We start from the raw sequence: 142746 nt of genomic DNA, 5'->3' as shown, positions 1-142746 counted from the left end.
TTCTTTTTACAATGAATTAAAGATCAGAACCAAATGTCCCTCTTGGCCACATGCTGGCGATTAATGTATTGCTCACCTTTATCACCCGGCCTATTAGTTATGATCTGAGGCTCACAGGGAGTAATTGACTGTAATGTGGAGACATTTTCTGCTCTCCACTCTTCACAGTTATTGACAGAAACACCCTTATATCTCATTCGTTTTGTGTCCGCACTCGGGGAATCCAAACACATAATCATGGTGAAGGCCAGCCTTTAATAATTGTCAACTTCTAATGCCCGGTCAGGCCTTGCGTTCCTCCTTTTCGGCGAGGCCCCCCCGATTAGCACCCGCCACTAATTTAATTTCACGGTGAGAGCGCCTGTCTCCTCTTATGCGGCTGCCCCCTTAATGTAGCGCTCTGACGTGGCTCTGTTCCACCTAGCGTTCCTAGGCGCCGGCCCGAGCGGGCTACACGAACCAGATGGTACCTTTTCAGGGCATTGAATTTCACTCCGATTTTATTGTAAGAAAAAAAAATAGCCACAGAACGGAGGTTTGGGAAAAGCCGAATGCAATGAAAGTAAAGCAAGGCAACAAACACCTGAGTAAATGCCTCCCTGAGAACATTTACATTCAGTTAATTACTTTTTTCCAAGGTCATTTAGGGAGATGCATCACTGCAAGGACTTTCTAATGTGGAGCTGCTGCTTTCCACTGCAGCCGTGGAATGAGACGGTTACCGCCATCGTGGGGCAAGACCGATAAAAAGCGTGCGCTTTGCAGCCTGCAGAGAAAGTACGCGGTAGCAGTGGGGGCTGAATGCACTACAATGGAGCAGACAGAGGACAATATGACCTGGAAGGAGGCTGTGGATTTACTGCACAGTTAACAGTATGTCTAAAGCATGGCTAAGGCTGCCTATCAAAGACTCCAGTCATGCTTTGCTTTGCACTTTCCAACAGGTTACTGACCCAGAACCGCACCACAGAAATAATAAAACATGAAAAGTACTTTAAATAAAACTGTCAACCAATTATTCTTCTTCTTATTATTATTACTATTATTATTATTATTATTATTATTATTATTATTATTATTATTATTATTATTATTAATAATAATAATAATAATAATAATAATAATGAATTGTTGCTATTGAACAGCATTAACCTTTACCACATGGCATCCTAAATTACAGCTTAATCACACAAAATGGTATTTTTCAACATTTTATTTGTTCCTCGTCATTTGTTTTCCATTTTTGTTGCTTATTTCGTTTTTCTATGACCTATCGCAGCATGTTTCTCCACCTCTTCAGGACATACCTCCGGTTGGGATTACTGCTATCTCGCAAGTGCAGGTTTTGAGCATTGAACACGGGCGGGTCTCATCGAGTCCCATCTAACGGGCATCTTTCCGCCAGCGGGTCAGTCAGGAGGTGCATTAAGGAGCAGATGGCTGACACCAACCTGCCAATAGAAACAGAAGAGTCACACATACAAGGAACGGCCAGGACGAGCAAGACCTTTGCCCCCTACGCAACAAACAGTAACACTTTAGCTAACGCTCTTACCTCTAATTTGCTGTAGAAACCTTCATAATGCATTATAATGATAGGTATAAGAATTAAGTATTAGAGCATCTTTTAGCCATAAGTCATAGTGCTAATTATAATACCTCATAAACTCCAGTGACGCTCTCATTTATAATGTATTATATGTAGTATAGATACCTTCATAGTGCATTATAATGGTTGGAATAAGAATTATTATTGTAGCACTTTATACGGCGGTTACATTATAATGATATTTTATTGATTCCTGGGGGGGGGCACATTCGCTTTTTGCTTGCCCTATCTTGCTCTCCATGACACAGATGTAGGAGGGAGAAAGCTTGGCAGTGAAGGGCAGCTACCTGCAGTGGCGCTCATGGAGCAGAGGGGTAAGGAGCGTGCTCACAGGCCCACAGACATGTGATTATTCTTGCCTAAGCTGGACTTGAACCAGCAACTGTAAAACCACAGGCGCAGAGACTTACTGTAGCTAGCAGAGCCACATGCTACCCCATAAGGATGCTTTTTACTGCATTATGAAAACATAACAGTGCATTTTATGCGTAATAAACACAACTATGTGTTATGCCTTTTTATAAATATCTAGCTATGTTTATAATGCTTTATGAATGCATTATAATGTGTTATGAATCTGTTCATAGATTCTTATAGACAAGGCATTCATAGTGAGTGCTACCAAACAAACATTTTACAACAAATAACTTATGTTAAGGAGTACCTAATCTTTGCACCCTTTTCATTTTCATTTTCAATAGTTACTTCAATATTAGATCAAATACAAGAACTCGTGGCCATAGGTGGAAATTAGTGGGGGAACATTTTAAACTGGATTTGAGAAAGCACTTCTTTAATCGGTGTGAAGTTAGAATATGGAATAGTCTTCCTGTTAGTGTATGCAAGCTAAAACCTTGGATTATTTTAAATCAGAGCTAGATAATATTTTAAGAACTTTAAGCTATTAGTTGAGTTCTCCCCAAACAAGCTTGATGCCCTGAATGGCTTTCTCTCATTTGTAAACTTCTTATATTCTTATTTATCTCCAAAAACATAGCTAATATGACTGAAAATAACCCATACATTTCAGGAGGTAATAACCATGCCAACCCTGATCATGTGATCTCCCTTCTGAGCCTGCCACACACCTCCCTCCCTTACAATTAGAAATCAATATAAATATCCCATCACACCTTGTCAGCTGTCACACACCTCATTCCAACCCCTTCAGCTTCTTCCAGTTGGGGTTAAAGGCGTTTTATTTCTCTACTGATGGTCATATAAGCAGACAACCATCAAGGAAGCAAAGATGAGTGCCCGTCATTTGTAATTAAAGCTGACACTTTGTCTCCGGGTCATGCGATCATCTAGGCTATCAAGACACATTTTTGCAGTTTTCCTCCAGGTGTCCCTCTTCAGCGTTCATTAGGTAGTTAGCACAGATACATGACAAGCACTTCAGAAACAGTTTGACTCGAGGCTGGATTTGCTCATCAGTTTACTTGTGACATTTTGGCGAAGCATGCAGCACAGTAAAATCCACTATGAAATAATAATATTGTTCAGCCATCTATCCATCCATCCATCCCACCATCTTCCAATTGCTTATCCACTTTAGGGTCATAAAGGGCCTGGAACCTATTAAGGAAAATACAAGACACAATGCGGGGGCAAGTGAACACAATGCAGGGGCTACCCCAAGTGAACTGCAGGACACACAAATGCACTCTGGGTAGCTTAGCGATGTCAGGTGACTTAACCACGTGTTTTTAGAATGTAGGTGGAATCGCAAAGTATCCGAAGGAAACAGCACAAGACAAATGAACTCCACACACCCAGCACTGAAGCGGAGTTGAATTCCAAATAAATCCCATAATCCTCTTCGAGAATAAAATTCCCAAGACTGGTTACTACATTTCAATCGGAATATGATGAGCTGAAGGGAAATGGCAGCTTCAATTCAGCCACATAACAGGTTAGCTAAATCAAAAACGCTCATCTGATAGCATGTCTATTGCCACTAGCAAGTGCGCAGATACTGAGACATTTTATTCTGACAACGAGGGATGATTTGAGTGTTACACTTCTCCTCTTCTTAAACCCTTATTCTCCAAGCGGATCACAGCTCGTTTACAGTGCTTTCCTGTTCCTTTGTTTTAGGCTCCTCTCCCTGTTACTTTCCCAGTATATCCTGCCTCCATAGGTTCAGCTCTGGCATTTTCTCTATATCTACATTATTTGAGCAGAGCTCTCTGTGAGATGTATAAATGCATCTTAGGTGGATATTCAGGTGGCTGGGTTTGTCTGGAACAATGTGAATTACCTGGTGAAGGCTTATAGTAACATTCTTCTTCAATTAAATCACAATTGATGAATAAAGCAGGCCTGTGATAGACTTGCATTCCATCCTTGATGCTTTTGGGAGTTTTACTTAGACAAAAATCTTCTGAGGACAGAAGGAAAAATGATTAGTTCAGAGAGAAAACCAATCAGATTGTAGAGGAGATTGGTCCAAGCAACTAGAGGAGGTGGGACGAAACAATCAGATGTCTTGGTCCCACCTCCTCTAGCTGCTGGGCCCCACCTCCTCAATCTGATTGGTTATCTCTTTGAACCAATCATTTTTCCTTCTGCCCTCAGAACATTGTTGTGTAAGTGAAACTCCCACCAGGATCCAGGGGGTCCCCTGCCTTGCGCCCTGTGCTTCCTGGCAAGGGCTCCAGACCACCAAGACCCTGTACTGAAAAAGTGACAGATTCCACTCTGAACACACACAAATTGTTGTAATGAGGCAAGTCGGCAGGATATTAGTGTAAGGGACAGAACATTGTAAATTCAGGGAGAGTCCCCTTAAAATACTAGAGGCCATCCAGCTCTTGAAACTGGAAAAATACAGCTCTGTAGTGTCCCAGGGGAAGCTGTTACCAGTGTATGAACTTAACAGGAGCCAATAAGTGGCGCGGCTTTAAAATTCCCCAAAATAGGGACATAATGTGGAAATGAGAGAACAACAAGAGCAGAACCATTGCTGTGCATCTGTGATAGTTATTGGAACTGTTACATATCATTTTGGTAATAAAAGTGTCAAATAATTACAAGGAGAAAGTGATATATTTTCACATTAATTCCCATACTTATGCTGATGCGAATTATTAACCTAAAACAGGCTAACCATTTATTATTAACCATTTACATGCAAATGTCATTTTCATGAAACCCCTTAAACTACATGTGTTTCACGATATGGATTACCAGCAACACACAAGTGCTTTGTTCATGTGTTAATTATACCCGAGAAATAAATTCCCCACACACTGAATGTGCTTGTGTTATTTACTGAATAGCACATACTTGAGATGCAGAACCATATAGCCCATCAGTTAGAGCAAGTTTAATACTTCCTACGCAAGCAGAATATTAAGCACAGGACACAGCCCAAAGAAAGACACGGATCCAGTCGTCCCTCCACCACTTTCCAGAAGCTCCACAATTAACACGTAATTAAACTGTCGATCTATCCTTTTAATGCCCTTACTAGTCTATTTGTACGCTTATGGGGAGAATAACATCCAGGCTCACCACAAGCACTGCATATTACCTGGGAGAGAGAAGAAATGTATAAAAAAAAAAAAAAAAAAGTCGTGAGAACAATTACATTTACAGCACGGCTGTTCATCTTACCAGCCTCTTGGTCTTTCCCAGACTGTCCAGCACAAATTCAGTTGTTCAGTTGTGCAAATTCAGTTTGTTTGGTTCTACAGGGGATGTTCATTTTAAAACTTGGCACACAACATCTATATCAAAACCACAGCGGAGCTGAATTAGCCCAGGAGAAATAATATCCTCCCTTCATATAACCACTGAAATTCTACAAAATTATAATGAATTCTGAATCATCTACATGCATATTAGACCCAGTACTGGACACAGTTGATAGTTATAATTAGATCTCTACAGGAAACAAAGACAGATTTGCATACAAATGGACGCAAAAAACCTGAAACCTCTCCACTGACAATTCTTTAAAAGAGGTTACGGGGGAACTTTTTTAGCGGGTCTTGCTGACTACATTTTTCAGTCGCCCAAAGTATTGACGCAGCTTGCCTACCTAGAGAAGCCGAGCGATGTAAATGAGTGATATAAACTCCATATTCAGCACACACGAATGAGCTCACACAGCCTTATAGATCGAATCCAAAAATGCTGCCTCAGTGCTTCACTGCTGTGTTCAAAGTAAGCGGAAGGAAGTCATCACCTCTGATCTCGGGTTAATGAAACGCTGGTAATTGTGGACTACCCTACTTGTTACACTATTATTAGCCACACAGTGTCACTTTTGTTCCCACACTGGACATCGACCCACGTAAACCTATAGTGTCAATTAGTATGGGCAGCTTGTCCATCTAGTCGAGATAACTGACGACGACTCTTATTCAGCTATGAAGACTTAATTTAAATGATAAATGTGCCAAAACAGAACAGAGGTGGAGCAGATATGGCTGTTTATGATTTTCTGAGTACAATGGCGACTGCTTGCAGATTAAGCTCATTAAGCCTCAGTTCCATAAGCTGAATTTCTTCATAACAGTCTGTGACCTTCACCCACTTTTTTGAGCGTTGACCTGAAGGGACAGATGTTCTTAACCTCATTGACCTTTACCGTGACACAGTAATGTTATCAGGGCAAAGATCATGACTGTGTAATCATCTGTTCAGAGGGAACTTCAGGCTGGACGTTTTGATTGATAATTTGTTCAGAGGTCCTGAAATACTTGGAAACTATGGAGATACCTGTAGCAGCTTAGAAGATCCAGGTGCAACCTTTATGACCTATGAGTGGTCATGGGCTGCTCCTTAATTGCTTCCACCTTATCAAGGGACGTGCAAATTACTATCCAGTAGATAAGGTTTCGTCCATTTCTTTCGAGGCATCGAGTGCAGTATTTATCTCAAGTAGGATGGTAATCATGTATGACTAGTACAATAGGCTTCTGGAAGCTCAAAAATATATCACACAGGAAGAGTATAAATTTGGCCCAAGTTCTGTGAAGCCCAAAGGGCACAGCAGTGAATTGAAAGACTCCCGAGGGAAACATGTCTCTTTATATTGCCCTGCCAGGGGTGCCAACCAACCTGTCCCACAAATGGGCAAACACAAACACATCGAAGTGTGTTTGTCCTTTTGAGTAGCTTCTCGGCATTCATGGTGCTACTGGGGCATGTCGGATCTAAGTAATGACGATAATACCTGGTGTGATCTGTCGATTTTCAGGAAACAGCTAAATTTTTCACAGTCTAGTTCTCAGAGTATTAAAGGTGCATCACGCAGTCTGTTTTTTGCGGATGTAGTCATGATTGGTCATGGACCATTATTTAATCGCTTCATCCTTATCCATCGATTGGGAAATTACATGCTTTTCTGGGAGCTTTCCAGTGGCTTGTTTCAGTCGTTTCCTTTATACATGTTGTATTTATTTCATATATTTAAACTTTATTTAGACATTTCATGAATACGAGCCTCTGCAGTTCCTAGTTAAACGTCTACTTTGATGTTTTTCGAGTGCCTTTGTTTCGTTTTGTGCTGTCCAATTCTGTTATATGTTACATATTTCCGATTAGATGGCACACAAGGCCTGTCTCCTGAGATTCTGGCTTGTAGCTCAATTCACCTTGATTACATGAAGCATATCAAATGAAACGTTTTCTTAAAAATAAATCTTACTGTTTTACTCATACTGCACTCCTCAGAGCACCAATGTTTTCAGTGATTATCAATCAGGAGGCTCTTCAAACATCCTTTTAGGTCTCAATCCCAGGTATGAATCTATTTACATGTATTATGTTACTGTTATGTTTTATCCATGGATGTATAGAGCTCAAAAGGAGCTCTGTAAAATGTAATCATATTATTATTATTATTATTATTATTATTATTATTATTATTATTTTAGCTGGATTTATCCTGCCCTTGTATGGCCTCCTGTATTACTGCAGCAATAATGTCATAACTAAAAAAATGGTATTGCGTAGCTGTTTCCATGGGGAGCATGAAACCTAAGAGTTATTAGCATTCATGCTACATAGCAAGCAGAAGACAAGTATCATTTGGAATGAGACGACTAAATCATTCCAGCAACTGTGAATAGCGTTATTCAGAATGCCACGTCGGGTGTCCATCTCATAATCCTGAAACATACTGCCTGTCATTTCAAATGGTGTGCAGTTTTACTGCGCTAAGCCTCACATTGTTTGTGTGGCCATTTATGACTGTGACATAGCTAAGCGAACACTTTTTGTTTGGCTTCCCTAAATAACTTAGTTAGGAATATGCCCATGAATGAGAATCCAGGGCCAGCCTCAAAACCGAAGAGCCTTCAGCTATACCAGGCTTATTGAATGCAAGGAATCATGATCACTGAGGGGTATTAAGCAAGAGACAGTAATACTACAGGACATGCACTTTATGTACTTCAATAAATGGCAGTGGTGCTACAAGAGAATAACACTATATAACAGAATAACACTTTTATATACACTAACACTAATTAAATATGTTCAGTATCCAAGAGGACACACACATACACTAGCAATTCAAACAACACCCTGATTACAGTGTTTCAATATACAAAAGTAATAAGGCATGTATGTATCGCCAGAATTCTTTTCACAAATGATACATGTAGTACAGACATGCACAAAATAGTAGCAATATATAGCCTTATAATTTTCCTAATGAGATGTTTACTGACAAGGCTACAGGACACCGTGAGATGGACGGACTCCAAGAGGGAAAAAAATACAGAGTCACATGACAGGAAGATGGAAGGGATTGGGACTTAATCTGGCACCGGGTGGAGATGGGCTTTACCGGACAGTGGCGAAGAATGAAAACAGGAAACCACAAGGGAAGCACAGGCACACAGGACAGGCGCCCGGACTCAGGAAGGCGTGGGGGAGAGAGATCGGCAGGTGTCCATAAACCGGGAGAAGACACAGAATTTTATATGACGGGTAATGAGGCGCAGGTTTTGATTTGCCATATTAGGTTTCAGTAAGAGGACATAGAGAAATAGATTGCTAACCATACAAATGACCTATTATCTACATCGATAGTAAACGCAAATTAGCAATGCTGTTAAAGAAATACAAATCAGTCATTTTAAGGGGAAAATCCATTTTGGGGGGGAAGATTGAGAACGACCCCTTAAATGATTTCCATGAGCATTTATTGGAACTGAATAATTCAATAAACTGCTCAATCACAGAGAAACAATGAGTGGTTCATTCGCGAAAAATGCCAGAAGATAGGCTCCACATACAGAACCACTGGGAAAGCACTGATTTATGCTTAACAGCGAGTTAGCGTCACAAGTTCAAATTTTATCACATTTTTGTTGCTAAATCCAGATGTGAAATAACAGCTGTTCTTTGAAAATATCCTGAGCAGTATTAACATTCCCATTTTCTAAAGGAAAGTTTACTCTTAGTAAGAAGAGTTTCCTTGAAGGACAGCAACTGTGGCAAAGTAACCAAAAAGCTATCATATGGGTTGCTTTAATCTGGCTGAATCCAAGGAAAACGACAGCAGCCAGTGCTGGTTCTGAACTGACATCATACAGCAAATGCTTAAAAAAGTCTTGCAAAGTTTTATAGATTTACTTTGGTTGGAAACATTCAGATGTGACAATGCACCTGTTTTCCTCAGCTGTGCTTTGATCCTGTTCTGCATTTGATACATAAAAATCCACTTAGTTTCCCAAAATAATCATTTGCATATTTCCAGATGCCACGCCCACGTCCAGCAAAATAGCCAATCAGCCACATCCATTCGGTTCCCGCTCCGCATCTCCTGATATTAAGCACACGTTTCGTTATCAGTGGTTAATTAGCATGGATTAATAGCACCTGGTTTTTCAGTTTTTCAGCAACTCATTTTAAAGTTTTCGGTATATCGCCATACTGATTGGCTGCTCCATGATCTCTCCTTGCATGTTTCCTCAGTGTTTTTGGTTATGATTGGAATTTGATCATTTGGCTTGTACCCCTTCTTGCTTGTTTGTGGACTATGATTCCAGAAAAAAAAACTTACACCACTGCTCCAACACTTAAATCCTCTCCCTTTCCAGTCATTATAGTATAAAGTTCACATTAAAGGAACCCTGATTAATGTACTAAGAATATGTTGATAGACTTGGCACCAGTTAGCTGTCTGGCATCCCTACTTGGGATCCCCATTTTGATTTCTCTGTCCCACCATGAAATCCGTCCATCCATTTTCAGTAACTGTTTCTCCAATTAAAATCATAATGATCCCGATCCCAAAACAGGGATTACTCTGAACCAGATGCTAAGTCCATGGCAGTAGGAAACAAATGGGAACAATATATATTTGGCAAAAATGAGCACATTTATGATCGGAGTTGGGGGACAGCACAGGAAGTTAGTGGGATGCACTGCTGTGTGAGGAGATCAGATCGGATGGATGATTGTGATGCAGCCATGGAGAGTATGCTGGCCTTTATATTCAGAATAGCTGCAAGTCTATAGGGGCTTGTCCCTTCATACCCTTCCCGGGATTCTACCTATAGTTTAACGAGTCACAGCTAATGTGAGTTAAATGTGCTCGCCTGTCATTGTGTTGACCTTTTAGTGAGCCATAATGAATAAGGCATGAATAGGGTAGTGCAGAGGAACAGGGCCGCTCCAGCAGTTTCAGGCAGGCGATCGAGTCTCTGTGATGCCGCGTGCTCCCCTCCAGTCGCTGGGCCTGGTTCCCCACGCTGCCTCGATGGCGGGTCCCCCGTCTCCATTAACCAGCTGGGGGGGGGAGCCACTGATGACGACGGAGAGACCTCCCGAAGCAGATGGCTGAGTTACGCACTGCGGAGATGAAAAATGTCTCATTACTCTCCTCAGGGTAACAGCTCTCCGCTTAGTAAGATGCCTTTAATGGACTTGCCGCGACCGGGCAGATCAGTCCGCTGTGGGAGTCTGTCGCCTTCCTCTCATGCACCATATCCCCTCCACCCTTCTCCAAATCCCTGCTGAGATCCCCAAAACAACAGGAAAATAAGCGAGCCCCCTGCCTTAAGCTCAGAGTAAGCTGCAAATAAACGCAATAAAGGGAGCCGATTTACCCCGTGCCTATATAAAGAGAACATTAGGGGCCGCCAGGTGTGAACCCAAAACAAGGGGCCCCAACATGTCACACAATCTCAGTCCTGTTCACCTGCTTTCCCTAGTAAAAATAAATTCACACCACAGGCTGGATTTTTACCGGTGTAAGATTTAGAGTAAACATTCCAGCACATGCCACAAGTGCATTTTTGAGCGCTGATAATTTAAAGGGAAAATTTGCATTTACACTCCAATTGTCACCTGCTATGCCATGATTGATACTATCTAGTGATGTGGCCTTTTATATTACATTTAAATGACTTCCTCTCTATACTTATGCAAAGATATATGAGACTGTTGTGACCTCACAGGCTTGGGGGTCAGATTTAAGATGCCCCAGGGTCTGCTGCACAGGAGAGGCAGTCACACGAAGGGTGGCGTAGATGGATCGTTAGGAGAGTTATGTCAGGTAGGTGTCTGCCCTGGTTCCACCATCTGCAGGTCCCTGATCCAATCCAGAAGGCATCCTCCTAAGACACCCCCCACCCCCACCGATGTTGTTTCCCTGGTCTTACTTGTACCAGATTTGGCCAATTGAATTGTTTCCTGAATGTCACCACTGATCAAAAGATACCGTAAATATCAAGCCTTACCTTTAGCTTTTCTTTTTTTTTTTCTCGACCACATTTGCCCCTCAGGAGATGGGGGGGGGGGGAATAAACACCTGGATCCGCAACCCGGCTGTGAAAACCTCTAAGTGAGACAAATCATCGGAATCTGACCTTCGCTTTGTGGCCGAGAGCAGCTCACAATGATGGCGTCGTGAAGTCGGAGGGATGTGGCGCTTCTGCAGTTGGCCCTCGCACTGCAAAGGAGTGAAACCGGAAGCAAAATCGTCCCTAAAAGGTGACACTAAACCACCGCGGTCGATAAGGAGATACGACCTTTCCATTCACTACCAGAGAGGCTATACTGTAGCTCTCTTTAGCAGAGAAGGTGACCCCAAGGTCAGTGTTTCACAGCGCAGTGTGGGCAATTCTTCTGCTCATTACGGCATTTTTTTTCAGTGGAAGTGTGACAGGAGATCGAAACATTGTTAGTCCAACATATGTGCCCCTAGCGATGGTAAAGGATGGGTCCTCTTTATCATGGAAGGAGATGAATGGACTCCTCACTCTCAGCAAGAGGTCTGCTGTCATCAAGAGCAGCAGAAGGGCGATGGATGGAGATCATATCTATGTTACCGGCTGATGCTTTACAGCATTACGTACAGTTAGTACCTGTCTGCAAAAAAACCTTGAGGGGGCCAATATTACCACTGTTGATTAGACACAGCTGGGGACATAAGTGATTTAATTCCTCCATAGCAGTCTAGAGAACTGTGCCTGATTTTATTTCAAATTCTGCGTATAAAAAGTTATGCGCATCAATAATGCTCAAGAAATTACAGAAATAATAAAATTGCTGTCTTCTAGACTCCTGCATTCTGTGGCAATTAGGTAAGTAGGTTTTACCTTTACAGTCAAAATCTTATGTCTTTTGAAGGGTGCAAAACCGAATGGCTGAATTTCAGTCCGATTTTGGAAATCTGTCACATCTCCTGTCTTTTACAGCAGCCACCCCAGTCTCACATTTGCCCTTTAACTCGTCTGCTGTCACCGTCTGCTCCTGCCTGCCGCGGCCAATCTTTAGCCTGGATAATGCAGAGCTAAATGCCCGGGTTCAGGTTCGACCCAAAAGGCTCCAGATGACTCGTTCTTTCATTCCACGTTTTATGCCAAAAACCTGTGCGGCTGAGAGGCGCCAAACCGCTTTATTCTGGGGCAGATTCACTCTCCAGCAGTAGGCTGACTGTTTAAACTAAAACCGCCCCTTTAAATAACTCACCTAAGACTCACTTCCCAATTGCCCTGTTGGGCCGCAAAGGCATTAAATCAGGCCCCTAAAAAAAGGCAATCTGAATTATTCAACGGCATATTTAATCCAGCCCTATCCATCAGGGCCGCTGTAATTACCGGATTCACATCGCCCAGGAGGGGGCAGAGTGCCTGTATCGCTTTCCCTCCAGGTCTGGAAAAAACGCAGCCAGCGTGTGTCAGCAACCGTCATTCCCAATCCGGCCCCCTGGGCCGTCCTTACGCCCTCCCAACATTCCCACTGTGCTACACAGGCAGAAGGAAGAGCCGGATTTCCGTGGGGCTGCTTATTTGTGGATTGTCATTCCAGTCAACATTTCCAAGCAGAAATCCCTGATTCACAAGCATGTTTGATGATCTGTAATGAATTAGGGATTAATGCAGGCCTTTGCTATAGAGGCAGCAGGATGTAATAGAGGGGCAGACATTTTATAAGAGGAACAAGCAATAAATAAATATTAATGGCAAACCTCATCCTCTTTACAGGCAAAACAAACACATTATTTTGGTTTTCTTATTAATTTCCCCCTAACCTTCACTCATGTCACTCCCATACAAGTTTTTACATTTAACCTGAGCAAACTAAATTATAAGAGAAGTTCGCGGGCGTCAGCAGAAGTGAGCGGAATATAAATCTCCCTCCATGTGATGCAAGCGCGCCATGCTGGCCAGACCTAACCTTGGGAGGCCTCGTTTGCCGCTGCGATCGTGGCGATAGCTATGGTGGGCAAGGGAGGAATTCGGGGTGGCGTTTGATGAAAGAACAGATTGGGCTGGGAATGAATTAACAAAGCGCCCCGAGTAATCTAATTAGAAACAGCCTTCCACGTCCATCAAAGACGTTCCTACGTAGAAATTGTTCACTTACTAGCTTTGGAAAGGAAGCCCTTCTAGCGTCTTGAGTATGACCAATCTGGAGAAATAACCAATGGCACGGAAGGTGAAGGAGAGAGCAGAGAAAGACATGCAGATGGCAAGCCTCTGATCGTTAATTATACGAGCAGGGATAATCCGAAACAAGCCAAAGGGAGGTTAACCGGGCATCGCGTAGCCTCACCGGCATAGCCGGAGCCGGAGCCTCGAGCCCCCCGAGGTGATAAAGGCGCGGGCCTGGCGATGGATCACCTTGACAAAGTAATCTGTGCTTCTGAGCTTGCCGACACAGTCAGAACCAGAGCAGACGGCCAGGCTGGGCCCTCCAGGTAAGGACAGTACCACAAGGTCAGCGCGGGGGAGGGGCCGACATCCCGGAGCAGCTTCCCAGCCGCGTTTCTATATCAGAGGACAGACTGCCTCCCCAAGTACACCGGCTTCTGGGATTAGCCGGTAATTCTGTTGGGCACCCAATTTATCGCTTTAAACAAAACACCCTCACATAAATTAAAATTCTTTATCATGAGGCTCTGTGTCTTACACTTCACTTCCATACGACTTACTCAAAGACATCCCAGAATCCCCTTCTCTATACTTCGGCGCAGTATTTTTGCGCACAACATCTGTCGCTCATAGCTCTTATGTAGAATCCATACTGAATCCATTACATGGAAAGTGTTTTGATATTTACCATTGATTTTTCCACTGATTCTAGCATCAATTATGCAAGCAAGGGGAATTTGATTTGCATAAAAATATTTTCTGCATATTATATAAGCATGCCCCTTCCCAAATGGATCAATATCTTCCACGATTGAAGGCAGTTTTCAGTTTATTAATATTATTCAAGTGAAATTGCAATTTCTTTTTTTGATACTAATAAACTCTGAATAATTCTGGGTTCACTCATGTCAGCGCAATGCATCAATAAATACAGCCAGTAAAAATGGCTGAATGTTTCCTGGCTCTTTATTGGCCCTGCATGCTAAAAAACTACGTTAATCTGCTTTTGCTTTGGATACAGAGGCACCTCAGATAATGTGCAGTACAGTAACAACTGAACATACCACAGAATTTACAGAATTATATCATCAAATGATATTAACCTAATAGTAATGTACTGGCTATCCAATACGGGATCAAGGGGCCTGGAGTCTATCCAAGGCAGCTTAGGGTGCATCCCGGGGCACGCAGCCACAGTCACGCGCTATGGCCAATTCAAAGATGCCAGCTCACCTACCTGCAAGTCTTTGGATAGAAGCAGACATGCCACGGAGATAACATGCAAATAACAACAACCAGAGGTGGTGTTCAAATCAACAACCCATAGGTGTCAGGCAGCAGTGCAACCCATAGAGGCCCCCTTCAAGGCTTAGAGAATATCGCAGCAAGATGTAGACGTGCAAAAGTAGTTATAAGGTGCACATCCATCTTACCTTGATCCAACCTCTCTATCTCCGCACTCCTGAATTATTTCAGGGGAAATAAATGATGATATATGGTATCTTCCTGTAGAGCCTCATAGTGAGAAAGCTTGTAGTTCTGCAGGACTAGGAGTAAATGAAATACGTTCTGTCTGCCGACTTTTTGCCTTATGTCCACGGAGGGATACACACACAGAAGCCAAATCCCGTTCCCTCGTGAACACACAGCCCGGCTTTCCAATTGATCTCGGGCTGTTCGGTCTGCACTCCGGCAATGCATCGCGCAATAGGTCCTCATGGGCCCGGTGGAAGTCATCCGACATCTGCACAAGGTCTGACTTGATCAGCCTGGCAGCCCGTCAGCTCCTGAGCCTCGCAAGGCGGCCACAGCGTGCGAGTTCAATAAGCCGGACGGTTACCGAGATGCGCTCAGCCCGTGGGAAGTCCACACACCGCAGGCCAGCAGAGTATCTGAAAGGCTTTACTCAGCCAGCAGCACTCTCATCACCCGGCACTTACCGAAATACGGCTCCCAGACTCTCCTCATTTCGGCACAAACAAAAAGCATTAAAGCTGCATGGATTTAACTGCAGAACCGCTCTAGCGGCGTCCTGCAGCTGCTGGAATCAGGTTTCCTTTGTCATGTGGTTTACCAATTATCACTTAAAAGAAAACAGTTTGCCCAGATATTCAAATTCTTATTAACTCATTTAATTACATATTTGCATCTGTTCCAGTGAACACTACAAAATGGAATGCTACTGTCTGAGTATTAATTACTTGTAGTTTGATGTCACAGCAATTTCCGAGTTTCCCTGGATGCTTTGATACTGAAACTGAGCATGTATACAACTCCGATTCACAGCAGATACTATATTTAAATGTACAGTTCACGCAGATTTTTATTCGGTCACATCTTGCTCTCAAATTTCCTCTTTCATAGAATTTTCTTTTGGTTCCACTGAGGCAAAAGGAGAAGGTAAATAAGTGAATGATGAGGAGTCTTTCCAGAAAAATCTGGAATCTTCCACGGACCACACTAACTGACAGAGAAATATCAATACTTCTAGCTTATAGTTGCATGTCATATCGAGACATGGTAACAGTACATTTTATCTACTTGTAATACAGTATACTGTCAAACTTTGATACGGGAAAACTTTTACATCCAAAATATTCTTGCCTCTCTCCTCTGAGATTCACCAATGCCTGTCACTGTCACATGACAGCGCAACAATGTCACCTCAAAACCGATTCCCCGCACCACCTGTTGAGCCCTGCTGTGGCGTGATGCGTTATGCAGGATGTGACATACAACCTTGCAAATGCAAGGTGACACACTGCTGCTTGCGATGCAGTTTCGACACCTTGCCAGATTGGCCAGTGAGGAAAGTGATTTATTAATTTATTTTTATGTCAATTTAATGTCTAATTGTGTAATTCATTTTCAACCAATTTTTGCGATTCCTTGGGAAAAGCTGGTATTACCAGTATGGGAAATAAGCATAATTTTCTGATAGGAACCTGAAAAATGAAACATACTTATACAGACAAGAGCAGAACACAGATCCCTGCTTTGGAATCCTACGCTGAAAACTGGATTCAGGAATTAAAGCTGGGATTAACAGATGTGAAACGCATGCTGATGATTACCCCTTATAGAACACAGGACATTAATCAATCATCCCCAAATTAACTTACCTATCAATGATTGTATCTTAGAAGTCCCTTTGAAAACAGGCCCATAGAAGACGCTGTTGTGTAAATGAAGTGGGATGCCATTTTTTCAGTCTTATTCATATGTGACAATTAAATGAAAACAGAATAAATTACTATTGAACTACAATGCTCCAATGGCTAGTAATAATTAAAATATCATTGATCCATTGAAACAATTAGCAGTGATTAATCCAGAAATAAACTATTAAAGACACCTCTTTCTTTTGCAGTTCTGCAGTTGTAGGTACACTAGCTTCACGCCACTCGTAAAGTTACAGGTTCACAGTCGAGCCTCATTAAAACCGGAGGTAAAACCTACATCTAACTGTCTTCCCAGTAAGTGGACAGGTCCTCCACACTTGGGACACTTAAATACAGGAGTTTGCAGCTTTCTCTATGCAAACGATGGAATGGATGAAGAAAATAAGATCCCAGATGGACATTCTGGAAGTAGATAACTGGGGTAACACAAAACCAGGTTTGTAAACAACATCACCATCACTACCATTAAGACTCTGCATGCAGAAACATGGTGCTGTAATATGATGAACGTCAATATCCAGGCATCCAAATGCCCAACTCATTAGCAACATTCTATTATCCTATTAATGGCAGGGGGAGGAGAGGAGGTCATGTTTTAGTACAAAGTTTTGGCTCCTAGTCCTGTTTTTCTCCCATTCATTACTGGGACCAAAAACACAGACGCAAGCCTCATTCAATAACAATAGAGGAATCGCAGGAATTTGAATCTGTTTGTCCATATGCAGGCTGGAAGGAATCGGTTCGCCCATTTCACAAGGAAAAGGAGGTGTTTGTGTCTCAGCATCGAAGGCGCCAGCAGCGACCGGCGCGGGCGGCCCCGTTCATTTCACAGCTTTTAGCGCTGTCTCGATACGCCCACGTGCGACACGGTCTCTTGTGTTCATTTCACGCATGCAGAAAGGAACTTCGCTAAAAAAAAAAAAAACAGGTGAATCAAAGTCTCAACAAAAACAAGACAGAGCTGCAAGTCTTTATAAGAACCTGATAAAAGATCAAAACATGCAATAACCTGGTAAACATGGAGTCTATTTACAACATAAGTCTATATGCAAGATATACAGGCATGGATTTTTTTTACCACTGGGCCGTGGTATTCTCCCAAAATTTACTCTCCCTTACTTTCAGATATGCCACTGTATTAAAGGACAACATATATAACTATAATCTCTGTAAAACATGAAGAGAATGGTTGAAAAATTAGGTGACGAAAAGTAAAAACATATAAACACATAATAAAAACATAAAATAATGTGACACTGCACAAAATCTACAATAACTGACATTTCACTTCAGCTTTTAAAAACAATGATGTCATTAGCTCCTATTAAATATTGTAGCAAACCAGGACTCCAGATCAAGATTGCATCATAGTGCATGGTAGCAGCATGCTAGTGTTCTTTGTGTGAAATCACCGCGATTGCGGTGGTTGACAAAAATACGGCACAAAAATAACAGAACCAGACACGGACCACCAAGCACACTACAAACCATCAGAAGAAGATAAAGGAGCCGTGAAGTAAAACTAATAAACAGCACAATGAACAAATAAACTAAACATTGTCTGGCATTATGCGCACCACAAAGCATGCTGGGACAGATATCCCAGAAGTATACGGCAGCTTTTCTGGTAGTATAAAACTCAAATGACCGTGAATAGATTATTGGAGATTAAGATTACTATTGATCTGGCTATATTTGGTTCTTATATCTTCATGTCTTGTAATTTTGCTCTCATAATATCAGGCAGTGGGTCTTCTGGCTGCAAAGAGAGATACACTGATCACCGTGTTTGTTATGGAGAAGCCTGATCTAATCTAGTTTTAATCAAGACATCTGAGCTGCAGCTTATGTGGCAAACATCTAAGGACCTGAACAGATCAGTGAATAGAGGAACCACGTTCCCGAGATCAGAGCAATCCAAGTCAACAAAAAAATTATCTATTTTAGTGTCAAAATATCATAAGTCATTTATATTGCAAAGAACAGATAGATTCCTTTTTGACGGAACCTTTTTATACTGTAATTTTGGTCGAGAGGGTCAAAAGACTTCAATATTCCTATTTTCAGGGCTGGAAGATTCAGCACAAGCAGAAGTGCGTCATGCATCATGCATGGGTGGAGAAACGTTGTTCAGATTAAAGCCATCGTCTCCAATAACACCGGAAGAGCGGAAGAGTCAACCGTACTGAATCCAAGCCCTGGATAAAACTCAGTTACCTCTTCATTTAATCATGGTCTCTGGAGAATAAACTCCGAATGACCCTCAACAGATGGATCTGCATTTTTATTTGACCTCTTATTTACTGTACTTGCCGGTGAAGTAACCAAGAGCTGTTGCACTTATTACCTCTATCTCACTGAATACTTTTAGTTTGTTGTTGTAGCATGAGCTGTACGGATTATTAATTTAAAATAGCAGGTTTTCTGTGAGGACATTTCTTTAAGCAACAAGTTCAGCTTCTTGCAGTTTTGCAGTTTCTTGCAGCCTTTTAAGGATACACATTCTCCCAAATATACATGGTTTTCTTTCAATTAATAATTTAACGAAATAAGCATGAGGAACTACTCTTTGCTTCAGGAAGAACAGGATGTTGAATCTCACCATTTTGGATCTGTCCAGATAACCCTGCATGTCATTGTCTTCCGTTTTCTGTCTTTAGGTAATAACGGTTTCTGTGACATGAAGCTCTAGGAGGGGCCGCGCCGGAATGAAACAAGGTGGAAAATGGACAGGGGGAGAGGAGGAGAGGGAATGAGAATGGACTGTAATAAAAAGAAGGGAAGAGCGAGAATGTAAAAGTCAGAGGAAGGACCTGACAGATGCATGCGGAGAGTAAGATATAGCTTGCCGTATCCATGGTAACGTACCGTTCCAGGCACATTAACGGACGCAGTCAGGGAACTCCCCCCTCTGCATCTCTGCCGTGGTGGGCTTTGATAGCGGACCGTATCCCAGTCTGTCTCCGAATGCCAATCTGTCAAGAAGTAATTCAGACAAGGAGACGTTAAAAAGCCCAAGGCTTGGTTCTCAAAAGGCTTGTCGCCATGTTTGAATGGAGGGGAATCGTTCCTTAGCCCAGTGAGAAACATGCCCAGCCCTATCAGATGCCTGCAAAGACGCTTTTCTGTGTGCATGGCTGCCACCCTTTGTTTTTATGTCAGACTGGGACATACGGTGCTCAATATGAGCGGCAAACCAAATCAAGGTGTCAGAATGCCCCCTCCCCCCCCCCCAGTTTACTGAAAAGAGGAGGTGAGATGAACAGCAGGGGACACAAAGATCACCGAAAGAAGAAGATGTAGAATGAGAGAATGCATCCCTGTCATTCCACGGCAAGCAAACTACCAGCTGCGCAGCAAATCAACTCCTCAAGTCATATCACTGGCCATCAGCCTGAAAGACAGCGGGGAAAACTTTTCTCAACCCTAATTTAATTTTGGTTGAGTAATTAGTGCAGATATTCTGTCATTATCAACGCATTTCAACACGCATTATGTCCAGACGTGCCTAATAGCCAAAGTCTGTCACCAGTAATCATCGGCGGCCCATCAGTGGAGGGGCTGTTTTGTGAAGCCGGCCTTCTCAAAGATAGGAAGTACAGTCTCTTTGCGGAAATTTCAACCAATGGGAGACGGCCTGAAATCAAGGCACTAATGGCACATGTTGGGATGGGATGGTCAACAGCTGAGAACACAGATACTTCTGAACTAATTAACAGGGAATGGTGGTGTAGGTGATTATGATATTCATCTCAATTATGTGGCAGGAAAAGCTCATTCAAAAACAAGTGATAGCGACCAGGGTTAAAAAGCCTAGCTCTCCTGCAGAAGCCTCCTCTAAAATGTACTCATGCACCAGCCATAGTAAAGGACACGATTTTACCATCTTGCTGTCAGCTTGTGCGTTAGCATATATTAAAGCTCTCAATGTTGGTCAGGTATGTAGTATTCATGCCTAAGAGATGCCAAATCATCTTGCTTAAAGTACCAATATTGAATAAGACTGGGTGCTTTATGCAAAAAAGGGCTTTTGCACTTATGTATGCAAGTGTTGCCATGGAAACATTTAGTGTAACAAGGTAAGTTTAGCGCTCACACCGTAAAGTGGCGACGGCTCCCTCTCCTGGTCACGACTGGCCCCGCGTCGCACCACTACGCCCATGTGGCAGCGTTAGCCTTTAGCAGCTGTTAACCCCTCTTTAACGAGCCTTAATTAGCACAGCCAAGTTGCACTGCCAGTTTAATTTAGCCCATAAGTTTTATAACTTGAGGAAGTAAAATAATTCGCGCCATTAGTGAGAACGCAGCTTTTTGTGGATGCCTCATCAGTGAGGTCACTGTAATTTCCATTTCAAGGGCATGTGGCAGATAATCTTGGCCCAAAAAAAGGGAGAACCTGTCCAGTGTGTTCTCAGCTCATGGGGTGTCCAGGGGAGTCAGGTGGGCATGGATACGCTAGCAGATTCTGGGGGGGGCAAAATATAAATTCTGGGACTCGGTTGGCAAAATCTACCAAATAGGACGTTCCTCCCAGAAAGCAAAATTTTCTGTTTCTCCCTCAATCCTCAACCTGGAAGGTAAAAGTTATCAAGGCCGACTTTCCTCCAGTCAGAGAGGGGGGGTCTATCGTTTCTGGCTACGCCCCGGGGGAGATCCATAGTAATCTTTGATTGATCAAATCTAGATGACAGTCCACCGCATGAAAGGGCCCGGCCTGGGCCGGTGCGAGCGATCCAGTGCTGCAGACCTCAGTGCCGATCGAACCACAGCAGCTGGGCTGTAATGAGCAGCATATTGCTCAGCGTGTCACAATAGCGGGTCCACAGGAGGAGGAATGTTACACAGCAAAATGCTCAGGATTAGCGTCAGTCAGCTGGCTGCTCATGTGTCATGTACAGCTGGATATTTCACCGGAGCTGTTTAGGTTAATAACCTCCCTCGGGGGGGCACAGCTTCAGCGCCTTTCTTCATGCTGCTACCTTTCAGTCACTAGTTTAGCACCTTGATACAGGTCACTACCCGCAGCCGCCGGTGCAATCAATACGGTGGAGAGGGCTCGTCTTCTGCACACTTACAGCCGCTCCCCACTAGGGGCCCGTTTCTCTGGAATGGACAACAGTTCTGACCAGTTGTGCAATGTCACCTGGTCGACTCAGCATCACCCTCCCGTGAGGGTCTCTGTTTGCCGGCGAAGCAGACATTTTCCATGCTATGTGCTTATAATCAGGACCACAGGCATCACCCATCTTATGGTATATGGAACACAGTGACTTTTATGGTTCCTGATCCTCACTATTCTCTTTTCCACACTGAGTTTGGAGGTTCTTTGGTTGTACATACCTTGGATTCACCTGGATGTGCGATTCCGCTGTCAAATAATGTTGGGACAAACCATTTCCAAGTGATTCGATTAGTCCACAATGTGAATAGTGGTGAGCTTTCGTAACACTTGGAGCAGAAGTAGAGAAGACAGAAACAGAACGTGGCTTGACTCCTCACTGCAAATTGACCCATATCATTAGTTAAAGGCTTATTAGGTGCTTTTTTAACACTATCTGCCGGACCATAGACTATTTCATTTAGAGGAGACCCTCATCCGTCTCCACGCCTGTCAGAGCAGCGAGGAAGCACTGATTTAGACTGCCATCTGCTGGCGTCTGCTGGAAACACACTGCATCGACATCACGGCTGGACACAGCTGAAATGCTGGCAGTTCCCTTTAAAGCGACTGTGCACTGGGGAGTGTGCGCCGCAACTGGGCAGAGAAAGTGTGCGTTAATGGAGCCTGGTATGGAATAAAATATGAAACTGCACATGTGAAGGTTTTTAAATGAAAAATTGGTTGCATGTGCCAAAGAGTTGTGGAAACCATAAGAGGACAGGGGCAAAGATGGCCGGCGTGTGGATAATTAACACGCTCGGGCGCTCTGTCATCAGCACCCCTGCCAGGGAACCGAGTTGTTATCTCTCTGGAGCGTTTGCAAATGAGGCCACTTGAAATGGACCCCCCCCCCCTTCAATCTTGCATCAGAGCTTTCTCGATCCGCCCATTGATCAGGACACTCATTCATGATTATCATTAATTGATTCGTCGGCACTCTGCTGCACACCAGCACGTCTCACCACTTATCAGTACCGTCCTCAGATTCCCAGTTGTGGGACATAGTGTTATTAGAAGCCCATTACGAGATATTCTGTAATAAAATCTGCTAGGAGTACCCCCCCCCCCCCGCCCCCACTTCCAAGATCTGACTCAAAATCAAATTCAATCAGATTCACATAACTGCTAACCAGCTTCAGCGCTCAGGCACACTGTTGTTCCATCTCTACATTTGGCTATTTTTTTATTTCACAGGACGCAGCTTGAGCGGGAATAAAAGCAGTTTGGACTTTCATTGTGTCTGACGTCGTAGGCCTACCAGATGCGGGAAGCCTCTCTGCTCGTCGCTCGGACACAATTCCGTAATTAGGCGCGGCGGTACTTTAATAAACAGGCATGTTTTCCCGTGTCGCTCTCCGCCGTCATCTGTCGCCGTCGGTCCCATTCTCGCACTCCCTGCTGCTTTCTTTCTTCATTCAGAGTCAGCGTGGAGCTCGGTGTGAGCCGGAACAGTGTTTGTAGCTGCGTATTACTGTTACCCATCAGCCCCCCAAAGGGTCTAAGGCATGGGGGGGGGCACTCTGAAGAGAGATGAGGAGATAGCGGTTATCACTTCGGCTGTGCCATACAGGGGATTGAGATGAAGGGGATAAGATCAATTAGTAGCTCAAGTGGGATTTAAAATCGCAGTAGCCGCCAGCTGTTTGGCACTCTGTAATAATCTTGATCCAGAAAACACTGACAAATGACCTGTGGGTCGTTCTCCATCAGAAGGTCTGCTCTCTACCCACTCAAGATCTTAATTCTTGTCCAACCGTCTTGGGGGTCAAAGCAATTTTATTAAGAACTGGAAGATTTATAATGTCCAGTTGCGGCTGATTGGAAGCCGTTGCGTCGTTGCACCTTTTCTTATGTCAGTCGAGTTTCGTTTAACACTTTGTCCATGAGCGCTCAACAGGTTAACAGGCAGCAAAAGGTCTGGTGGAATTAATAACATAAAGCATCAGGCATGTGTGTGACGGGAAAGCGTGTTCCACAAATCGAGAGAATCATTTTCTCCAGCTGACATTCAATTATACATGATTAAGCTGTTCTATTAGCTACTGCAGGCCATAGGGACTAGATCTTCGTGTTTCTACTTTGTTTTAGCCTGTTTCTTGTCCTTTACCTCAATGACTTCCACGGTTCATGCATTTGCGGGTAAATCAAAGGTTATCTACTGCTCAGTACTCATTCTCAGCCACTTGTAGCATCAACGGCAGCGTACTGCATGCCAACTCTGGGCAGCATGAGACCACGCACAGGCAGCAGGCAATTTCAGAGAGTTAAACAAGGATCTTAGCAGCTCTCCACACCATCTCCAGGGGCTGCGATGGAGGAGTGGGAACAGGCATTGAGTTGCGGGGCATCAGAAGCAGCAGCTCTTGTGCCCTAACCCCTGTTTTGAACAGCATTTGGTCTCCGGCGAGGATGAGTCCTGGCAGCGCCAGAGTGTGAGATGGCAGCCAAATCTTGCACTAGAGTGTGTCCTTGTCATCAATGTTACACTATCGTGATTTCCGTTTTTCATAATTTCCTCACATTTTCACTCTTCTGAGAAATAAAAATAATTCTGAAGGTCAGTGTCCATCCCTGTGTGTCTTCAGGACTACACCAAAGCAATTGCACTTCTTAAAAGCTGCGTTGGGAATTTAACGCCAATCAACAAAACAGAAGTTAATGAATTCTTACATGGTCTTTTTCCAGCTCCCAACCACTCGGTCGGATCTTAGCTTAACCTTGCCTCATAGCTTGGGATTAGAGAACAACTGTCAGTACTGGAAAGCCAGTGCCTCAGTCTCAGGTTCCCACATTCATTTAGTCAGTTTCTCTTATCTCATCCCATGATCTTCACATTAGGAGGCTATTTTGAAGGCCTCTGTACATTCTGCCTTATTTTGTACATCTTGAGGAATAGTGGGTGGTACGGTAGTACTATGCGTGGGGAGTTTGCCTGACTGTTCCCCCGTATGTAGAAGCCTGTACATGAGAAAACTGTATCAAGAGGTTTTTGTGTGAGTGTGACAAAGCCGGTCCAATCTAATAAGACATTAATGGCTTTGAAGAAGGTTTATTGGTTGGATTAGCATTTATGTCCACCTCCAATCCTAGTTATCTGTGGTTGCGATGAACAACGCAGCACCCTCATCCCCAGATGGGTTTCCTGTCCAGACCAGAGAAATAACCGGCGTCCCATCAACGACACTGTAATCTCAAAGCAGGGCAAGGCACCGTCAAATGAGATGCTTGTTTAAGTCTGTGGTCAGAATACAGACAGGACAGTAGGGAATAAACAGGTGGATGGAATTGCCTCAGAGGAAAATTGCTTTCATGCAGCTGCCTTCTCTACACAAAAATAGGATTTGCCTAGAGCCTGTCCCTGAAATGAGTGTTTATGTATGCGGAGGAAGCGCATCATAGCTGAAGACTCATCCAGAGTCTCTTCGGAGCCTCGTCAGAGACCTTCGAACATTTGCCGCCAGTCGTGCTTCTGGGTCATATGTTCCACCGGATCAAAGGGTAAAAAAAAACCCTTTGGTCGTCATCTCCAGGTCTGTGGGCCAGGTGTGAGCATTATGGCGTGCAGAACAGGAAGCAGCCATGGGGTATGTGTCACAGTAACACTCAAGCCTGATTATGCCAAATCACGGGGTAGACACCTGGGCCTGAGGTGTCATCCGCTGAGTCCAAATGCCCCATCCTGCTGTGGTTCAGCCCAGCAGAGTTATTCAAAGAGGCAGGAACAGGGGATTAGTGAACAGAGAGCACTGTGAGTCACTTTCAGGACTTTGTGGACCAGTGAGCACCATAAGCCGTGGACAGGTGGACTAAGAGTCTTAAAAATATCTAGTCCAGGATAGCGTGGGATGGCTAAAAAACAGTTCGGTTTTGGGGAACTATCCAGTGGCGCGGAAATTTCCAGATTAATCGAACGCCGCACATAACAACGCTAATGTCAAAGCAAATAGCGCGGTATCTCCCAGGATTCCGGTCGGAGCTGCATGCAAGTCGCTTCTGACGTCCGGAATCCCCACGGCACGGGAATGAGGGCGGCGGGTAGCGGGAGCCAGGAAGCAGAGAGAGGTAAGACACGACTCGCAATGAAATTATAATGGGCGTTTCTAAGCCGGTTCCTTGGCCAGCTCCCCGCTGCAGCAGGTGTGCGCTTTAAGCCCACCTTCTGGTGCCGTGGGACTCGGGGAGCAACGCGGATTAACCGGTACCGGAATGTCTGTCGTACGATGGATTAAGGACCAATACACACCAGACACGCCATTAAATCCTACCAAAAACGTGTGACGTGGTGACGTGCCTGCATCCCAAGCTGATGCAACCCCACCCCTCAGGAAGGAAAATCCATCATAGTGTTCCAGAAAAAGCTAATATCTAAAATGTAACACATATAGAAAATACATGCTTCCTGAACTGCATTATAATGTTACATTTAGTTATCGGAAAAAAAAACCCCAAAGACATAAAGCTGAACCTAGGGCACAGATCTCTTTGGGACAGTCCTGGGTAGACGTCTATTCATCAATGAGCAACGTATACAGCTGTGTGTAATGAAACCTGGGGCAGACTGGAGAGTCACTTTTATGTCCATTCTACTACGTTTTGTTTTAAAAACTGAGATTTCAAACAAAACCTATTCCCATCCACACTGACATTTTCGCATTATATACGAAACACACTGAAATGACTGAAAATGTATATAACATACAGCAGCTATTAGACTACATTGGGGATGTGCACATTGACACAATGACTAGTAAATTAGCTTTTTTGTGCATATATGTGCAGCAGTCACAGTGTATGAAGCTATTTAGTTGCACACAGGTCAGTAGCAGGGAAAGCGCCATTGAAAACAGCTGCTCCATGTCCGCCATGTTGGAATAATGTTTACGGTGGTGTAGGGTGACCGGGTGACCAATCAGGCAATGAGAAGGTGTAACTGGCGGGATGAAAGCAGGGAAGGGCCACATGATGAGTAGGAGCCTATTAGAGTGCTTTTAGAGTCTGCATTTTCAAATGTCTCCCTTTTCACTCATGCTCGCTTCAAAGCTTAAAGTTTTCAGAAATGTACAGCTGTGAGACCATGTTAAAAAGTCTCTGTTTTTGGCTGAAAACGGAGGATAATGTCTGAGCTTTTAAACAAAAACGTAGCGGTGTGAACATAGCCTGAGCTTCACCGCTCCTCTTTCAAAGACAGATTACATCAAAAATATGGCAGCAGTATTTTTTTCTTTCTTTTTTTTTTAACCACAAAAGCTTGGTGCTAATAATCCTTCAAATTGTGCTTTAGGATTAAAAAAGTTAATCAACTGCTTAAAAATGAGAATACCCTTGTAATGCAATATTAATGGATAATAAATTGCATGGTGAAGACTGTCAATTAGCTGCAGAAAACTCTTTATCAAGCAAAGCTCAAGGGCTGCTTCCCACTTAAACATGATCACCAGAAAGGCTCTCTGTCATCTTAAGCGGCACATGAGAGACAAGGTCAAATGAGGGGATGTGGACAAAAATGTTGGCTTTTAAAAGATGAAGGCCACATGAATATTAGTACATGATATGGACAAAAGTATTGGCACACCTGGCCATTACACCTACAGGAACTCTCTTGACATTTCATTCTAAATCCATAGGCATCAATATGGAGTTGGTCCCTCCATTGCAGCAATAACAGCTGCCACTCTTCTGGGAAGGCTTTTCACAAGATTTTGGAGTGTGTCTGTGGGAATTTTTGCCCAATTCATCCAGAAGAGCATTTGTGAGATCAGGTACTGATGTTGGGCGTGAAGGTCTGGCTCGCAATATCCATTCTAGCTTATCTCAAAGGTGTTCAGCGGGGTTGTGGTCAGGGCTCTGTGGCGGCCAATCAAGTTCTTCCACAACAATCTCAACCAACCATGTTTATATGCACTGGGGCCTTCACACAGAGTTTGGAAGCATAGCATTCTCCAAAAATGTCTTGGTATGCTGAAGCATTAGGAGTTCCCTTCACTGGAACTAAGGGGCTTAGTCTAGCCCCTGAAATGCAACCCCATACCATTATCTCTCCTCCACCAAACACTGCATTTAGCATAATAAAGTCAGGCAGGTGACTTTCTCCTGGTATCTGCCAAACCCAGAGTCCATCAGACTGCCAGACAGAGAAGCGTGATTTGTCATGTTTGAACACGTTTCCACTGTCCAGTGGCGGTGTGATTTACACTGATGTGAGCTTCTCGGTCATGGAGGCCCATTCCATGAAGCCAGAAGATATTTGTAACTCTGCAGTTATTAAGTCAACAGAGTGTTGTCAACTTTTACGCACTATGCACCTCAGCACTCAACAACCCCGCTCTGCTAATTTAGGTGTTCCGCCGTTTCATGGTGGACTTTCTGTTGTTTCTAAATGCTTCCACTTCGCAGTAATGCCATTTACAGTAGACAGTGGAATATATAGCAGAGAAGAGATTTCGCAAATTGACTTATTGCAAAGGTTGCCTCCTACTGTATGACAGTACCACGCTTGAATTCACTGAGCTCTTTATAACGATCCATTCTTTCACAAATGTTAATAAATCTGATTGCATGGCTGCTTGATTTTATAAATCTCTGACAATGAGTCCAAATGAAACACCTGAATTCAATGATTAGGATGTGTGTCCCAATACTTTTGTCCCTATAGTGTAGTTGGCTGCAGAAGAATCAGTCCAGAGCTATTTCTTTCCACTTTGTATCAACTCAAATCGTCATTCAATACCTGGAAAGACAATGTCATGGCATTTTCATGCTGAAATATATGTGCTTTTTGGCATTTTTTAATTATTAATCTTATTTAGATACAAGGATTCTGTAGAAACTGTGGTATATACTGCAGAATCTACATAGGAAGCTACTGCCTGGTTAGCCAGCAGTTCAGTGAGGAAACATTTTTTGATATTGTGCTGGTCATTTTTTGCCTGAAGCCTGGAAGTTAACAAATGTTCCACTATGCTCATGACGGAGAAGACAGATCACTACACCCCCATAGCTCAGTCCTCCACCTCCGCAAAGCCATTTCTCTGCTCTTTGACACTTTCACCAAAGAGCAACTGCCGTCCGCAGGAGGAGTCGCTATACGGTTTACTGCTAGCTTATTAGAAATGCTGCAGTCTCTGTATACCAGAACAGTCTATTCAGTCTTGTGGGTAGCTGTTTTTTCCATTTCCTACCATTAAACTGATATTCAAGCAATAATCAAACACAGTCCTAATACACGCAGCTCTTTTTGAATATATCATGTTACGTAGACCTTCTATTTGAATAAGAAATTTGGTGACATTTTTGACAATAGTTCATGTGCTGCCAGTGGATTTTAAATTAGTTTTTAATGTAGCATCTTTAAATGCTGTATGACTTCATGCCTTAAATGATCATTGTTTTTCCTGCGGTCCCTGCGACATTTGCCCTGTTAGCTGCAGCCTTTCCCGTATACCAGGTGACGGAAGGTGCGTAAAAGTTGCACCTTCAATCATATCTAACCCTTACACATTACGTGCAGGTGAGTGAGGCCTGTTCTCGTTTGCTCAAACTCCAATTTAGCCCCGTCACAGATAAGAAAAGAGTTTTTTTATCATTAGCGGAGACCACACAGTGGTTCCCCAGTGAATTCTGACGGTGGATCTCTCAGACTAATGAGACACTTGACGGGCTACTGAAATCAGTCTCTCCTGTGGAACTCGGGGAAGTCAATTTACAGCCTTCCAGGGACCTGGCTGCCCCCTTCCATTTGTAACATTTCCGATTCACGGCGGAGGAGCTGGGAGAGGCGCCCTCTCCTAGCCACTGACAATATGGGAGCTACTTAACTGCTGCTCTCTGACTTAGCCAGATGACACCTCATCAGCTCAACCATGAAGTTGTACTGTGAATTTTCTTGGTGACATTCTCCAAGCTGTTATAACCTTTTAAAGAAAACCAGCATTGGGATAACATGGTTAAAAAAAAAGGTGCGTAACAAAGCTAACGTAGCACCAGCAAAATCAAAAGCCAAATAAACACCCTTTCAATGACGATAAATTGCTTTTTCTTCACACCAAGTCGCCATTTAAACAGTTCAAACAAAAAGAAGATAAACTGGCGGGAAGAAAGCTGGTCCGCGTTCAGTAGCTGGCCAACAAAAATACTACCAGCGGAATGACCGGCACAGTACTAGCATTACATCATAGCACAGTGAGAAACCGCGGTCGCCGGCGGCAGCGCGGCGTGGAAGACGCTGGAAACTTCCACCTACTGGCAATGTTGACACACTTGCCGTGGACAGTTTCGCCTGCGTCTTTCCTGCCCGACACCAGACAGGAGGGAAGGCGGCTCACAGATTTCGTTGAACGCAAAGCCTACTATGTAAGTTCGAAAGGCAGGTAGGGCCTGGCAGATGAGGCGTGGACCCAGACTGCGGATCCCCCTCCTTTCTCGTCTTTTCTGCTTTCCTCCACGGCAGAGGGGTTAATGGGCGCACGGCGTGATTGAGAGCATCCCCAAGCCGGGGGGGGGAAGCAGAACCTCTCCGCACCACAGGTGAGCTACAACGTTATTGGCTGCCCATCCGAAGCGAGTGGGTGGAAGCAGCGTGTGGCGGGTTATAAATGTTTATTGGCCTTGGGATCGCATTGAAATCATGTTGCCAGGAGGAATAGTCTCGTACAGACGGCCTTCTCTGAGGCTGAATATTGGATTTTTCCAAATGTCAGTGGACGCGGGGGGTGGTGGGGGGGGAGAGCTGATCATTAAGCTGGATATATATTTTTTCTCCTTGCAGCGATTTAAAAACATGCAGCCCCCTCGCCCCCCTGCCCTTTGCTTTGCTACTTTTTAAAATGCTGAATTATTCCCTTCCACACTTCACACAAGGCAAATAATACCAGTATATCCTGATTAGGGAGCAAGTCGAGTGCCCTCTTTTGATCAATACTGGGTGTCTGCCTCTGGTTGAGTAAGAAACGGAGAGGGTAAAGCATGCAGGTCGCTCTTTGCGCAGAGAAGATTACGGGGCTCCTGTGAAAACTCCACCGACGAAGCCGAAGCTTCTCATGGCACGATGATTGCAGTTTCTGAGCTTCTGAGGCAGATTCAAGTTTTCATCTGTCAGCTTAGACCAATTTCAATCCAAGGTAAGACCCCAGGCCCTAGTTATAAAGCAAAATAAATACATAAGCTAGGAAAGGTTGTTTTTGTGGATCCTCCAGACAATAATCATCTCTTCAACTCAATATGTGTTAGAGCTTTGAAACACCGTGACCTCCAGAAATGGTCATCGAAGTCTAGCGTGAGCCAGGAGTGAGCAGACCAGTGACCTTCCTCTGAAATGCCATTCATCACCCACATTCAGACAGCTAATGTGACCATAGCCGCACGGCGTCGCTCGGTTACGGATGACAAGGCCGCTGACAGCGCCCCCTCCCCGCCGCGGAGATGCAGACGTGGGTTTGATCCAGTTAGATAGCTCGGGGGGTCTTTTCTTCATGTGGGCTGCAGGTCGAATGTTTTATCATTACTTTCAGTAAATATGTCATCCCCTTTCTCAAAAGCTTTCATGAATCCTTCAACTTTGGCTGGGCTTGGGCTGTTTTGCACCTGCTGTCTTGAGTTGAATTTTTTTTTTTGGTGCTGTGGTCTGTGGGAAGCTCGCAAGTAAGAATTTCATTGTACTCTATGTACGAAGGACGATAAATAACTCGAATCTTTTTCCAGCAGGTCTGAAGGCATGCAAGCCTTAATTAAAGGAACAGAATGAAAAGTGGATTGATGAAAAGAGGACCCTACTGGGGAAAAAAAGGTTTGAACAAGATTAAGGGTAACAAGTTGAGGACCCATGATGGCAAGGATGTAGCACCGTTCCTACAGAAACTGACAGCAGGTAGTTCCTAGGCAGGCATCAGGAGGATGGAGAAATCCACCATATCATGACAGCCTTCTCTAAATGGCCTTGTGTCTGTTCTCCCCCCCCCCCCCCCCCTCGCCACTACCACTGAGGCCCAGGCTTGTAAGGATAGATGCAGAACAGCACACGGACTCATAGTGTCCTTTGTCATCCTCCTCTCCTTCTGCCGCCTGGCACTCAAGATGGACAAACAGATAGTCCTCAGGCCCCACTGAAGACCACAGTCGCGTCCAAGACAATCAGTCTTACGGTGGGAAGCACACAGCGTGCTCCACGCACCCCACTGGGAGCACAGCCATGATTATCCATCAGCCCCTGAAATGACTCTCATCTTTTTTTTTCACCCACCCAAGAGACCTATTGGTCACCTCAACGGTACGATCAGAGGCCTAAGATGGAGCTTATAATAAAACAGCGTTTCCCAACCCAGTCCTTGGGGACCCCCCAGTCCACATTTTTGCTTCCTTCATCTCCTGACATATGTAAATCAAACAACCACGCATTCAAGAACACTGCATACCTGGTACAGGGCTGTGTTAAGAAACAGTCTGGTAAGTTATCGCAATGCTTTACGGATGTGGTCCAAATCCACAGAAAAAGTGCCACCCACCTCCCACGGACAAGCCAGTCATTTTCCCACCCTTGCTTCACATTCTGAAGATTTTGCAATCGGCAGCCTTCTATGGTACGTCTCAGCAAACGAGGCTAATTGCCATGTTTGGTGGGTGGAATTTGGGCCTGATTGTATGTAAACAAAAGGAGCGGGATACCATGCGGTTTCCTCCGTGGTAATTACTGTTTTCCAGAAAACACTTCTGCCGCGGTGTATCACAGGGCCACGCTTGACTTCTCCGTACCCGCTGCATTAAGAGCCCCATTCATCCCTCACTACAAAGAGCCATCGTTGCCATGTCCATGGAATTGGAGAGAGACTTTAAAACTCATTTTTTTGGATCTGCCCTTTTTCAGCGGCTGCAGGCCCCGCCGTCCCCGTAAATAGGGCGACCTGCTGTCACTCGTTCCTTCTCTTTGTCATCTGTCGGCTCAGGGGCATTTTCCTGACAGGTCACAGCATGACAGGCCACTTTGTCAGCCTTTGCCAGACCTGCCCACTTGCTGGTTCTTCTGAGTTAAGAGCTTTGCTCTATCAAAACGCATCTCAGCAAAATGAATGCTTCTCCTATGTGACATGCTTCTTATCTATATACTGTACTTTTAGGCTTGTCCACCCTGTTCTTTTACGTTGTTTTTGTGAGAAAGTTCCAATTTATATGTCAGTAACATAAAGGGCCTTTGTCACTGGTATGTACACAGTACTCTTTACATGTATATTCAATTATTTAAATTTTATTTTGGGTATTTGCCTCATGTGTAAATCATTTAGATAGCCAGTCTCCATTACCATACCAAAATAGTCCCCATTCCTCCCTTTCTTGGGTCACCTGCAAGGGCGTATCTATGTTTGTTTTTTTGTATACAATACTTTGCAAAAGTCTTACACAGTCAGACATCAAAAAGATGTTTAAGTGATCTTAAGCTAATGCATGATATTTTGTATGACAATGCACAGTAAGGAGAACGTCGTGGATCAGGCCCAGGGAGACGGATTAATTAACACAGGCCAAAATCAAAGCCACACAGTCCGGGTCAGTGCCAGAAAGAGCAAAGGAGAATACAAACGGAAGGCAAGGCGTAGGTCAGTGGGCAGGCGAGGGCAGGCGATCTGCAACGGTCGATCAGAGGTCGAGGCAAAACACAGAGCAGCAAAAATGGAAAGAAAAAACCAGGCAGACAGAATCAGAACCAACAGGGAAATGCTCAAACTCCCCAGAAAAGGAGAAGCTCTTATATTTGGCAGCTGTGTCAAATGCACTAAGATAGCAGAATAATCGAGGGAATCCTGACTGCAGCTGGGAAGGGGTACAGCCCCACATGAGAATCACCAGTGAGTTAAGGTGCAGGCAGAACAGGGCTTCCCCAAATGGGTGGGACTTGCTGAAGAGAATTCCTCAGGGGGCAACAAGATGCGAAGTGCAAACGTGAACCGGGTGACGTCAACGCGGCTCCTCCCAGCCTGGTCCGTGACAAATGTGTCTATCAAAATGTGTCAGCTTAGCCACTATTAAACCTTTGGTGAGTCCAAGTCAAAACATCCAACATCCATGTATTATTCAACCATTACCATACTATGTTTCACTAATGAATGCCTCATTGCATTATTTAACCAATTGAAGTAATTGAGCTGGTACTGAAATTTAATTTACATAAGGAATGGCTGGGATGATCTTGGGGTGAGATTTGGGTGTATGGTAAGGAAAAACCCAGGATGGGGTGGCAACCCTTTGCAGGGCACACTCAAACACCTACGGGCAATTGGGAATGCCAGTTATCCTCAGCATGTTTTTTTTTTGCTGTGGGGGGCAGAACACCCAGAGGAAACCCACAACAGCAAGCAGAGTTCATGCAAACTCCACACACATGGAGTCGTGGCAGAAACTCAAGGTGTGAGGCACCTCTAACCACTGTGCCTGCCATTACACCTAAATATACATTCACTACCCAGATAAATAGCCTAAATAAACGTTTTCTTTGACTCCTTAAGACTTTTGCATAGTACTGAGTACTCCTGAAGGTGGGCCGTAACCAAGCTTATATATTCACACCCAAGTTCGGCACACAAAAAAAGGGACTCATTCAAGCTGAACTCATCCATACAGGTTATGCTGTGCTCCCGACCCGCGAGAGTGCCGGGCGAATCAATTACTGCTTCCATTTCTGTTTTTTGGCATTTGCAGACTTCCCTGCTCCGTATGATTAAAAGGTTATTCGGAGCGGCAGAGTGCCCTTAATGACAGGGCTAACCATAGGCTGTCCCGTAAGCACAATGGTGCCTCGCAGCCTGTAAGGCTCTCAGAGTGGCTCTCTCCCTGGGCAGAGCCTATTCAGATGGAAAGAGGCACCAAGCTCGCTCTCAAATCCCTCCTCTCCTCCGGCTTCCGTGTCCCCATCAATAGTGCTCAGTGAAATTGGCCTCCTGGGAAGACGACCCAAGCTTCTCCCAGTCATGGATTTACCTCTCATATGTAGTTTTCTCTCCCCCTTTTTTAATAGCATATAGCAGCACCGATAGGATATAATTGTTGAAAGAAAACAAGAAGTGAGAAATAAAATGGCAACATCGAAACAAAAAGGAAAATGTTGTTGTAAGTAGAATGAAGCTCTATGGTTTGGAGAGGGGAAATGACTCCATTGTGCATTTTTTAAAAGTATACACACACAAATTTATGCTGACACTAGAATAAGGGATATTTCTTTAACATCACAAGAGTATGAGTCTGTATCGCTGCATCTCTGCATCTCCCTTCAGCGATATTTTTTTATGTCCGACTGTCCCGAACGGCACCAGTAATACGCAACTTGGAGGCGGCATTGAGATGCAGAGAAACTCATCATGTTTGAATCAGAGACATGAGGCTCTCTGAGGCAATTAAAGTGTATATGGGCTTTCAATTTACTCGCTGACAGAGCCCCTGGGCAGCTGCGTATTTCATGTTCCTAAGTATAGGTGTTTTTTTATAGGTTGTTGTGCGTCAAACACAAATTGAGAATGTAAGCTAGCAGCCAGCTAGCCACATACGTTCAGTGTTCGCAGTAATAAGAGCTGCCAGCTTTGCTGTAATTCACAATCTATTTGGTTAATTCATCCCACAGTCTAATTGATGGTGTTGCTAACTGGTGATGTACATAAGACATAAGGTCTCCTCAGACTGGTCTTCTTCTATCCATACATTGTTATACGTGCTCAGTTACCTGTTTAACTTCTATGTGTGCTATACGAGTATTCCAAAGCATTCATTTGTGATCAGTACTACAAAGATAATTCTTTGATTCTATCTTGCTGGTGAAGGATAATATTGTCAGTGGATGTGAAGTTTTGGGAGAAAGAATTTGAGGCCAAAAGATATTAAGTGCAAAACTAAGGTGCTTAAGATTTTATTCATGGGGTGACAACCATGCTGCCCTTCAGGCCATTGTCATTAAAACTGGAACAGAATCATTTTTTCACAGCAAATCCATGTATCCATGTAATTTCTTGTCCTCTTTAGGGTTGTGGGGGGGTCCAAAGCCTATCCGCCAGGCTATGGGCATAAGGCCAGGAACAACCCAGGATGGGGCACCAACCCATCACAGGGCACACCCACACACCATTCACTCACACACCAGTCAGTCACTCACCATTAACTCACTCACCATTCACTTACACACCAGTCAGTCACTCACCATTAACTCACACACCATCAGTCACTCACCATTCACTCACACACCAGTTAGTCACTCACCATAAACTCACACACCAGTCAGTCACTCACCATTCACTCACACACCAGTTAGTCACTCACCATAAACTCACACACCAGTCAGTCACTCACCATAAACTCACACACCAGTCAGTCACTCACCATTCACTCACACATCAGTCAGTCACTCACCATTAACTCACACACCATCAGTTACTCACCATAAACTCACACACCAGTTAGTCACTCACCATAAACTCACACACCAGTCAGTCACTCACCATTCACTCACACATCAGTCAGTCACTCACCATTAACTCACACACCATCAGTTACTCACCATTCACTCACACATCAGTCAGTCACTCACCATTAACTCACACACCATCAGTTACTCACCATTCACTCACACATCAGTCAGTTACTCACCATAAACTCACACACCATCAGTCACTCAACATTCACTCACACACCATCAGTCACTCACCATTCACTTACACACCAGTCAGTCACTCACCATTCACTCACACACCATCAGTCACTCACCATTCACTCACACACCAGTCAGTCACTCACCATTCACTCACTCACCAGTCAGTCACTCACCATAAACTCACACACCAGTCAGCCACTCACCATTAACTCACTCACCATTCACTCACACACCAGTCAGTCACTCACCATTCACTCACACACACCAGTCAGTCACTCACCATTCACTCACACACCAGTCAGTCACTCACCATTCACTCACACACCATCAGTCACTCACCATTCACTCACACACCACCAGTCACTCACCATTAAGTCACACATCATTCACTCACACACCATTCACTCACACACCATTCACTCACACACCATTCATTCACACACCATTCACTCATCAGCCTTTGGAGCACATTCCCTCATTCCCCAGAGAGGAAAGGCAACACTTTCCAGGATGGTTCTCCGGTCCATTCATATGAATCTACGCGTCATCCTGCCTGACAAGCCGTCACACTGGGAAGCATGAGGGACATGCCGCCGGCAGTGACATCTGAATCAATTCATAGCATCCAGAAGGGGCTCACGTGTTTAGCCCTGTAATGACAGGAAGCCACCTCAGTCTGCTCATTCATGCTGCCACGCGAGCGGAGTAATAAAACAAATATGGGCTCCAAATTGAAAAAGCAACCATTTGCAAAGAATGGAACAGCACCTCTAACAGTCCGTGAAGAGAAGACTGTCTCTTCTTTTACTATCCTAATGCTGATACATATTTATGGAGCATGAAGTTCTCTAAAGCAGCCACCTGCAGAAGCTGATGCACACTCTAGGTGCTCATCGTTAATATACATCTGACCCAACCCAATCAGCTTTAATGTAGGAAATACCATATCACATAGCAAATACATCCATTTTCATTAAGGGTCACCATGGCGATAGACTGAGAGAGACAACCTAGACAATTCAGTTCCCAGCCCCTTCTGAGGGACTGCTCAGGTGCCCCCAGGCCAACTACAGTCCCCACCAAAGGGTCCAGGTTCTGCTCCAAGCAGTGAGGCCCAACCACGTAACTCAGCTGGGCTTTCCCCAGAATGGTTATGTAGAACCATTGGGGGGGTTAAGGGTCCGATGGTGAAATCACTTCTCGAACTGTGGGATCTGAACCAGCAACCTTCCAATCAAGGGGGCAGAGACACAGCCACACCACCTGTTATCTAGATGCTGTCAGAACAACAAATGTACTCACCGCGCACACATACACACACACACACACACATTTTGTTCATACATTTTACCAAGGTATATGGTATTTTAACAACATTTTCAAAAAGCAGCACTATTCCAGTATCTTGGCAGGGGGGTCCCCCATGATAAATTTCACCAAATAAATAAAATATAAAATATTGTGATATAACGAAAATATTACCATAATACCACCTAAGCCTACCCTGCACACTGTTCCCATTTCTACACATTCTCACCTTATTAAAAACCTAACTTTCAATGTTGTTGCAGTGCCACAATGTTGTGACAGCGCCATTTATTGTCTCTCGCAATAAATTTTGTCAAACAGCTAACAGATTTCTACCAATAAGATTTACCAGGGTGGGGCCATAAATTTTGCCAACCAGCTAATGTACAGCTACTGATAGCATTTGCAGAATAAAGGTGGGGGTTGGGACAATAAATTTTACTTAGGGCTGCTGGGTCATTTTTGGGGACATTTTTTTGAAAATGAAATCAAGTGGAGATCTCATCCATATAATGTTTCTTGTGAAGTAGTAATAAGATCAAATCCAAGCCCATAAGACCATTAAATACATTTTCAGTTACCATGTTCACAAGGTCAAGTCTCTTCTGAGTCGCCCCTCCCTTTGCTGCCACAAAATGGTGTTATTTCAATTTTCATGTGATTTGTCAATTTGATCAGATCCAGATCCATACACCATGTCTGCTAAGTTTGAAAAAGATCAGTAAATCACTTTAGTTGTTATCATGTTAATAGGTCTGTTTGCGGCTACCTGTTTTTTTGCTATCACTATGTGACACTGTGTCAATTTTGACGCAGTTTGTCTCAGAATTCCAACAGTTCAAGTTCTTCACCAGTACTACAAACTTTGGAAAGGCTTGACAAATACGTTTTGAACTCTCACACTGACAAGGTCAGGTGTCTGAGGTTGCCCTTCTCTTTGCAATCACTCTGTGTTATTGCTTCAGCCTTGGGGCAATTTCTCGGTTACTCAGATTGAAAAAAATTAAACATTTTTTAAGCTACTGCACAAACAAGATCAAATGTCTGAAATTATCCTTCTCTTTGCCAACACTATGCAATGCTGCTTAAGTTTTGGGGCAATCTGTCTCGAATTTTAATAATTTCCATTCATTTACCCCCACAATGCCTCTGCAAAGTTTGAAAAAAGTTCTGTCAAATACTTTTTGAGTTATCACACTAACAAAAAAAGTGTCTGTGGCATCCAATGAAAACAATTACTGACACTTCTCTTTAAATTGGCATTCATTTGGATCAGGGACATTGTGGCTCTGAGGTGGGAAATCTAGCAAATACATTTTAGACAGCCCACCCACAAAAAAGAGGCTGAGCTACTTGCAACATGAAATGCATTCCTGTTCCAAGTGAGAGTAAAATCACTAGGAAATTTTATCTAGTTCCCACCTTCCGAAACCTACCTATGAATAATTAAAGACCAGCTATGTCTGTAATGCATATGCTCCTCTTATCCTGAAGTTTTTTACTTCACTTTCAGACCAAAATCTATGGAAATATTAATGTTCATCTTCACGCTTCATATTTAAACATTATTTTTAGTGCCAGTACAGCAATATGTCCAACAGAAATGTGTCCTCAGTACTGCTGAGGATTTAAATGTTTTATTTTGTAGTCTGGTTTTCTGGTCTCTTATTTCATGAAATAACGAAATAAAGTAGGTACACTTTAAAATTTATGGTTTTATCCCAAAAGCTGGTTGCACAAACTCGACATTTCTAGGGGTAAGATTATTTTTCGTTGACAGCTTAATAGAAAAACTGCAGTATGTTGATTGCATAAGTATACATAATTCACAGCCCTGTACACAAAATTAGTTGAAAAGTAAGTTTATTTTTTGGTAAGTCTCAAATAAGAGGTGCATATTTAGTGAAATTTCTGCCACTGTCCTTGGCAAATATACCCAAAGCTGCTGGAGTTGTGTTGGGTAATGCCTTTGGACAGCAGTCTTCAGGTCATTCCATGGTTTTTAGGCTTTCATACAAACTCTCAGTGAGATGCAAGTCTTGATTTGACTGGTTTCAGTGTGCAGCACTGTTATCTCACACCTGCAGGGCTGTGGGTTTGAATCCTGCCCTCTGCTCTGTGCGTGTGGAGTTTGCAGCTTCTCCCTAAGTCTTGCTGGTTTCCCCCGGCTACTCTGGTTTCCCTTACAAGTCCAGAAATTTCATTACAAGTCCTGGAGGCGTGTAATGGTTTTCCTTGCCTGCATTCTGTTCCCCTCATTTTCCCTCCAATCCTTATAAGCTTTCCTGTCCCCAGTGAGAAGTAAGTCCTACAGCAAGGTTCCACCACCATTTGACTGTAATGATGATGGTGAATCTGTGGCAGATGTAACATTTAGGGCAAAAAGATCCACTACAGTCTCATCTCATTTCTGCCCCATTACTCAAGTGCAGATGTAGAAGTTTCAGGTCCATTAAGTAAAAAATCCAGACCAAGATTTTGTTTCAACCAACCAGTTGAGTATGAAGAGTCATAGTCACAAAGTACTTAAGTGGCTGGCTGAACTAAATCTTGGTCTGCATTTTTACTTTCTGGACCTGAACTGTCTACCCCTGCTCAAGTGTTTTGTTGCACACTCAATGCAGGCCTTTACCTTGGCTAATATTTAAGGTTGTTTTTGTCTTTCCATAGTATAACACAGACCACTTTTGAGTAATGATGTAGCTACTGCTCAGCATGTTCATTCTCTCCTTCTCAGATGCTGGGCTCTGTAATCTGGTCAATAGGCTTTTAGACAAAAGCGCATGAAAACCGTTTCGCTCTGGTTGCTCTTGCACATCACTGCATACGACAACAATCAATTATTCAATCAACTGTGCACAATGGCAGTTGGTATTAAGGAGAAGCTCACATGTCCTCTTGGTGCGAACACCAGAGCTTCCTCGGTGTGAATCACATCCTGCTCAGTCTGCCAAGCTTCCGGGCAAGGAGATGCAATGGAACTGACCCAAGATAGTAAGACAGCAAGTCTTCCTTTAAAAGAAACAAGTTAGAAATGAGAGATATTAATTAGCCCTTTGTTTTTGATTTTATTTAGAAAAGAATCTGGAGCCACAGATTACAGTTGGAAGACATCAGAGGCACAGTAGAGGTATGGGTACCATGGCAGATTTGGAGGGCCCTTGAAAACTTAAAATTATATAATGTAAGTGTGGGTAAGAAGACCCAAGGTGACACTTTGTCAGGAGAATTTAAAGGTTTTATTTTATTAACTACATCCCTGACATTCTAGTGTCTCCATCTGTCCATCAAGTTTCTGTACCTATTTGTCCTATGGAGGGTCACGGAGGTCCAGAGTCTAATCTGGAAGCTACAGGCACAAGACAGGGACTAACCCAGGATGGGGCACCAACCAATGACAGGGCACAAGACAGGGAGTAACCCAGGATGGGGCACCAACCAATCACAGGGCACAAGACAGGGAGTAACCCAGGATGGGGCACCAACCAATCACAGGGCACAAGACAGGGAGTAACCCAGGATGGGGCACCAGCCAATCACAGGGCACAAGACAGGGAGTAACCCAGGATGGGGCACCAACCAATCACAGGGCACAAGACAGGGAGTAACCCAGGATGGGGCACCAACCAATCACAGGGCACAAGACAGGGAGTAACCCAGGATGGGGCACCAACCAATCACACACACATCAGCTACACCCACAGGCAATTTGGAGTCTCCAATTAACCTCGGCATGTTTTTGGACTGTGGGGGGAAACCGGAGTACCCAGAGAAATCTCCACGACGACATGAGGAAGACATGCAAACTCCACACACACACAGAGACATGGTGGGGACTCAAACCTCAGTCCTAGATGTGTGAGGCCCCAGTGCACCAGCATGCTGCCCACTCATATATAACATATTTTCCTCACCACCGTGCCAAACACTTACATATAACATATTTTCCTTAGCTGTGCTGAATTCTGCAAACTAGGTTTTGAGAGGTCAGTGTCAAATTTCAGAGCGAATGTAGTTCTTTGTGTAGGCGAGACTTGCGCTTGCTAAAATGAAAAGGTCTCTTTCAATAATCAGGGTGCAGCATGAAATAAATAAAGTTTGTAATCAAAATGGTTGCCTTTCAGTGCAATTGGTGCCTTTCAATGCCTTTTCTACTAATAAAAAGCAACAAGTTCTTGATTGAGAAAATGCATTTGTCATTTGCAGCACCCTGCCTGGCATCCATGGTAAATATTTTATAATAAACACTTGATTTCTATGATCACTTTCTTCTGCAAAACTAGCTTGCTAAACTAAATGTCATTGTCATTCTCTATTTGCAATTATTTCCCAAATGAGAATGTATTAAGGTATGACTGACTCTGACTATCTTGTACCTAATCAATTGTCTTTAAAGCTCTTCCCTAGGGCTAGATTTTATACGGTATAACTGTGCATTAACGTTTTGTGTAAATCATTAAAAAGGCAGCAGGCCTTTCGTTTAATTATTATGCCTCTTGAATTATGGATGTGCACAGAAAAAGGACAAACAGGACAAGCTGCTAAAGACGGTTCAGATTTGTCTGCACGGCTGATTCCCATCTCATCTCCTGAAAGAGATACTGCATTATGTAAAGTATGGACAGTGAGAAATGAATGGATATAAATAACAGCGAAAATTAGTTAAAGTCAGTTAGGAATGTTAGTGACAGTGACACAGATGCCATGTTTTTGGGGGCTACTTTGACTTACAAAGGCCCACAACTTCATGCAGCAGGACATGCATTCAAGGCAGCGTGATCAGTCTTGCTTTGTATTTTCTGGAATAAGAGGAGGACAGATCATGTCTGCCAAGTTAGCTCTGCCCTTACAGCCAGCCTGAAGCTATTGAAAAAGGAACCTTTTGCACCTAAAAATGGAATGTAAAATTAAGTCGCAAAGTGCTGTGGATTGCCATGGATATTGTCTGGCTCCTTGTTTGGGTTCTGCATTTCTGCCAGCAAGTATAAGGGCACCTAGGCTCTCACTGGCTGCGTGGCTGCTGTTGACCCTGAATTAACCAAGCATTTTCAGGTTCATTCGAAGTGCACAACACTCTATATAACCGAAAACACCTTCAGAATTGTTGCCATATTAGTATTTATATCCTCAGTCTGTCCACATATTACCTATTAATATTATATGGTTTGTTGATATTATATATATTTAAATCTGAATCTTATACTGACTATCATGCCGTCTAGGATGCATCCCAGACTTGAACCCTGTGCTGACCCCCAGCATGACCTTAAGCAGAATAAGATATTAGAAATTGGGTGGATGGATGGATGGATGGATGGATGGATGGATGGATGGATGGATGGATGGATGGATGGATGGATGGATGGATTTCATATCCTAAACTCCAGAAGTCCACTGCTGTCCCTGTGTGTTGAGGTTTGCATGGAACTAATTTAAAGAATTCTGCTGTTAGTGATCAGCCTGAACTTTATCACACAGCCTCAGAGAAGAAGCTCAGCCTTTAAACAGGAATTTATTTCTTTTTATGATGGTGTCATATGGCCAATAAAACATGTTTAATCTTCAGCGCATTTTCTCTAAAATCAGTCCTTCTGTCAGTGTTTACTGTAATAGAGAAAGTGCAAGTAAAAAAAAATTTAAGTATATTTTGGAGTGCCAGACCCATCTTGTGGGGCAGGTGCATATTCCATTTAATGACCCAGGTGCGAGACTGCCGTCCTCATCCACCACCAGAGAACAGCAGTGTGTGTCTGGCACAAATGTCAGACAAACTGTGCATTTTGGCAGCCTGCCGAATTGGACACAGAATAGCAGCTTTCACATTTTCCTTGTTATCTTAAACTGGAAGTAAGAGGAACGAAACTCAGCTGTCAAAATGGAATTTCTTTCAAAACAGCCACTAATGGACATTATGGCACAGATAATCTAGGAGATTCCGCTGATGGTCATTTAAAAAACTATTTGGAATATCCTGTAATATCCTAAGTGTATGCATGCTTTGACATTCTGCTAAGGTAAATTGGTCTTTATTTACACCCTGGAATCAGAGGTCGCCAACCTTTCCGTACTGGCAAGACTTGTCTGTGGTTTGATTGACAAAAAAACGACGTGGGTTACTTTTTTTATACCGTGTCCGAGATAAATATTGCATTTTGCATGTCTGTCAGAAGTCGTCATGGTGATGATAAAATAAAGAAAAAATTCCTTAAGTTAAACTTCAAATATTAAAAATTAAACGAGTCTTTAAGATGTTGCATTTTCATAAAACTGCCGTTTTTGCTGCAGGCAAAAAACTAAACAAATATCACTCTGAGAGTTGTAACATTATAAAATGAAAAAAATTACTGCATAATTTACGTTTCAAAACATTGCTGGCCTTCTCCCCAGTTGCCTGTGTTATATAACCAAAGAGAATAACCTGGCTGTTCTTAATCAGGGGGACATGAATGTATTTACTGAGTTATGCATAAGTGGCAAAGTGAAGAGGAATTCTGCGATTAATTGTTTTGGAGTGTTGTGGATTACTGCCAGTTTACAAATACACTTTACTAAAGTAAATAATGTCTAGTACTTCTTTCCCTTCACAAAATAACATTTCTGAGACATTAAATAACATTTACTTTCCAGCCTCCACATCACGAATTGCAAACATATGTCAGAAAGCTCTACTTTCAAGCTATTTATGCATTTATTAATCAGCGCTCTGATTGGACGCTTCTTTGAGGGGGGTATCACCATAAGGAGAGCTGATTAGCCGACTGCCTGTAATGAATAAAAGCAGTAGTGCCACATGTGAGACGTCTCTCAGGAGAACCACTGTGGGGGGGGGCTAACTTTTAACTCCCCAATTCCCAGCCCCAGCAGTTTTTACATGGCACAGTAATGAATGCTGACATTTATAAAAAATAAATAAATCAGAGCTGGAAGCCTGATCTGTTTGCGTTCTCGCCTGCTGTGTGCGCACAAACACAATCTGTACACTCGGGCACACAGACACATTTGCAGTCAGAAGAATGTAAGAAGATGCCTGATAGCTGACTGATAGCTCAAATCCCAAACACTAAACCACACGGAAGTTTTAATGTGCTCTGTATCAAAGACATCTCTCTTGTTCTGGGAAATCTCAACTCCAAATTAGTTCTTCTGCCTTCTGTGGCCTTTTCAATTAGTCTGTCAGGAGGATAGAACGATACAACAGAGAACTTAACGATACAAGGGTTTGAAAGATCGCATTTGTCCCGCAAACAAAGATACAGTATGTCTGAATTTGTAATATTTTATCAAAACATCACTGAGAGGAAATCTAAACATTACCGAAAGAAGAATCTAAGTTATATGGTTTATTCGCACGACAAGCTGCAAAGACATTATTTCAATACGCTGGTGGCCACTTAAATTAGGTAGCAAGAAAATTCACAAGAATTGCTTTCAAACATGAGGACTGGGTGAAGGTTTCTTGTTAAAAAGGTTTCAATCATCATAGGTACTCTGATATACATTTTAAAAACTGTGACATGGAAGAGTAAATTACACGGGGCTTTTTAAATTACATTTCCTGCCCAAAGGAAATAGCTCTTTCCAAGTATGCAACTGACAGCGGACATGTGTATATGTAGTCCGCTGTTGTCAAATTGCAAAGGAATAGTTTACTGCTCAAAGATACCAGCTGCATTTGAATATCTCTTTAGGTCAATAAAGGGTAATTGTTATCTTAATTTGCTGTTCTAAATTTACAATTGGAGCATCAATAATATGACCAAAGAATTATATTTTCTATGGGATTTTCCAAATAAAATATCAGAGGGATCTGATTTCCCTGAGTGTCTGTGAGAAATTTGAAGGCTCAGCTTTCTATTATACTGTGTGTAAATATACCTTAACATGATGACATACCAGGGGCGGCATGGTGGTGCAGTGGTTAGCACTGTTGCCTCACACGTCTGGGACCCGGGTTCGAGTCTCTGCCTGGGTCACATGTGTGTGGAGTTTGCATGTTCTCCCCATGTCGTCGTGGGGTTTCCTCCGGGTACTCCGGTTTCCCCCCACAGTCCAAAGACATGCTGAGGTTAAATTGCCTGTAGGTGTGCATGCGTGAGTGAATGGTGTATGAGTGTGCCCTGCTATGGGCTGGCCCCCCCCATCCTGGGTTATTCCCTGTCTCGTGCCCATTGCTTCTGGGATAGGCTCCGGACCCCCTGCGACCCAGTAGGATAAGCAGTTTGGAAAATGGATGGATGATGACATACTGCAACAGTTTTGAAATACATTAATAACAAACATTGTATGATAATAACAAACATTATAATCATATAATCTTGCAATGCTTTTAAAAGTTTTGTAATCTTCTTGTTATTTAAAAAAATGCCTTCCTATCTATATTATTTGTCATGCTTACTGTCTGTATATCGTAAGTCAGTATATCAGGAAAAGTTTAAAATGTTTCTTGACGATGCCCATCTACTGTGACTGTATGTATCAGGACAAGCTGAATAAAACGTTAGGGAGATATTCACATATTTATATCTTCAAAGGATTTGAGTAATTAGTCATAAGGTTCCTACAGTGCATTTGATTACAGCATAATATTACTATTCAGTCCCATCTCTATTCTCCTGGATTCTATAACCCACTGTGACGCTGTGTCCGTGCAGAGGTCTGCATCATCATTTTTCACTTAGAAAATCTGTTTTATTCTAGAAAGAAATAGATGTGTCGCCATTGCCTCTCAGTCAGGCACAGAACAGAGTTAATACTACGGTGCATTATGTGTTTGGAGCTGGACAAGCTATTGAATTCTAAATGGCTAGCATCCATGGCAAAAGAACAGTCTCAAAAGTGAGTCACATATTTTATTTAATGGAAACGTGAATCTATTGCTAGTCTGAGTATCCTGAATGGCTTTTAAACAAATTCTAGGTACACCCGTGCTTCAGCTATTACATTATTTCTCATCTTGTATGCAAAATGTAGCTTATGATCAGATGTTTGGACAGGTCTTGACCGAGTCCCAACTTTACAAAATACCCCAACGGACTCAGAATCACAAGATTCATGCGAGTAACAAAATAGCCCTTACTTTTGGTTCCTCCAAATCACCTTGATTGCATGGTGTGCAGATAGAGGTAAATGGATTTCATTTACATAGCGCTTTTCTACTCCTACGAGCACTCAAAGCGCTTTACAATTCATGCCTCACATTCATGCACTGGTGGCTGCCATGCAAGGCACCAACCTGCTCACCAAGAGCAATTCGGGGTTCAGTGTCTTGCTCAAGAACACTTTGATGGGGTCAGAAGGAACCGGGACTTGAACCTGCAACCCTCTGAACCCTTGAACCTGCGCCACCATCACCCCGCATTGGTGCAAACACTACCATGGATTATTTCACAGCAGTGACAGAAAAGGATATGCATTGTGACAGGCAAGGACACATGTTGCATGCAAATTGGACTCATTTGGGATTAAATAAGTAAACCAGAGGTTTGTTTGAAGTAAATTAAAAAAAGAGCGGCAGGTAATTCAGTCTCAGAAATGTTGCCGTTATGCTGAAATCCATGTCACATTCATGCTGTATTATGAATAAATCCCCCTCTGTTTTCTGAGTGCTATTTGCATGTCTGTTCCTCCTTTAAAACAGCAACACACTACTAGTACCAACATGACGCAGTGAAATAGGTTAAACACACTTTAATAATAAACAGGAACGCTTACAACAGATGAGGTGGAAAATCTGATTCTATCCTCACTGGACATAAAACACAAAGGGCAGGAATTATGCGTTTGCCCCACTGCAATTTTCAATCCTTTTTTATATAAAGTTTCCATGTTTGTTGGGAAAGAGTGGAGATTAATTCACCTGCAGTGTGCTTTCCCCCAGGGTACCTCATAACCACATTCTGCCTTTTAATGATGAGATAAAGCTGGTGTTTATACCCTACAAGGTGACAATGAGAATATACATTTCTCTGTGAGTCTAACATTCAGGTCTTAGGAACAGGATGTCTGGAAGCTACAGCTCAGATGTTAGATGATCGGAGCCTGAATTCTGTGGATGCTTTGAATGCATAATGCCACTGATGCGCCATAAGCACGTAAGGAAGCATCGCGTTTAAGAATGTAGGTAAAATGAGACAACTGTTATTAGTGGATCCACAACCATTTCCTAACCCGCTGAGAGATATATTCTCTCCAGCATTTGTCCTGCGTCTGCCCCTCGGCTTCTGCTCAGTAGGACGTGCCAGCAACAGAATCCTTGTACAGAATACAGAAATGTAACCCTGTGGTACATGACTCAAAATGCAATGGTAGCCATCACAGGTGTTTTGTCAGCAGTCTTAACCTCTCCTCACCGGCTGTGACATCGCACTGTGTTCATGATAAGATTACGAAGGCTTTATGTTAAAGAGTTCAAGCAAACTGTTCATGCTAAGTACCATGGAGAAGAGATTTGGATTTGATTAGCCTGTTGAAGCCATGCTAAAATGGAGCTTGGGCAGACAACCGATGTAGTACATTCCAAAACATATACCACAATCCAGGGCATATCCCACAATCCAGAACACATCCCTCAATCCAGAACATATCCCACAATCAAGAACACATCCCTCAAACCAGAACATATCACACAATTCAGAACATATCCCTCAATCCAGAACATATCCCACAATCCAGAACACATCCCTCAATCCAGAACATATCCCACAATCAAGAACACATCCCTCAATCCAGAACATATCACACAATTCAGAACACATCCCTCAATCCAGAACATATCCCACAATCCAGAACACATCCCTCAATCCAGAACATATCCCACAATCCAGAACACATCCCTCAATCCAGAACATATCCCACAATCAAGAACACATCCCTCAATCCAGAACATATCCCACAATCAAGAACACATCCCTCAATCCAGAACATATCACACAATTCAGAACATATCCCTCAATCCAGAACATATCCCACAATCCAGAACACATCCCTCAATCCAGAACATATCCCACAATCAAGAACACATCCCTCAATCCAGAACATATCACACAATTCAGAACATATCCCTCAATCCAGAACATATCCCACAATCCAGAACACATCCCTCAATCCAGAACATTTCACATAATCCAGAACACATCCCTCAGTCCAGAACATATCCCACAAGCTATAAGAAGCTAAAAAGGGATGGTAACATTTTACATTTTATGACATTTTACTAGAAGCTGTCATCTACAGCGCATTATAGATGCATTACACTGTAGATACCTTCATAATGCATTATAATGGTTGGTATAAGAACTAATAAATGGTTACAGCACCTTCTATTGACAGTCATAAGGGTTATAATACTTAATTAAGCTCCAGTGAAATTCTCATCTATAATGCACTATAGATACCTTCGTAATGCATTACAATAGTCAATTTAAGAATTAAAGAAGCCCTGTACTGCATTATAGTCTATTGTAGATGACCGCTGCATTAAGCATTGATCCTGCATAATAAACATGGCTATAATGTGATATGCCTTTTTATAAGCATTTATAGCCATGTTTATAATGCTTTATGAATGTATTCTTATAAACATGGCATTCACAGAAAGTGTTACTAAAGCGATTCACAGCCTATAAGTGATAAATTGAACTGATGGGCTGTCACCCCATTGGCGTTCAAGGAATATCCAAATTGCTATTGGTGTTTCTGAAATGAATCTGTTTATTAATCACCCAACCTTCTTTGCATTCTGAAAAATCAATGGGGACAAGCCCACAGTCCCCCTAACAGATTTATATTGTTCCTCATTATGTTCATTGTTCCAAGCCCTTGACTCCTGTCTGGTTTTAAATATTTATACACCGCATTTAAACTGCTGTTTGATTCTGTGGCGGGACAACCGTCCCCTAATTCTGAAATCAGTTAAATCCGAGACAGGCCACTGACCCGGACGCTGCTCTTTCGGTGGCAGTTTTATTACGATAAATATCTGCCGATATCCATGCAGACAAGAAGGTATACAGGTCATACCCCTCCAAGATCAACTGCAAGAGGATAGGCCTGAGATGTCAGAGGTTTGATTGAGATGACGACATTCCCCCACTGCTTCAAACATGCAAGGCAGACACCCTCAAAAACATTTTCTTCGCGAGAAAATTAAAAACACAGCATTCCATAAATATTGATGCACCTAAATAATTCAGCAGTTAAGTAGATGAGTGTTTTCTTTATCTTTTTGTGTGCGGCTTGCAGAGAGGGAAACTTCCGATGTTGTCCCAGCTGCAAGTCAGAGGACACGGAGGGAACTCAAGGATGCAGACGGTTTATTGTGTAGGTGTTACAAAAGATCAAATGAGTAAATCCTTCTCCATAAACTCAAAAAGAAATCGGTAGCAGATACGTTAGTCACCGCTGCACAGGACACACCGTGAGAGTCTGTTCCAATCAGGATAAGCACAGATTTCAAGAGGTGTTTAGATGGGAAGTCATTAACAAGAGGCAGTTACTTCTGTCCTTGACATTAAAGGTCTTTCTATAATGTAGCCTCCCAGCAATTCATACAAAAATACCATTGTTGACAGGATCACGAATGTTAAGAAGTACAAATGGTTTTTTTCCCATACTAGCTGGGCTGAATGCATTGTGTAAGTATCTCTTGACAAAATCATCCAAAAATAAGAAGTTTAGAGTCTTGTGAGATCAACAGTCCAAGTATGTGGGACTCACCAGTCCTAAAGCCCTGCAACACCTCATACAATTTCTTTTTAAAGCTACAGTGAAGTATCAGACGCAGAAAAAGAAGTGGTACAGTACAGCTCTGGGCTGTACCCTCGGTAACGTGGGGGCACTTGAAAGACCTGGAGGGGGCACTAGCAGATGGGCCTAATACCCTTAAACCATTTCTGTACTTCTTGTCAAATTACTTTGTTTACTTATAAACAAAGTAAACAGCAAAGGATTAAACTTTGCGACAGTTCCATCAAAAAAATTTAAAAAGCCTAAACCTATTCAGGGGGCTGGGTCTTATCACATTATTGTAATTAGTGACACTAAATTCATTCATTATTATAATTAATCATACTAAAATGATACATTCACATTCCATACATTGCTAAATGGCCAACAGCTAGGTAGCAGTTAATGAATATCAACATCAGCATTCAGCATTTTGCCTCCTGAGATCTCAGCCTTGACATATTCACAGTGCAATTTCCCTGATTATTACTGGAACAAACAAGTTAATATAACCACCTCATTGGTCGTGATGAAACTTGAAATTTAAGTAACACTTCATGCAAAAGCGATCAACGTGGGCATGAAGTAATTGCATTATGACCTTGCTATGCTTTTATATCACTGTGTACTTAGACTGGTCCAGTGCAAATAAGCATTTAACACTTGAGTGTACCCTCAGGACATGACATTTATGGAATTATTGCTATTCTTGACATTTGTGCGTTTAAGTACTTTGCTCAAGGCTGCGACTGCAGGACCTCTCCAGGGACTCAGACCAAGGACATGCTCGTTACAAATCCATGTCCCCAACCCCCCCACCACCCTAAACGTGTTCATTCACATTATCGGGATTATTTGCACTTCTGAGTTACCAGGCACCCATATAAACATCGTGCTCAGTCGTCAGACAGCTCCGCACCTCGCCCTTGTTGTTGTCTCTTGTCTTCGACTGAAACACGGACACTACGATCATCTTCCCGTTACACACTCACCCCACCATCTGTTTTAAATGGAACCTGCTGTCTCACCACTGCATTTAACCTGCTCTCAAGGTTCTGCTCGAATTCCGTGAATCAACCGTCAATTAATACCCCGACACTGATGGAATTTCAACTGTACTATATTCTCAGCAAAAGGACTCTGAAAAATATTCTTTTGAAACTAATGGTACAGGCAACATATCCAAGTGGCCCTGACACCTTCGTATCAAAAGGGACACTATTTCCCTTAATAGAACTAGCTAATATGTATGGTTGTATAAACAGGCAAAGGCTTATACAACCATTGCAGAGATAATGAATCTTAAACTGACCCCAGTGGTGCAGACGAAATCAGATTGACATCACGGCATTTCCGTCTCGTCGCCCTGTGAATAACCATACCTCCACCCCCCCTCCCCCGTCACCTATTTGCAATTCCCTTACCCACCCACGCCCTTGCTGGCCGTGCACAACGAATCAGATTTTTATTATAAACCTCATTGCAGCAGTCTCCCCCAGGTCACTGAGTTTATTAGCATGCACGACTACACTGGGGCTCTCACTTCAGATCACTGTGTGTCATCATTAATACGCATTCACGAGGTGGGGGGGGGGGGGGTCGCTGGAGTAGCAGGACACGTATCCGCCAACCTGCGGCTTGTGGGACCGACACCAATCTCCCATGAATCTGTCCCTGAGGTGAATCTGTGCTGCTCTACGACATAGAAGATACTGTAAAGAAAATGACAGGGAAACCGGGAGCCGCACTTCAATCTCATAGACGTGACCAAAGCGGGTCATCTTGGATCGGTCCACTTATCAGGAGAAATAGTGCAGAGATGTAAAATGCGCCGGGTCTGTGTCGCTGGTACAGCATCCCATCAGGAGGGGGGTAAACAAAGGCCGCGGACACTCTTGGAATTGCTTAGCTGATGGTGTTATCAAGAGTAAGCTAGGCTTCCAGTCCCACAGTTCATTTACTGTTCCCTTCACACTGCCATAGCAACTCAAGATCTACACTGTGCTTCAGCAGTACAACAGCAGGACCATCGCTCACGCCAGTGGCTTTCTGGTTATCTGTCTACATCCTTAATCAGCCAACTACATGGTCATCAGTAGGAGCAGCAACATGGAATGGAATTCTGGGCCGTGTCCAACGGTAAAACAGCCAGTAATCAAACAGCATGAAATAGAAAAACCTACAAATCGACAGACATCATGAAATGGGGGGAGGGATCCGATACAACATCAAAACGAACACCCAATATTTAAACAACTCAAAACAGAGAAAAATTTAATGAACAAATAGTATCAAACAGTAGAACAAACCGCAGACAAACCTGATGAAACAGAAAAACATCCGACAGCTAAAATTCCATTAGTTACACAGCATCAGTAAAACAATGATTAAGATAATCCAGAAATCGACACCTAAGGTGCCCTGTAGAGGGCAGACTGTAGTCGTGTGGCTGTTTGATGACAAAATTATGGTATAGCGTTTCCTTTGCGCATGATGTACGATAAAGCTAACACAGAAAGTGACAACGCGCCTAATCCCATCATCTCAAGACCACAGACCAGAATTACTTCTCTTTCCCCTTGATGCAACCCTTTGAATCAGTAGATACGAACAATGTTTTTAGGAACAATTAATTGAATTTACGAAACAGCATCATGCTGAATCATATCTGCCGTTTTCATTAGAACAATTATATACTGTAGGACATACACAAAGAACAGATTTCGTTTTCAAAATTGCTAATACAATTAATTTCAGCAAATGTGGTTTAAGACCCTTATCAGTTCACTTTTGTTTCATATCAAAAACCTTGAGGTATTTATTAAAAATACCAAGCAATATGGACAGGATATTTTAAATATGCCTTTACGTGTGCATGCTGCTGTAGATAACTACAGTTGCTGTTACAGATGTCACAATCCCATATATACCTTATGACAGTTATCTATTTCAAATATTAAAATGAAGATAATGATTTTTGAAATATATATATATTATGTATCATTTTACATATTTTTAAATGTCATTTTGAAATATATATATCATTTTATAATAATCATTATCTCCATTTTCATATTTGAGATAGATGACTGTCACATAGGTATACTGTATTTTTCTGAAAAGCTCCTGAATGTCATGCCTATTCACTGGCTAGTGAAATGCCCCTCCCCCAATAGAGATTCACCCTCATTCCCTACCAGCCTGCTTGAAACCTTTGTGTGAAAATCTTCATCACATCTCTTCAAATATTTATTACACTGTTTGATCCCATCCATTTACGAAAAATCTCCAGTTCTCACAGAAACATATAATCTCTAAATCTCCCGCACTCTGATATCTCCTACAGCAACAAAGGGCTTGCAAACATCCACATTCTGTCCTTGCGATGAGACGGTACACAAGACTTTTTTTCTCTCTAAATTAGGCCCTCGAACTCCATTACCACTTACTGGTTGGTGAATGAGGTGAACTTCGATATAAATCATGTTGATTGGATGCTCATTTGAAGGCAACGTTTCACTTACTGAGAAGAGCAGAGATTAAAAAAAAAACAGACAGAATTAAAATGGAAATGTGTGTCTCATCCACAATAAAGGTGTGAAAGATGCTGTTTGATTTTACATAAGGAGAAGACAGCCCAGATAGGGGCAAAATGGAATCTCTGCTTGTACTATCACTCACTAAAAGTTCCAACCATGAAGCCAGCAGACTGCATGTAATATGCAGCGAACGATAAGCTATCACTAGATGGGACACCATGAAATCTGCAATCAACTGATTCCTCTGAACTGGCATTATTTTCATGGAACTGTGGTTTGTTACCAAAACTGCTGTAAACCAAGCAACAGGTTCCCAGAACCAGAACGCAGTTATATTTTTATATATTTTGAAGCCAAATCATAAGAAGGTCTTAAAAACATGTTCCTGTCTAAAACGGCTCCTTATAGGCCAAAGAAAAATGGCTCGAAAGAGCTACTGCTGGTAATGGGAAGCGCAGGACACTGTAACACCCAAAATGGAGCCAGAGTTAGGAGTGAGGACAGTTTTTGCAAAAAACACAACCCTTCAGCACATCAGCCTGCATTAGTGGGATGCACTTGTAGGAGATGTCAACCTGCAAATCATAATGAATCGTAACTGCATGTATGACGTTACAGTTAAATTTCCATGTCCAAACACGCAGGCTCAAAATCTTCCCTTTACTCCACCATACGACAGCATGAGATACATGGCACTTCCAGCCACTGCTCTGCTATTTTGTCTTGGTTTAGCCTCCAGCTCCCAAATGTCCCCAAGATGGTACAAACCCCTGTAACAGCAGCCACTTTTCAAACATTGGCAAAACACTTGGAGCTGAAATGAACATAGAACCGAAAGCAAATTGAAAGTTCATCCCCTTGCACATCCATCACTACTCTGGACTCCAAAATCACCAAAATCACTCCAATCAGACAGACTGCAAAATTCTAGGTTGAAAGTTAAACATTTACACTATAACAGAAATCGAACCTGCTTTTTGTAGCATCGGTGCTCTCAGCTTATTGTTCTGTTCGATTTGTCTTATTTAAAAGTCAATCCATATTAATTGCGAATATGGCCACATAAAACTATTCTGGTGACTGTTGTTCTGCTCTGTGCAGATGAGTTTGGGATGCACTTGTCCTGAGGGGATGTGGGGGGGGGGGGGGGGGGTACAGTCACTGAGGCACTTTGCAAAGGCTTCACATATTGCACTTTGATAATTGGGAATGAATTGAAAAGGAAATGTCACAAATGCTACATTTATTTCCCTCCAGAGAATAAAATACATATGACACATCCATCGGCATGGCACAGCAAACAAGAATGGATCTTATGCTAAGATCCATTAGTTATGGTATCATCTGGCTGGAGATGTAGAGTCAGTGTGAATTTCAGTAGGTGAGAACCTGGTAAAGGGCCCAGTTATACACAGCATTGTTTTTTTCACAATGCCCTAAATCATCATTACTGCCACTGTATTTACTGCAATTTAAGCTGCACATATATGAATTCAGATCTTGGTACTTTGAAGCAGGGGCGGAACTAAAGTCGTGGGATTAAAGCTCAATACCTCAGGGTGACATTTGGGGAAAAAAAACACCCAACTTGCTGGAGGCTCAGGATATTCATGTATCTAACTTTTACAAACACGTTTAGGGGAAATTATTTAAATCCATCTATGGGAGGGTGCACCCAGATAGTTAGCAGGATTAAGCTTTAAAGTTGTGCTCAAACAGAGAAACCGGGGGGGCATGTTGGGGGTTTCCCTGCAGGCTCTGGCACATTTAAGCGCGATCGGCGTTTAAAGCGAGTTGTTCTTGGTTGTCTTATTAGAACCTCTGTTTATATTTTTTGAACAGCTAAAAAAAATATTAAATGGGTTTATCCAATAAGGCTAGAAAACGAATATAACTCAGCTTTTCACATTAATGCATTTTAACTGGGTCCAATTTTTCATGCTATCACCGGCTCCCGAGGGTGTTTCTGAAGAGATTCAAGACTCAAGATTCAAGATTTATTATTGTCTGTTGCTCCATATCCATGCGCACATCTGGGATTAAATATGGCTTCCCTGAGTCTCACGACGCTACATTTACTAAGTGATATTTTTACATACAGTCAGCCCACATCCTACACGATTTTTAATAGTGCAGTTTAAAAAAGTAAAAAATAAAATATATATATATATATATATATATATATATATATATATATATATATATATATATATATATATATATATATATATATTATAACATCAGCTGTACTGTTTTTGCATAGACTTTGCATTGTATAGATACAGCTTTGCAATCTAGGCATGATTTAAAGTACACGACAGATTGGGAATAAGTGTATATGCAAAGTAAATAGGCACTTTTATATAAGGGTTGTAAATGTAGGCAATTTCAGAGTATCGCAGTGGGTAAGATGTGGATGAACTGTATATACATTTACCAGAATGTACACAATGAACAATATACATCATGTACCAGATACTGAACAACAAAATGTCCAGAAACGGGGTATAAAGACCTTTATGTAACTGGATGTAAACAGAATTTAAGGTGCAGACAGTGCAGGCCAAGTATGTTTCTGATGCAGAACAGGTTTTGTTTAATAGTGCCCATGTGCAGCAAGTTCAGCCTGAGGTCGAGGAACGAGGAATGTAACTACTGCTTAATTTTTGTTTTATTAACGATCCCGAATCTGGAGATTAATTTATTCTTCAGTATTGAGCTGATAGTACAGAAGGTCGGATATGCCGTTTGCTTGGTTTCCATGGTGGTCAGAGCCTCAAACCCTTGACATGATGGTGTAGTGGACCACAGGATTAAGATCCAACTCGAGTAGCCTAAAGGAGAGGAAGGAAATTAGGATCCTATATTCACTGCACCTCCTTGGTTTGTTTACATTCATATTTAATTCATTTTGGTGGTTCTCTTAAACAGAGTGCAGGCAGGGGTGCCAGTGGCCATTACGGCAAAGTATAGTATATGAACAAACAGCAGAGCCGTAACATCGCCAGTGTTCTGTTAGGTAGCTGGCCTAGTTTACATCTTCCCATTTCCTTAGAATGGAAAGCATCTATATTTCTATGGAAATGGGGAGGGCACTTGCAAAGCAAATTCCCTCACAAAATGCTGAGTGACAGACAGACACCGTGGCCCCTTTAATCGTCCCATTGCCATTGGTGAGTTTAGCAGCGAGAGTCCCGCCCCCCTGTCGCTCGATCCCATCTGCTGCACGTGGACCCCTGCTAGCATCCCTCTGATTCCCCACTGGCTCCGCCCCCCTACCTTTCACACCCCTGCCTGTGCTCTGAGTCTGGCTTCCGCTGTGACTGGGGAAAGGCCTCCAAATAGCACTGGGTATTTAATTAGCCATGGTTTAGCTGACAGCCTTATCCAGAGGGTCTGTTAGCATTCAGATGTTTGCTATCTGCTACCTATGCGCTGACTTTGGGGCGTTTTTATGACAACCGGCACAGCAGCAGTTCTAAATCTGAAATAGATTCCGCATGTGCACCTAGGATGCAACTGGCAAGAGTTTTTCCCCAATACCCAGTAACATGTGTGTCTCCTCATGAAAGAGGTAGATATTAATTATAGTTGCTGAGACAGTCAGCGAAAGGATCATGTCAGACGTCAACATTTCTCTGGAGCTGCTCTTTACCACACCAGCAAACCCATTACAGAAATGCAAATCAATTCTGAGAGTTCTGCTGTTGATGTCCAGGTAATCTGCAATCAGCACATGAAAATCTAATTCATGCAGTGCCCGTGGTTATTATGGGTCTGTACCCGGCAGGGGTGCAACAGAATGTTAAGATTGGGGTGAGGTGAGGGGGTGGCTGCAAACTGGTGAAGTCCGGGCTGGGTTTCTCCTTTCATTTCAAGGATACTGATGAATGGCACCTCACTGTGAATGAACAGAGTAAACAGGATAGCAGGTAGGCCCTTGGCATGTTGCCATGCCAACGGAGAAGAAATATATTTTCATTTCATTTGCCGCGCATAAATAGCAGGAGGAGATGCGGGGATATAGAGACTGTGCTTTGTGAGCCTTTGACAATTTAATAGCCACTGCAGAAGCTGCCCGAGTTGCCTGAGTTGCCCCATGCACACCCAGGCTCTAAAGAGATAGCAACCAGCTGCTCATCTCCACGACAAGACACTGCGTTTGGGAAGCCCAGACCCTACATTCCAGCTTGAAAATCACAATGATAAACTAGGACTGTATTCAAGACACAAGACTATTCGGATATTAGCATCACAGGAGAACTGACGCCCCCTCTCGCATTGTGCGCTCGAGCGACACGTGAAATGTCCTGGGGAGGAAATGAGGGTAAACAGCCATTTGTCCAGAAAAATATGCCCGACGAAACTTTCATCCAGGCAAAAGATAGTATTTTTGTTAGAGGCCTGGTAGGTTTAAGAGTCGATGTCACAGACTGTCATGGTAAAGTTTGCACCATGGTCTATAATCAAGGCTTGACACCCAATCTACACCCACAGCCTGGCTTACAGGATGGGCCAAAAGCCTGACGAGCATCAGCAAAGATGTTTCATTCTGCTTCCGATGTTTCAGGGCAGAAAAGCCAAGAGGGAACGGTGACCAGCTGACATATTTTTATGTTATTTGACATTTTTAAAGAGTCCCAACTAAATTAAATGCTGTCCAGCACATTTCCTGTAGTGGGAATCAACACTAAATGGGATGGATTTCACAGTTCCAGGAATATGTCAGGGACACAGACAGGAGGACTATCTGCAGTGCAGGAGAGCAGGATTTCAATAACTCTATAGGCCTGCCGCAGAAGAATGAAAATAATATGTCATTCTGCTACAATATAATTATTTTTTTTTAATTGGGGGGATTAATCTCATCCTCTCATTGTCATTACCTTTTCATGGCACCAATTATTCATGGGAAAGAGACACCTGTGGTGGTACGGTGGTTCAGTGAGTAACACCTTCCAAGTCTGTACTGCACCCTAGGCCCACTGCAAAAAAATGCTTGTTGGGTGAATTCATGACTGATGAGCCTTTAAGGTTTGCAAGAAGACCCTCAGTCCAAGAGTCTACCCTGACTTACCCTTCACACCATGGTAGCCATATATTTAAAGCTGATTTTAACAAGTGATGGATGTTTACTGGATTATTAGGAACAGCTGTAACAATCAATAACCAGTTATATTTGTGACCAAAATGACTTGGGTCTTCAAGTAGAAACCAGAAAACAAGTTAGCTAACTTCAGTTATAATGATATATATGTATGTACAGAGATCAAACTCTCAATATATATAATTTGAATTGAAGTTACTACTTAACTTTTATTTTAATAATTATCCAAAATTTAGTGGTTATTTGAAGCAGTGGTACTTATTGAAATGTTTTTCAACATTTAGTTATTCTAGTGGAAAGCCTACACAACAAATACTGTAGTCTGTTTTGCCATGGCATTTGCAACACATTAATCTATGTGACAGCATTTGTCCATAAAATGCCTGCTGGGCGGACTGTTGCATGACAATTAGGTGTGTGTCACAGTTTAAATACTTCTCTATGTCTATGAATACGTAATTTCAATTGGTTTAACCACATTTCAGACATCATCATAGTACAATATATATGACAGATTTTTTTCATAACGACATGTCACACCAGTAACTGAAACCATTTCCTTCTCATGCTTCGTTCATACCCTTCACATCAAACGTCACGTAGCATTTATACAGAAGCTAAGCTGAGAAGAGACCCTGTGTGTAGTTTTTTTCAGTGAAACTTTTCTGCCATCTGCTGGATGAGATGTGAGGCTACACCAAATTGCTTTTCCCCAACAGACACTGGGTTTATATCTTTTTATTGCAGTAATTTAGAGAAAACAATGCTAGAGATCAGCTGACATATCTTTAGCCATACTGTTGTAAACAAGAAGTGTGTGTGTGCGTGCGTGTTGTTAGACTATATTGAAAAACATACTTTCAAATGATTGCCGAACAACTGTGAAATTAGATCAAACTCTTTTGTTGTTGGTACCAGCCTATTGTGATGGGATTTTTTTTAAATCATTCTTTGAATGAAGATTTGTTAGAGAAAGGAGCAGAACAGAAAATTCCCTAGAATGTTGTCGTTTCTTGTGTCCAGTGCTTCAAGAGTAGCCCTTGAAGAGCAGTTGTACAATTATTCAGAACTAATGATCTGTTTACATTTTAGCCTCGAAGACTTTGCCTCATTATCTGCAGAGAATAAATGATCTTGAAACAGCCGCTGTCCCAAATTGCCATGTACACTTCCTCCCCTTCTGCACTAATGGCTCCAGCCTAAAACAGGGGTCGTTCTAAGCAGCCAATATTCTCAGCTATCTCTAAATCATCCATTTCCTTCCCTGTGATGGAACATGCACACGGCAGACCATTAGATGCCGAATATGCCATTTAGACCCAGCTGATGTATCACCCTGAACTGTAAATAATTGGTGACAGCTGGTCTCATTATGGGTGAAAAAGTGACCAGTTTTCCAAATTATTCTTAAGCAAAGAAAAATATCTGTATCCGAGGCTATAAATGGTGAACATTATTGCACTGACCTCTCATGGTATGAAGCATTTAAGCTTGTGGGAGTTTTACGCAAAAATGTTCTGAGGGCAGAAAGAAAAATTATTAAACGAGAGATAACCAATCAGAATGTAGAGGAGGTGGCTCTGAGTAACTAGAGAAGGCAGTATCAAGCCATCTGATTGGTTGGTTCTGCCTCCTCTATAATCTGATTGGATCAGAAATAACCAATCACTTTTCATTCTGCCTTCAGAACACTTTCATGCAAGTAAAACTCCCATGGGCTACATTTTGTCTTAAAGAAGCTCATATTTTGAGAACTGAACTTTAGAAAGCACATTAGGATGAATTTTAAGACCTCCCTAAGGTATATCAATGTGCAAGTACAAGTGTCAGAGAATTAAACCTAAAATACTTTTATGTAAGTTTTGTTATTGACATCTACTATTTTTGCTTTATTCATTTTTTTAATATAATTATTGGCCTCTCATCATATCCGCAAGGTCGCTTTCTTGGGATTCGTTCATCTTTCCTCAGGTGGTCGCAAGTTGTTTGTTCGTCTGTCTTCAGAGGATCACAAGCCATTCTGAGAATAGGTACATTGGTTCGCTTGTTTGTCTATCATTAATGACATTAAAAACTGCACAAACTTTAAAAAGTGCTGTTTTGTCAGAATTTTTAATCCTGTTTGCTGTTTTCAAAAGTGTTTTGCCGTGTACAGTACCATAAGCAAAGGTCCGATGTTGGCCACTTTGTAAGGTTAAAGGTATAAGGGGAAGGTTTCGTGTTATTTTCTTTTGGAAAAAAAAGTGACAAGAGACCTGTAACCATAGACATGCTGTACGTGTGTCATTCTAACTTATTATACAGAATAAACGCTCCACCGAGACTTCATCTTATGTTCCATAAACAGACATAATGCAGAAAATATTTAGCCAGAGTCAACCCAGGCTACAAAAGTGTACAATAACCGTGGAAAAAAATCACTTGCTACCCCCACCCTCTTTCTTGAAATATTTGGTCCATCATGCTGGTATGTCCTATTCTGTAATTCATACAGCACAGACCAGTAAAACAACATAACACACCTACTGAAAAAGGCTGTAACACAACCACCTCCTGAATGGGACGCAGTCTTCATTACCAGCTAAAGGGTGGGTACGGTACAGCCATCTTCGGGATCGAAACAAGTCTAGTTCTCCCACAGTGACTTAATTGCAAACAACTCACCCCAACCTGTTTAAGATTTTCATGATTTGAAGGTTTTCTAAAGGATTTCTAAAGGACATTGCAAGCTTTTAGCATAAGGTCCTCACTTCTAAAACTCAGCAGGGTATGGGACTGCTGGCAATTTTTTAACCTTCCCTTCCTTTGAGGTTCATATATCATCCACCATGGATTTAAACTCTTTGAATAGTAATTTCAGTGTCTTGAATTGATCAATGCTAAGTAGTAAACCTTAGCATTTCACTGGCATTGGCAAAATTACAGCATTTCAGGAACTTTAGGTTGATAGAAGACCACCTTAAGCACCAGTAACAAAGACAAGAGTTTTATGATGGAGCAGTGTATTTAAATGGGAATAAGCTGTATAATGTCCCAATTTAGACTTTAATACCCCCCCCCATATTATACTGCTGCCTATTAGAATATGTAGATTATGACCAAATAATATGTAACAAAAAAGGACAAAACCCTTAGCGAATGCAAAGAATCTCAGGTATTGTGGGTGAGCCAATAGACAACTTGTATTACCAGCAATCACAATGGCTGGAATACATGATTGCTGGGAATGGCCTGGGTGTGTTTCTATTCCATACTTGAGAGACAACCCAAACACAGATGTTCCATAATAATGTGGCAATATGCACCCAAATCAAACCAATTTCCCATAAACATCTTCACACCACTGCATTGTGTACTCGGTTTGGTTCACTGTTACATTGTTTCAATACAGGCAGACAAAAAAATATGGAACGACCTCACATTTTATTAATAACAACAGTTTAAGCCATCTTCAGCTGACTGCTTCTTGACTGCAAGTCCTGGACAATCAATCAAGCTGTAAAATAAAGAGGTATATTAGGCTACTGAGACCATCACACTGTTACCCATGGTTAAGTACTTCTAACTTCACACATAACCTCCCTTCTAGCCAAACACTGAGTAGTGCAGACATTAGAAGCCTGAAGATGTAATTTCACAGCATCTACAATTATTCGTGTCAAAATCATGCCTGCACCATCTAGTCATTTCTGTTTAATGTAAATCATATTAAAAGTGCAATATGTTTATGCGTAATAAAGGGTGCTTACCTTGACAAAACCGATGTCACTGGCGTACTGCCGGAAACACTGGCGGCACATGTTCAGTCCGTATTTACGGATCAAGCCATGTCGGTTTGAGCATACCCGACTACAAGACAAAACGGTAAAAAAAGATTTGCAGAGTTTAGTTCCCGTCGCCCACATTTCAAATTACTAGATCATTCTACATTCGTTTTTAACTTAAATAACCCCTGGCCAATATGGCTGAACAGCAGACAAGGCTTAACACGGAAAATGCCGATGTTTGATAATACGACAAAGACCAACGTCTAACGTTAAAAACCTACATGTAAAACAAACGTTGTCTGTCATGTGTACGATTCTGAAATTGTTCTATGCGTTTCATACCGCACTCTTTCAGATGAGGCACGTTTTCAAAAAAAAAATGCTAAACAAGCGCGAGCCGCCATATTAGGTGCACGTTCCGACGTCCCATGCGCACCCACAAAACTAGATAAAATGTCGCTCTCCACCAATTTTATTCTTTCATGCTACCAGAACACCGAATCGCACTAAACACGAGAAGAATAACGAACCAGGCTCTGGATCCCTGGCCGAATTTTCGGGGGTGACTCCAGTAGAGCTGCTGGTGACCCATCTCGTCTCTTTGCGTTCAGGCGTCAGAAAGGAAGAGCACAGCTTGCGCATGCGTAGTTAAAGTCCATCCCAGGCGGTCAGAAAAGCCACTTCCGCCCATAAAACAGCCAGTCGAATAGGTACGTTGCCTTCGCGTTTCCGCATTTACCGCTAGATAGCAGCACTGTTATTTGGTTGGGGAATTGGGTTGCATTTAACGTTTTTCTTATGTATGCGACTAGTTTTAACATTTCATTAATGTTACAAATATTAATTATCTCATAGAACAGCTACCTTCGTCTACACTAACTAAATATTTTATATAAATAAATATAAATATCCTTTCTCCACAATATAATAAGTTTAGAAATGAAACTGGAATGTACGTTTCGGTTTAATAAAATTATTGATTTAAAAAATACATATTTATCGTTTTTATTAAAGTGTAATGTTTTCATTTATTTCTAATTAGCTAGTGTAATGGTATCGAACGTGCCAAAATCAGAAGTGGGACTGACCACATACGTGTTTTGGTCTAAACAGATACCAACCTACAAAACATAGTACGATGTTTCATTGGCAGTATTCTGCACCAATCCATGTCCGCCCTTTTCGTCCAATCAGAGAACGCACTTGTTTCCGTCTGTATAGATTTCGCGCGCGGCTGTTCACTCTTTTTAAACATACTGTAGTTAAATGAGGAATCCGAGTTTTACGCTGGTTTTGTATCAGTTTTTTTAAATAAGACATTAATGGAACTTTAAACATCTGCTGAAACGCTGTACTGTTTTACCTGGTAAGACGTATTTATTATTAACATACGTTTTAGGGTGCTCGTATATTTCCCTAGGATAAACTCGACACTCTGCTAGTTAGCCAGGCGCTTTGCAAATCGAAAACTAAAGTCGCTAACAACTGGTCAAATGATTTTTTTAAAATAACTCCCCGAGTCCTGTACTTTTTTACGAAGATTGATTGTTGGTCGCTAATAAAATAGAGGACAAACTAGTTGATAAAATAAACAGTGGAGTAGACTCGCTGGGTGTGAAACCAGTACTGATTAGTGTCAACTGGACTGCGCTGGTAGGTAGCTGCAAATGTACTGAAGCTGATCAGCTCCTTATTCCTATTGGTATTTGAGATTAAGGCTGTTAAATTAAGTACACCGCGGCCTCAATGACTAGTTGCTCATGTTTTCTTTGTTTTTAGGAACTGGTCGGTTAAATCCGTATTTATTGTCAATGGGGTCCGTCTTACTAGCCTGGTACGGCTGCTTTTTGAACGTGTCGTGTTTTTTTTTTTTTTTTTTTTTTAAACTGGGGTAGAGCCGCTGGTCAAAGGATAAGAGTGAACCAGAACCATTTCACTGGCATTTGGAGTTGCTTTGATGTTCGGCTAAGCAGATGAGACAGATCTTGTTATTGTTATTTTAAAAGTCTACTTTCATCTTAATACGGTGGGGTGGGAAGGCTCGTCCCGCTGACGAGGCGATGGGCGTTTCGACGCCCACATGCCGCGTTTTGGTCTTTTGACAGCCGTGTGCGCCGCGTCTCACAGTGCAGGGCCGCCTCCATGGTGTCGGCGCGATGAAGCTCCAGTGCGACGTCGAAGTGATCCATCGCATGCTGCCGACGTATGGGTTGAAAAACCGAGGCAGGGGGACCAGGGCGGTTCTGTCCATTGGAAAACATCTTGATAAAACCACTCGGCGCAATAATATATACCTCATGATCTGCACGCAGAAGGACAGGGCCGGATCCAAATACAAGGTAGGTTCCCGGTGCTCCCTGCGCTCATCTTTCTCATCTTTCTCTTAAATTTGTTCTTTTCGGTTGTTTTATTGTAAAAATTTATTGTTTCGTGTAAATATCTGAGGATAGCAGAGCTAAATCAAAACACAAGCATTATTGTATTTAAATAATTGTGGGCTTTAACTCCGACTGCTGTCCAGACACTTGACTTCTACAGATGGAAGTATACTTGTGTACAATATAAGATATATTATTAGTTTTACAGTAAGTTAAATAGTAAATCTACAGAAGTGTAATTTTTGCTTCCATGACGAGGTATGGATTCTGTGTTCTCCACCTGTGTATTGTGTTGTAAGTATTTTTAGACAATATATTTTTTTGTTTTAATTCTTTAAAGTTGCCTTTTATTAACACATTCTTTGTGTTTTCCATGTGTTTGGAGTGAATACTTCTTAAACTTTACTCCTATCTAAAATACTTTTCATAAGGTTTCTGTGGCAAGAATTGTGTAATATTTTCAGCCGGTCCTGATTGCAGTGGTAAATATTTTGTGGGTTTTCAGAACTGGATCGTTTGTTGATGTACTTAGTTGCTACTGCAGTTAATAAATGTTGAATTGCAAAGTGGGGTCTACCTCCTTAAGTATGCTTTACTGTCTCAATCATATTCACAAACACCAATGTTTAGACATTTATACTTTACCTCAGTTAAAGGAGAACATTGAGAAGTTCTTCACCTGGTTCGTGGATGAGGGTAAAGCCACCGTGAGGCTCAAAGAGCCGGCCGTGGACGTCTGCTTGAGTAAGGTATGGGGCCATGTTTTTAAGCAATTCTAACAGTGTCATTTTAATGAGTCTGGCAGTCAGATGTTTGCATGCATTTTATGGTGTAAATTACAGACCCAGAGGCAGCAGCTGTCGTATGCTAGTCCATCCTTTTCTTGAATCAGGAGAGGAAAAATTGGGTATTTAAAGAATAACGTTTGTTTAATATTTTTTTATATACTGTTGCTGAAATAAACACTTGTCTTCAGATGGTATAATATGAGCTTTGTGTTTGTTTCTTGCATAACTAGCGGCTTGACTTTTCTACACAGGCTTTTTATGATCAGGGATTCTTGTGGGAAAGGGTGTAATGAGGGCCTGGTAAATATTGTGCTCCAATGTCTTTTATAATGCTTCAGTGGACAGAAGACATAATTGTGACAACTTGCCAGAAAAATATACAACTAGAAAGACACAGGTGCATTATACTCGTGCATTAGACATTAAAATAGTTTGTGAAGACAATATGGCGCTTTTTTTTGTGCCAGGTGATCTGTTTTTGCCATCAGTCTGCTGTCCATTCTTTACATAGCACAGTAGTTTATGTATTGTTAGCTGTTACTTGGTCATGTTTAAAGCCTTAAGAGCTCCTAGTGTCTGGGCAGTACCTTCCATGGAAGTAAAAATAGAAACAAAATGAAATGGAATGTTACTTTGAAGCAGATCAATACAAAGACTCATTGTAATGTAACTCTGCTCTTGCAAACTAAAGAAACCCTCCACTGTTCATCTGTGCTCACTACCTGTACACTTGTTGATAGGCTTGTTCGATGTTTGTGATTCTGGGCACAGTTCATTGTTATTTATTTAAAGTTTTGTTCTATTTGAATGTGATTTGCTTTTGAGGTCCATTTGTATTCAGACTGTAATTTCCCTTTCGTTTATTCCTGAAACAATTGAAAAGTTTCAGGCACTTTGTGGGCCTGGGTTCATGGGGCACATTTCCATTTCGTTCCTTGTTTTTGCTTCATGGCTGGTGAGGCACTGGGTCAGGTTATGCAAGTTACACGCGCGGGTGACGGTTTCATGGGTCGTGCCTCCTGCTTCTTACCGCCCCCATGAACAGCATCTTAGGCCAGCCCATTGTCAGACGTCCAATAGGAAGCCAGCTGACGCCAGCCCCCGGGGCCATGGAAGGACTGCGGTGACCTTTCACCCAGTTCCTAGGAACACACGTTTTTCACGTTCGCTTTGTGAGGCCTGGCATTGCCTGCTGACTCTATGGCGTTGCCTTTGTGATCAATGCTGTGTCCAACCTTCTGCATTTAAGGTCGCATTTAAATGGCATGTTTTTATTTTATTTTTTTAATAAACCATCCTTTGGAAAAATCATATCATGACGTGTAAATATCAGTTACCTTCCGTCCCCCTCAATCCCCAGGGCAGAAAATTTAATCCAGCTTGTTGCTTTATTATATGGAGTCATTCATTCATTAGGTTTGTTTAGGTTCTCGCATGTTGTGGATTGTTGTGGTTTTTCAATACTTTTTTTTAGTTAGTAGACTTGTGTACTATGGTTGGGCAGTATTATGGTAATGCAGTATATCACAGCCTTTCGTAGTCCTGGCAACAAAAAATTTCATGCAGTTAATTATATTGGTCCTGCTTGGCCGGCTGGTCCATATCCCCTTGCTGCCCAATGTGTATCATGAATTGTGGTTTTTGGTTTACATTTTATTTACTCTCTTCAATCCCCTTTCATTTATATTAATGGTTTAGATTTAATTGTAATTATTAAATGGAATCCTGTCTGTTTAATGGGTCATAATATACATCTTTTTTTCTGTTAAAGTATTCTAAACTAGACTGCCCACAAGGTTAATGTTTAGGGAGGAGAAAACTTGATAAAGGTTTTAACATCAATGAAAAGTATTAATGAATTAAGCTCAGGCTACTCAGAAGGCAGCCGATAAAGCCTTTGGTGCATCATTAGTCACATGATCTTTGTAAGAAGTGTTCAGTTTCCTGTTTTTATCAAGTCACCTACTTAATTGGCTAGCAGTGCTTAACTACACCCTGTGCCGTCTGAAGTACCTCTTCAGTCACAGAGTTCAGGCTGAATGGTTATTAATGCCTCTGCATATTCCCACAGGCCGATGCCAACAGCCTGAAGAACTTCCTTTCCGCTGCCAGGCTGGCCCACAGGGGAAGCGACTCAGACACATTACCCCTGTCCACCCTCACGCCCGTCCGGGCACGAGATGTGGAGAGGCCCAAGAAGAAGTTGGCCATCCTTTCCAAGAAAGACTATCCCCTGACGTCCAATTTCCCGTACTCCCTAGAGCAGCTGCAGGTGTCTTACTGCAAGCTCTCCCGGGTCGACATGCGCATGCTTTCTCTCAAGAGTCTGCGTTGCCTGGACCTAAGCAACAACCACATCAAGAAGCTTCCAGAAACCATTGGTGACCTGGGCTGCCTTGCAGAACTTGTCCTCCACAACAACCACCTGGAAACCTTCAGTGCAGCACTGTGCCTTTCCAGTCTGCAGCGCACCCTAAAGCTCTTAGACTTGAGTCGGAACCGTCTGCACGCTCTCCCCGATCAGTTCTGCCAGCTACGCGAGCTGATCAGCCTGAAGCTGGACAACAACTTGTTGGAACGGATGCCGTCCCGCATAGGCCAGCTGTCGAAGCTTCGCTCCCTGTCCGCCTCCCACAATAAGCTGCCCTTCCTGCCCGCTGGTTTCCGCCAGCTGTCACTGGAGAACCTGGACCTGTTTGGCAACCCGTTCGCCCAGCCCAATTCATTGGACCACACTATGCGGCTCACCTTCCCACTCGCTCTGCAGGAAATGGCTTCCCGGGCTGTGCTGGACCTCAGGTGAGAGTATTTCGGTAAATGTAAGTAAAACACAAGATTTCGGTTTGAATGACAACAGGCAAATAAATGATATAGGCCTCCGGTGCTTTTATGTTAAGGTAACCCACCTATCCCTTCTGGTTTTCCTTTCCAGAATCTTTTGGTTAAGGATATAATGGTTGAAAACAGACTTGGTTTCATATGGGTGTGGTCTGAGTGATTTTTATCCAGCTAAAGCATTGGTTCCCATGGGTGTGTCTGTCTGCAGAATCCCCTTTGGGCCCCACCTTATCCCTGCTCATCTCTGCAAAGAGCTGGAACTGGCAAAGACCTGTGACTGTGGCCGGACAGTAGTGGATGCCTTCATCCAGATGGTGGTCAGTATGAACCTGCACCTGGTGTCCCACATGGTGGTCCTGGTGGACGACATGGGGAGCACAGAAGCTCCTGTGCAACGCTACTTTTGCTCGCTGGCTTGCTACTCCCAGTTCCTGGACATCTGCCTGCGGCGTGGAGTCAGGTGATGGCCGAGGCCGAGGGCCAGAGTTTAGTTCAGCAGTAATGGTATATGCCGACCTCTTGGGGCCGAGGCAGACTTCCCACCTTCTATGACGAATAAGGGGCAGGCTTCTGGCTGTGACACATTTATGTCCGGTTGACTCACCAGCCACAGAGGCATGCATAACTATAAAAAATCTTTAGTTGTTTTGCAACCCTGGTGTGAACTTCTTTTCCAGTTTTTGACTTTTTTTTTTGTGGTAAGACTTACTGGAAATAAATGTGAATGATTAAGGCGAAGGACTTTACTCATGCTTAAGGAAATGACTTGCCTAAAAATGCACAAGTTTGGTTCGAAATGAGTATTTTCTGTTTTGTTCAGTTCAGGAATGTTTGTTTTAGGTAGTTTTAGAGAACTTTTATTCCTGTAGAATCAAAGCACTCCAACATTAAACCAGTTGAGAATATATTCCATGCAATGTTATGTTATGTTGAACTAGTTTTGGTTGTACAAGCTCTGAAAATGGTTTACAAGATTGATTTGAGGAGTCGGTATACTTTTTGTGGTTTGTATATGTGTCAATGAATTTTTTCTAATCAATAATGTATTTGTCAGATATTAAATAAAAGAAAATATTTGAAATGAATTTTAAAGCAATGCTTGTTTGATTTCTTTGATTATATTTTCATGATTCATCTGTCTGAAGATTTTTTTTTTCCCCCCTTTTCTGGCCGACTCGTTTTTGACAAGTACTTCATCATTTTCTGATGACAAATCTAGCTACTCATTTGAAGACGAGAAGTTATTTTTTACAATGATTCAAATTGAGCCTGCAATATTACTGTTACGCGCTAGGTGGTGCCAATCTCACACTTGTAATGTTTAATATACAGAACAAATATGGGTATTTCCATTACAATAAACCCGACCATTGAATAATGATGGGAGAAACATTGCTTTAGTGTGCGCCTCGAAGTTTTACATAGTGCCAAAATAATGCTAAGTAAAAATTAAGGAGATTTAATGGTGGATTATTTTAAGGGATTGTGGACTTGCTGATGTAATAGATGTCGGGCAATATTATCACATAAGTATACAATCTGATCGGAACCCAAATAATTAAAATGGTCAGTAGTACCTATATATAAAACAGCTCCGAGGTAAACATGATTTTATTTTTTTGCACAATAACATCCAAACATTGTCACAAAGGTACTTTCAGCAGTTTTGCGGGTACCCGGCCGCACAGACAGGTAACCCGGATCATTCCCGTCTGACGGGTAACGACAAAAAGGGGTTTGAAACGGAGACGCGGTGCGACTGCGAAAGGATCGTGACGTCATCGCTATCCCGCACAAAGCCGCTCCCTCCAGTTCCAGGGAGAGTGCGGTGCATTGTGGGATACGGAGGTCATCGTCGGCGCGGCTCCGCCTGTTTTTCGGGAAGGCGGAATCCGGCGGAGGAGAGGAGGAAAAAAAAGGGCTGAAGAATGGAAGAGGATCGCGAGCATCGCCCGGCGGAGTTCCGCTAATCAGCCGCGGGGGAGAAACACGGCGCCTTTTAGCCGAGGTACCCGACTGCGGCACGGTGGGATCTTGCGGAAGCTGGCAGCTAGCTAAGCTAGTTATCGTGGTCCGGTGTTTAGGGTTAACTAGCCGCCTGCGATCGTGCGAGTGTTACACGAGTTGACACCTGAGGTAGCGTTTTTTGCGGCTGCGGCTCCGCCGTGTCATGGATCTGGTAAATCTAGTAGATCCAGCAGATCTCGCAGACCTTATCGGACCGAGACGCTCACGGAGTGGTCGAAATGTGCTTTGCAGGTCGGGGAATTGACTACAAGCGTGTGCTTAGCGTGGATGCACTTTGTAATTACTGCATACTGCCAACTAGAAATAGGAAGCAACAAGATGGCTCGGAGCTAAGGCAAGGTAAATGAACGTTTCGTGGAAATTAGTTGCCTGATCTTGCCCTCAAAGCCGTTTGTTTGGAAAATCTTCGGGAGCTTTAGTGAGTTGTAGTTGGCAAAGAAATTAGATTTTGTGCATTTTTTTAATGCAATGCATCATTACTTGGTTTTCTGGCTCGATTTGACGTGGGATTAAGATGGTTATAAAAGTCAAAACCTTCTGGCGCAATGAGTCCTGAATATGTAATACTTCTCACTAGTTATTTGGTTTAATTCTCATTAATTTAATTCAGGCGCTGGTCCAGTTCCTATTTCAGTGATTGAATGACAATGTTTTAAATTCGTAACCAATAAATGAAATGCATTAGTGCTGTCCAGGATTATGTTAAATTTGATCCGGTTAAGTATCAGTTTCCCTTCATGTTCATAAAAGTGTTTACATATGTCACGCAAATTGAATTTCGTTATTAGACCGCTTTGAAATTGACAGCTGCTTGGTACGACAGCCCTTTTGTGCCGAAATACCCTTCACTGATCTGGCTGTGACTTAAACGTCCATTATGGTTGTAAAATCGTTTGAAATCGAGTAAAGCTTGTGCTGACAGATTTTTTTTCGTGGATTCCCCTCTGGCATGAAGAAATGCACAAGTTGCACACATGCATAGATAAATGATTTAATAGAAATTACTCGAGAGATTGCTCTGAGGATATAACCGCAGAATATATGCGCTATGCTCGGACAGCTTAAGTAGTTTATTTCGCTGGAATTTAATGCATAACTTGTTCCCCAGTAAATTACTTTTCAGAGAGATTATGGCAGCTTTTTCATTAAATAGCTTCAGGTGACAAATGAATGAGTATATTTAATGTATCCAGTCTTTTAAAAATGCAAGTTTTAGGAGTTTAATGTAAAATGTTCTGTTAAATGAATAAGTTGTTAGTATAAAGCGTGCGTGCATTCGTCCAGAAGAGTCGGGGGGTAGTCGATCTCCCGCAGCTGATGGCCAACAGGCCCTGCTCCTCCATCGTGGATCTAAAGGGAAGAAGATCGGCATTTGCACTTGATGGGAGACCAACCATTTTTGTATCGAGTGAAAGTGCATCTCAAGGCACGCTAACGTGTACTGACGTTTGGTAACATTTTTCTAACTGCATAGCAATGCAGTGCATATGTGCGTCTTTTAGTTGTGTTTTTTTTTTTGTTGTAGTTTACAAAATCCGTTTTTGTTATGTTCATTATTCAGGTTGTTATTTACACGTGCGTTCATAAAGGATGCCAGCCCTGCCCGTCTATTCATGTGGCTAATGACGCACATCGACACAGTTCAAATTTCGCCTTCAGTGCTGTACATCTGATAAAGCATATGCGTTACACAGCTCTGGCGATTACCTGTTCGTGCATGTTTTAAAAAGAAAGTTGTGTAGTGAATTTGCCTTGAATGTACTTCAGAGTACTGAGAGCAGGGACTGACGAGGCTGACTGGCAGTGCTTTTAATGGGCTCCTGCACAGTCTCTCTCCATAGTTAGATTAGTTGGCAGTGAGCAAACACGACGTGCCAAAGAACAGGTGTCATAGACAGAACTTTTCTGCAGGGAGGAAACATTAAATATTTATAAAGTAAAAATGCTGTTAGCTAATGGTCTTTGGTACACAATGAATTAGTTTCTTGTCTGCTAAAATTCATTGATAATGATTATAATTAAAAATAAACTTACACTTTAGAATTTAAATGAATTCATTTTAATATGCAATCACTCAGTCTGCTCAAAAAAGTATAGTTTTGTTTATCAGTAAAACCATTTCATGTCTCAGGCAAGGTTATTATCGTTAAGAAATACAAAAATTAATGCGATAAAAGCATTTTGTTCATCAAAATTAAAACAAAACTAAATGTGTAAGTGAGAAGGAAAACCAAACTGAAATTAAAACAAACTCCAAAACAAACTGAAATAAACACACACAAATTTTTGGTTTCTGTTTTTAACTTTTAGTTTTGAGTTTAAAGTCTGTTTATAAGCTACCACCTCCCAGGCGTCCCTACTTTTAAAAAAATGACAGTGAGTGTAGCCTATGATAAGCATCTCAAATAGGCAAAAATGCATTTGCATTCGGGAGATTAAACTATGTTTCAGGCTTAGGGACCGCTGAAAATGACAAGAACTTAGAGATGTACTATTTATGGCTTTAGATAACGGTGTCAGCCGATCTTAATTTTTGAAGAATATATGGGCATTTGTCCCACTATTCGCCAATATTTAAACTTCAGGTCTGTACAAAGTTAGGTAGGGCTGTCCAGTTGGCATCCAGAGCAAACACAATGTAACTTCCACACAGACCGGGTATCCAATTGGCATCCAGAGCAAACACAATGTAACTTCCACACAGAACAGGCGTCTGTTCTGCACCTAAAATGAAACTAAAAATAAACATTATTCAGCTCATTAAAAATACAAACTGATATAAAAATGGTCAAAAACTAAAACTTAAATAGAACTAAATGAAACACTTTTAAAACTAAATAAATTAATAAATATTAAAATAAAAAAAGAATAAAATAAGGACTGAAATGACATTGATCCCAAGGAACCTTAAGCTTACCTTGAACTGCAAAGCGAGTCTTTGTTCTCAGTCATCCTGTTTCGGCAGAAGCTTCTGTTCAAACTTGTTGTATATGTGTGGGGAGGAGAATTTGCCAAACCCTCAAACCCCCTGTATTTTTCTTTTCTTCTTCAAGTATTGGGATCGATGTCAGCATAATGTGTTTCCGAATTGTCTGCTATTGACCAGTGTCTTCAAATTTAAAAAAAAAAAAAGTCAATTGGGAATTTCTCCTCAGGTGGGAGACTTGAGGCCTAAATGCTCCAGTTCAGATCCTTAGCTGTAGGGCTTCATAGGTTCCTGGGTGTTTATGAAATGCTAAAGTTCAACTCGGGAACATTTGTGATTGGATGGCACATGTATTCATTTTGTATATAGGTCACAACATCTATAAACATAACACAAAGCTTGTTTGTGCCTCTAGGCCCAATACCTACTGTATGACACACAATAGTCGTACAGCTATGACAAATCATTACTAATGTTTATATAGCTAATAACACACATGTAAACGGAACAGTCCCTATGGCTTGTTTTTGCGGTAGAAGGGAAAATGTTTTGAAAGATTTTCCAGTCTTTGTTTCTAACATTCTGAAATGGATAAAATGAACCCAGCCCTATGACAAAATCATGCATTAACTTTCCATTCTTTTGTCTTTTCAGAGGTTTTCCGTTGCCGTATCTTGATGCATACTGCCAGGCTCCCGTGAGTTTAGCGAAGAACACATCCCGCGAGATATGTTTGGCTCCACTGACGTTTTAAACGGATCCATGTTTACAACATTCCAAGAATCTAAAGTAAGGAAAAAAAACACAGCCATCCTTTCACTTTCTTAAGGGCAGCTTTCTCCTGAAACCTCCGCCCCCTCTCCCCGCCCCCCCAGCAGCCCCGATTCCTATTCAATCGGTCAGTGTCGCCCTGGAATTCCACCTGCCATGAGATTCCGAATCTATAAGAGGAAGGTGTTCATACTGACCCTGGTGGTGCTCGCTTGCGGCTTCGCCTTCTGGAGCAGCGGCAAGCAGAAGAAAGCCGACGTGTTCGCTAAGGAGCCAGAGGCAGGCAGGGGCAGCCGACCGCAGGCGACTCCCGGGCTCAGGAGGTCATACAATGAGACGCAGGCCGAGAAGGTGGTGCGGCCTGAGGTTGACAACATGACACTAGTCTATAGGGGAATCGTGTTTCAGCTGAACTTTGACCAGACCATCAGGAATGAGGAAAAATTCAAAATGCGACAGAAGGATGATCTGGTGGTGGTCGTCCAGGTTCACAACCGGCCCGAGTATTTGAAGCTGCTCGTCGAGTCTCTTCGGAAGGTGAAGGGCATTGAGAACATACTGCTAATATTTAGCCATGATTACTGGTCGCCGGAGGTCAACCAAGTAGTTGCTTCTGTCAATTTCTGCCAAGTCCTTCAGATCTTCTTTCCCTTCAGCATCCAACTTTACCCGCACGAGTTTCCAGGAAATGACCCCAAAGACTGCCCCAGAGACATTCCCAAGAAAGATGCCTTAAAGTTGGGGTGCATCAATGCAGAGTACCCTGATTCTTTTGGCCACTACAGAGAAGCCAGGTTCTCCCAGACTAAACACCACTGGTGGTGGAAGCTGCACTTTGTGTGGGAGAGGGTCAAAGTCCTAAAAGACCACAGTGGTCTGGTACTACTCATTGAGGAGGATCATTACCTGTCACCAGACTTCTACCATGTCCTGAAGATGATGGAGTCTCTCAAGAGCGAGCAGTGCCCAGAATGTGACATCTTGTCACTAGGAACCTACAGTCACACTGGCTATTCCAGCAAGATCAACAAAGTGGAGGTGAAGGTTTGGAAGTCTACAGAGCACAACATGGGAATGGCCATGTACAGGGAGACCTACCAGAAGCTCATCCAGTGCACGGATATATTCTGCACTTACGACGACTACAACTGGGACTGGTCGCTGCAGTACCTAACGGTGAACTGTCTGCCGACGTTCTGGAAGGTGATGATAAGCGAGGCCCCCCGCATTTTCCATGCAGGGGACTGTGGGATGCACCACAAGAAGGCCTGCATGCCGTCCAGCCAGAAGGCTAAAATCGAGAGCGTCCTTCAGAGCAGCAGTAACCAGTTGTTCCCAAAGATGTTGTTCGTCAACAAGAAACAGCCTGCAGGTGGGCTGTCACCCCACGTGAAGAATGGAGGCTGGGGAGACATCAGGGACCATGAACTCTGCAAGAGCTACCCCAGATTACAGTGATGTTTATTTTTTATTATTTTTGGTTTTGATTAATTTTTTTTTTTGGTCCTTCGCATCCTCTTTAAAAGCCTTTTACATATATATATATATTTTCTTTTATGGACTGTTGATACTGCCTGTTTTTTTTTTTTTGTTTTTTTTTTTTGGGCCTGTCCCCAGTAAAGTACATGGTGGGGGGGTTGGGCTTCTAAATGGGGTTGTCTTTTGATGATCCAACTAAATGGATAGAGTATCTGATAGAATTTTATGGAGAGGAACGTATCGACAGTGGCACTTTTCATCATGTTCCCCTTCTAAAAATTATATATTATTACATTTTTGTATTGAAGTCACGATGACAAGACCGGTTTATAAATTCCATGTTATAATTTTAAAAGAATGTTTATATTTCATGTTGGATTAAATGGCCTGACAAAACTCAAATAGGCAAAATTATAATGCTCAGTTAATGGTCTGTTTTCCCCTGTTTTGTGGTTTGTTCTCAAATCAATTAAAAAAATACTGTTAACTTGATTTTTGCCATGGCCCAGAAGTAATTGTGAAATAACAGCCCCTAAGACACAAATCTTTAGATAAGAGGAATGTGAGCGAATGCAGTTTTAACTGTGAATGACTGAAATAATTTGTCATTATCCCGTTACAAATTAGGTTAAATAATGAATGGCAAGTCGTCGAGTTGAAAAATTACTCTTGCTGAACCTAAGAGTGCAGTGTCTGTGCAGTGCTTGTTAGGGTACCCTGACCATTCAGTTCAGATAAATAGCAGTGTCTGTGCAGTGTCTATGCAGTGCTTGTTAGGGTACCCTGACCATACATTTCAGATAAATAGCAGTGTCTGTGCAGTGCTTGTTAGGGTACCCTGACCATACATTTCAGATAAATAGCAGTGTCTGTGCAGTGCTTGTTGGGGTACCCTGACCATACATTTCAGATAAATAGCAGTGTCTGTGCAGTGCTTGTTAGGGTACCCTGACCATACATTTCAGAAGTTGTGACTACCAACATTGCATGTATTATTAATGCCGCTGATTTTATGCTCCGTAGATCGGCTGACATGAGGCCTGCTCCCATGAGACACCTTGTTCCATTTATTACAATTCTCTACTTCGATTTACATTCACATCAGATCTTGTCCTCCTTTATCATCTCCGATGTATAAGGATAAGCCAGCTAGTCCCTTACAGCACCAGTACTACATCTTAATTAAGAACGGCGTTTAATGTCCTTCACCGTTTTCCAGATAATGCTGCAAAAATGTTCATGGCTGGCAATCTGAACAGCAGTTAAGGAGAGCCGCGTAATACTGTGTCTGTGGGCAGAGTGTAGAATCCATTGGGTGCATTTTCACAGTATTTCACCACTGCTGTGTCGTTATCAGCGATGAAATATTGAAGCTCTCCATATCTTAGCTGTGCTGTAAGGTACTATGTCATAATAATAGCCCATTTTCTTCCTAGTCCCTTCTGTGCACCTCTGCTTCAGGAAGTCATTGCATGTGTCTTTTTTTCTTTTTTTTCTGCCTTATAGACTCGTATGTGTGTGTGATGGGTAGGTTCTCTGGATAAATAGAAAATCCCATTCTCTCTTCCCTTTCCTCTTTTTTTCTGATCAACCAGGGTTTTTTTTCCCCCAGATTTTCAGTGTTTTACCCCTAGAAGAAAAAAAACCTTCTGCATAAAGCTCTCACTGCCCCTCGCCGTATTTCTATCCAGCCCACGTCCGCGATTGATGCTCTTCTGGGTCCGGGTTCCCGCTGAGTCGCACTTAACTAGACTGCAATCCCAGAATGACCCGAGAGGCAGCGCTTGAAATTACAGCCGTAACCCGGTTTGATTTAGTGAATGGCCGTCGCAGTGAAGGAGAAGGTATGACAGAGAAACGTGAGAGAATGTGAGTCGGACTCCTTTAAGTGAGGACCACTGCAGACGCAATATTGTTTATTGATGGTACGTAAGGTGGTGTGACTACCTGGCCATTCACTGCTTGATCTGTTTAGACTCAACGTTAGTCCAGTTCATATAACAGGGTGTTCTGGAGACGGAAGGCGGCAGAGGTGGTATGATCGGTTATGACTTCCACTCTTCCATCTCCTGGATCGATTTCCCTAAGAATGACTGATGGAGGTTCGTCATCAGAGCTCTGGTGGCCCTGCCTAGTGGGTAAGTCGTCTTCCACCCATTCCTGTTCTTTTTCTACCTCTCCTCCATCTATACTGAGCTGAAAATTTGCCTCCCCATCCTTGCCCTCGTCAATAAGGGCCGATGTGTCACAGATTGCTGTATCTTGTTCACTTCCTGGGAGAGGCTGACTTGGGTTGCCTAGTGAGACCTCTTCACCTGGGGACGGGGTTTCCTGGATGCCCCGCCCATCAGTAGATGTCAAACGTGAGTCTTCTGCAAGCACTGGCTCATTACTTTGTATGGGAAGGAACATCTTCCCCTCCATCTCTGTCCTAAAGGAGAGGCTCTCTACCTGTACAAAGTTGTCCTGGTAAAGAGGCCCATGTGGGTCAGCGTCTGTGCCCTGCAAGAAAAATTCCCAGACATGTTAATCTGAGGTAAAGTGATACGAAGTTTGTTTATCGGAGAACGCTGAACAGCAACGAATGCTATTAAGCACGGATGACTATCAGCCCTCAATGGGATAGTTAACGGCACATTAGCAATAGGTGGCTAAGTTTTCATTAAATCTCTAAAGTTGGCGGGACCTCATTATTTTAATCCCCAGCCTATGCCTATTACAAAATATCTTGCCGTGATTTCAGAAATTGCCTGTGCCGAAACACGCTTCCCCTCTACACCCTCTACATTGATGTCGATATAATTAATTTATGTAGTAGAAAGATTAAGAAGTATAATGTGTGCCACCTGCTTTCACGGCTCCTGCTGCCTCTGCACATTTCACCAAGGCGGGTTGCAAATGCGTCACCGCCGCTTTAAATGGAACCCTACCTCACGTATTGTAATTGACCTGGAAATCTGCGCACCCACAGAGTCCGAAAGCCCCTTTCGATGAAGTGAGAAGGATGTTACAGGCTGAATTTAAGAAAATGGATCATGTGACAACATCTGTTGGACTGGCCGAATGTGTTCTTGCCGTGTTGTCGTGGGTGGGAGGGAGGGAAATATTATGTAAGAGTAGAATTGGAATTACGGCAGTAGCCTGTTTTTGGATCGAGGGACATCTGTGCCTTCAGTGAACAGATGCATGACCTGATATCGGTTTACGGAAAAACTGTTCTAAAGATGATCACGCCCCCCCCCCCCCCCCCCCCCCCCCCGATTCGGGGACTGGCCACCTTTTGTGAAGATTATCTCTCCTGCTGGAATGGATTCGCTGCGGGAAGAGATCATCTTTTCACTTTTTTTTTTTGGCAGACACTTTTAGCCAGAGAGACTTGCGGGGCCGTCAAGGCAAAACAGTAAGCGGTAAACAAACAAAGTCACAGAGACACATACGTTCTCATAATGTAGTATTACAATTAAGGTCGGAAATGGCTTGATAAGGTTGATGCATGCAAGCATATTTTCTGATCATCCAACGTAGTTATATTACTGCGAAATGCTATAAGCTAAAATTAACCCCGTTATGCCCACGTACACGTTTGCTTAAGCTTCACGTTTTTTTTCTTTGATCAGTGTGAGTCACTGACACATTGAAGAAGCTGACGTTTTTTTAATCTTTCCTAGGCCGCTTGATCAGTCTTCAGATTCAATCTGATACACGTGCAGCTAACATCTATGGATATAAATGACTGTGAGCAAAATATACTGCGGATGTAACACTGCATCTCATAATCAACCCCTGTTTGGCCCAAACAAGCCGTACCTCCACTGACCTATGTGATAGCTTGGGAAAACAGTCCTTTTTTAGATACATTACTCTACTGCTGTGTGTCCGCACTAATGTTTTGAAGACATAGCTGAATCATGCTGACATATTGGGAGGGGGGGGGGGTAAGATGAGTCTTTTCATTGTGGTGACTTTAATAACTCTGTCTAATAGTGTTGTCACTGTAGAAAATCGGGCTTTTGTTCAGTGGCAGGGTGCTGACCCATAACTGCGCTGATTAATGCGCAACATGACAAAAAAAATGCCAATTCAGTTATTTGCAAGCTGATTGGCTGAAACTCGACGTTCACTGTCGCAGCATTAAATAATTTGAAAACCTGTTATCCGTAGGAAAAAAAGTACCTTATGTGTCAATAAAGTCAACATTAAACCTTCCCAAGCGTGAAAGGCACTGCTAAACTTTAAAGTCTGATATTTTAAAATATTAAAACGTGATTTCCCATTTGGATACTGCAAAACCTGATCAAGTTTTGAAATGTAATACATAAAAGGATTGGCTGTATATTTAAACACCTAATGATTCTGATTGGATGGGTAAAACATAAATCTGCTACACTACAAAAGAACATATCAAAAGAAGCATTATGTGCCCTAAGCGGTAGTATGGTGGTTGTTTAGCAGTCACCATTTTGCTATTGGTAAAACAACACAAATATGACTAGCAAAATGACAATATTAGAACCAGAGTTTTTTTTAAGGTCAAACCATCTGCACCATCATCTCCCAACTGCCTCTCTCTCCTATACGGCGGTGCCGTTTCTCCGCCTCCTGTTTATCTGAAACGTTTGCTCATCTCACGCATCTAACGAAGGGATGCGCTGGTACCGCCAGGCGTCTCCGCGACGGCTCTTCCTTTCACGCACTCGGGCACGGATCGCTGCCAGTCGCTGCTCAGAAAGCGTTTCCCCCAGTCGCTCTGCGCGTTGCCCTATTGTGGGTATAGCGTGCTGTATATCTAAAAAACCCTGTCATCCTGTCCCTCAGCTGTCATTTCTACAGATGTAATTTAGATCCTGAACCATTTTCCCTAGACTGGGGCTTATAGACCTATAAAAAGCCATTCAATATAGAAATATGTTTTCTCCATTGTTCAAAACTCAATCCGTCATTCTATATTGCCTTGTAAAAGTACAAAGGCAAAGCCTTTTGAATTAACTCACAAAAAATGGCTCCATCTATTTAAGGAAATTTAAGTTTGGAGAACAATTACAGAATGAATGAGTTGCAGCGAATACAAAATGTTATTTATTTTTTATTACGTTGCTTATTCATATGTTGTGCTTATATCCTAATTCAATTCCAATTTAGTTTTATTTATAGTTTCACGATGTCTTGTTCTTTTTTATTTTGTGCATAAATAGCCTTTTCCTTGTTAATTTTCTCTTAATAATAACCTTGTTGTAATATGATGCAAATGATTTTGGGAATGAATGTCAAAGGATATACCATACCTTCCTGCGTCTCGTACTTTCAGAAGAGATGTATTATATTATGTTGAATAGAAACTAGGTCACAGATAATATGACCCCCCCCCCCCCCCCCCCCAATAGACTTCGTTAAAAATTCCAGAGACAAATAGCTTTTCGTTATATTACCTTGCCACTGGAATCCTGACAGTCCGCGAACTCATCATCTTCCTCCTCGGCGCCCTGGGATACTTCTTCCGTAAATAGTGGAGTTTGAGTCTGGTGACCTGATGCACTGCTGCTCGAAGACGTGAGACATTGTTCCATAGTTACCCCCTCGTCATCAGTTGTCTTTTCGAGGCTTTCTCTAGGTTCATGAGAGGACACCCGTTTTTTACATGGGTTCAGTAGTTCAGTGTTTTCAAAAGGCGAAGGTAATGTCACTGCGTCTTTCAAAGGACCACGATCATGTTCATTAGGTTCTTTGGTCAATGCGTGGCCGCCCCCCACGTGTTCATATCTGGCCGACTCATTATTTCCATCAACACTGCCCGTGATCTGACTCTCTTCACCACTGACAGGCTGTATTGACAGGTCCGTAACATTCATCAAAGGGATTTTCAGCTGTAATACTGGTAGAGTGACGGTAAGCTGTCCCTTGAGTTTATTGAACTTCGCCTCCCCTTTGTTTTCATCCACAGGGTAAGACAGGGGCAGCTCCAGCCTGTAAGCTGGCTGCCGAGACTCTAAAAGCAGGCGTCTCTCAGTCACAGTCAAGTCCGCATCCCCGGCAGATTTAAGTAGCGGTAAATCGATAATGATCAACATTTCCCTCGGACGAGGGCCAGGAGCTGAATCTCGGGAACACCTGTAGTCCTGCAGGTCAATGTACGACCTATACTTAACAGTGTGTCGCGGTATAGTTGGCTTCTTTGGTAGATCTGGGTCAATCGCAGGCTTTGTCGGCTTCGTCGGTTTCTGAGTCTCGCCTTGGGTCCAGTCGTAAGGGTAAGGAAAACGGAGCGGATCGTCTGGATCGGTTTGCTTTGCTGGCTGACCAGGAATCGGCTTCCGAATTACACTAGGATTCGGAACGCCCTTGTACTTCATCTTTAAAACTTTTACGTTGGTTTCGTCTAATTTGACATTAAACTGATTTTGTACGCCCTGGATTGCTGTGCTGTCCACCAGCTTCATAAACCTAGTGTTTTTCCCTGCAATATAAAGCGTATCGGGATGGAAAACAACGTCGTATATCATGTACTTGTTGCCTTTATTGTCCATGTTTGGCCTTCCCGGTGTCACGCTGTAGGGCAATGACCAGTGCTGGCCGACTCCCCCATCAGCCCCAATCCCCACTTTACATTCGGGTTTGGCGATTAATTCGTTGCTGCAGACGTTGATGAAGCATTTCTGCTTGCCATCCAAGCTCGTTTTCAGGACTCGTCCGGGGTTGGGATGAACAAACTTAATATCCATACCCCTCTCCTTCTCCATTTGAGTTATTTCCTCTTCATACCTCTTCTTGTTCTCCGGGTCCGATATTTCCTCTGCATATTCTTTTAACAGCTCTCTGAAATTCTCATCTTTAAAGGCATTACTGAAGCGATCAATTTCTTCAGGTGTTAAATTTAGGTCCTCCAGCTTGGAGTTTGTATCCATGCCGATACGAGTCGCTTTAGTGAGGCTGTTGCAATTGAAATTTCCTATCGTCTCAAATGCTATATAGTTGCACCGCCCCGCACGTTCTGGACACAATATGCAGTATATTTCCACAGCAAATAAAAAGTCAGTTGATGTGCAGTTAGTCTGCACTTTAGTCTGCACTAGATAAGTTATATTACTTTTGTTTTGATGACGAAGATAACCTGCGCCAAATGTAGTCTGCTCTTTGTTTACAAACCCATAGCAACAGTACACTAATGTTGCTAAGGTAACAGTAGCTGCGGTAAACGTCGACTATGCTTTCCACAGGAAGTTGAAAAATAATTTATTTTTGCTATTTATAGAAGCATAGTGAATTAAAAATATTTTATTGCCCAGCCTTTGTAGCTTTGTTGAGAGGCATCTTTATTTGTTGAAAACACGTTTAACAATGTATAACCATACAAAGTATAATTTATACAAGCTGCAAATCTAAACATTGGGGCTGTAATTTTAAAAGTGAAAAATATGCAATCATTACATTGCATATATTGTATACATAACTTGTTCATTAAACTCTGCAAGTTACTTAAATTATGATGAAGTCAATAAGGTGCATTTTAGTAAAGTATATAAAACACCAGTATATGGATCCTTATAGACATCCGCTGTTGTGTAACCATTACCTAGCCTGTAGCTTTTCCTGACTTTCTTTTAGCAGTTCTGAAAAAGGAGATCCTCTTCTGGATGATCTGAATTAGCTTTGAAGGTAACAGTGACAGTTGGGTCTGTAGCATCCTCGCGTTCCTGCCAATGCAGTCTTCGCAAAGTCTGTGAGAGACACACAGATATTATCAGCTATTCATAACCTCGGCACACCCCAGGAATTTCCCAGTATGTCAGACTGCACTGTCTAGAACATGGCGATATACTAACATATATGCACAAGACGTCCAATACCCACTAGAGCTGCATATCACATCCTTCCTATTTGCCAAAACCGTGTATCCACGGAATGTGAACTGCCAGTAAACAGCTAAAATAAATCTTTAGAGCAGAAGTTTGAGAGTTGTGCCTTTTCAAAATCGACTACGATGCAGTGATACAGGGGACGTCCTTTCAGACATTGTGTCCCTTTTCTGCTGGAACTCGCTGCTGTTGGAGGGTGGTAGAGAAATAAGTACACAGCTTACACAGCTTTGCACCAAGATTTCACCTGCTGCCTGGATCCCAAGACCTCTGGGTTATACAATAATGTAATTCCACTATGCATTGCTGTTACTGGCTATAATACAGAATGTAACCCCTTATAACACTACAGTATCCCTATGTAGTGTTCCACATATCAGTGTGCAGTTAAAGATCATTCAAGTAGGAAGCCATCTATGCTTCCTGCTATTGTAATTATAAACGGCAAAAGTGGTGGATAAAGTTTTTAAGCTGTGTCTTGCACTGTTGCCCTTGGCAACCAAACAATTGCAGAGTTTGCTGGGTGACCTGAAATAGCAGCAGGATGATAGGATAGACTGGCCCTGCTAATCTCTTTCAGCAGAAACAGACTATCCAAAGGCCACAATTCATAATCAAAGCTTTTAATGGCCATTATATTAGGGCCAGTCATTAGCTCTCAGTCACCCCTGCAGATTTGTGAATATGGCATTTGAGGTTTTGATTCAAGATTCAAGAGGTTTATTCGTCACATACACAGTTGTACACATACAACGTGTAGTGAAATGCAACCCTGGTCACTCTGAGCAGCTGTGCAAGATCAACAAAAGATAGAAAAAATTAGGAAAAATAATAAGACGGAAGGCCTAGAGGCATTGAGTATTGTTCTGGTTTAGGGGCCTTGTGAACTGGAGAAAAAAGCTCCTTCTTGATCTTTCTGTTCTGGTCATAAGGCTGCGGAATCATTTGGCTGAATTCAGCAGGAAAAACAGAGTTATTGGGGTGGGATGGATCCTTGGTTGCACTGGTCCTACAGCGACTGTTGTAGATGTCTTGTAGAGAGGACAAGGCAGATCTGGTGCAGCGCTCAGCTGCTCCAACCACCCTCCGTAGGGCTTTCCAGTCCTGGGCAGAGCAGTTCCCAAACTACTATATGATGGTCACCGTCAGTATGCACTCTACGGCAGCCGAGCAGAAGGCCTTAAGGACAGCAGGAGAGACCTTAAACCTCCTCAACTGCCTCAGATGGTAGAGGCGCTGCCTCGCCTTCCTGACCAGTGTACGTCTGTGTGTGGACCATGTGAGGTCCTCCTGTAGGTGGACGCCGAGGTATTTGAAGGTGCTCACCCTCTCCACTGTAGGACCATTAATGTGGAGAGGTGTGTGAGAGCCCCACTGCCTACTGTAGTCCACAGTCAGCTACTTTGTTTTGCTGACGTTCAGTTGGAGGCTGTTATGCTGGTTCCACCTTCCCAGGTTCTCCACTTCCTTCAAGTAGGCCGACTCATCATTGTTGGAGATGAGGCCGAGCACTACTGTGTCGTCAGCAACTGGTTATTCCCAGTTGGATGTGAATAGTTAAATGAGAATGTTTTTGGAGCTTGCAAACGACGTGCAAAAACAATACTGAAAATGACTTTGATCACAAAATCATATAGAAATATTAGTGTTATGTGAATTTGTTAGTGGAAGTGCATACTGTCTCATGTGTTAGGTCTTTGAGTGGCTCTGGAATCTCACCTTCCTCGTAGTAACTTCTAAACTTTTCAGTGCTGTTAATTTTCCTTTTTTAATAACGGGTCTAAAATGTAGTAGTAGTACCTTTGTTCATACAGGGCCATAATTTAGATGATTTGTATATTACATAAAAAGAACTAAGTTGGAAATTACAGAATAATTTGACATGAAAAGTGTACAATATAGTACTTTTTGTTTAGATATTAGTAATAAACAGAATTTTAATGTTATTATTCAGGCTAACAGGCTGTTTTGAGTTAGGTGTGAACAAGTATTATTTGCACATTTTCACATTCCTGGGGATCTTTGTCCCTAACCCTCACAAGTGAGACAGGATGACTGTATATTTAACGGCAGTGATTTGACTGGGAGTATTTTACCTCTGCAGGGAGTATGGCTGTGTTTGGAAAACAAGTGCATCATTGCAGTGGCCCTAAGGAAAAACAGATATGGTCAGTCTGTGATACTGAGATTCGCCTCCTGAGACCACAGATTATGGCATAAATGCTTAACAACTGAGTACTTTCTCATATCTACAGTCTATTATAGAGCTGGATAAGCAGACAAAAGGCAATGCCGCATGTTTTAACCCCAAAGAGAATATATGCGTGATCTGTATCACATTTAAAACTATTAAACCAAGTGGCATCTTTAGCACTGAGATTTTGACAGCATCATCAGATAATCAATGTCCTCCTGTGCTTCTCATGGCACCTACTTTGTCCACTAACAGGATGTAGTCTTGACTCCCTCCAAACACAATGACGTCAGAGTCCTTCCCCAGACATGCTGTGTGCCACAACCTGAAGGTAGACGGTGGGTAGGAAGATGTCAAAAGCAAGTAACACAGTATGCAAGTGTGGCAGAGCTCTGCATTAAGGCGTAATTTATATATAAACATCACTTTGCAATCTCTAAAGGAAAGTTCTTCTCTTAAGGGAATTTTAAGCCACACTTCGGGCAAACTGACAAATGAAGTCTGAGACATAATTTACTTTATTCTAGGACAATTTCTGGCACTTATATTTGTCTTGTTATTAAATAAACTTTGCTTTCCTTGGGAATGGTTTCTTTTCGAGCCTAAAGACCACAGCAATGAGATCTACCATCTTCCAAACTAATTGGAAACATCCCCAGAACTTTAGCTAACGTTATTTAAAGTTCTTCTCAAAGTTGGTGGAGAAGGTTCCTACTGTAACGTTAATGGAACGTTACTTCCACGTTTTACCTATCAACAAAGGTTTTGTCAATATTAGCACAAGAACATCCTTTACACATGATGAATGTTGAAAGATATTTTATAATATAACTAATATTTTATAAAAGGGTAATGTGTTTACTGTGAACACACCATCCAGACTTGAAGCCATGACCATAGAGCTGTAAAGTGGCAGTGCCACTCGCTGCTCTACCATGCCATTATTAGTATAGTGTAGTATAATATTAGAATAGTACTGCTCTACTATACTGTTATTAGTCTTAGTTGTAGTACTCGTTGTAGTAGAGCGGTGACATTCTCGAAACATCAGGTGAACTGGACACTTTGAACGATCCCATACCTTAATCGTAACATTCAGTAAATGTTTCTAGAATGATGAATTGTTAGCCGGGCACGCTCACAGCTCTATCTGTCACATGGCAGACTAAGGCTTTGACAGTGAATGGTACCTTGGTTTGTTCTTGTGCTTGTGTTCCAGCTTCTTCCACTCTTTGGTCTGGATGTTGAAGGTCCATCCATCACCTTGAGACATTGTACTTTACTTCACGGTACTTTATTTCAGACCCTATCTTATCTGCCAGCCAACACCACCTCACATTACTGAAGTGTTAAAAATTCTTCGTTTCACTTATGAATGCTTTACGGAAAAGAGGCAATGGTTCACTTGAATGTTGAATGTTAGAAGCCAACATCATTCATCTGTGCAGATGTCAAGCTTTGTGCCAAGGTACTGGCCAGTCGTATGCAGCAATTTATGGAGAAACTACTCCTCTGATCAGACGGGATTCATAAAACTGAAGGCGGCTTTGGATAATGTCAGCAGGCTCTCACACATTATTGAGACCTGACACCTGACCAAATGGCTGTGCTGTCGGTGTTCAACAGTGTACAGTTATCTATGGTTGGTCCCAGAGAGATTTAAATTTGAGACTAATTCCACCTCTTTGGTAAAATCTTTATATGATCACTCCAGTGTTACAATCAGTCAGTGGCCTTTCCTCTATGCAGAGAGACAAGACAAGGCTGTCCTTGTCAGTCTGCCCTTTTTGCTTCGTATTTAGAAGCACTGCCGCCGGCCATTAGGGACAGCAGGATAGAATCTCCCATAGTGATAGACAGGTCGATGCGATATCTGTCATTATACGCAGATGATTGCCTTCTGTTGCTTTCTAACATCCAGCTGTCATTATATCACATCCTGTCACTTTTTACACTGAATGACATTTAGTTGGCAGATGCTTATTGTGGAAAGCTACATACAAGCAAGGCAGACAGTATGTCAAGGAGCCAGCTTATGTACAAGTTCTGCTAGGCTAAGCTTGACCAGCAGCAGTTACAAGTTAGCGGTGGAGCAAGAGCTTTATATTACTACAACATGGCAAGAACGTAGGAGTAGAGCTACTCAAGTAAAGAGGACTGTGAGGGCTTGCTACCAAATTCGTTCTTCTTCCACTGAATATGGCTGCTAAAAATATTCACCTATTGGCTCAAGTATTACCACATCTTATGCGTTCACTGGCATAAAGGTTTTCCCAAGCCTTCACAGAAGACTTTTCTGGCATGAAGAAGAAAATTATAGATGGTCTCAAGAGATGAGGCTCTATACGTTTCTTCACAAAGCAAGGTTTCGGTTGTCAAGATGAATATTTTACCCCGCAATAATTTTCAGTTTTTTACGATCCCCATAGCTCCACCAGCTAAATTTATAGCCGAAATGAATTCCCTCATACCACAATTTCTTTGGGGAGAAAATTGCGCAAGGATCAACACAGCTACCTGGCTATCCCAAATTTAAACACGTATTTTTATGTTTTTGAAACAGAACTATTGAATGTGTGGCGAAATCAGTCATAGACGGCAGCATGTGATTTTTCTCAGCATTACTGTCCTGCCGGGTAACATTTGTAGTGACTGCGCTTTGTTCGCTGTCCTGTGTGATTTGCTTTTTCAGAAAAAAATAACAAATGCTGTTCACAAACAGCTGCTTCTGAAGGTTCTAAAGCAGTGACGAGGAGGGAGGAGGTGACTTACTGAGTGGCTCACATTTGACGCTTAGCCCACCGAAGAGGAACAAGGTGTTGTTGGACACGGCGGTCAGAGTGTGCCATGAACGTCCGATGGGAATTGTAGACGTAGGTATACTGTCACGCCCCAGCACAGGAAAACATGTCACTTTATGATGAAAACCAACAGATTCTGCATGCTGCATTTTACAGTAGTGCGACTGGCTGTCTGGTGAACTCCATATGGCCCAAGTTACTTATCTGTCATGTTGTTCATTTTGAGTTGAAAAGTACATACACCGATCAGCCACAACATTAAAAACACCTGCCTAATGTTGTGTAAGTCACCCTCATGTCACCAAAAGAGCTCTCCTTGAGGCATGGACTCCACAAGACCTCTGAAGGTGTCCTGTGGTATCTGACAGAAAGGCATTAGCAGCAGATCCTGTAAGTCCTGTAAGTTTTGAGGTGAGGCCTCCAGGGATCAGACTTGTGTGTCCAACACAGTCCATAGATGCTTGATCGGACTGAGATCTGGCGAGTTTGAGGGACAGGTCAACACTTTGAACTCTTTTTCATGTTCCTCAAACCACTCCTGAAGAATTTTCACAGTGTGGCAGGGCGCATTATCCTGCTGAAGGAGGCCGTTGCCATCAGCGGATACCATTGCCATGGGTGTACTTGGTCTGCAGTAATGTTTAGGTAGGTGGTATGTGTCAAAGTAACATCCACATGAATGCCAAAACCAAAGCTTTCCCAGCAGAACATCACCCAGAGCATCACACTGCCTCCGTCAGCTTGCCTTCTTCCCATAGTTCCTCCTGGTGCCACCTCTCTCCCTAGAAAACCATGCACACACACACTCAGCCGTCCACTTAATGTAACTGAAAACATGACTCATCAGACCAGGCCACATTCTTCCATAGCTCCATCATCCAGTTCTGACACTCACATATCCATTGTAGATGCCTTCCACAATGGGCAGGGGTCAGCATGGGTACTCTGACCGGTCTGCAGCTATGCAGTTCCATACGCAGCCAGCTGCACTGTCTGTTCTGACACCTTTCTATCGTAGCCAGCATTAACTTTTTCAGCAGTTTGTGCTACAGTAGCTTTCGGGACCAGACAGACTAGACTTTGCTCCCCATGCACTTCAGTGAGCCTTGGGCACCCATGACCTCGTCGTCGGTTCACCAGTAGGCTTTCCTTGGACCACTATTGGTAGGTACTGACGACTACATACTGGGAACCCCCCACAAGAAGTGCTGTTTTGGAGATGCTCAGACCCAGTCGTCTAGCCATCACAATCTGGCCCTTGTCAAGGTCACTTAGATCCTTACACTTGCCCATTTTTCCTGCTTCCTACACATCAGCTTCAAGAGCTGCCTGTTCACTTGCCCTATATAAAAAAGCACCTCGATAGGTGCCATTGTGACAAGATAATTAATGTTATTCATTTCGCCTGTCAGTGGTTTTAACGTTGAGGCCGATCGGTGTAATTATGTCTATTTATAGCACTGATACAGTGAACAATTAGTAATTATTTTTTTGGCCACTGTTGCCCTGTCTACCCAACTGATGACAATAACTGTACTGTACTGCAATGACACAACTAACTAGTGTTCATTACAGATTTATAGGACGATATCACATAACGTGAAACAAAGAAGTATTGTTCTGAAGAGATTTTAAATTGTTTTGTCAGAAATTCCCATTTAACTACTGCAATGGAATGCAGCTTTTAGTGGAATGGCTGGAATGTAATGTACGACAGGAACCTAAATTACGTGGAGGGCGGGTGACCAGTGACTAACAGCCATGCAGTTTGCCACCCAGAAACCACTTCTTACACTTCTGTCCATGTCCAAGACTCAAGATCCAGGCAATGGATATCGCATCTCCTGGTCTCCTGAAATCACAGCAGAGACATCAAGTCCTTGTGAGAAAGACTCTACACTCTTAACTCTGGATTCTTAACTCTGGATTCTTAACTCTGGATTCTTAACTCTGCACTATCAAAGGAGTTGCCTTTGCTGTTATTTCGAAGGTACTCATAGCACAGACACTCATCTGCCGCCTGCACGGAGCACTGTCATGCCTCATTAACAGCGAACAGAAGAGGCCTAATTCCAGAGGCTTTGGCATGTGACGCTCCGCTGTAACATTAGGTGAACTTTTCTTCTCTCGGCTGGAATGTGAAGGAGGGCTGTCTGTGGGACTCACCACCACTCTGCCGCCGCATATGTAGCCTTTGTTACCCAGAGTGGCGCTCGCATGGGCAGCCCTCGGAGCGGGTAGAATACCCTGCCAACACGTGGAACAGAAAATGCTGTTTTTCAGCTGCAGATGCATTACCCTCTGGCAAAAAGCCAGTAACATTCCCCAGCTATGCTTCATGATGTCATGATGATGTCATTGTTAGAGCTCGGTTTTATTTATTTATTTATTTATTTGTAAAACCATGTGAGTTTTTTGCAATACCTGAGTGGGAGGTTCGCTCCAATTGTTTGTCCTCGAGTCAAAAACATGGACTTCGTTATTCCAACCCCAAAACACTTCCTCTACCTGAAACGTTAATTTATTAATCTATTTCTTATTCGCAGTTCACTTCTGGATGCACAGGAGCGACTAAATGCAAAACAAACTCAAGAAAAAAAACAGAAATTTAGAAAGGGGCGATTTTTACCCAGGATGCCTCGTCCACAATGAAGTTCGTGGAATTATTGATCTCTCCAAGTCGCTTGTGGCCGTATCCACCGAAGTAGATGAGCCTGCAGTACAACAACAGGATAACACAAGAGCGTGTCAGAGATAAAATGTCCCTATTGTGAAAACAGGCATCACGAGGGTAGGGGGCACGGATGGGGGCTATGACAGAAAAGCAAAACATTTCTGCTACACAGTGGCGTACCCCATACATGGTGCGTAATGTGTGTACACACCCCCATCATGAAAATGTACATTTTTCTTATGTGAAATTCAGAAATATTTGCATTTAAGACCTGTGTTCCCCATCATCATGAAATCCCATTAAAATTGTTAAAATGCATCCTGCTTTCATGATTAGGAGCCTACTTATTTATACATCTTGAAACAGTTAGTAACAGATCGTTGATGTTTTGCGCACACCGATGGCAACTAATTGCTCCCACGTACTGTAAGGAATTAAAAACTGCACTGCAAACAGACCATCAGTTCACTGTATTTTCAATTTCAACATCATTCTGAAGTTCGGTTTTCAGCAATTAAAAATAAAATCACTGCAAGCACAACGAATTAGCGAAAATGTCTTCAGTTATTTAAAATATATATAGTTCATTGTTAAAAACCAGTTTCTAAGAAATTCAAAAATAGGTTGGGTGCACTGGGAACTAGGAGGAGCAAGGCTGGATATGCACAGTACGCGCCCCCTGTGGAAAATTCCTGCCTGCACCACTGTTCATACATGTGGATACTATGTACTGGTATCTCTGTAAGCGTGTGTGTTCCACGATGAACTGGAATTTTGGATACAGGTACCATCAGAACCATAATATGCACTGATTTAAATGAGGACCTAGTACAGCATCAGAATGCCTTCACTTAGATTCTCCAGCTGTCTGCAATTCTCCTATAGGATGTGATGCCATCCTCGCATGGAAAATTCCTTAGTCTGATGTTCCGTTGTCAGTGGTGGCAGAAGACTGCCTCGGTTGAAAGTTGGATTGAGATATGGTGGCTGGGCATAACCGTCATACTCACTTGCATGCTGCGTCGTTATATTATTTTGCTTCTCCCAATAAAGGCTGAATTAGACTGCGTTGAGCCTACGCCATGACCAACACAAGTGGCCAATGCCATCGCAAGCATTTATACTTGTGCGTTGGTGTGTCTGTCGCTCAGCAATTACAATGCTAGGTGATACATATGACAGCATAGTTTTGGATGCCGCATTTATTGTCTTCCCACCCTGCATGATTGTTGAATCTCGCAACCAAAATAGAAAAAAAAAAAAACATTTAACAAAGTATCCATTTATCAAGTCCTAGTTATATGTCTGTTGCTCCAAACATCCAGTAGACAAATTTGGGAAAATGCTGAGCTGATACAAAGTAACTTTTTATGCATTTTCCCTTCTAAAGTCTTGTAATGTACAAATAAATTTAATGGATGTGATGCCGCTTCAGTTTCAATCAGCGATATATATGTACACCTAGGATGTACGCTTTCTTCTCTCACATAAAAAAGTGAATGTTGCCAAGCGGACCAATCACAGTTCTTGTAGTCTGTATCCCCATGACGCATAGCTACATTTCTGGGGAGCTGCATGTTAGGCTCGGTGACGGCTACGTCGTAGGGTCCACGGCTACACTGTACTTACAGCGTCAAATCAAAGCAGAAGCATAAATCAGCCTTAAGGGGTTGAGTGGACCACAGTAATTCCAGGAATGTTCATCCACAGCAGAGCTGTCCGAAACCTTCACCATGGCACATGAGCACTCGATTCTATAGGTTTTCCTTGGCTTGTGTCACACATGTACCTTTCTGGCTGTCGAACATTGGTTGGATGACTCCTCTACCATATGACTTCGTTCCACTGCTCAGGAAAGCACTTTCTGTGTGCCACTTTGTTTGTGCTTTAGGTGTAATACGGTTTTTTTTGTACCAGGACTCCACCATTGTGTCAGTCTCGTTAAGATTCTGACACATTCCACATGATGAAAGGGCCTTTAGACCGTTTAAGGATAATCAATTCCAAGTCCTTTGCTACAATTACCTTAGTCACTGTTTCTCAGGAATTATCAGCAAATGCAGTGTCACTGAAGTCCAGGTCAGCAATCTCCTCCTCTTTTAGCCAAAATCATAGACAACATTGACATGGCTTAATGCATGATGGGATGCTATTTGCTTAATTAACTTGGATGCCGCAAGTAACTACAATTAACACATGTAGTATCTATGGTTTACTGAAATGCCTCACTTTGATAGTGGCTTGTTCGCATTCTCTGCATTCCCACAGTCCACCACATTCCTCCCTCATGAGAGTGTATTTTTTAGGTATGTAGGTAAGAATGTAGGTAAAAAAAAATCCCTCCCTAATGACAGAGAGAACATATCATTCCAAACACAGAGGGTTGGACAAACTTGGTGCAGTGTGCTAGTTGTGGAGATGCATGGTCTCTTTACTGCTTTGGTCCCGAGAGACACTCAGAGCCCAAATACATCAATAATTAATGTAAACAGGCAGAAATTTTGCACATAGAAAACTGATACACCCAAATAGCCAAACCAGACAACCAAGGCGATTTCTGAGGATTGCAAGCGATGATGTTGGTTTCAACGGGGGGTAATTCGATGTAAAAATCGAAATGATCTGGAATCTCGATGCACAGCCTCCACGGTAGCTCAGGAGTGGTGAGTAATAGCGCACAGCTCCCCAGCTCCTCTTCACTCTACAGGCTGAGGGCTCCGTCGACCGCGAGCACGCATGCAGAGGAGCACCGTTATTCTGAGGTTCACCTGCAAACGTCTAGGCACTGAGCCAGCGGTAAGAGCAGCTGTCAGGCAAAGGGCGCCACACCCAACCGCCAGCCCAATCTGATAAAACGGGACATATTTTTCCTGCACCTCCTCACTACACGTGGCTAATTGTGCACGGTGGGGACCGAAACCGTAGACTGCACATTTTGACTGGCAGAGCACCGAGGATGGGGGGGGCATGGTGATATCCCATTTCGGATATTAAGCAATGCATAATTCCATTTGCTGTGAGGCAACAGCAGCAGCACACACTGGCAATATACCGGTATACATAAAGAAGAAAGACTGAAATGACTATTAGAACACTTAGGTAATTGTCATTGTTTAGTTAGTTATGACTAAGGAAGGCAGGGAGTTAAATTTTAGATGCTACTGTAAGAAGCAGAGATTATTTATAATCCAGAACACTGCAGTAATGCAGTTCAGGCCTTGAGGGCCTCGTTATAGCACAGAGATCATCATCGCCGTTATAAAATTCTGACTATACCATAAATTACCTCCACTTCTTTGAAATAACTGAAGCAATTACATACTAAATATGGATACATGTGCTTTTTATATTAATTTGCATGATAATTATATCATAGAAGCAGAACATATTTGATAGTGAGAACGGGCAAACTAATGTGGGACTGCAATGGTCCACACATAATTCAGCAGTATTCTAGTCTTAAACATCATACTGAATTAATTCCCCTTGGCAGCCAGATTTATTTCAGCTGTCACAATATATTTCCAAGTAGTTCTGAAATAAATAAATATTAAAACAAAATTACTGGCCCCTGGGCATTGTGGCTGTCTGCCATTTTATGCTTTTATATTTTATATTTCTTTATATAATTTTTTTCTTTAGAACTGTTGTTTATTGCAGCAATTTTAATCAGGAAAAAAAATCAGTCTATATGGACGTACAACTGAAGTAGCAGCACAGCGACGAAGCTGAGACGATGACACTTGAATGAGCATGTCGTGAGTTTCATTTTATGAAATCATAAAGGTAGATGCTGGAATCAACCAGTGCAATTTGGGACATCATATCACCATTTTAGAAAGTGGCAGCAGAGGTACAGTTACAGCAGGCAGGCTGTTAGGCATAACTGCACGCTGCCCCTCCAGCCATGGTGTCTGGGGTAACCAAATGATTTATTTACCAAGCTAAAAGGTTTTGGCTGATTCAATAGGGTGCATTCTGACTCCATTTCAATGCTCTCCACAAACAGAAATGCACACCAGTGTGTCTGCATCTTTCAAATGACTATTACTATACCAGAAAACACACATTTATATAACGGAAATGCTATCTTTTATGGCTACTTTGTTTTGTGTACAAGTTCCCAAGTCATTAAAGTGGTCGATCACGTCATTTACGGTCAGGTCTAAGTAGCCTCATAAATTCGGATGCCAGAGTCACCTGGAGATCTTATATTGGTAGGATTAGTGATACAGACTGTGGCAAAAGGAAATTTTTATACCATTATAATACAGTTCTACCTCATGTGCGACCATCTAGCATCCTGGACAGCCCTCCATATTATATTAGAGTCGACAACGGAGAGGCAAGGATTCACAACCTTTCCAGCCACAAGGCCCGGCTGTAGACCACAGGGGTGTATTTCTGAGTAAATTTTCAGTTTTTCCAGCTGGCGATTGGGTGTCTAGAGCGGCCCATTGTGAACCAAACTGCATTTCTCTAATCGAGATTAGCGGCCCACTGGAGGCCTTCCTATGGCCTCCGGTCCAATGGTTGAGAAACCCTGATACAAGGGATACATGAAAAAACAACCAGAGACAAGTTGAGTAAATCACTGTCTTTCCAAGACGTTCATTTTTAAAGAGCTGATGCAAGAAAAGATGAGCGTTTTCTTTTTGGAAATGGAAAAAGAGCAAATTCTGTACTGCATGAACTCTAATGAAATCAAATGATGTAACTATACAATTTATTATCAACATTAATTTGTACTTATAGCTAGAGAAATCGTGTTCTGAAATATTGAAGCTGAAATGAAACTCTACCAGTATATCGCCTTATCCTGTGCAAATGCAGCGCCCAGTTTACCTGTCATCATGCACCCAGCAGGACAGCTTATCCCGCGGTGTGGGAGACAGCCCTTTGCTGTTCGTTACTTTCCTCCACGTGAATTTTCCATCCAGAAGGTTGACACAGTAAATCTGAAAACACAGGTCATATAAGCCTCATATCTCAGCTGAGGAAATATTGTCTAACAACAAAGCAACCATTTAATTTTACGCACTAATTCATCTGAATATTAAAGGGGTCAGGTATATATATTAATGGGCTACAGGATTTGATCCCACAACCTTCTGGCCACAAGCCCAGACCCTCAATCATGATGCCATCTGCTGTATGTTTAACGAAAAGGAAGCTAAATCTACTTCTGCTGTAAGTGCAAACAGGATATTTTCCCCGATACCAAAACTAAGTCTGCAAGTCACCTGATTGGTGTGGCCATGGTCATCACAGCCTCCAAAAATGTACATGTGCCCATTGAGAGAGCTGCCACAGGTGCCTGACATGGGCGGCGGAATCTCCCCCCCCATCCTGTGTGTCTGCCTAACAAAACAAGGGCATGTATCACATGTGCACTGCAGCGGCAGGAAATATTCGCATGACGGAAGCCCACATTGCACTGTGAAATAACAGCAACATCGCGAGCCTGTGATGCATCTTTCACTGGTCTGATCTGGTCTGAATTACACAGTATTGTTTTATCGCCGTTTATCCATAATTTATCACTGATATTTATTTATTCAATCATTCATACTATTTACGTACAAATCTGCTGCTTCCATCATTGCCTAAATTCTAAACATAAATGTTTATATCCACATTGTATGTTAACTAATATTCTTATCGTTATCCGTCACTGCATTTTATGTATATATGTAGAACAGTGACCCTGGGGAAGGTTATATTGCATGACCATATGCTGTGTTACTGTCTATGGTTGGTGTGACAATGAAGTCCCACAAGACTTGATTCGATTTGAATGGATGGTACCTGCTTCCATGTCTACCCGCGTTTTTTTTGAGGAAATTTGCCTCAAGCAGAGCAAAAGTCACTCAGTTCGACCGACAGCTCTGTACAAAGTGATAAAACTGAAAGGACATCGCCAACTAACCCACCGAACGGAATTCTCAGGGTTAGGGTGCTCCTCTGTTTGGCCAGCGCACCGCTCAAGAAACCAAGGGTCCATCTATTTTTAATTAACACTTATTTGGTCGGGGATCACTGGATGTTTACACACACTCACTTAGTCACCGGTTCATCTGAACTGTGCTTGTGTTACTTATGGAGAAAATCCATGCGAACGAGTAGAGAAAATGCAAACTCTAGACCAACAGTTACGGAAAACCCTCGTGATGTGAGACACCAGAACTTCCTGCTGAGTCATCATCCTTTGCCTCGGTGAACTCTGATTCTTAAAAATCCTATCAGAGTAGTAAGCAATGAGATATTTATATGTCTATTTTGAACATGTCAAATGCACCACTCCCAGACAAATCAAATAATTGAGTCCATATGACCACATTCAGCAAAGCCAGATAAAGCAAAAAAGCAAGACATTTCACTAACATGAACAGTATTTAGTTCCTATCCAAAGATGTTCTTAAATACAAAATACTGTTGAAAGTATTTTTAAAGGACATACATCCTGTTTTGAAATTTGCAGTTTGACATACACATGTGTATTTTATTATCTAGAAAGAAACTGATAAGTACAAAAAGTCTTCAATTACCATAAAGCACTCTGCGTGTCATATAGCCAGATCTCATCACTGGGGAGGAAAACTTCATCATCACCAACTGCCTAAAGGGGACAAATGATAATTGCATATATTTATTATTTATCAACACGCATATGACACTCCATGCACACAGTACGTTCATACATACACACATAGGTCAAGGGACTTTGATTACATCTAAACTTAATCATTGCACTATTAAAACATGCTATATGTGGTATGTTCTAATAGTATCATCGTATATATACGTGTGTGTGCAGCTGTACATACACATATAACTTTATCGGGAATAAAAGCGATAGACTGAGTTGACTTTTAACATCCAAATAGTATGACGGTCGTTCATGACCGGGTTCACATTCCCGCAGGTACACTGCACGTCCACCATACGTCCAGCAAAAAATCAGAAGAGAGCGAAGAGTCGGTGTTGTTTACATTTGTTTTGCTTTGTTGACAGGACTTGCGCTTACCACGTAACCCCCCCACACATACAGAAAGCCTCCTTCCAGCAGAGCCGTGTGGCCGCTCCGCTCCCGGGCCACGAGTTCGGCGCCGTGCGGCTCGCAAGTCACATCCATGGCTCTAATCCGATCCGAACGCGATTATGGGTAAATAGGAGACGCATCGCAGCGCCAGTGCAGCGCCTAACTGCTCGGCTATGACAAACATAAATATGTTACAGTATGACAGCTGAAAACAGCGAGGGGAGGGCCTCTTACGGCAAGCGACGAAGATCATACGACATGCCTGCACAGGCGTAACATGCTACGATATTAACGCTTCTGCTTAACAGAGACGTTCAGTGGTGGCGTGTAAAACACGCATTTTTTGTTTCATTGTCTTTTTCTGCTTTTCTCAGAACCGATCTTTCAAAAAAAATAAAGTTTACCATTTTGGTTCCTTCCGTTTTCTATAATTGTATTATGGTTTATAATTTAAATATGATTGTCGATCATTTATTTAGGCAATGATAAATTGAAATATTAGCTACCTTTTATAAAATGGTTGATGTAGTGTATGATTCTAATATTAAAAGGCATATAATATCTGTCGTGCCCATAAACTGATGGTCCACAAGTAAGGGTAGTGATAATGGGATTGCATTTCTCTTCTCCAGAGGACGCCCCCTCCGTGGCCTTACGGACGGGCGCTAGGATCCCGCGGACTCCCATCGCGAAACTCGCCGCAAAAGAGGCGGAAGTGCGAGATTTAGCGCCAACTGTTGAAGATGGAGTCGCACAAAGTGAAGGCGAAAGTGTCAGCAGCTTTCAAAATGCGGGGACTTATTCTTCGCCCGTAAGTATTTTGGGTAACGATTAAAGCAGATAATGGCTGGACTCCATGTGCAACCTGCCGTCTTGTTTTCGGAGGGTTATTATTGACTGAAACTTAGGACCCTGACCCTAAACTTAATCATGCCCAGGTCTATCCCAGTTCATCTCCACAGATACTCACGGATTAGTATATAAAATATTCGTAGCATATGGCATGTCAGTTGCATGCAGTTTTTCAAAAATTGCATAAGACTGCTTTTCACGCGTGTGTATAAAATAGCTTATTATTGCGCCTAAACTCCACCAGATAGTTAATGTTCCTCAAGTTATTACCATAGCCTTCTCTTTCATCTTCCTAACATCTGCAAAGAAGTATCAATATAGCGCTGTGAAGGTTATGCGCGATAATTGGTATTAACTAATGAGAATTTGGACAGAAGGGGCGGCATGGTGGTGCAGTGGTTAGCACTGTTGCCTCACACCTCTGGGACCCAGGTTCGAGTCTCCGCCTGGGTCACATGTGTGTGGAGTTTGCATGTTCTCCCCATGTCATCGTGGGGTTTCCTCCGGGTACTCCGGTTTCCCCCCACAGTCCAAAAACATGCTGAGGCTAATTGGAGTCGCTAAATTGCCCATAGGTGTGCCTGTGTGAGTGAATGGTGTGTGAGTGTGCCCTGCGATGGGCTGGCCCCCCATCCTGGGTTGTTCCCAGCCTCGTGCCCATTGCTTCCGGGATAGGCTCCGGACCCCCCACGACCCGATAGGATAAGCGGTTTGGAAAATGGATGGATGGAATTTGGACAGAAATAGAGAAAGTCGGGATGACATGATGCATATCTACAGCAGCCCGACTTATAATTATGGAGGTGATTTTTATGTTTATTATTTTTAAATATTTTTTTCAGTGACGCCAGCAGGTACTTGGTGGAGGTGTTGAGTTCTGTGAGTGAGCTGGAACTGGAGGATGTTCTCGAAAAGGTCTTGGACGCTGTGGAGAAGCAGCCGCGTAAGTGACAGGCAGAGCCGGTCTTTACTTCAAAGGTGGCGTAATCAGTGGCATTTACACGCACATTGCTGTAACTGCCTAGTGTTTGCATGGCTCCTAACCTCCCGTTCATCTGCAGTGTCCTCCAATATGATTGAGCTGTCCTTGGTGGAGATAGCGGTCCAAGAGTGCAGCCAGTCATGTGACGAAAACATGTGAGTAGATACTGTCTTTACTTTGTTGTCCTGTGGGATATCTTGGGCTCTAAGGAACTTTGGATAGCTGCGTTTCCTAAATCCATCCATCCATCCATTTTCCAAACCGCTTATCCTACTGAGTCGTGGGGGGTCTGGAGCCTATCCCGGAAGCAATGGGCACGAGGCAGGGAACAACCCTGGATGGGGGGGCCAGCCCATCGCAGGGCACACTCACACACCATTCACACCTACGGGCAATTTAGCAACTCCAATTAACCTCAGCATATTTTTGGACTGTGGGGGGAAACCGGAGTACCCGGAGGAAACCCCACGACGACATGGGGAGAACATGCAAACTCACACACATGTAACCCAGGCGGAGACTCGAACCCGGGTCCCAGAGGTGTGAGGCAACAGTGCTAACCACTGCACCACCATGCCGCCCCCGTTTCCTAAATCATTAGTACTTATTATGCATGCATTTAAAATGTAGGTTATGCTTCCAGCTGTATAATAACTTTCATATTATTTTCTGACTCTCCTCACCTCTTTTTTTAATGTGCTTTTTTCCCAGAGATAATGTCTTTAACATTATTGGAGCTTTTGATATCCCAAGATACATCTATAATGGAGAGAGGAAGAAATTTATACCGTAAGTATAGACATTAATTGGGAATCTTAGGTGTTATGCAGTGATATCTATGCAGTGATATCTATGCAGTGATATCTATGCAGTGATATCTATGCAGTGATATCTATGCAGTGATATCTATGGGAGACACCTTGGTGGCGAATTGCACACAGGATTAGTAGAAAGAGCAGAGTGTTGGATTTCACATGGTGCCTCAGATATGTCAAGAAATTCTGACCCAGTTTTTCCTCTGCAGCTCAGTCCATAAATTACTTGGCTTTGGACGGAGGCCCTGAGTATGTTATCTGATGATTAATTGTCTTTTCTGCTGTAAAGATCACAGATGTCCTTTCCTTGCAGACTCGCCATGTCCAACCATCCTACCCCAAGACTTTGTGGAACCCCAAGGGACAAGGCAGAGCTATTCAGAGAGCGTTACACCATCCTGCAGCAGGTCAGGGTCCTGCCACATTTTGGAGCTACCCCTACAGATCCTACCATCTCTACTCCTTGACACCTGACTGCCTTCATCTTTCAGCTTGGCCTCCAGCTGACCTTCCATTCTTTCAGCTTCGCCTCCTTCTGCCACGACTCCAGATCCGCGGCCTTCATATCGTTTTATAATAAAAACATCCAGAATGTCAGATGGGCCACAGTGCCCAGCATTTCAATGACTTTTTATTTCCTGCTTGCACAGCGTATACACAGACATGAGCTCTTCACACCCCCTGTGATTGGCTCGGCCCTGGAGGAAGGCCAGAACAAATTCCAGGTACGCAATAGGGGCCTGAGCACGAACCCGCCGTGACGTGCTTTTGGTCAGGTTTTCTGTTAAGGAGAGGAGTGACCGTGGTATTGTAATTTATCTGTTTCAGTTGAGGACAGTGGAGGCTTTGCTGGGAAGCACAGCCAAACTCAGGGAGGTGATTGTACTGGGGATGGTGACACAGCTGAAGGAGGTAGGTGTTTGCCTGCCCCCCGGTGTCACTTCTCCCTTTGATGTATTTTGGCCAATAATAGAATAGAATAGTGATACTTCATTAATCTCTTTGGGGCAGTCCTCTTTACCCCATCTTGCTCTCCGTAACACAGACATGAGTGAGAGGGTCACAGCAAAGGGTCCACGGACATTGACTGTTCTGCCGGGCTCGAATCGGCGACCTTCCAAACTCCAATCCTGAGGCTTAGCCCACTGCACCACACACCACCCCTCCTGATTTCATCAACAATAAGGACTGCAGTCCTGCTCAGTAGCTGCATTCCTCATTTATGCTCCTCTGGAGGGCGTAGCACCAGTACTGGCCATGGCTCACGGTTTTGGATACTGTGTGACACAACATGTAGTGTTAAGGCCCCAGAATTCCCCAGACCTGCCTCTGTACTTTAGCACATGGCAATACATTTACCCCCCCCCCCCCTCCATTGCCCACACCACCTCTATCCTCCTCTACACACTTTGGTTAGCAGTTATTAGCTAAAAACTGCTACACTGAGAGATTATATGCTGAATCATCCAATTGACTTTCTTTTATGAGTGTCTCTCTATGTGTGTGCACATTGTATATAAAACACATTTAACATTTTTTTCCCACAGTCTGGCTTGTGCTGTTTTTGTATTCGTGTACTTCCTGATATTGTGTCCGTATATCGCTCTGTTCAGTTCATGACTACTTCCGTCAGTTCTCTTCCTGTTAGGTTTGTTCTTTTGTAACATTAAAGACACACAGTAATTTTATTATACTTGTTTTCAGTGTATTGCCATTTCTCTTTCTGAAGGACACACCAAGACGAAGTAGGAATACCAAAAAGCTACGACTTTGTAAACAGCGACTGTTATGTTGATCATGAAGTCGCCCCAGATTTTACCATCCTGCTCCCAGAAAAGGCCATAAAGCTGTCATTTGTTCACCTAATGCTGTGATCCTAAGTGACCCGTTAGGCGTGGAGTTTATCTCCTTAAACAGCCGGCTGTCTGGTGCTTGAGGCTGCAGGAGCAGGTGCTCTCCCAGAACATGAAACAGCAGAGCCTTTGAAGTTGCAAGTTCAGTTTTTACATGTGAGCTTTAGTGCTGAAGTGGATCTCTAACCTTCCTTTTATGTCCTTTCTTCGCTTCTCTGAACGCATTAAGGGCAAATTCTTCTTGGAGGACCCCAGCGGCACAGTGCAGCTCAATCTCTCCAAAGCAATATCCTTTTCCCAGCATGTTGTGGGGGCCGTAGCATTACTGTGGGCAGCTCCAAACCCACAGCATCGCCATCGCTGAGACAGTCATACCCCCTCCCCCCAAGCATCTGATCAAATATGCAACAGCCGGGTCTCCCTGCAGAAGGCTCCGGAATGGAGCATGATAAAGGTCCCACCCCCCAACTCTCTCTGATGTCAGAAACCCCCCTTAACACCATTCCCACCAGTTTCACAGCGGCCTGTACACAGAATCCTGCTTCGTCTTGGCGGAAGGTGAGGTACAAAATCCACTGCGCTGAGATTAACAACTTGTTTGTAGAGGTTTATTTGGTCAATGCTCATTTTAGCTGTAAATATTCATACCTATTGTTAAGGATTAATGAAACACCATTGTTTCTTGTGCTGTAATGGTATACATTAATTCTCACCTGGCAATACAGCAGAGTAAAGGCTTGTGCAGGAAATCTGGGATCAGTTTCATTGTCTTCCGGAAAGAAACACAGTAATAATTATAAACAATGCAATGGGAAGGGCTCTCGGTTCTGCCCCAGCTCATTATAAGTGCTGTGGCTTGGCGTTGGTCCTACCAGTTTGGTCTCACACCTCCTTGTCTCGTTTCGTTAGGCTGGTATGATGACTCCATCTTTCACGTCAATGCCTTTGGCTTCCCACCCACCGAGTCATCCACCATCACCAGGTCAGCTGACAGCCTCCCCATCACGTACCATAAGTGATGCTAGAATCCCATTAAAGTCAGTTACACAATTACAGCACTTTCTATAAGTACTTTGAATCCTCCTCTAGATTTTTTTTATGTAATAATTTTAGATTCAATAACATTTTTATGCAAATTGGGATTCCAGGTCAATCACACCAGATCGACATACAGTGTCTAATACACGCACTGGGACCTGGACGAGTTTAAAGAAGAAATGTAGTAAATGAAAAGGATTGTAGGTGGATGTGTAGTGGCAAATAGAGACAGTCTGCTCATATAGCAACCTTGCTGTTTGTCTGTAGAGGTGAAAGAAATCTTCAGAACTGCTTTTTTTATGCTGGTCATATGTAGGCCTTAACATTGCAGTGGGGTTGCAGTTCGCATTTCATCTTCAGAGGAAATTACTGCCGTAGACCATAAAAGTAGCAGACATTCTTTAGCCAAGTAGCAAGGTCTGTTCAACAAGCAGCATCATTCTCATAAAGGCTGCATGTATCAGATTATGTAGCAGACACTTTGCCAGTTACCTCCTATATAGGAGAGTGTAAATGTACATGCACTAGACTAGTGTTTCCCAATCCGGTCCTCAGGGACCCACTACAGGTCCATGTTATTGCTCCCTGGCAGACAGTACATATAGGGACTGGGAGGAATCGTAGATATGGACTGTCTGTGGGTCCCAGAGGAAGGGATTAGGAAACACTGCCCTAGACTATTGAAAAACCAATTGCTCAAGCTAAAGGTTTGTAATATTTCTATCACTCGGGGGGGATGGGGGGGGGGTTGAACTACCTCAGTCTTCATAGGTATGTAAAGTATCCAATACCAATACAATGTTATCATTCTCGTCCTAGTGACCATGTGGCAATACCTGCAGAAGATATTATGTAATGAACAGCGATATCATTAATGAGCGAAATAAGCACGATAACATATCTGCAGTGTGGAAATACTTCATATTTAACAACAAAATCCGGACCATAGCAGATAGTTTACTAGGGCACAGTTTACAATCAAGAGGAGGTACAAAATCAGGATTATGCTATACTAGTAATCCAATTAAACATCTAAAAGCTAAGCATAAAAGAGTATGATGAAGTTGCCATGAGCAGCAACACTCTGCAGCAATCAAATGTGCAGCAAACACTGGCATAGAGAGAGAAATGTCAAATGATAAACCTCTTGCAGTGAAAACAACAAGCTGTGTCGATCAGGCAGTGTCGTAATGGTAATACATTCTCAGGTGGTAAGCAGTATAAAAAGTTTGCGAACCACTGCTTTAGAGGTTTCAGAGTGGCATATTATTAAATCATAACCTGCCAACGCATTCTTCTCCACGGAAACTAAAAAAACGATGATCAGCCCCCCCCAACCCCCAGGTGGCAAGTCTTAACGGCAGCTGTTAGATTGTTTGGGTATAATTTTTTTTTCAGGCTTTCACATTTTTTTCAGCAAAAAAAAAATTGAGTGCCCCAATTGGTGTTGCAGTAGGGGGATTGTTTGGGGGGGATTTCAATGTTATTATTTATCATTATTTTAGACATGGCACAGCGCTAATTGGTATCAGTGTTTGTGAGTACCAGAAAGCAAGCATTGGTGCTCATACTGCATCAGCGTCTGAAAAACATGGTATCTGCATTTCCCTCTTTAAAGCACTGCTGGAGCCATCATGTTTGGTATGATTTTCAGCATGTCTATGAAGTGTGCTGAGCCGGGCTCTCTTGCTGTCTGCAGGGCGTATTTTGGGGACGTTAACTTCTTCGGTGGCCCCTCCTCCACGTCAGTGAAGGCCTCGTCCAAGCTGAAGAAGCTGGAGGAGGAGAATGAGGACGCCATGTTTGTGTTTGTGTCGGACATGTGGCTAGACAGCGTGGAGGTGATGGAGAAGATCCACACCATGTTCTCAGGTGCCTACCCCAAACCCCCATACTTCAGTGTATTGGTTGGCTGCATTCTCTGTTTCAGCTCAACATTGCCATCTGCTGGATGCCTTATGTGCCAGCAGGTGATTTTCTCCTTAACATCTTACAAATTTAATAATACATTTTGTTCCATATATAAATATTTAAGGAGAATAATACCAGTCTTCATACTGTAGTTTTGCACAAGCATGTACTGTAGGTAAAAAAAATTAATTGTTTTTGTGCCGGTGACACTAATGATCAGTAATGATCTGCTGAATAGCCTGACCGGCATGGTAGGTCAGTGTATAGTCTATTGCCTCACATCTCCAGGGTTGGGGCTTTCAGCCTCTGCTGTGTGTGTAGGGACCAGTTAGGTGGGGATGAGGGGCAATGAGATACTGCAGACCAAAATATAAGCCATACGTTTCTGCTTGGCATTATACTGTTTTAGCTTTTTGAGCTGCATGTCATTAGGATTATACTGTATAAGGAATCCCCCTTTGCACACACTGTTGCTCTGATAATGCAGGCTGGCTCCCTGATCCGCTTTTCATTCCACTTTCCTCCCTGACGGTGCAGGATACTCTGCCATGCCTCCCACCTGCTTCATTTTCTGTGGGAACTTCTCCTCTGCCCCCTACGGCAAAAGCCAGATCAAATCTCTGAAAGGTGAGGAGCTCACAGCACTGTAACACATGGCAGTGACGATGCACGCCTTTGTTTCTTTTGCTGCACCATAAAATCGAGCTGCCGATTCCAATCATAAGCTCAGTGTATCTTTGCCAAAGTCTGCCTTTTTCTCCTCTCCCAGAATCCCTGAAGGCTCTCGCTGACGTGATCTGCGAATACCCCAACATCCACAGCAGGTGAGCCTTTCAGGGCCCTTTGGAGCTGTGCTCTGCGACTCGCGGCTCCTTCAGAGCTGCAGCCTGGCTGTCCATCTCAGTTTGGGCTTTAATTAGTGGCCATTTGTGCCTCAGGCAACTGGAAGGAGAGGGAGCAGGTTTGTGCCTGGCTGATGTCAGGGACTGGAGATAGACTTGTGATTTACAGAATGACCTTTGACACACATGGGCTACTTTGAATCCTTTTTTAACTCTATGCCTGTGTATGCATTTGTACTTTGTGTCGTGTATCTTGGGGGAACTACAGTAAGCATTATGTCATTATTGCATCGGGTGTTTTTATATCTCAGAATGGCAGAATTCCCCAAACGATCAGTCACGTCCATTAATCTTTTCTGGAACGTATCATAAAACGTTCAGCTTGACAACGGTTTTAATGGAACCTGGAGTTCACAAACTGGAGTCCGTTAAGTGTGTGCAGTCTTGATTGGCTTAATCAGCATCTCAAGGGTCCGAGAAATGTGTAGGGTATTGACTGGTTTAATCCAGCGAAAACTGAATAAGCCACAGCTGGTGCTGGGGAGCAGATATTAAAGCAGCTGCTCGCCGCCACAGACGATGAACTGTGGCATCTGCTGTTCGGCGTTTTCTAGTCCATGTTTTAAAGACCTGCCTTTAAAAGCGACCGCGACTTGTGCTGCCTCTGACACAAGCTTCTCTCTCGAAAAACAGCAGCCGCTTCGTGTTTGTCCCTGGCCCTGAAGACCCGGGTCCTGGCACAATCTTACCCAGGTGGGAGAAGCCGTGCAACGCTGAGGCTAACAAGAGGCTTAGCCTAACTCTGATTCTGAAAATTTCATCAAGGGTTATGACTGCTGTTTGGTATTGTGTGCATCACTGGGTGAGAGTGTTTCCTTGAGTTTGGCATATTAATCTTTATTAATAAATGTATCCCAGCTAGGGTGTATCTCTGGAAGAGGCTTTTCTTATATTTTATTTATTCAGCAGACACCCTTATCCAAAGCAGTGTAGATTTTTGTTTGTTTGTTTTTAGAAAACAGGGTCAGACAGTCCCTGCAGCCATGTGACAGTTTGGTATTGGAGGGCACGTAACTTAATTTAAATGCATAGGTCTGTTTATTTGGGGGGATGAAGCCAAATGAAATATTTGGGGGGGGGACACATCCCCCCTGGTTCCTATGCCGCTGTCTGTGGCAAATGGGGTTTACGGGCCTTGTTAAAGAGGCCAACAGTGAAATCACTCAGGCAACTCTGGGATTTAAACTGGTGATTTTCCAATCACAGGACCAGCTTCCAAACCCACTGAGCCACACAGTGCCCCTGACCTAAGCAATTTACTGGGATAAGAGGCTGGAATTTTAGTAATGCATAAACCTTGGGTTCTTAATAGGGTCAGATGTTCCTTAGTTTTTTAGATGACAAACACGTCGGCCATAACTCGATTGTCTTAAAGAATCCAAAATGATATGAAAATTTGGAGAAAGTATAATCCCATTAATAATGCAATAATACCGACTCCTGCTGGCTGTGCGCCCACCAGATGGAACCCATGCCTCATCTGAGCATCTCAGTGGGTTTTACAAATGCCAGCAGCGACAGGCGTTAAAGTCCAGCAGCTTTTATAATGGCTTCCTACCCTTCGTGGTGATGTTTGCTCCAGAGATCCCGGGGGGGGGGGAGACGTTAGTTGTTTGATGTCATGCAACATTAACTTTTATTAGCAAGGGCCGAGAGCAAAGTGGAATTTGTGTCACTCGGGCAGTTTCTGTGTGCAAAGCGGATTCCTTTGAATAGGTTGTGCAAATACTGGCCTGAGTGTTTATAATGAATCTTTGCAGGCCCCCCCTTGCTGACCACATAACAGAGGAATTTCGAAAGAAGGTGCCTTTTTCCGTGTTCACCACTAATCCGTGCAGGTAAACTCAGTTATTGTAGAAAAATTCAGGTTGCTTGTGTTATTCAGTTGACCAGGTTTTCATGTATTTTTACTTTGTGTGTTTTTATTTTGTGAAATTCTTTTCACTCTGAAAAAGCAGCGTTCATGGTCTTAGCCAGTGTTTCCTAACTGTGTCCTCAGGGTCCCACAGATGGCCCACATTTTTGCTCCCCCTCCAGCTCCCGGGTTGCATTATAGACATAGGTTAGGAAGAACTGCAGATTTCCTGCACCCTGTCCCTCTTCCCTTTCAGAATACAGTACTGCACCCAGGAGATAGTGGTGATCCGCGAAGACCTGGTGAACAAAATGTGCCGGAACTGTGTGCGCCTCCCTGGCAGCAGTATGGACATCCCCAACCATGTGAGTTCGGTATCTCTCGGCAGATGCTGTCAACAAAGCATTTAGATGAACTGTTTAGGGTTTTTTATGTTAATTGACGCAGTGAAAATAAGATGATGACACTAAGCCAGCCATGTTCTGTACACCAGGGGCGCTCCACGGGGTTTTCTGGCATTTGCCTAACACAGTAGCGCCCCCCCCCCCCCCCCCCCTTATCCGCAAGATGATGCATTCCAAGATCTACCACGAATAATAGCAAGTCATCGACGGACTCTATATATAACTGTGATTTTCATTGTTTGTAAGTACAGTACTGCACTCCCTCAAATGAAAGGGATTCTGACATTTTGACCTCATTCTCAAGACACGATGACGGAACAATGAAAATCATGCTTTTTATAACCCTCAAAAGACAGTTGAACAATGAAAAACGGACAACTGCTACACATTTTACAGTGAAAATCATTATACCATGTACCTGCACATAACCTGTAATGAGAAAGATATATTTGCTAAAAAAATACCTGAGTATTGTGGGCACTCACCGGCTTACAGTCTCTACTTGCTTGGTGTGCTGTTTGAAATTTATGAACCGATTCTGGAGTTCATAAACTTTTTTTGGACTGCAGTAAAGCGCAGGTAACGGAAACCTTGATTACGGAAACCGGAGGTACGGGGTTCCCAGTGTAGTAAATGTACCCGCGCTCTGTTCATCCTTGCACCCCAGTTCGTGAAGACCATCTTATCTCAAAGTCACCTGACACCCCTGCCGTTGTACGTCAGCCCAGTGTACTGGGCATACGACTACGTCCTGCGGGTGTATCCTGTGCCTGACATGATAGTCTTTGCGGACAAGTATGACCCCTTCAACATCTCCAACACTGACTGTCTGTGCGTCAACCCCGTAAGTCCTGCACATGCAACCCTCTGGCACATCCTCTGGCATTAAGGGAGTTTGGAGTGTGAAGTAACATGTTATGGTATTAACCACAACATCATAAATGCTACAGTAAAAGGCACTTTTGTCTTTTTAGGGGTCTTTTCCAAGAAGCGGATTTTCTTTTAAGGTGTACTACCCTTCCAGTCGAACCGTGGAGGACAGGTATCTGCCAAGTTTATTCGCATAATGCATTGTATCAGAGATCTACAAATTACCATCAAAACTTTACCCAGAGCAGAAACACTATAATAAGTAAAACACCTGCCTACCATTTGTTTTTTTACAGCAAACTTCAAGGTCTCTAAATGACGTCACTACCAACAGAAATGTGGAGCTTCCATGGGGCAGCATTCTGTGTTGCAAATTTGTAGTTATGTAAAAATGTATGTGAACTCAACTTTTTATTTTGGTATTGTTGTGTGTTTGTAATAAAGGTTGTTGTATCTTTTGTATAAGTAATTGTTACTGGTCTATGTCATCATATTGATTTTTTAAAATAAGATTTTAATAAAATGATCAGTAACTTGCAATAAAAATTGGAATATTTTTTCATTCCTTACTCGTATACCTTGGCTCTTTACATACATTTACCTGCGCAGTAAATATCCTCACGTTTTCCAGTCACATTTTCTGGCGGTTGGAGCCTGTCCCAGGCAGCACAGGGCATGCCTGTATAGGATTTCAGTCTTTCAAACGGCGAACACACGTCCACACACTCGCTACTGAATAATGAGACACCAGTTAGATTAACTGCAAGTCTTTGGACTGTGCCATGGAGATGATGACTCCATGCACACAGAGAAGATGGGTCTAGTATCCCGAACCACCATGGTACCTCATAAATATTAATATTATTATCACCAAAACCGTTCAATTGAGGTGTGGCGGTATACCTATATTGACCTTCCAAACATGACCGACTCGGGGGGCGTGACTTTGACGTCACTTCCTGTAGGGCCTCCTGAAATGAATTCTTTAGCCATGTACTTCCAGTGTAAACAAGGCGGCAGGTGCGGGACGGCGTATTCCTGGAAAACACATTTGACTTTCTGCAACATTTGTGAGTGTTCCTCCTGTGTCTATTTCTTTTTATATTTTACAAACACTGCTGTTTGTTTTGCAAGTGGGTGAAAAGCTAACGTCTCTCAAATGGGCGAACTCGAAATTAAAACGTCTATTGAGTTGTTACTCACAGCATGCACGACGATAACTCTTTCTTTAAGATTAGTTTGTGGGTCGAAAGAGTAAGTGATAGAAATATGCTTGTGTTTTCAATTGAAAGTAACTTCTTAGTATTACTATGACTTCCCAAGCATTGTCGATACTTTTTTGGATATCTTGTCATATTTCTTAAGCTATCTAGATATCTTCTAATATCGCATTTTATACATCGCTAAAATGTATCTGAGACAACTTTGGAATATGTCGTCTCGGAGCTATTGCCAACTATTTAAAGTGAAAGGCTGAAAGAGATACGTACATTTTACTATAATATAGTCATTCTTGATTTAAAAAAAAATGCTGCAGTTTCCGCGTTCAGTTAAACTTGGGCATGTTGACTGGCGTAAGGAAGGTGTTTTAAGTGATTTATGTAATATGGCTTATCATGCCTGTAATTTTGAGTTTTGTTGTAGCCTACGAAAATGGAAGTGAAATAAACACGTGTCCCCCCAGGACTCCATGGCTGAGGAAATGGACGAGGACCCCGCATACCAAGTCGTCCAGGAGGACGAGGAGGATGAAGAAGAAGAGGTGGATGGTGGTGAGGAGGAGGAGGAGGAAGTGGATGGCGATGAAGAGGAGAACGTGTTTGACTGGGTGGTCGATGAAGAGCTTCTAGATCATGAGTTTTCTTCTGGCAACGACTCCTTCGAGATGGACACTCCTGCTGAGCGTAGCGGCCATATTGCCGTGATGGATGGCAGTAATATGTATGTGTGGGGGGGGTACAAGGTATGTGGTGCCTTCATCTTGCACCTGGGGGGGGTTTCTTTGTGTCTGAAATGCTGCAGGTGTATAGTGAAGAAACACTCAGCATTCGTGTCTTTATGAATTACACATGGAATCCTCACATCTCCTATGTTTCAGACCTTTGTAATACTGCTCCCCCTTTTCTCTTGCAGAATACACAGACAACAGGATTCCTTGATTTCTACCTTCCAAGGAATGAGATTTGGATCTACAACACAGAGATAAGGCGATGGTAATCAGATTCCTTATGCCTATCCCTGACTAGGTTATTAAAGCTGTTTGACCATTGTGTAAATGATGACTTTATGTGTGGGGAACAGCTGTCTGGAATAATGGTAGCAAACAGCAAAGCTACCATTGTGGTATGGCAAGGCCACTCCTCTAAAACTTTAGTCACAAAACGATCCCATGGTGTGCAGGAAGAAGCGGGTGACGGAGGGCGATGTGCCGCCCTCCATGTCTGGCAGCTGTGCTGTGTGTGTCGAGGGCGTCCTCTATCTCTTCGGCGGCCATCACGCTCGTGGGAACACAGATCGGGTGAGCTCTCTGTCTCATGGTACTTTTGTCTTCAAGGTTCTGACACATTGATATGATGCATGTTTTCGCTGGGAGAAGAAATGAAAGGATCCACAGACCAAACTTGTAGCATCTGCAATCATCTGGCACCCCTACCTCCATAACACATATTCCTTTCTCTTATGCACCTCTGAAGTAAAATGAGTAAAATGTCATGGTTATGACTCACTGAAAAAAGTAAAACAAAGCTGTTTTTCTCATTCCAATAGCTGAGAATTATTAGGTTGATCACTTAAACTTTTGAATATATGATTATTATAATAATGAGACTTTATTGATCCCCATGGGGAAATCCTCTATTCACCAAGCCCATCTTACTCTCCATGACACACACAGAACACAGACACTTATGCAAGTAAGAGCGAGCCTGACAGTGAGGGACAGCCACCCTCAGCGGTGCACATGGAGCTGGGGGTTAAGGGCCTTGCTCAAGGGCCAACAAATGTGACTATTCTGCTGAGACCAAGTGCAAACCTGCAACCATCTGATCACGGCACAAAGGCATAGCCTGCTGAGTGACTTGTACCAATTTTTTTACAGGTTAAACCAAATCATTTTGTTTTTCATTGAGTTGGCATCAAATATTTCATGATTGATACGTTTTTTTGTTTGTTTATTTTCAGTACAGACTTTCCTGCACCATTTACTGGGCTTTATCAGACCATAGCAATGAGCTGTAATTAAAACTGTTACTGGGTTTGGGTAGGGTTACTCTGTACTTGCCAAGCACCAAGTTACCCCCCTGTGGTGCATTGCTTTGCTCTGCAGTTTTACCGTCTTCCTCTGAGGACGACTGAGGTCCTGTGCTGGGAGAACATGAGGAACCTGAAGGGCTTGCCTCCCACATGCAAAGACAAGCTGGGTTGCTGGGTGCACCAGAACAGGTGATTGTCTGTTAACCTAGCATGTGCTTCTAATTCTGGGATATGATTATAACGTGCAGATGATGTGAAGCTCCATCTGTTGTCTGTGAAGGCTCGCTTTCTTCGGGGGATATGGCTATGTCGCTCAAGGTGGCCATTTGGGAACGTTTGAATACGACGAGTCATCGTTCTGGGTAAGAAGTGGGTCCCAGATTTGTTTGCCACTTAGAATGTTTTTCCCTGAAAGAAAGCAAACCCTGGGCATCCGTGATAGGGGGTGTCCATTCTTGATGTGTTAGTCTTCATTTGAGCTAAGGTTAGAATTGGATTAGCAATCTAATCCAAAGACTGAAAATGTGTGCTGCAAATGTGGGATGTATGAAGTATAAAAAAACTTACTTGTCCCATTAAACCAGGATTCTGATACATTTAGCAGCAACTCACTTGCTGTTTTGCATACCAAGATGTAAGGTTTATCTAAAGATGACTGAATTTTATGTGTCTGTGTATGTGTGTTTGTTTGTTTGTTGTCATAGGCAAATGGTGCTGGGCGGGGCTGGAACAATCACATTCACATCCTTGATCTGGACACGTTAACCTGGAGTCAGCCAGTCACAAAGGTATTCCATCTCTGTCCTGTTGTTCACCAGGCAGCCTCTATTAGGACAGATTCAGTTCTGTCTTGGGGCGGAGTGTATTGTTGACTGTCCGTAAATGCAGCCTACATACGTTTGGGTTGAATGTATTATAGATGTTGCTCAAATTAACCCCCGTGTCTCCATCAGGGAAATCCCCCATCCCCACGGGCAGCTCATGCCTGTGCCACTGTGGGGAACCGTGGCTTTGTGTTTGGGGGCCGCTACAGGGTAGGTTGAGGTTTCCACCAAGAAAGTTACCGATATCCTCATTCCTTCATTTAAGTGAAATATGAATCTGTACAGCAAAACCTAACTTCATAATTGTAGTTCATGGATGGGGAATACTTTTGGTTTTGGGACCGGCTGCCACTGCAGAGAGTATTTCTCAAATACCTTCTCAAACATTCGCCACCTATTATATGGGCGAAGTTCTGGAAGGCATCACATTTTGAAACGCCAGCAAAGGAAGGAAAGGGCAGATGCAGAGGATCTTTCATGTTGTGAACACAGTAACTCTTAAGGTTTATTTCAAGCTTCCCAGGAAATTATCTGGAATGTAATTCATTTTGAAACAAATCGCACCAAAATTAAAGCAGTATTGTTTAGTGGCTTATGAAAGGAGTGATCTGGTGAACCTGATTACACTGGAGAGGTGGGGAGTGTGTGTAGTGGGGCTAGGGATTGTAGAGGTTGGAGATGTGAGAGGAGTAGAGATTATGTTGGGGGGGGGGGGGGGGGGGGATATAGTCATGCAAGGAATGCATTACCATTAAGAAAACATCTAGTTAATGTACTGTCTGCTCTGCAACAGGAACATCGTCTGAATGATTTGTACTACATCAACCTGGACACCTGGGAGTGGACTGAAATGTATGCGCTTACTATTTAAATTTTTTTTTTTTTTTACATTTTTGTGAAAGTGATGTAATTTAGCTGTACGATTAGCAAAAATGCAGTCTGAATCGTGGGTTGTCTCCCTGACTCTTCACCCCCTCCCAGGAGTGTCCCCCAGCAAGGTCCAGTGGGCCGGTCCTGGCACTCCTTCATCCCTGTGTCACCTGACCACATCTTCTTATTTGGCGGTTTCACCACAGACAAACAGACCCTCAGTAAGCATGGCCGCTGTGCCCTCGAGCTGTAGCCATTTGCTGCTTTCCTCCGTCTGGATATTAATGTCCTTTAATGGGGCTCGGCCACTGTGGCTGCTTCTCATGGCCCCCATTCTGTACATATTCATGCTTTGCAGGTTTGTGGGGGATGTGTACTTTTATGGGTATGAAAGAGTAGAGCTTTGGGTTTTGTTTTCTCATTGGGCCGGGGCTCAGTTTCCCTGGTGACTGTCGGCCGTGTGAGTGTGATCACCTCCCCCCCGCAGGTGATGCCTGGCTGTACTGTGTGAGCACAAACGAGTGGAAGTCCTATAAGCACAGCAACACGGAGAGCCCCAGGTGAGTCATCGGTACCGAGATCTGGGTCTGGCTGCGTTCCTGCCACAGATACACTTCGTACACTGAGTTATGACTGTGTTACTGCTGTGTGTGTGTGTATGTATATCTCTCTCTCTCTCGCATATTCTGGGGTCAAAGTGACCCCAAAGGCACATGTCAGGTGACTTCTCATAGTAACATGATTATTGTAGGAGCGTGTAACAGTTAAATGCACTTGCCATGGTATGATTAATATTTAGACACACACTGTGTTTATAGTGCATTGGATTATATGGAAACCGAATGTGGGGTGGCACTGTTGCCTCACGCCTCTGTGGGCCCCCTCTTCACGTTTGTGAGTGCGTGTGCATGCGTGCGTGTGCATGCGTGCGTGTGCATGCGTGCGTACGTGCGTGCACCTGTCCTGAGATGAGTTGGCACCCCGTCCTGGTCATTCCCTGCCTTCTCCCATAACCGTGGGGCCGTGGTCTCCCGCTCAGCCTTCCTGAGCTTCTGCCTTCTCACTCTGCCCCCCAGGCTGTGGCACACGGCCTGTTACGGACCCGACGGCGAGGTGTTTGTCTTCGGGGGCTGTGCCAATAACCTGCTGTCCCACCAGCAAGCGGTGAGGGGCCATCCTGTGATGCACGCCATAGGCCATACAGTGTTTTTTTTGGGACAAAAAAAAACTGACATCTGACCCATTGCATGTAAAGGAAGTGGCTTGTTTTTATATGCATTGAGCATCTGTTTATAGTCTTAACATCACAGTGTCCCATTTGTAGTATGCTGCTGTAATGCGTGTGTGTTTGTAAAGGGTTATTTGATGGAAGGCACTCTGTGTGACACGGCTGAATATAATGTTTAAGCATGAGGGATGAACTGGCAGTAACATTCATTTCCTCCCTGCAGGCTCACAGCAATGAGGTTCTGATTTTCAGCGTCCAGCCAAAGTCTCTCGTGAGGTGTGTAGAATCTTAAATTTTATATTAATGATTTGACCTCAATAGGTGTGATTGTAGGATTTATGTTAATCATTTTGTGATCTGAGTTGTGGACTAAAGTCTGAGTTCCAAGAGTCTTTCTGTGCCATGTTAGTTTGTGCTGCTTAACGAGGTCACGTGCATGGACACCTAGTGATTGATGCAGCCTCATTTCTGAGTTGCTACAGTGGTATGTGTTAATGTGATTGGTTGAATCTTTGGGTTGAAGACAATTGCTTGGTGGGACTCCACGCATCAGTATTTGCCTTTGATGCTTTTTGCCTTTTGAACCTCGAAAGGAATTCTTAGGACATTGTGAATTCTTTCAAAAGCATCTAAGTAGTGCTAGCTGGTGGTTCATATAGTGAAATGCAAATAGTCCATCATTGCTCTACTGGGAAAGCTCATGTCACTTAACTGACATTAACCTGAATAATTGAGACTTGGGCAGGGAGATACCTGGAAAAAGTCAGGTAACTTAGCGTTGTGCATTTGCTGCTGTATCGTACACTCATTCGCGAGGCGTCCTTGGCTGTGAAACAGGTGCTTGGCTGCTTAATCTGCCCTTGATGGATTTGCTAATACCTTCCAGGAAAACATGGTTTCCAAGGGAGAGCCAGAACCAGTAGGTGTCTGCACCGATGTGACGCTAATTATCCTTAATGTAAAATGTACCAGCTGTCACAGATGCTTGTGGATGTTTGTGACTAGAACCCCTGGAGCAATTGGGGTTAAGGGCTCAATAGCAGCATCCCTCTGCGCACTAGATTCAAGCTGCGACTTTCCGATCATAGTTACAGAGGCCTAACCTGAATGGGAAACCCAGACTTTTAAAGACCTGAAGGGCATTGACGGTGCATCCCGAGGCAGGATGTGTATGGATGTGATGCTGAAGCTTAGCCCTGTCCCCCTTCCCATGCTACTCTCTCAGGTTCTGCATGGAGGCGGTCCTGCAGCACCGGGAGCAGCTGGCTGGCTCCTGGAACCACCTGCCCAAACACCTGCTGCACCGCTTGATGCCGAGGTTGGGAGTCATCAACACGCTGGGCTCCTAGGCACCAGGCACCCTGGGAGACGCAGCAGCACACACATGTGCAGGGGGGGGGGGGGCGGCCTCATGGGGTCAGCAGCCTCCGGCTAGCAACGGCTCGTCGGACTCCGGGTGATTTCCAGCCCCGGCTTTTGGACATTGGGTTGACTGGGAAGTGGTCTGTAGTCTTTTTCTTTTAGTATGTGCTTTGATTGTTCATCAACCCGGGTGAAATTTGGATTGAAGGCATCAAGTCTAGTGTAGCTGAACCTAAATGCATTGCGCTGATGCAGGAGGTGAGTACCATGAACCACACTTAAGGAATGTCTAGTTTTAATATGTAACATATTGGTTCTGTTTCCTCATGTCTGGTTGTACCGCTGCAAGCCAATCAAACCCCTGCTGATGGTGAAAGTGGGTGTGGCTAGGCCTGCCAGTTTGCCTGTCTCTGTAGCTCATGACCGCTTTAGCCTAAACTGTAGTGTTAATGTCATGTACTTGCAATTGTGACAATGTGGGGCATTTGCACTAAAGGCTTTTACTTATTATCCAGTGTATTTTTTAATTTGTCAAATGCTGTAAGTACTTCTGTCAATTAAAAGCAAGTGTTGAATAAATTGAACATGGTTGGTAGTACTGATCGATATCCCCTGGCTTCCTACATGTGGGTGTTGACAGGCATTTCAAAATGAGGGAATGAGTAACAGTACATTTCAGTCGATTAAACAATTTATGTACAAAAAAAAATCACACAATACTTTGAGTGAGTCTCATTTCCTCTTCACAAGCAGGTTGGGTGCAGAAACCTTCACTTTGCCTGGCATGTTCCTAGACAGCTCCGAATCCTAAAAAACAATTCCACGTTTAGAATTATACTCCAGTTTTCATTTCCAAATCCACCCACAGACACCAACCAATCTCTGCAGTGTAAATACTGTGCTTCATTAACCATCTGATACCCCAAGTATTGCTTTCAGGGCATTATATACATATACTTTCCTCATCTCAAATTCCAAACCACCCTATTCAGCAGAGGGGCTAGAGTCCTGTACGGGCCTGAGATTAACACCCAAGCCTGCGCCGGTCCGTACCAGAGACCGTGAGACAGAACCCGGCCCGAATAGTACTACCAAAACCTTAACCTAACCTGAGGAAGTGCTAGTCATACGCGTACACAGAAACATTAGTGAGCTTTTCCTGTGTTTCTTCCATTGCTAGTCGGACGCATGGTAGGCAGCTAGATGGGAGGGGTGGGGGGGTGGGCATGGAAAGCACAAATAAGCTAAGGACCCAGCAAGTGCAAAAAATGATTCGCATATTTAAAAAAAAAAAAAAGACGCAACCCACAGATGCCGGTGCCTGATAAGCTTGGGTCGGGCCCTGGGGCACTGTACCTTAACACTGCGGAGGAGGTCCTTTTCCCGGGCCGTGGTCTCCCTTGCACGCATGAAGCTCGACAGTGACGCCTGGGCCGCTGCAGGGAAGGTCACATGGTTACTTGTGAGCTAGAACAAACATTACAGCTGTGTCATGCTCTGAATTCCACCAACCTTTCCCTTTCTTCTGCGTGCCAGGAGTCAGCTTCACCTTGTGCCTTAATAGACAATGAGTTCAGTTAAATTTGTTTTGTGTATTTTTTAAGATCCAAGGCACCAACCGCCTTTGATCTCTTTGTCTGTAGTGTGGAAGCCTATTCCACAAGCAAAAGCATTTTAAACCGTGTTAAGCACGTCTGTCCAGCATATGAAGCACACAGAGTGTACAGTCGTTCATACTTGTAGTTAGTGAGGGCTGTGTATGGGGCACAGACGGGCACGGCGAACAGCAGCACGTCTTCTGGGTGTGGCTGACCACTCAGAGAGTCCAGCAGGTTCGCTGCATCCTGCAGGGTCACACAATCACACAGATCATCTCTATTGTGCTGGAATAGAGACCGGAAGCCACTGCAAGCTGGTTCAGTCACGCAATGTTGTCCCTCTACTTCCAGAGGGAAGAAGGCTGAACACCAGCGTGAACAGGCTTCCTAACAAAGGCCTCCAGCAGGAACGCAGCAGCCACTTTGTTTCACATCCGCAGATCAGTCACAACACAAGATGCTGCCTCACCTCAGCGCCTGGATTCTCCTGATCTGCATCGTCGGCGTCCTGCAAAAGAGGAGCATGAACCTCTCAGCCTCACGCCAACCTCACCTACGATAATAAGCAAGAGTCCGACATATGCTACACAGAGCCACACCATTCTCCGCACTTTAGCACTTTGCTGCCGAATAAAATTTGACTTCCTGTCAGTAAGAAAGGACTTTCTATACCAAACACCCCAGCTGCTATACCACGTTGTACCTTGTCATCCTGCTCCCCCGCCCGGCTGTCCTCGTCCCCTTCCCGGGACTCTGGTTTCTTCGTGACTCCCCCCTGTGGCCGGGGTTTCTGCGGCAGTTTCTCCTTCCGGCTGAACTCCTCTTTCCCCCTTCCCTTCTTCCCCTTCTTCCCCTTCTCCTCCTTGTTTGATCCGGCCGACTGCAGTAAAGAGGAAACGGAGCCGATGGCATCGCAACAGGCCCGCCACATTCATGCTAACTGGACCACGGCGAGCACATTTCCGGGGCTGTCCTGCGCCACAGTGTACCGGGGCAAGACCAACACAAGACACAATGCTCTCGTGTGCAGAGTCACTAATGCCAGACGTGCTTCATGGTGACCTGCAGGAAGCCAGACAACCTACAACCAACATTTGAAATATGTCTTGGTCGACTGTTGTATACAGGCTGTGTGTTGGCGCATATTACCATTAGCAGCCGATTGAAACAAAAGTACCAATTCCCAACTTCATAACAGTATTTAGGTTAAAAAGTGAGGAAATCTGCAGCCACTCACTCCCAGCAGCTTCATCATCAGTTCCCTGTCTTCCTCATCCTGGTCTTTGTACTTGTCTTTGATCTTCTTCATTTTATTCTGCGGGATTGTAAAAACACAGGGGATAGACATGCAAGGTTGTAGCACGACTCAATTTTTCTTTTTTAAGTTTGTGAAGTTTTAATGTGTCCCAAATCAACAGAAGCCTTTCCTGAGCACTTACCTTTTGACCTCTCTTCAAGGGCTGCTGAGATGCTCCGCCCTTGCCGGCAGTCGGCTTGCCCAGATTGGCTGCGGCAGGACACGCCTCCTCACTCTTGGTATCGACCCCCTCCTGATCCTCATCGCCATCCTGTTTTTGCTTCTTTTTCTTCATTTCCCTAAAAGGCAGAGGCACATGAGTCATAGATGCAGACCACTGTCTGACAGGCAGCACAGGAACTGACTGTTACCAGCCGTACCCACCTCCTCTGCTTAGCCGTCAGGTGTTTTCTTCCTTGTGCTTCTCCCTCTGGCTGCAGGGAGAGCAGCAGTCATTGGCCAACTGATACTTACGAAAAGAAACCCGTGTACTCGCTGTCTCGACTTTGCCTGGAGGTGGGCAGACGGCTGTGTGTCACTTACCTGAGTCACTGACTCAGCTTTGAACGCCGTAGGTGTGCCTTGAAATGTCCTGGCAGAGTAGTGGGAAGACGGGAAACATCATAAACATACCAGAGCTGTGGAAACCACAGTGCTGTTTACTGAAACAGAAACATGAAGTTACTCCAGTGACAGACTCCTGTAGGAGTCCTGCACTTACGCTGCCTGACAGCTGGGACTGATGCTGACACTGGTGATGTTACCTGTTTGGTAGTAAGTGGGGCAAAGGAATGGTGGTATCAGGAAAGCTGATCTCTTCAGTCTCCACCTGTGCGTCACCACCCTGTCCCTCTTCCTCGCTGCTCTGCTCTTCCTCCTCCAATGCCAACTGCTGCTCACCCTCCTCGTCCTCCTTGGCCTCCTCATCCAAGTCTTCCAGCTCTATGGAGTCGTCCTCCTCATTCCCATTCTGCCCCTCGTCTTCAGCGCCCACATCCTCCATCTTTACCTCCCTCTCTCCTTCCTTCTCCCCCTCTTCCCCATCACACTCATTGGCACTGTCATCCCCTGGTTAAATTAAAATAATTATGAATTAATATGTAGGTGCAGTGCGTGTCAGAGCCAAACAAAACAACAAAGCCCATGTGTCTGTGTAGCCCTGTGCTTAAACACTGCATCAAGTTCCAGTGAATTACCTGTGATTTCCTCCCCTTCAGCCAGAAGCTCTGCAGTGCTGCTGGTCACTGACTCCATATCCTCAGCCAGGGTCTTCACTTTCCTCTCCCCCTTGTGTCTCCACACACACTGCTCATCCACCTGCACGCAAATCACCATCAATGTCATGATGCCCATTCAAGCTCAGGGAACCCAAGTCCTCTACACCTGCGTTTCCTAACCTGGTCCTCCGGGACTCGCAGATAGTCCAGATTTTTGCTCCCTCTCAGCTTCCTACCAGGTTCTCAAAAACGTGGACTGGCTGAGGTTCCCCCGAGGACCAGGTTGGGAAATATGACTCTACACAGTCATCAGCCAAAGCTCAGATCTTCTCAGAATTATCTCCCTACTGCAAGCATTGATCAGAAAGAAGATTTTACTTTGAAGGAAAAAGTTCTCACTGTTACTATAACTTCAGGAAGAATTTCCCAGACACTCCATAAATTCTTTTTTTTTTTTTTTTACCTTGAACAGGAAGGCGAAGCCCATCATGAGATATGAAGGTGGCAGAAAGTTCTTCTTCCCTAATGAGTGAGATAAGAGTCACCCAACTATTAGCTTTCAGTGTCAAAGTTAACTGACAAACCCGACACTTTGATACTTAAGATAAAAAAGAGGTCTTATCCAGTCACAACATTTCACAGCTACAAGGTAAACCATGAGCTTTGACAGGAAGAACAGAGCTTCTCACCTCGGATCATGAAGCTTCCAGTGCTCAGGTACTCCCCCGTAGGAGCCGTCTTGGAAACCTGGAGGAGGCCAAGGAGGGATGATGAAAGTGTTGCAAGTGTTGATGAAAAGCATTGACCCCCATCCGAGAGGTCCAGGTCTCACCGGGACCCACCTGGTTATGGTGCACCCACCAGGCGCTGGTAATGACCTTAGCATCCCAGGCTGCGCTGTAGCACACAGCCATGGTCCCTGCCTCCGTCAGGGTCCGTGGCGGAACAGGCTCCCCTGAAAGAGGAAAGGGGAAATGCTGCATGAGTCAGGATCACATGTCCACCAGTGAGTACAGCATCCCTCTGCCTGATGGGTCAACCAGCTACTCATGGATAAACCTCCATATACCAAGCACTAACTCAGTAAGAGAGAGAGTCACAAACAGTTTACCAACTTCAGACAGCTTGCACCCTTTATTCTGACATGCCTATTTGCAACAATCAACCAAGCAGAAGCTCATTTTAAACATGCTGATGGCCACAGAAGACCAAGACATACCCGTTGGGTTCTTGATGACGCAGCTGGTAGCCCCGTGAAGGTCTGCGTGCACATAAATGTCACCTGCACAGCACAGGGAACAGACAGATATTCACTCATGTTCACTGTCCAAAGACTCCAAACCAGGGATGTAGTAAATTCTGGGACCCCTGACACAATGTCACCTTGGGCCCCCCCACCCCAAATCTGCCAGCGTATATACCCATGCCCCTCCTACGCCCCAGCAGCAAGCTCCCACACAGAGGCGAGACTTCACGCCCCTCACCTGTCTTCAGGTAGCGTTTAACGATCATCTCATTTTGCTGCTGGTCCCGTCCTGCAATGATGAGGTAATTCTCCGAGCTGATAAACCACAGGAACTTTTCAAACCTGAAAGGCAAATCCGAAACACGCAAGCTATTTCCCCTGCCTCAGCAAGTCAGAATAACTGCTACGACTTCTTTTGGCTGCTAATGTGATTGTGCACTCCAAACTAAATGACATTAGCTAATAATACAAACCTTTAAATGATTAAAATGATTCAGTTCACTGCACTTATGACAACCAGACATGCAAATTAATAAGAAGAAGTAATTTTAATATTGTCAAAAAAACACAGTATATTACAGCTTGTGTTTCAGGTCCTCACCAGTAGATTTTCCTGGCTTTCTGGATGGTGACGACTGTCTGGACCTCCTTCAGCGTCTGTTTGGTTTTCTTCTCTGCAGATTTGAAGGCCTGGAATGGAAATGATAGACGCCTTGAATCTGTAATAGGCGATATTGGCAGATGTAAATGCCCCATTGTGGGTCACAGAAAGAGCGGTTACCTTCTCTGCAGCCTCCACCGTTTTCTGTTCCTTCTTGGCAGCGTTTCGTTTATGGTCATAATACCTGAAAGTGTATATCCACATGTAGTCACTATTGTTTTTAATTTTCTGTTTCGCCCAAACAACTATCAGCAACACCCCACCTGCCTGAGAAGGATTTTATTACCAAGCGTAATTGTTTTCCATTCAAATTAAACAAAAAACTGCTTTCCCCATTAGTTTATTTGGGGGGAGGGGGGTAGTTAAGGTAGCAGTCATTAACACACCTAGGATGGCTACAAAGTACTACACTTCTTGGGTCACTGAAGTTTCCAAAAATCTAAAGAGGGTTTGGAGGACAAGGCCTACTTTTTGGCATTGGCGTAGGCAGACAGACTGAGGTCCACATCCACCATCATGGCCTTGTTCTGCTGGACCTTGTTCTTCTGGATTTTACTCTTCTTCTTCTTTTTGCTCTTTTGTCCTTCGGCCTCCTCCATCTCCCCCACGTCCACCCTGTCCTCTTCCTCTGAATCAATGTATGGATTCCTGTCCGGTGGCAAAAGGTGAACCGACTGTGTAAAACCAAAAAGGTCAGAATGGAAAAAAACAACCCAGAAAGTACATTATGGACATCAGAGGACAGATCTACGCAGTTGGTGGTGCAGCTTCACTCACCGCAGTAGCATGGTGATGTGATTGGTCTGGAGCTTTAGCTCCTTTATGGCACAGGCCACAGGGTCTCCAGCTGCCTGGGCCTCCTTCACGATAAGCCCGATCTCTGTCCAGTCCACCTGGTTGGCCAGGGCACTCTGGACCACCTGCAGAGCACGCTCCACTATGGGCAGGTTCATCTCCACCAGCTCGCCTTTCAGCCTGTCCAATTCCTGTGGCACAGAAACCATCACAGCCCTTTCTTATAAACACCACCATCACTCTCAGATATATAATAGCATGTTCAGTTCTTCTGCTGGATGTCAGCAGGAGTGTTCCATGGACCACCCAGCCCTGCTCTCTCAGCTATACACCGCTTTGAATACCTGTGCTTGCTGCAGGGCCCCCAGTCGCTGTTCATGGTCCTTCCTGACATTATCTAGCTTCTTCATGGCCTGTTTCTCCTGCTGCAAAGCCTTCATATCCATCTTCTGGCTCTCCATCTTTGAGAAGAACTCATCCACTGCCTGAGGCGGTGGAGAGTGTAAAAAAAAAAAAAAAAAAACACTAACATTAACATTTTAGGGCTGCCGCAATTAGTCAACGGAGTTGATGACGTTAACGCTGCAAATGTGTTGACAGCAACGTTTCAAATCAGCACGCCTTTTTTTATTTTACTGAAATTACCATTATGATTTCTAAAATGCTTCAATTCATTATAAAAAAAGTTCTCCTTTAATGTCACTGCGCAATTATGAGAGTAGTATAAAATTATCACAACACAAAAAGGTGGTTTTACACCGTGCAAAGTTTTATGGCATGCTACACAGGAACCAGCACTGTGCACGAGCACCGGAAGAGAAAATGCACAGGTGCTATTCTGGACCAGCAGAATAAGGAAAATCACCCTAAGTGTAGAGTATTCACATTTATTAAAATTATCATTATTACAGACAGCTTAATATTTTTTTTATCATTGTTGCTGCTAAACACACTCATTATTAAACCCTTAAAGTTGTCTGCCTGCTACTTTAGAACAGGGGTGACCAATCTTATCCGCAAAGGGCCGGTGTGTATGCAGGCTTTTGGGATAACCTGCATGTCAGCTGTTCACAACCAGGTGTGAGGACTCATCAGCCAATCAGTCCTCTAATTAGTAATCTAATTAGGAAATTGCAACGAAAACCCGCACACACTGACTCTATGTGGATAAGATTGGACACCCCTGCCTTAGAATTTCCATTGAATATGTGTCTTAGAGAATGTTTAGGCTAAAATCTGGGCTTTTTCCTATGTGGACTGATGGTGCTGCTAAGTGTTCTTGCGCATTGGGCTTGTTTGTAGCAGTGTTATTATTGTAAACTGAAACAAACAAAAACGGACATTAAATAAAAGAAATAATTTGACTTTTGGTGATCAGTGGTCACTGTCGACACACCACAGCACACAACTACGAAATGTGTCCTCTGCATTTAACCCATATGTGACAATGTGACATAGCAGGGGGCAGCTAATTCAGCGCCCAGGGAGCAGTGCTTGGGGGGGGTACCTTGCTCAGGGTACCTCAATGGTGCCTTGCTGGTCAGGAATTCAGCAATCTTTCAATTACAAGTGCGTTTCCCTACCCATTAAGCCACCATTGCCCACATTTGTGAACAGATATAAAAATGAAAACTGTTAACAAAAAACTTTAATCAGCAAAAACCAGCACCACACCACCAACATCTTTTTACCTTGTTTATCCAAAATATCACCTCTTTTAAAAGATGGTTATGGTTGCTGTGCTGCCCCTTTCTTGATTTCAGTGCTTGTCACTTCCATGAGTTACCAAAACAGTCACATATGAAGTGAGTGTAACCAAATTTAATAAGTGTTAGGAAACACCGAATTTATACAGATTACTTTTGGGCATCACAGTAAGCATCTCATTAAAATTTTAAGCATACTACCAATTTGCTTATTGAATTGTGTGCGAGAATAATGTCCTTATAGTGCCGTAGTCAGGGGCGCTGTAAAGGGGGGGTAAACGATGACGATTCTCGGGGCCCATGACTGAGAGGGGGCCCAGAGAAGCCCCCAATAAAATTGTGTCTCAGCTGTATTGGGGGCCCTGTCAAGATTCTTTTCATGGGGCCCAAAATCCTTAGCAGCGCCCCTGGCCGTAGTAGCCCATTATCCAAGTCGAGCAATAAAATTCAGTTTATTGTTCCCAAAATAAAATTAAGTTAAACGGTGTATTTGATTTTCTGCAGGAAAACGAATCGCTTATAATAAATCAACCAATCGGTAAAATAGTCGATAGATTAACCCATAGAAAAATAGTCATTAGTGGCGGCCTTATAACATTTTTACATTTAGCGACAGAGTGAGAAGGTTCATAAATAAAAATGGCCCACCTTGTCAAAGGAAACAAACTCCACGTAGTGGGTATTTGCATGCTGGGCAAACAAGAATGGATGGAATTCCTCGTACCTGTCAAATTCAGTCATACTTTCACTGAAGGCTGATCAGAGAATAAGGTAGCAAAAAATCAAACTGGCAGAGCAAAACAAACAAGTTACATGCCAGCAATTAACGTAACAGCAATAATAAGAATAAACCATACGTTAGTAGCTCTTCTGTCGGCTTGTCTGGATCTAAACTTGGTTTCTTCTCAGATTTCTGGATGATGTATCCCTATGATTCATAATAACTGCATCGATCATTTTCAGCAAACACATTATAGGTTAAATCACTGCTAAAATCTAGCTACGTTTCTCCCGCAGAAAATATAGTAAGTTCATTTTATACAAGTGCCAACAGAATTACTTTTCCAGAGAAGTTGGCAGATTTTTCCATATACTCTTCAGCCTTCCGTAAAGCTTCCAGGATCTTGGGAACATCTGGGAAAAGACATATTGCAGCGGTCCCATCACATAAACAATTAACCTGCAATGCCACACAACCAGAATATGAAACAATATCAGAGAATAACTTTCATTAAGAACGGTATAAAGAGGAATGATGACATGCATAATGCATTTGGCATCCCTAACACACGTTGAGGCTAGGCACATTTTCCAGCCACACCTAATGTGACACCCAAGGCAGTATAACAAACAAGTCTAAATAACAAACACGCCCTTTGAGACAATAAAACAGCAAGGTCAAAGAGTTTTAAAGGCCTGCTTTCGTTTGCTTTCTTAATCACTATAAGGAACCGGAATGATATTTTGGCACAGAAAGCCAAGGTCATCATACCCAAACCAGTAAAGAGTTGATTATTTACAGAAGAGGCAAAGTACCTTTTGAAGCAATACCTATAGCTTATACATGGCCAAATGTAATCCAATAAGCTAAGCAAAAAACACACAGAACAGCAGTTTGGAGAACATGACCTGATCCGGTTCAGTAATATTAGGTACCGGCAGGTAAGTGCACCGACTGGAGAAAAATGTAAAAACTGACCCAAAATTCTTTTCATGAAATTAATGGATATTTATTACATCTCATACAAAGGATGCTCCGATCGATCGGTCATCGATCATTATCGGTTGTTATGTCTATAAAGCCTGATCAGAAGTACCAATCAGATAACGCAATATACGCGAGTCTTAACTCTGCGTGGGAAAATGAACTAACTAAAATGGCATCACCAGTCTGGCAGTTCTACAAGGTGTCCAGCGAAGACAAAATCGCTATACGCAATGTGTGTGAAGCAAACGTGGGGGAGACACATCCCCCCCCACTTCTCCCCACTCACAGAATCTGCACAAGTGTACCACTGAGCACCATGTAGACAGAGAGCGACTTTTCAGCACAGAGGTGAATGTGGTAGATGAGAGGAGGAACAGGCTGATCCACAAACATGCAGAGATGCTCGTATTCATATATAAAAACTTGCCACCGATGCTTAAGAAATAGGCTCGGCATTAAAAAAGGAAGCCATGGCAGGAAGTAAAAACATGTAAATGCTGAGGAATGCTTCACGCAGAAGTTACACACAAGCTATAACCTGTCTTTGTTGGCAATTTACATTGTTAAAATTATACCAAGTCTATACATGCTTATAATGAAACCACTTATAAGGATCAAAATGCTTGGGACAGAATCATTCCTGTACAAATACTGTTTAAATAATTCACTTACAGTAATCAAGTAGTCTGCATAGAGGGTTCATTTTGGGTCTTTTTACACGTATAACAATGTATGGCAAACTACACTGTTTTGTTTAGCTTTACTTCGATCGTCCTCCTTTGCCTTGCAGTAATTACCCTGTCTGCTTCTGCTAGCTACCTTAGGCTAATCCTATGTGCACAGAAAACATGACGAGAAAAAAAAACAGTAATTTTCTCACAATGATGAATATAGACTCATTAAAGCTTATGATAAACTGCAAAAATGAAGAGATGTAACAGCGAAACTACAGTAAGCTATATTATGTACAGTAGACTACTATATTATAGCGGATTTGAATTAGACACATTTCGGTCACTATTTGTACAGTACAGGCATGATTACTATAAGCGGTTTCCACTGTATTTAGAAAGGCTCTGCATTTTGCTCTGTCAATTGGAAGTCTTCATTTTGCCTAACACTTCAAAAAACATTTATGCGTGGAGTGACTTTTTAACTGATCAGTATAAGCCGATACCGATTCCAGTGATCAGCAATCGGTGATCAGCTCAAAAAACCTGATCAACGCATCCCTAGACTCATAGATATAAAAAATTTAAAAGGAAAAAAACCTAAGTGAATATTCCATTGGTTTGACCAAATATGTTGGTGAATTTCACCCTTAGTTTTCCTCATAGCAGCCTACAAAAAAACCCATTAAACTACGAACTAATATAAAGCTGGAAAAACCAAATTGCAAGTGAAATCCCACTTACTAATAGAAAGTGAGGTCCCCCCCATAAATGGTATAATATATATCGCAATTGGTGCAAGACCAGTACCTACTAAAATAAGACACATATGAATTTATCAATTATGCAACAAAAAGTAGAAATCATGTTGCTTTCAGAATCATCCCAAAGTCCAAAATAAAAATGTGTTTAGCAATTACTTCAGCATTTGATTAAACATTAACTTGTAATGTAGCTACTAGCTGAAGACAGACAGGACCACTCAAGGACTAAGTTAAGAAATTACATTAAAAATGTTCATGAGAGCCTAACATCAGTCATGGGTTGAATTTGGTCGCTTGAGGTCTCACTAAACCGCCCTTGCATTTGCCCTCACCACCCCGCTTGCCTTGTGCGACGCTGAACTGGTCGTCGGCTTTCATAAAGCCAGAGATGCCAACCTCCATCAGGCAGTGTTCAATCAGGGAAGCCCCATACGCTGCAAAGTCACACAAGCAAGATGGAATTAGATGCTCGCCTGGTGTGTGGCAGAGACCAACACTAAAGAAACAGGGCAGTCACTTACAGAAGTGCGGATTGAGGATCCTTTTCACCTGCTCACCCTTGGGCCCAGAAGACAGCATCTCTGTGAGCCTGTGGGCCACCATAAATAAAGGTCAAAATGTCATCCTGTAGTCACTGATGTGAACAGAACACAATGCATTTCCACGACTTCTGCAATGATTTCATTATGAGAAGACAATAGAGTTCAACGAATATAACCACATATTAGCATACTAGCAATCTTACATTGAAATGGGAGGGAAAATACCCAAACATACTTAGTGTTAGTACAGCAAAGTAAAGTGCATTTTTTTATTTCCAAGAGAAGTAGCACATAGATTGGTATGAAAAGGAAAACGTGTTCCCTTGATTTACCATCATATCATCCAGACCCACCATCCAGTCTCCCACCTTTCCCCAATGGTACATTTACCTCTCCAGGCTGACGAGGGGTTCAGGGAGCCTGGCACTTTCAAGAGGATACCTCTCCCTCACCGCGATCTTCACGTCCTCCGCCTCTGCCGTCCGTACTCGCAAAAGGTTAAGGATGGTGTACTCATGGTCCGTCAACACAATGTTCCCCTGGGAGACAGCAGGCCCATAATACACCCCCAAAGTAGATGCAAAACAGAAAAGATCTGACGAACTTGAATGACACATCAAGGTATGGAAACACATACCCAAGTTACTCTGCAGTGTAAAGACTGTTTCCACAAAACAGCACTAATCAGTAAAGGAAATTCTCTGTGTTTTTACATATGAACCAGATAAACTGTACCACTTGAAACTGAGACATTCAAAATACAATTCATAGGTGGGGGGGAGAGGTGGGTGAACTTGAGCACCTTACCCGGTCATACAGCTCCACTATTAAATGGTAAGCTGCTTCATCTGATCCAAACTGCATGTCGACTATCCTGTCTATTCCCAGTTGCTTCATGGAAACCAGTCGGCGAGATTTCAAGTGCTTCCTGCACTGTAGGGGGAGAACAGCATCAGTGTATAAAGTGGCTGGGCTGCAGATGCCTCCAAATCGGCGGGGAGAGCTTGACCGAGGGCTTCTTACCTTCATGGCAAATCCGGAAGGCATGAGGTTCTTCGGCCAGTCATACTCCGTGGAGTGAATGCGGATGCCCGACTCCAATAGGAGCACGGCTTTCGATTCGGGCCTAAAACAACCAAATTAATTACCAATAACATCTAAAAAAGTAACAACACAAGCATGGAATTAAAACTAATATCACGGCCACCAAACGCAAAAGATAAGACAAAATAAGTATCTTTATGATCACCTCAAAGAGCAGCGAAATGTCATTTTAGCAGCACCGCCGCCATTCAATTCTTACTCGTGTCTATGCAAAGCTTGAATTGTTAATATAGAATTATGTCGTCTTGTGTTTTAGTAAACAAATATTCTCTAATTCAGAATTTAATAAAACAAATGCCTTCTATCTGGGTACCAAGACATTGCTTTTAATGTGTGGAGTTCCTGCGGACACGAGAACACTTACTTTTGTAGCCGAATAAGATAGGTCTTGTTATCGATATCATAGACATTGTATACTCTCATGCCAATAAAGCTGTAACAATCGAAAAAGAATAATTAAAATTGTCCACGTATGTTAATCCAAGCGTTTGTGTTTACTCCCTTCTCAATAACATACAGAATGGCGTTGTAGTTTACTCACAAGAGCTTGTTATTGCAAATTTCACATCTATATATAAAAAGACTGCTACGAAAAGAAGACTGAAGTGACGCATAATACATTCTACAAGTCACTTAACTCGATCAAAATGTTTAATGAGAGCTGATAACTCCAAGGCTAGGCGAACTTTGGTCAACCATGCAGGCTTACACAAATTAAGCATTACTACTGTTTACAATACAAAACACTTTCGTCTTACGTGGCATTAATTTCAGCAATGACAGCCCTTATGTCCACCGTATTAAATCTGGTTTTCATGGTGTCTGTAATAAGTTAGCGGAAAACAGACAAACACGCCGCGAATACTTCCTTGGGCTATACTGCGCATGCGCAATTTCTACGGAAGCCCATTTCTGTTTGCCATTGAATAAATATAAAACGCATCATAAACGTTCACTCGCTTAATGTTAATAGTTGGTCCATCTACACCACGAAAATGCATCGCCTGTCTTCTTTAAAATGTATACATATAGAGATATATCGTTGAAGTTTTAAATATGTAATGCAGTTGTCTGTTGGAAAGGAACCGATTTCTTTCCGTGATTATACTCTACTTTGGAATCAGGTTATTGCACATAATATGGTGTCTATAATAATTAAAATATATATATTTTAAATAATTAATACTTTTGTAAATGTTATCGGACTGTTTTATACTCCACTGAGCACCCAGAGACATAGAACATCTGTTCACAGACGTTTCTGTTTTCAACCACAAGATGGCGATCTTGACCATAACATCATCGTGCTGGAGTCTTAAATATTCTCTCTGCCTGCTTTGTTACTGCCGGGCGCGGTGGCGTGCGCCTGTAATCCAAGCTACTGGGAGGCTGAGGCTGGCGGATTGCTTGAGCTCAGGGGTTCTGGGCTGCAGCGGACTATGTCGATCGGGTGTCCTCGCTAAGTTCGGTATCGATATGGTGCTCCTGGGGGAGCCCGGGACCACCAGGTCGTCTAAGGAGGGGTGAACCGGCCCAGGTCGGAAACGGAGCAGGTCAAAGCCCCCGTGCCGCTCAGTAGTGGGATTGCGCCCGTGAATAGACGCTGTAGTGCAGCCTGAGTAATACAGTGAAACTCAGTCTTTTCCTGTTTTTGTTTTTGAAAAATGTGTATTTATGCTGAACGTAATTGAATAGTTATACATCGAGAGGAAATAATTTCCGAAAGAATAATTTCATGAGATACTTTTGCCCACACGGTGTACATGACGATGATGATGATAAGGATTATTATTGTATTTTTGTTTTATATTGATTTGTGGAATTCTGTAGGCCTATTGCATTATTCCTATTTATGTAATTTTATTTAGTTAAATTAATATTTGTATAAAGTTGTATCCCTGTATCACTATAATGCAAAAATCTTTGTGCAAATACGAGGGAAATTGCCTCCCCTAACGGTGCAGAGTTGCTTTTGCCTTGCATTGTGTAGTCATGCCCCCTAACATCCTGTAGAAGGCGCAAGTGAGCCCATGGCAAGCGGCACTCCCTGATCTCCGTGTGTAGTTATTGGTTCTGCGACTCCCTGCTATTCATTAACGCTAACATGATGGCTTAAATTAACGGAGAACACAAAATCCGAGAACAATATGTATTATACATGACATGCAATCCTGTCCTGTTCATCTAAACAGACTTTTCATCCAGCGACAGTCAAACAAGAACCAGATTTCTCACAACATACAATTTGCTACTTTTCAAAACCCCACAATTACTGAATATATATTAATATATCCACCCATATTCCAACCAATTATACTCAGGGTCAGGGTCGCGGGAAATATTATTACACATCTCATATAATAAATAAGATCACATGCAACAGCAACAGTTTATACAAATCCCAAAACTTTTATATATGATACACCCAAATGTATATATTGCTGTTGTGTTTATGTTATTCAGTCGTTGATATTAGATAACGAACATTTAGCAACATAGGCTAGAGACTAAGTGTAGCGGATATTTTCCTCATCTGATTGTTTATATAGTTAGGTAACTTCCTAGGCTTCTCACTGGTACAGCCAAAGGAGACATGTTTTTGAGTTAGTAATTTTCTGCATTGCTGAAATACATATTGTGGTGAATATGTTTAATTAGAGACTTGTGCACAGCTGCCTGTAGGTTGTGCACAGGAAATAGGCAGAGTAAAGCGGATAACATTACAGCGCGAGATGGGTCGGGGAGGCGTCCCTGGTCGCTATGGAGATCGGGGTAACATGGCGAGTTTTTCGAGCTGATCAAACAGTGGTTTTATTTTTGATCTTTAAACTTGCTTTAGGGATGCAGATCTTATGGTTTGTTCAGTTCCCCCTATTATGGGTAATCTGAATACACGCAAGGCGTCTGAATTTTCGGAGGAATGGAATGTAAGTTCATATGCCTGTGTTAACTAAAGGTTGCATTTTACGACGCTGTTTACTTTTGGGAAGGTGTCTGTGAGTCCTTGAGACGAATTTCTACATTTATCATTCATGTTAAAACAAGTTCATATTTTGTTCATATAATTACTAGCCAAATGATTCCTTTATAATATTCAGCTCTTCACAACGTGCTGCATTCGTTTTTGTAGTGTAGATTTGGGGTCATGACGTTTGTTTTCTGACCAGCACATTTTGGCTCCGGATATATTTGCCTTTATTCCGGTGATCATATGAGGCTTTATCTCCCCGTTTAGATTACAGGATAATCAAAAAAATTGGAGAAGGGACGTTTTCCGAGGTGGCGAAAACCCAAAATCTAAGAGATGGGAAATACTACGCGTGCAAAACAATGAAGCAGTCCGTCGATAGGTACCATTTTTGCATTTAAACCTTCGTAGTTGTAAGCGATCTCTTCTTTCTTTCTTGTAACTTGGCGTCTTGGATGTCAGCGCCTTGGTATGTGTGAGCATGTGAAAGTCGATGTATTGCTTCATGACATTTCCGACAGCCCTCCTCTGCTTGGCTTGACACACGACTTGTGACCCGATGTTGACCTTGAGCACAAGGTGGCATGTAAACACGCGCGTGCTGAGCCCCTGTTTTACTTTCCATTCAGACTTCAACAGCAGCGTTCCACAAATGCTAAACATACATTTGTTTATGCTGCCATCGATTCAGTGCGTGTCTGATTTGAGGTTGCAATGCTGGGGTATAAATATTAAAAGCTGCCGCTGCATCTTGGCAGAGGAAGGGACAGTTATTAAATGAGGGTTATTGTCAGTTTGGAGCAGGCAAACAACCTGCGGGAAATTCAAGCTATGAAGAGGCTGAATCCCCACCCTAACATCATTCAGCTGCATGAAGTCATCTTGTGAGTATTGTGATTGTGCAATTAAATTACAAAAATGATTTGGCTGTGATGTTTTGAACTGTGATTTTATTTGTGAATCTGCTTTTATTTTGTTAACATGAATTTTAGCATGAATTTATCTGTATTTGTATTTGTTAGTGACAAAGAAACGGGTACCCTCTCCTTGATATGTGAATTAATGGAAATGAACATCTATGAGTTAATACAAGGTCAGTATTTCACCAGTGATATTCAAATATGTACACGCACATACATATAAGGATTCAAAGGGGAACTTCAGTCTTTTGTTAGTGCAGCTCGAATGTACGGCAAATACTTTGTTAAAATAAATATTGATCTACCAGCTGTTGACAGTGTCGCATGGCTCTCTGCAGTTATTCAGCAACCACCAAGACACCTTCCTGACCATTTCATGGTGTCAGATAATGTGGGGAAATGGGCAGAAAGGTGGTAAGGCGCTTTATTTTCTAAATATCACAAAAAAACATCCTATGGTACAATTCTCAGAGGTGGAATTTCCCTTTAGTAATAGTCTATCGATGTATTTCATTGTGTTTCTACTTATTTGGAATCCCATTTAGTTATAAACTCTGTATCGGACTTTGCAGTTCCGAACGTCAGTGTGAGGTCAGATTGTGGCGTTCGCTGTATCGATTTCCACACTGCCAAGCCAGATGCTTCCCTTAAGCAATGCACTGTTCTGGGAACTGTAATTTCAGAAATATAACATCATATACCTTAACCTGACATATTTGCTTCATTTCTCAACCCGATTTGAACCAGCTTGTCCAATCATGTTTCAGCCTGTATCGTCCAAACAATTTAAATAAACTGGGGATACAACCTTATGACTTATTAATTCTGAGAATAGCTCACGTAATAGAGCAGACTAGCAAAAATGTAAATGAAGGCAAAATTATCCATGTTTTCCATTCTTAACAGCTAACTTTCAGGTTTGATGCACTTATTCCAGTGAAACCCCAATCTAACTCAGGCAGACCAGATAATCACTCAGTACATTATTTAAAAATACCATTTCACAGATTTTATTTAGTAACTTGACAGATGTGGTCAGCCAAATTGCCCTTTAAAACATTTTGTACAAAATTACACATTAAAAACTGTATGTTGACATTAATTATTGCTAATAAAAGCAAAGTAGAGCCCTCCTTGCAGAGTGAAATGTCATAGCATACAGGGGGAAAAGGACAAATGTAGTGGTGAGAATATGGTCATTACTCTAAATACAAAACAATGATGTCATATGTGACCAGACCATGACGCCCCACACCGTGTAATATAAAAGCCATATGTGTGGAATGGCCTGTCTGTTAGCGTATTAGCGTGTTAGCCAGCCTTTGGTCCTCTATCATCCCGGGCCGCGGGCTTTCTCCTGGTTTCCATGCTCAGAAGGCAGCATCCTCGCTGGAATTTAATTTTTCGCTCCAGCGTTCATTTCTCCAGCCTCCCATTAAGACCCCCGTTATTTTTTTCCAGAGAAGATTTGTTTTAATGCAGTGTGCTGCGATAGACGGAAACCATCATCTTTTCCTCATGTGTCTTTTTCCTCTGGAAAGGCCTGGAGGGGGCAGTCAGCGGTGCTTTATTCTGCTAATCTTTCACTCACAGAGAAAGTTATAGTATTATATAGTGTAGCTTTATAACAGTGTTGGGCTTTATACAACCAAACTGGCCAATCGGAATTGAAATAAGAGGAAAATTTGTTTGAGCATTTCTAAAAGGCAAGGCAATCTGGGGCCCCCTCAGATCCATTTAAGTCCTATCCTGTCCACGATTATTGGGGCAACTTACTACGGTAGTTCTGACTATAGCATTCGAAGACGTTCAAACAGACATGTTTCAGGCACGAGTCTGACTATGGTCACCATCTGGTAGATGCGCTAATACCGTTTCGTACTTCCACTGCAGGTCGGCAGCATCCTTTACCTGAGAATAAAGTGAAATACTACATGTACCAGCTATGCAAGTCGCTGGATCACATGCATAGGTAGGTCCACAGCTGTTGGGTTACCAGAAATTAGAAAGAAAACCTGATACACACTTAATGTAGAGAAACCGTGAGGAATATCTACAAACTGTGGCCCCAGTAAGCCAGCACCTCTGACAGCAGGATAAACAGGCAAGACACCCTTATCAGGCAGATGCCTCGACAGGGATGAAGAGAAGCAGAGTTACCCGCAGAAAATCAGCAGGCGCAAAGCAAACAGCCAGGCTTATGACACTGCTAAAACTTTTCTTTTCCCAGTTTATCTTCAAACATTTATTCTGGTCTGAGTCGCCTGGGGCCTGCAGCCTGTCCCTGGAAGCACAGGACTCAAGGCGCAGGACATAGTCTATCACAGGACACATACAAGCAGACATGACAGGCACTTTTCAAAGCACCAATTAGCCTAACTGCATGTATCTGGAATGTGGGAAGAAAGCAGCATGACAGCATGTGGAGGTTTGAGGCCACAGCGCCACCCATCTGCAATTCATAAAAACTGCAAATAAATGTGCTCACCGAAGATCATTCCATTTACCTCCACACAAACAAATAATTTCTCTGCTGACAAACACTGTTTATGCTCATAGTATTTAAAGGTACGTCATTGCACTTTCTTTATAGGAATGGTATCTTCCACAGAGATGTCAAACCAGAGAACATCCTAATCAGAGTAAGTTGTAGACCCTCATTAATGTATTTTTGATATACTAGAATACCTGTACTTCATTGCCTAGCAGTTTCGAAGGGGTTAGGCCAGGGTTCACCAATTCCAGTCTGAGGTCCAGAACCCAACAGATTTGCAGATTTTGCAGATTAATCAACTAATTGCCTGGTTCTGTCGGTGTGTTTGAGCATTCTGGTTCTTCAGGACCAGGAACGGGGAGACATGCACCAGGCCATCCTGTGTGTCAGATACATTTCCTAGAATCGTTCCAATGACAGAACTAGGTAGGAGCCTGAAATCGGATTTTAGCTGGAGCACAAGGCAGGACTATGAGAGCTACCTATGAAATTCACTTTGACATGCGGTGAGCAGAGCCTGTCCTCCCACCAGCAGGATGTGCTGAAGCTGGCCGACTTTGGCTCCTGCAGGAGCGTGTACTGCAGGCCGCCACACACCGAGTACATCTCCACTCGCTGGTACCGGGCCCCCGAGTGCCTGCTCACCGACGGCTACTACTCACACAAGATGGATGTGTGGAGCGCCGGATGCGTCTTCTTTGAGATCCTCAGGTACCTACAGGCCAACCTCAAGATGCCTAGATGCCAATTCTGATCTACCAGTAGGGGGCATCGATTCATTTTCTGAATGTTTTTTTTTGTATGTATAAATCATTGGCCTAAGATAAATGCTGTGTACTAGCAGTACAAATTGAAGTTGTATACTGGAGATGTAAATTCAAATGAAGCATAAAAGGGTCCCTTTCTAATGGAGACCCCCTCCCCCAGAGGAACCGAGCGGAGGTGACAGTAGAGTGCAACTTTTTGGTTCCTTTTTTGTTCCCCCCCCACAACATACCACTGACTCTCTATGGACACCCAGTTGGGCGAATATGGGGAGACAAAGAGACACCAGTGTTTACCACTGAGCGATTAACAACAGTAGGAATGCCCATCGTCAAGGCAACAGGCCAGCGAAAGTGGCCACTCCATCTTGGCGTCTTTGAGTGGTAACTACGCGGACTTCTCACACCAATCAGGCAAAGACCATCCGGTGTGAGGCCTGCGAATGTCGGAGCACATTCTGGCTCAGTCTGTCAGTGGTTGTGTGTCGATGAGAAATGGGGAAGCCATTAATTGAGAGTGAGCGGAGGCTGGAACGAGCAGAGCACGGCGGCTGATCTCGCACCCTGAGAAATTTCTCCCACATCAGACTTTTTTATAACTTGAATGCTGTCGAATGGTGTATAAAAAGACCAAGGTCACCAAACTCTGGGTGTTTCTTAATGTGCATACTTCACCATACTTGTTTTCTTGTGTACCTGTTTGACGTCCTCTTCCATTACCAAAGACCAGTTCCAGTACTCAACAACAGAAGTACAGGGGACGGTAAAACTCGCCGGATGTTGTTCTTGCCCTACCCAAACATCTGTTGCATCCATATCAAACACGACCAATCCCATGATTCATTGCGGCCCAGGTTTGTTCTTGGAAGGCAAGTTAGCAAGACTGGTCTTGCGAAGAACACAAATACAATCTTCACATTCTTTGTACCCTCTGTATCCTTTAGCCTCAACCCCCTGTTCCCCGGCACCAACGAACTGGACCAGGTTTCCAAGATCCATGAAGTTTTGGGAACACCAGACCCTAGTCTCCTCCATAAATTCAAGCAGTAAGCCCTGATCATACCATTTAACCCCGCCACCGCATCTACTCTGTGCCCCTGCCACTCAGCGTCGTGCATCCATCTGGTCGGCAGGTCGCGGGCAATGAGCTTCGACTTCCCCCTGCAGAAGGGCTGCGGGCTGTCGCGGCTCATCCCGCATTGCTCGCCCTCCAGCCTGGCGCTGCTGCACCGCATGCTGGAGTACGACCCCGAGGACCGCATCGGCGCCGGGGCCACGCTGCAACACCCCTGCTTCCGAGAGCTGCGGTGAGTCTGTCCTCACAGTCGTCCTAGGGCCACACCCATAAAATACCCATAATACACAGGGACTACCCATTGCCAAGCCTGGCCCCAGCAACAATATTAGCCTTGATAAAACAATACATTTTCAGACTGTACATCAGACTCAGCATCAGAGGAAACTCAATGCTAAAGCAAATAGGCCTCTGCACCCCCAGGGCCTGCATTAACACATCATGTGACGAGCCCTGAATCTTTATCTCAGGCTGGCGGAAAGGAGGGCGGGCGGCCTGCGCAGAGCTGTCAGGACCGTCGAAGGCGGAGAGAGCGGCACACCAGCCAATCCCGTGGACCAGCTATGGCGCATTGCCAGGCAAGGACGGCGACAGGTAGGACGGGTGCTGGGAGAGGGCATATTATGGGAGTGTATGCGGATATCCAACATGTATGTGTACGGTGACATGCAGGGAGGCACATTCTCCCCAGTTACCGTGCCCTCGTGGAGTGTGCATTCCCACCCCTACCTACTGTATACATTCGCTTTCACTATCACGTTAACCATAGTAGATCAAAACTACCCCGTTTTATGAAGCCGACTAAAGATTTAATTGACTTGGAGCTTGTTTTGATGGGGTAAATTAGCACTGGCTGCTGGGTCTTGGATGGAAAACAAAGCCAGGGGTGTGAAGTGGAGTAATTGCAAAGTGGGTCAGGAGGCCATATGTGCCAATTACGCGGTTCATTTAACGACCGCGCACAGTGTGGCGGCGCGTCTGGCTCCGCGGCCAAAGCACCTACAGGCTCGGGAACCACAAGGCGGCAGCACCTGGGATCACGCCTCTCTTTCCGTAGCTCCTGGGCAGGCACGTCGCTGAGCCGCTGGTCAGGCAGGACGGGCCGCCGTTCCCGGTGGAGCTCCCAAAGCTAAATGTGGTGATGCCCACGCCAAAGATTTCATCCTTTCCCATCAGCACCCTGCCAGCCCTCCCCGCCACCCACCGCGGGTCTCTACCAGCCATCACATCCAAAAAGTGCCACTCGCGCCTATCCAAGGTAAATATAGGCAAATATAGGCTATTCCACTTCCTATGAAAGCACCATTGCCCATATGTCTCTACAGCTGGCGTCTATAGACCAAAACGGTCAAGCAAGATCATCTCATGTGAAGGTGAAGCAACATCAGTCAGACTCTACTGTTCTCACCTTCCTCGATAAATGTTGGGAAATCGGAATGTGCATCTTATTGGTGTATTGAGCAGGGGGTTTCAGTGATGATATTTGCTTCCAGCAGCCTACAGAGGACTCGCACCGGAGAAACTTCAAAACCTGCCTCATGCCTTCCATAGATCCGAAGCTCAGTGGCTGCTAAGGTTCAAATACTAAAGACTCAAAACAAGAGCGCCCCCCACATTTCGGGGAAAGAAACTGCAGCAAGTCCATTGGGCTGTGAGTCACCAGCCTAACAAAAAGGAGCACTTCTCAGTGCTTTTTAATACATATACACATGTTGTCACCTTGTCATGAGCCTCCTGTAGTTATTCTGCTGAAGAGAATGTCATAATGGATTGTTTTAACAAGAATACTGTAACATATTGAATATTGTCACACAATAACACTAGACTTTAATCTAACCACTATAGCAAGCTCATCTGTAATTGGGTCCAGCAGCTCTCCTTTTCTTTTCTTTTCCTTTTTTTTTGGGGGGGGGGGTGCCCCAATTTACTTGGGTCTGGATTGTACACATACCCTGTTAAAAGCGCTAGGCTTTACATTTCACCGTTCTGCCGCACTGACATTTAATAGGTATCCAGACAGCATAAAGAGCCTTTAAACATATTAGAGCTGAAAGTATTCAAAAGGGGTCAGTTATGCAGCATAGGAAGCAGTATTTAAATAGCGAGACATTCAGGACATTTCGGTCCTTCTAGGTTGTCTAAGGATAAGGAGTATAGTGCTATTCAACTTCACTTTCCCCACAGGGGCCTTTTCATCCAGGAAGTGCTTCCGCTTCATGTTTTCATCTCACCACTATCTATGCAGCCGGCTTTACAGAATTTTAATCATTTCAAATGGCAGGAAAAGCCTTTTAAACTTAAGTTTAATGTTAACCATGGTGACTGATTTAACAGAATCTAATAATTATTTAGTGTATCACAAAGTAAAGACGGTAAAATAACTACATGTGAGACATGAAGAAATGAGAACCAGGAAAAATTCAAAATTTTATGCATACTTTGATTAGTACTGTCAGTACTGTGAGAGAGACACACGCTCAGTCATGGGGACTCAATGTCCCTTAACATTTAAACGGAGCCAATTCAAGAGAGGACGCCCAATAAACATGGCTGGAATAGCAGCCAACACAAACAAGCAGACACGGCTTGACCTCTCAACCTTAGACCAGATAACTCTGTAGCCCATAAGTTCAGATTCCTATAAATACCACAGTGTGTTCAATTATAAAGGGAGTTCCGTGAGCACTGAAGCACACACCCCTGACTATTAACATTAATAATGAATGAATCTGATTATGTCAGCTCAACAGTATTTATCCAATACATACCTGTCTATTGTATTATATGTCAAATAAAAGAGGGTGATCACTTGGTAAAGAAAAATAAACACACGCCAAACATAAATGAATGTTAAGATAAAGGCTTTTCTTCCCAGCGTGAGTTACAGAAGGACCTGACAGAAGATGAATAACAATAAAAGTAGAGCGTGCCGCTCGGAAGAGCGGGTTCACAGCTCAGACACCAGAGAGATCCCCATTCGTTCATCTGAGATCTGAGGAGACCACAGCAGAAGTGCAACCACAGAGCACAGAACTCATTTTGGAGGGAAGGTGGACAGAGCTACAAAACTGAAACCTCCGTACTGGACATACTGCTGTCAGGGACGGTACCATAAGCCTCGACCACTAAATGTTAGTGCAGAACAATGTTGACTGCTCTGACATTTAACTATCCAAGTGTTAGCAGGCCTATGAACATGTTGAGGACAAATCCAAGTGAACCGACAGTGTTTCAACACTGAAAAAAGCCGCACCAATTTCTGAATGAATGTTACATTTACATTTATATAGCGCTTTTGAAAACATCTAAAGTGCTTTACAGAACCAATGGGGAGCCTCTCGAACCACCACCACTGGATGATGTGACAGCAGCCACTCTGCACCAATTCGCTCACCACGTAGTAGCTGAGGTGGAAGGTGCAGGAGAGAATTCACCAGTTAGGTAATTAGGTCGTCATATTTGAAAGGGCTCCAGTAGGTAGTTTTAGCCAGAGCATCTGGCTACCACCCTTACTCTTTCAAGGATGCCCAGAGATCTTTTACAACCTTAGAGAGTCAGGAGCTCAGT

The 142746-nt window shown here is 43.1% G+C and overlaps 9 protein-coding genes across 16 annotated transcripts; 5 read left to right on the top strand and 4 right to left on the bottom strand.

Moving 5' to 3' along the window:
• Positions 1-62499: 62499 nt before the first annotated feature.
• Positions 62500-63546, bottom strand: rps29 (ribosomal protein S29). Its single transcript, XM_048974903.1, has 3 exons — positions 63393-63546; positions 62845-62944; positions 62500-62591 (listed from the first exon to the last, which is right to left on the bottom strand). Exons 1-3 carry the CDS (start codon positions 63452-63454, stop codon positions 62583-62585), a joined length of 171 nt encoding a protein of 56 aa, XP_048830860.1. The 5' UTR covers positions 63455-63546; the 3' UTR covers positions 62500-62582.
• Positions 63547-64039: 493 nt separating this feature from the next.
• lrr1 (leucine rich repeat protein 1) lies at positions 64040-69951 on the top strand. 3 transcript variants are annotated; one of them, XM_048974893.1, is made up of 5 exons: positions 64042-64228; positions 64995-65201; positions 65891-65989; positions 68100-68827; positions 69075-69951. In XM_048974893.1, the coding sequence occupies exons 2-5, from the start codon at positions 65019-65021 to the stop codon at positions 69328-69330; spliced, it is 1266 nt and encodes a 421-aa protein (XP_048830850.1). In that variant the 5' UTR covers positions 64042-64228; positions 64995-65018; the 3' UTR covers positions 69331-69951. The 3 variants fall into 3 exon arrangements, with proteins under 3 accessions (XP_048830851.1, XP_048830850.1, XP_048830849.1); XM_048974892.1 differs by having other exon boundaries at positions 64043-64228; positions 64990-65201; XM_048974894.1 differs by lacking the exon at positions 65891-65989 and having other exon boundaries at positions 64040-64228; positions 64990-65201.
• A 733-nt stretch (positions 69952-70684) lies between these two features.
• On the top strand, positions 70685-76562 carry mgat2 (alpha-1,6-mannosyl-glycoprotein 2-beta-N-acetylglucosaminyltransferase). Of its 3 annotated transcripts, XM_048974888.1 has the most exons (3): positions 70685-70874; positions 74475-74609; positions 74696-76562. In XM_048974888.1, exon 3 carries the CDS (start codon positions 74748-74750, stop codon positions 76047-76049), a length of 1302 nt encoding a protein of 433 aa, XP_048830845.1. In that variant the 5' UTR covers positions 70685-70874; positions 74475-74609; positions 74696-74747; the 3' UTR covers positions 76050-76562. The 3 variants fall into 3 exon arrangements, with proteins under 3 accessions (XP_048830845.1, XP_048830844.1, XP_048830846.1); XM_048974887.1 differs by having other exon boundaries at positions 74475-76562; XM_048974889.1 differs by lacking the exon at positions 70685-70874 and adding an exon at positions 70887-71233 and having other exon boundaries at positions 74475-76562.
• dnaaf2 (dynein axonemal assembly factor 2) lies at positions 76135-83198 on the bottom strand. Its single transcript, XM_048974884.1, has 2 exons — positions 81497-83198; positions 76135-78572 (listed from the first exon to the last, which is right to left on the bottom strand). Exons 1-2 carry the CDS (start codon positions 82967-82969, stop codon positions 78054-78056), a joined length of 1992 nt encoding a protein of 663 aa, XP_048830841.1. The 5' UTR covers positions 82970-83198; the 3' UTR covers positions 76135-78053.
• Positions 83199-83352: 154 nt separating this feature from the next.
• Positions 83353-98868, bottom strand: LOC125707636 (kelch domain-containing protein 1). The gene is made up of 13 exons (XM_048974898.1): positions 98617-98868; positions 98138-98208; positions 96833-96950; positions 96435-96547; positions 91545-91629; positions 91340-91423; positions 91082-91162; positions 90709-90767; positions 88887-88996; positions 87305-87377; positions 86355-86439; positions 86017-86069; positions 83353-83782 (listed from the first exon to the last, which is right to left on the bottom strand). The coding sequence occupies exons 1-13, from the start codon at positions 98722-98724 to the stop codon at positions 83638-83640; spliced, it is 1185 nt and encodes a 394-aa protein (XP_048830855.1). The 5' UTR covers positions 98725-98868; the 3' UTR covers positions 83353-83637.
• Positions 98869-99202: 334 nt separating this feature from the next.
• pole2 (polymerase (DNA directed), epsilon 2) lies at positions 99203-110688 on the top strand. Its single transcript, XM_048974886.1, has 19 exons — positions 99203-99442; positions 100326-100426; positions 100545-100620; positions 101177-101254; positions 101594-101687; positions 101931-102005; positions 102109-102192; positions 103363-103419; positions 103643-103691; positions 104043-104115; positions 105871-106043; positions 106620-106709; positions 106852-106906; positions 107618-107677; positions 108745-108822; positions 109096-109204; positions 109911-110087; positions 110218-110285; positions 110410-110688. Exons 1-19 carry the CDS (start codon positions 99375-99377, stop codon positions 110426-110428), a joined length of 1584 nt encoding a protein of 527 aa, XP_048830843.1. The 5' UTR covers positions 99203-99374; the 3' UTR covers positions 110429-110688.
• A 377-nt stretch (positions 110689-111065) lies between these two features.
• Positions 111066-118251, top strand: klhdc2 (kelch domain containing 2). Its single transcript, XM_048974499.1, has 14 exons — positions 111066-111183; positions 111798-112076; positions 112247-112326; positions 112514-112631; positions 113439-113554; positions 113646-113727; positions 114070-114153; positions 114319-114399; positions 114983-115041; positions 115171-115280; positions 115547-115619; positions 116136-116223; positions 116511-116563; positions 117513-118251. The coding sequence occupies exons 2-14, from the start codon at positions 111804-111806 to the stop codon at positions 117634-117636; spliced, it is 1341 nt and encodes a 446-aa protein (XP_048830456.1). The 5' UTR covers positions 111066-111183; positions 111798-111803; the 3' UTR covers positions 117637-118251.
• Positions 118252-118319: 68 nt separating this feature from the next.
• LOC125707392 (ribosome quality control complex subunit NEMF-like) lies at positions 118320-131848 on the bottom strand. Its single transcript, XM_048974498.1, has 32 exons — positions 131717-131848; positions 131323-131391; positions 130878-130980; positions 130662-130787; positions 130245-130393; positions 129834-129901; positions 129657-129746; positions 127230-127303; positions 127027-127097; positions 126818-126893; positions 124808-124948; positions 124446-124654; positions 124137-124316; positions 123789-123852; positions 123609-123697; positions 123246-123349; positions 122981-123043; positions 122604-122716; positions 122451-122508; positions 122225-122283; positions 121741-121861; positions 121309-121612; positions 121088-121136; positions 120929-120978; positions 120687-120843; positions 120485-120562; positions 119951-120127; positions 119717-119755; positions 119387-119493; positions 119162-119205; positions 119006-119085; positions 118320-118456 (listed from the first exon to the last, which is right to left on the bottom strand). The coding sequence occupies exons 1-32, from the start codon at positions 131773-131775 to the stop codon at positions 118382-118384; spliced, it is 3246 nt and encodes a 1081-aa protein (XP_048830455.1). The 5' UTR covers positions 131776-131848; the 3' UTR covers positions 118320-118381.
• Positions 131849-133472: 1624 nt separating this feature from the next.
• LOC125708062 (MAPK/MAK/MRK overlapping kinase-like) lies at positions 133473-140903 on the top strand. Of its 4 annotated transcripts, none has more exons than XM_048975566.1 (12): positions 133473-133885; positions 134194-134308; positions 134721-134810; positions 134949-135019; positions 136740-136818; positions 137440-137488; positions 137876-138051; positions 139049-139150; positions 139238-139411; positions 139650-139773; positions 140237-140437; positions 140673-140903. In XM_048975566.1, exons 1-12 carry the CDS (start codon positions 133879-133881, stop codon positions 140751-140753), a joined length of 1269 nt encoding a protein of 422 aa, XP_048831523.1. In that variant the 5' UTR covers positions 133473-133878; the 3' UTR covers positions 140754-140903. The 4 variants fall into 4 exon arrangements, with proteins under 4 accessions (XP_048831523.1, XP_048831522.1, XP_048831521.1 ...); XM_048975565.1 differs by having other exon boundaries at positions 133476-133885; positions 137873-138051; positions 140676-140903; XM_048975564.1 differs by having other exon boundaries at positions 133476-133885; positions 137873-138051.
• The last annotated feature ends 1843 nt before the right edge of the window (positions 140904-142746 follow it).

Source organism: Brienomyrus brachyistius, chromosome 14 (genome assembly GCF_023856365.1).
Source record: "Brienomyrus brachyistius isolate T26 chromosome 14, BBRACH_0.4, whole genome shotgun sequence".
In the NCBI taxonomy this organism is placed as follows: Eukaryota; Metazoa; Chordata; class Actinopteri; order Osteoglossiformes; family Mormyridae; genus Brienomyrus; species Brienomyrus brachyistius.
This window is presented reverse-complemented; position numbering and strand designations above follow the sequence as displayed.

Coding starts and splice junctions, on each gene's coding strand:
- rps29 (XM_048974903.1), bottom strand. CDS start 63,454: ATGGGTCACCAGCAGCTCTACTGGAGTCACCCCCGAAAATTCGGCCAG. Junction 62,945..63,392: donor GGCCAGGGATCCAGAGCCTG/GTTCGTTATTCT, acceptor TTTGTCTTGTAG/TCGGGTATGCTCAAACCGAC.
- lrr1 (XM_048974893.1), top strand. CDS start 65,019: ATGAAGCTCCAGTGCGACGTCGAAGTGATCCATCGCATGCTGCCGACG. Junction 65,990..68,099: donor TGGACGTCTGCTTGAGTAAG/GTATGGGGCCAT, acceptor ATATTCCCACAG/GCCGATGCCAACAGCCTGAA. Junction 68,828..69,074: donor CGGGCTGTGCTGGACCTCAG/GTGAGAGTATTT, acceptor GTCTGTCTGCAG/AATCCCCTTTGGGCCCCACC.
- mgat2 (XM_048974888.1), top strand. CDS start 74,748: ATGAGATTCCGAATCTATAAGAGGAAGGTGTTCATACTGACCCTGGTG.
- dnaaf2 (XM_048974884.1), bottom strand. CDS start 82,969: ATGGATACAAACTCCAAGCTGGAGGACCTAAATTTAACACCTGAAGAA. Junction 78,573..81,496: donor GTCAGGATTCCAGTGGCAAG/GTAATATAACGA, acceptor TTTTTCTTGCAG/GGCACAGACGCTGACCCACA.
- LOC125707636 (XM_048974898.1), bottom strand. CDS start 98,724: ATGGATGTGACTTGCGAGCCGCACGGCGCCGAACTCGTGGCCCGGGAG. Junction 91,424..91,544: donor TTGTGGACGAGGCATCCTGG/GTAAAAATCGCC, acceptor TTAACGTTTCAG/GTAGAGGAAGTGTTTTGGGG. Junction 90,768..91,081: donor TATGCGGCGGCAGAGTGGTG/GTGAGTCCCACA, acceptor CTGTGATTTCAG/GAGACCAGGAGATGCGATAT.
- pole2 (XM_048974886.1), top strand. CDS start 99,375: ATGGAGTCGCACAAAGTGAAGGCGAAAGTGTCAGCAGCTTTCAAAATG. Junction 99,443..100,325: donor CGGGGACTTATTCTTCGCCC/GTAAGTATTTTG, acceptor TATTTTTTTCAG/TGACGCCAGCAGGTACTTGG. Junction 101,255..101,593: donor GAGAGGAAGAAATTTATACC/GTAAGTATAGAC, acceptor CTTTCCTTGCAG/ACTCGCCATGTCCAACCATC.
- klhdc2 (XM_048974499.1), top strand. CDS start 111,804: ATGGCTGAGGAAATGGACGAGGACCCCGCATACCAAGTCGTCCAGGAG. Junction 112,632..113,438: donor CTCGTGGGAACACAGATCGG/GTGAGCTCTCTG, acceptor TTTGCTCTGCAG/TTTTACCGTCTTCCTCTGAG. Junction 113,728..114,069: donor ACGACGAGTCATCGTTCTGG/GTAAGAAGTGGG, acceptor TTGTTGTCATAG/GCAAATGGTGCTGGGCGGGG.
- LOC125707392 (XM_048974498.1), bottom strand. CDS start 131,775: ATGAAAACCAGATTTAATACGGTGGACATAAGGGCTGTCATTGCTGAA. Junction 130,394..130,661: donor TAGTGGAGCTGTATGACCGG/GTAAGGTGCTCA, acceptor GCTGTCTCCCAG/GGGAACATTGTGTTGACGGA. Junction 123,350..123,608: donor AAAGCCAGGAAAATCTACTG/GTGAGGACCTGA, acceptor TTTGCCTTTCAG/GTTTGAAAAGTTCCTGTGGT.
- LOC125708062 (XM_048975564.1), top strand. Junction 137,489..137,872: donor CAGAGAACATCCTAATCAGA/GTAAGTTGTAGA, acceptor TCCTCCCACCAG/CAGGATGTGCTGAAGCTGGC. Junction 138,052..139,048: donor GTCTTCTTTGAGATCCTCAG/GTACCTACAGGC, acceptor TGTATCCTTTAG/CCTCAACCCCCTGTTCCCCG.